The sequence below is a fragment of the Lepidothrix coronata genome, unplaced genomic scaffold, assembly GCF_001604755.1.
Source record: "Lepidothrix coronata isolate B3197 unplaced genomic scaffold, Lepidothrix_coronata-1.0 Scaffold62, whole genome shotgun sequence".
In the NCBI taxonomy this organism is placed as follows: domain Eukaryota; kingdom Metazoa; phylum Chordata; class Aves; order Passeriformes; family Pipridae; genus Lepidothrix; species Lepidothrix coronata.
This window is the reverse complement of record NW_016690242.1, coordinates 161,810-305,988: the sequence shown is the minus strand read 5'-3', so window position 1 is coordinate 305,988 and position 144,179 is coordinate 161,810. Positions and strand designations below refer to the sequence as shown.

Below are 144,179 nucleotides of genomic sequence, written 5' to 3'. Positions count from 1 at the left end.
TCTCACAGAATTAGTTCTTCACCTCTGTTGGCTTGCCTACAGACTTGGAAAAGAGCAAACAAGCAAATAAGGAAATGTTTCTCCCCTGGGTTTTCTGCAGTAATGTGATCTTGTAAAATGTATTGCAAACTGGGATTTGCAAACTTAGCATGAATTCCCACACTTCAGGCTTCAGGTGTGCAGGACGTGGGTCAGGGCTGGTGCTCACATCTGCAGACCTCTGATCTCTGCTGCTCTAAATGTTGCTCAGGACATCACCACTCATGCTGGAGGGGAACCAGCATCTCAGAGAATTTGTGGAGTTTCAGGTTTACTCTTGTAAATGCATGTAATGATCTTAAAAAAATTAAAAAAAAAAAAAATCATAGCTAGACCAAGAACATGCTGTGTTCTATTTAAATTCAATAGTGTGAGATCTGGGCCAAGGATGACCTATGAGAATAGATAAAACAATACAGGGGAAAACTGTAAGACATTAATTAAAGACAGAAAAATTATTACCAAGTGTTTTTATACTAATAGGTATTAGCTGTACATGTGAGAAGCAAGTTGTCTACTTTTTTAATTAGCCTAAAGTATTGATTTCTCATTTTTAATTTTTCTCATTTTAATGTTGTACTGAGTTTTTATTCATATGAATTGCAAATATAATATCTTGAATGTCTTAGCTTCACATTTTAAGTTCTCCTACTTCCTCAACAGTTTCATAAACAACAAAGTTCTTTGTGATCTTTTGTTCAAAGTTCGAGGTTTGCAAAACAACCAGTTTTTCTGGGACATGTCAAAAAGGAAACTGAATTAATCCTGTAATTTCTTCTATTTAGTACCAAAATAACGTTAAAGTAATAGAGGATACAGCATTTATCTTCACTGAGATTCAGCAAAACACTCAAGCTAATCCCATTGACTTTAAAATAATGAAACAAACCTGAACAAAACAAACCAAAACAAAAAGCAAAACGCACAAAAAAACAAACAAATATAAAAAAAAAAAAGAGATGGGTATCTCAGATCTGAAGTACTCTAATACAATTAAGAATTAAATAGAATCTCAGCAGAATTAAGTGACCAATTCACCAGGAGTCTAACCAGCCACATCCATAAAGATCTGTACAATGCCATCATCCTTAACATCCCACGAAAGCCCTGTCAAACAGATGTCCTTTGCAGTATGACCAGAAGGTCACCGAATTCAACGTGTTTTGGCACAAGCTGCGGAAGAGTTTGTTCCAGAGTCTGAAGTAATCTCAGATGGTGCCCGCCAGTCACCTTTAAAAAAATAACTAGAGGGATCCAGCTATAGTGCCCCTGCTGACTGCAGCTGCTGCTGTCTGGCCTGGAGAAAGAGGTGATTCCTCATTCATTCCCACTGACTTCTGAAAACCACAGGGTCACACAGTTCTATTCAGTGAAACTCATATTTCTAAATATAAATTAAAAGTGCTGACAAACATTAATTGAACTGCTATAGACAGTCAGTAAAACTATATTAATAGTTTAAAAGAGACCTCCTTTTTGATGACTGTTTTCATTAACATCATTCAATCTACCTGCATTCATTACAGCAGGCAAATTCATTCTGCTCATGCATAAGGGTTATTAGGCAACCTACAATGTCTTTTGTCTATTTATAAAAATAAAGGCTTTATTAGATTAATTACAATAAATTAATGTTTTGATATGTTTTTTCCAAAAGTTTGTGTTTAAGTATCAAGAAGTTCTCCAAGTTAAATAACAATATGCAACTACAAATGTCTTCAAAATTAATTATGAATGCAAGCCTTGGCTCAGAAAAACACTTGAGCACTTGCCGAAAACCCACTGACACTGAGAGAAACAATATATTATAGAAGAGCAAACTTTCACCTTTTAGTGTCTAGAAGCAGCTTTCACACAGCTTGAGCAGTCCTTTACTGCTTGTTTTAAGCTTTATCCTATGCACGTGGTGATGGAAAAGGAGAACTATAGTTTTTATGGTAGCAAGGAGACTGATATGCAGAAAGAGAAGTCTGGAGAGCTGTGGAGGATTGAAGGGAGAATGATGGGGGCGTTGTTGTTGGCCAACATCTAGGCACCATCCAGCAGCTTGCTACTAAATAGTCTGTGTAAGTGGAGGAAGCAAGACCGGTTGTTACCCACTACATCATAAATTACCACATTGCCCAAACTGAAGATAGGATGAACCATGTTAACATTCTTCATTGTTCAGCCTTATTTCTTCTTGCCAGTGGAAAGTAAAGGCTGAAGTACAGCACTTACACTTTTAAATATAACATTCCTCTTGGTGAACAATAAAAACATTCATTTTACAAAGGCAGCATTAGAATGAAGGATTGGTAGAAGCCTTTCCAATAGGAGTTCAGAAACAACCAATATAATCGGTAACACCTTGCTACATTTTCATACAATCTTAGCCAAAGTTAATAGTTTTCTGGAGGAAAAAGAGGAGTGAAAGGAGATAGTTGTAGATATTTCCATCACTACTAATTACAAAACTTGTGTACCTGTGGTGCCTGTGACCCATGTGAAGAATTTACAGAGGACTGCTGCAGTTTCCTGGTGCAAAGTGTGCTAGCCAAACGTCAAACAAAATATTATCTCAGCTATCAAAAAATATATGTCTACAACTGCAGGAGTTAGGGAGACAAAAAAGCTGGTTATTTTTGGGAAAGTGAGACCTTTTAATCAGTTATTATGTCTACATCCTCTCAGGTTTGGGGGGGTGTGGGGGTTTTTTTGTTTTTGTTTTTGTTTTTGTTGGTGTGGTGTTCATTTATTTGGTTTGGGGTTTGGTTTGGTTGGTTGGGTTTGGTGGTTTTGGTGGGTTTTTTGTTTGGATTTTTTGTGGGTTTTTTTTTTTTGGTTGTAGAGGTTTTTTGGGTTTGGGTTTTTGGGTTTTTTTTGCAGGGCTGAATTTTCGGGTTTTTTGTCTAACATATTATATGTACCACTGCCTTGTGTCTACCTGATAAGGTTTTGGTAGCAGGGGCCTGCAGAAGTGGCCTCTGTGAGAAAACACCAGGAACTGCCCCTATGCCAAACAGAGATTGTTCCAGCTACCTCTAAGCTGGACCCACTGCTGACCAAAGCTAAGCCCATCAGCAATGCTGGTAGTGTCTCTATGATTACATACTTAGGAAAGGGTAAAAATTGCTGCACAACAGCAACTGGGAGAGACAAGTGAGAAAATGGGAGAGAAAAACTGCAGACACCAAGGTCAGTGAAGGAGGCGATGACGTGCTTCAGGTGTCGGAGCAGAGATTCCCCTGTAGCCTGTGGTGCAGACCATGGTGAGGCAGGATGATCCCCTGCAGCCTATGGAGGCCCACAGTGGAAGAGAGACCCACCTGCATCCCATGAAGGACCCTGCAGTGGAGCAGGTGGACATGCTCCAAAGGAGATGTGACCCTGTGAAGAGACTGCGCTGGAGCAGGTTTGCTCACAGGATCTGTGTCCCAGTGAGGAACTCACGCTGCAACAGCCTCTTCCTGAAGGACTGCACCGCATGGAAAAGACCTGTGCTGGAGCAGTTCATGAAGAACTGCAGCCCATGGAAAGGACCCACTTTGAAGAAGTTTGTATATCCCATGGAAGGGACCCCAAAACTGGAACAGGGAAAGAGTATGAAAAGGAAGGAATGGCAGAGACTGCAGCTTCCTTTTCCCATTCCCCTGCGTTGCTTGGAGGGAGGACATAAAAGAGTTGGGAGTGAAATTGAGCCTGGAAAGAAAGGTGGGTTTAGATTTTTTCCTTATTTCTCATTAGCCTACTCTATTTAAATGGCAATAAATTAAATTAATCTTCCTCAAGTTGAGACAGTTTTCCCCATGATGGTACTTCCTGAGTGGTCACACAGTTTTTGTATCTTGAGCTTTTTTTGTATTCTCTCCCCCATTCTGTTGATGGAGGAGGAGTGAGAGAGTGATTTGGTGGGCAACTGGCAGCCAGCCAAGGTCAACCCACCACAACCATTATGAAAACAAGTGAAATATAATTATTATTATGAATTTTAATTATGTATCTCAACATTCAGAGAAACACAGACCACATGCCAACACCATCAACTTAAAGCATTTGTTAAGCAGCACTCATGGACTAAATCAATGGGACTGGTTGTTGTCTATTAACCTAGGGCAGCCTCCTACTTCTGTACTTCAGTAAGAAACAACATGAGTGATCAGATGAGCCATTTGTCATACACAGTAGAATGAATTATTAAGCTTAAGGAACATGTTCTGTGCTAGGAAAATGCTGGTCAACTACGTGCTTCAGAAAGAAGATACCCAAAATGCAGAAACCCCAAAACATATTCTTAATTTAAAAACATTTGTAGTATCATTAATTGTTTCCAGTTCCTTTCTGTTTTGCTGGTTTGCTTTTTAGTTTTCCATAGCCCTTAAGACTGTGGAAAAAACAGATCATACATCAAAACCTTTCTTTCCTTTCTCAAACTGTTGGAGAGAAAGTCAGCTGGGAAGGAAACTCATTATTCAAGCAAAAAACAAGACATCAGCATACCCTGATCTCATTTGTGCCATTTCCTGTCAAGCTATAATTTGTCTTTTCCTATCGTCATTCTGAGCAGGGACTAATTTCTATGCTGGAGGGTTTTCTCTTCCTTGTGGAGCTTGATGTTCCCTTTTTCTAGCTTTTGGCATAATTATATTTGGAATCTGCAAGAGGGACTTCCAATTCAGTTTTAAAATTCTGTCCCATTGGGAATGCTTGGAAATGTGTCTCTATTTGCCATACAAAAGAGTTCAGATACATCCACTACATCTGACAAAGATGTAGGGAAATATTTGGACATCCTGGGTAGCTAAGACCCTAGCTGCAATCCAACATCATCTGTAGAGATGGTTATCAAGCTCATACTCTTATGTTTCCCAGGTGGCTTTTATGTTTCCATGGTAGATAAATCTCTTGACTAATATGATCATCATGTTACATAAGTGAAGATATTAAATGGCAAGGATATATCTACCCAAAAGAACATTCTCTGATCAAGTTTGTTCTTGATACAAAATTATTTGCTATCCTTCTGGAAATCTTTGTCATGATGAAGCATCAGCAGGCATATGATTAACATCTCTCATCTGTTATGACAAAAATCTGCATGCCCTGTAAACTGCTTTCCTGCATTGGATTTGTTGTTTAACAGAATACAGTCCACAAAATGCAAGGCCAACTGCAAGTACAATGTCTTGAAAAATATCACATACTCCTACTCTTTCCCCAAAAGCAGTCCCTCAAAATATAACATTAACAACATAATATTATTTTGTCAAAGGTGTTGAAGCAGGAAAAGACTATTTTTTGCACAGTGCACATGCAGAAATGTGATATATTATTTGCATGTATACACGCATATGTCTGAACACAAACACATATATGTAAATAATCACACGGAGTTGTCTCATTTTCCCTTTTAATTCACAGTTTATTTTTAAAGACTGAGCTCTTTGCAGTAATATTCTGGGTTTGAGTCCAGCAGCAGTGAGAGATTAAAATAGGATTGAAAAAAAATGGTGTTAAAGTGCTGTCTTTGTTGTACCTACACTTCAATTAACAATTGAAATGTTTGACATCAACATCCTACCACACTCCAGTTGGAAAATCATTACACTAACAGTGCAGTTATAAGATGGGTATTTTTTTCCTTTTACAAACATAAGAAATATAAATTTACAAATTGGAAGTCTGGTGAGGGTGTTTTGCTGACCTGAGGAATATGTGACTGACCAAAGTCAAAGAGTAACACTGTGAAAGGCAATAGTTTTTGGTGGACCATCTCTCAGCCAACTGAATACACCATCAGATATAAGCAACGAGCAGGATTATACTTTGTCACGTCTGAGATTAAGCCTACTTAATACTCTTCCTTCTGAAAGCAGATATTACAGCTAAAACCTTTAAGAAAGTAGACTGCTTAAATATTTAATCTTTCATGTGTTTTGCATATAGCAATAGTAATTTCTTCAAGTTCTGGTAATAACTTTGTCAGTTTAATTTGAAAAAAACTTTGTACTAAGCATGTTTGCTTTAATCAGACTTTCAGTTCTTTGAGGGAAGTCAGTTGAAGCATGAAATGACATTTAATTTTTGATAGGGATCAAAGAGGAAAAAATTAGGGACACAACCACTGTTTACTGCTTATTACCTATAACAAGTTACAAACTGTTACTTTCCCAATAAGATTTTTGCAAAGACAAATATTTATTTGACATTAATAGACAGGAATAACTGTTTCTAATAACATAAATACAAATAGTTTATATTTTATTAAAAAGAAAAAATAGGATAAAATTTATTCTGACTATCCTAAGTGTGAGAAGGTTTGACTATATGTGATTGTATATATTTTATACATATAGTTAAATATAAACATACATATATGTAAATATATGGATAAAACTGCAGAGTTTGAAATGGAAGAGACTTGTTTACTTGCTTCGTTCAGAACTTCCAAAAAATAACTACACCATGGAATCTCTTTCAGATTACTTAGAAGGTCTCTGGGGGGTCATAAAAAGAAAAAAGAAAAAAATATTGGGGAGAAGATCGAAATAGTTCTGAGAACCTAACAACTTCTGCTCTAATAGCCTTATTGGTATCTTTCAGGATACTGCAGAAGGGAGGGAGGTATTCTGAAAACATTCGATAAAGGTGACCTTTGAGAGACACCCGGAAGTGTTCTGAGTTGGAACCTTTCACTATTAGCAATACCTCAGATGCTAATGTTGAAATCTGGATCCAGAGTCAAATACAACTTCCAGAAGTTTGGTGTATTTGTAGTTTCACAAAGAAGCGAGACACTCACCAGGCACTTCAGTTCCAGACTGCGGTCCAGAGACCAGGAGACGATACTGGTAGGTAGTTTGGCCCAGAATGAAATAATTCACAATAGTAAAATAAAAAATTATTTTTACACTGAGCCATTGTGAAACAAGTCCTTACCTCTTTGTCAAAGCCCTAGTATTGTATTAAAGATGGAAAAATCCATCAGGAACTGCAGTAATCTTTATTATAAATGACAATAGATAGAAAAGAAATATAATTTTTTTACGTGAAAGTTTCTTTCAAAATATCTTTCAAAGAGATGGGACTCTTTTTTTTTTTTGAAAAATAATAGGATTATGGAATGTATATTACTGATATTTTTATCTAAGACAGAAAAGATTGGGAAAAAATATCTTTCTAGGGCACACTCAATCTTCTTACAATCTCATAGAGGAGTGTTCAATGTTAGAATAAGACTTCTAAGAGTACAATCAAAATCATCCATCAACTTGGAATTAACAATAGGGATGGTTATCTGGCACTACAGATTTATTGAGATTTTGTTGCTTTCCATTATTTTATAAAAATTTATTGAGATTTTCTGATGATGAATAAAGCATCGCTTCTATAAACATACTTTAAACAAGAGTAAGCAGTTGTGAAAGCTCATGGAGCAAAGATTTAAACCTGAATTTCACATAACTACATGAAAGAAATGTCTTGTATGTACATGCGTTCAGAGCTCCTTTTTAATCTTCTTCATACCTTTTTCCCCCCATACTTTTTCAAATGTCTATCTATTCTCTTCCAGCACTTTTAAGAAATTATGATCTTTTTTCCCCTCAGATCAAAGCTGTAACTTTTCATGATGTTTCTCTTTAAGGCCCACTGGGAGTCTTGATGAGTTAAATTAATATTTGAATGCAAAATTTAGCCTCACTGGTTTTATTTACAATTAATTATTCATGATAATACGCAATGAACATGAGCAGATATCTTTCTTTCATTCTAGTATTCCTGAAACGAAGGCGATTGAAAATGAACTACAGAAAAGGCTTAAATCACAAAGTTGGAAATATAGATGTGTGGCAGCAAGAATCAATTATTTATATTCCACTTAAGAAACATTTAACCATTCATTCATCCTGAGAATACAGGCTAGTGCTTAAAGCACTTAACTGCATTATAGAAGGGAATAGTTTAGATCCACTCAGGCAGGGACAACAGAACTATTTGGGGCTCTCTCATCACCAGAAGTGCTCAGGGCTCTCCCGCAGGGGGAACCATCAACCATACCAGAGACTTGAGTCACAACCTTTTGCAGACTAGTTCTTTACTTCCATAGCTTTGGCTTCTTAAAGAAAAATTATTTCTAAAGTTAATTTGTAATTTGATTCAATCCAAAACATTTCTTATTTTACTTTTGTCTGGGACAAGGGAGGGTTAAATTTGATCTTTTCACTAATCTTTGCACAGGATCTTTTCACTTTTAATACAGATCCATCCAGGCCTGCCAACAGTGGGAGGGCAGTGTTTGTGAGTTTTTCTTTAAATAAATCATCATCAACAACACATAATGTCTCCGTAGCGACCATCTATAGCAAAAAGTTACCAGGCTGCAAGGACAGCTCTGCACAGACAGATGCAGCTTCTCCTGACTGTTGCTCGTGGCTGTTGCAGGGACCAGCCTGCAGACAGAACATGGCTTTGACTCCACCATGTGGCCTCACATCGACATATGCAGATTGTCAGCAGAATAAACTCTGAGAACCGCTGCACTAACTTCCCTCATTTAAGCCAAGGGAAATATAGCAATTGACTGAAATACTGTATCACAGTTCATATGTGAACAATACCTACAGAGGATGACAAATATTACATTAATAGCGAATATATCAACATTTTTTTGCTGAAGATAAGTTTCTGCTTCCGTTATGGTCTCTGCAGAAAAAAAAATTGTGGTGTGATACAATTATTTTGCCATCTTTAGATCAGGTCTTCCCCATTTCTTGACCTTCTTCAGATTATAGTATAGCTTTTTTTTTCCCCCCTCAGGTTTCAGTTTGATACTTCAAAATAATGTCCTTGTTCCCATGTAAAATTACTGACAGTTCAAACATGACCAACAAGAAATCAATTGGACCAATTCTGCCCTAATCTACAGCTGCTTCTGCCTTCATTGGGTGATGGAGGTTAAAGGCTACAGACAACAGAGCAGGAAGTGATGAGTGGAAGAACTCATGAGGTGACATAGTGAGGGCTACAATCACAAGGAGAAAGCAGAATGAGCAGGAGCCCGTCTCATATGCCTGATACACACACAGCACAGGAAAAAAAAAATATGACTGCAGATGTAGAACGATGACACGTGGAAACTCAGAGATACAGTGTGAGTCAGCACACAATTGGAGTGCTGGATGGATAGAAACTCTTTAGGAAGATCAGTCAGGGTAGACAAGTTGGGTAAATATACTCTGTGCAAAAGAGTGGCTCAAATGCTGAATTCTATGCCATGAGTGACATGACTGTTCATAGGCAATGAGTAAAAGTTGTTTGATCCAGGAGATCAACAAATAGAACATCCTCGTGGGCATCTGCTACAGATCACCAAATCAGGAACCATGATGGGCCATTGTTTCTTTTTTTAGTGCTTTAGTGCTCGTGGGAGCTTCTAACCACATGGATATTTCACTGGGTGCAAGAAATATTGAACATTTCTGGTCTGTGCTGGCAACAGTTTTTCATAGGTGCAGATGAGGCTAAAAAAAGCACGACATTTACAAACAAGTGAGCAGTCAAGGATGTAACAATCAGTGGCAATTTTGGCCACAATGACTATCCATAAAATGGTGTAATAGTCCTGGCTGGAAGACCCGGAGGGTAGCCAAGAAGACAAGTATTAGAATAAACATCCTGGGGTTCGGAGAAGCAGACTTTTACTTGTTCAGGGGACACATAGGCAGGATCCTGTCAGTACCAAACTGGAAAAAGTCCCAGGAGAGCTGGTTGATGCTCAAGGACAATCAATTTCCTTAAATCATATGCAGGAAGTCAAGTAGATGAGGCAGGAGATGAGGTTACCTCAGCTGGAAACTCATGTCTGAGTTCAAACTGAAAAAGAGGAAATGGAATTAACAGTAATGAAAGAGACAGAAAAGGCTGACATAGTAAAAATCCTCTGCCACAGATTTCTGGCAAGGTCTGTTCTTCCAGGGAGGATTACATATCTACCAGTAGGATTTCTTCGATACCCCTCCCAAGCTAGTCACTAAGTCCCTAAGGTATGCTCTTCTGTCATAGCATGAAGATTATTTTAGCTATGGAGAAAGCCTTCTCAAAACCATGAGTAATCTGCAGACATTTTTCTCTCAGGTGAAATGTTAATTGTATCAGCAGTCATACAGGAAAAGACTATGAAACTCTAAGCACAGCTAACTATGGTCACCAAACAAGGAAGAACATAGTTTGCAATTTGCTTTGTTATTGTTCATGGAAGTTATGCAATGTCATCTTGAAGATTTTATGAAAGTAAAAGGTCTGGGTCCATATAAAGACTTGTATAACAAATTAAGCTTCTTTTTTGGTGGGGAGGTGGATTGGTTTTTAGAGTAAAACACCAATCCTAACTTTAAAAGCCATCACAAAAATAATTATTGCTTTAGGCCCCAGTAAACAGTTTTAGCAGCAGGCATGATGCTTTGTGTATGTGAGAAGACTTAATCATAAAATCCAACTGACATGAGTTTAATAAAGTCAAGGGTCTTCTGTTTATTTGAGCTTTAACATCATCAATACTATGTTTCATACATCAATACAACATTGTGAATATTTAGTCATTCTACAGCAAATCAATTTCAAACTTATGCCTCAGTACAAGAGAGTTTTGTTTTTACTTTTTTGACAATATGAATAATGTTTTATTTCTTAATTATGTAGGAAGATGCATTCCCTCTATTTCTTTTTTGCCCCTCCATTTGTGCCATATTTGTACCATGAACATATATCCAATCATATGGAGCAGATGCCTCAAACCAGACATTTTAAATTTTGAAAGGATTACTTTCAGGAATATCCTAAACCTCTTAGAAAGCAGGAGTGAAGGTTATTACTAGAAAATTCTTCTTCTCACTTTGCTCAAATATTTATTTTTTGAGAAAATAGTATATGCAGTTTCAAATGAAAGTACTAAACAGTATTTGAGTTTTTTTTCTGTTTCTTTCTTGCAGCACATATAAATTTTCTTATTTTCACTTGTGGTTGTAATTTTAATATGGGCAACTTATGCCAAGACCAACTGATACACAATTGAAAAAAGTGAAAGCAAAGAAGTAATTCAATCATGGACACTGACTAGGAGATCGACATTTTGGTGCTTTATTTTAACTGTTCACAGAAAACTCATCAGCACTGCTTTCAGCAAAGATCACATGGTATCAGAGATCCTCAACTGTAAGAATATTGTCCCTCTGCTTTAGTTTTAATTTAGCCACTTATAATAAAATTATCTCAGCATTTGGGTCTTGGGATGTTTTCCAGGCTGTGGCTCAAAGCTCTTTTTTGCCTGGTTAATTAGAGCTTAGGCCAGAGCATGGGGAAGGAGAGGAGGAGACCAGCACTGCCCGCCAGGACAACTAGTAGCACCAGCTGTCACACAAGCTGCTGGCTCTTGGCCCTCTGATTGCTCGTGCAGAAGGAGTGCTTTGTTTTCCTTCACCGCTCTTCTCAACAGGGCAATGTGATCAATTAGTTTTCTTCCCTGCCATGATGAATCTTCAGCCTGTGCTACCACCTGCTCCAGTTCTTCAACACTTATCCTCCTCACAGCACATCAGGTCCATTGTGCTGTCACTCCAAGTTGGGCTGAGGGCCTGGATTTGGGGCAATTCTGTGCAGAAAAGCAATGTTTGCTCTGGAAACTCCAGATGAATTGCTTCTGCATTTCTTGAGTCCTCTGAATTCAGCTAAATCCTCCATTTCAAGCCACTTGCAAAATAGCACCTCCATCACTTCTAACTAAGGATTGCAGGTAGGCAAAGAAATGTTCTATTTGCAAAACATTGTCTAAGAAGGGAAAATCTAGGTTAGAATAGGAAAAAAACAGAACAACCTAGCTAGTCATTTTAACCATGCTGTTAATGGAATGGCAATGCAGTCTAATGTTTGCTGTTCGTGAGAAAAAAGAATAACTTAACAGGGAATTGCTCTTCCATTATAACTTTGAAAAAACAGCAATGTAGAAATATATTTCCCAGCAGAGCTGTATCAAACATTTATGCTTTTACAGCTTTACTCATGTCAAACAACACAGAACAGCTTTCCCAAGTTCCACTTGATGGAGAAAAGCATGGTGTACAGACTGACCTCAACACAAAAAATTAATGATAACATTGTAATTAATAAAACATTCAATAAAATCAAAATGGAAAATATCTGCTATTTAATGTAACCATTGTATATTTCTGCATTTATTCAGTTCCTTTGGTATGGGACTCTGAGAATTGTAATGATGTAGACCATGGTAATCAAACAGACAAGTGCAGAAAAATTGCACTTCTCTATAAGCAGTCACTTTCCCATTCTAAGAAGACTTTCCGTCTGTAGTAGAGTCAGGTCTGCAGATTGAAAATCTATTGCAAACACTCCTTTTAGAGTTTCTAATTCTCCTTTGAGTGAATGTTAATGTTTATCACAACAGAAGAAAATTACTGATACATTTTAACTGCAAAGATAAAATATTTCAGTGCAGTAATGCACATACATAAGAGACATCATAAATAAAAGTACATTTTTTTTCTCTTTTACCCTCAATACCATTGACAAAACCACTTGGAGATTTGGGAATTTATCTGGCTTGTGAAAAGCTAAAATTTCCCTCTGGTGCGTTCATGAAAAGAGTATTTCTTTCTAATAGGGTAATCTTCTTGAGTTTCTGTAAAAGCTACTTTTCTGCATTCCTTTCAGTTATCAATTCACTAATACTATTTCAATGCTCATATGTTGCAGATAAGTCCAGCAATAAATGCCTGATCCTTTCTGGTGCCTAATGCTCACCCCAGATTGTATCAAGGCATTGGGAATGATGCCCAGCAGAATAACCAGAAGGAAGAAGTCAGGTCTGGGACAGGGCAAGGTAGCAGCAAGACTCAGAGCACTACAGGTAAACACACAGTTGGCAGCCAGGCCAGCAGTCAGGTTTATCTCCGCCTTGGCTCTTCAGGAGACTGCAGCCCAGATTAGTGGTTATAAACCTTAATTGCCCCAGGCAGCTGACAAGCACTCTCTCTACTACTGTTCACATTCCTCTGGCTTGCTGAGGCCTGGCTAGAACATTCCTTCTTTACCCTGGCCCTGCATGTGCACATACTGGTGAATATTGTCCCTTCTGTTACATTTTTCCGCAAACAAATATGACTTGGAAGCCTGGATTCAAATTTACTCTTTTGTACACTTTTAGCCAAGAGTAGAACATAATCAGGAAGCTGCATATGGGAAGAAAAACACTGTCATGGCCAGATTAAATGGGCAAGACCAATTTTTGCCTGCATAGTAACAAATAAAAGTGACCTAGACCCTCTTCTTGGGTTTCTTCGATAGTTCTGGGACAGCACACAGCCAAGAACTTGAGCCAGAGTTTAAGATACAATAAATTGTGGTTATGTTTAGCTAATAAAGCTTTGTTCATTCTTTGTTCATTCTTTTTCAACTATTACACAGGGGGATGTGCCAATGATATAGCTCATGAAGAAGGAATAAAAGATACTGTTGATTCCCTAGAAGTGCTGCACACAGAAAATCACTGTATACAAAGAGCTCACTTGGCTACAATTATACTTAATCATCATAAAAAGGAAAGTATGCGATCAGAAGGCTTAGTCGTCAAACTGCTGAAGAAAATCGAGTTGTCAGTATGACCACCAGCAATTACCTTGTCTTCAGATCAATAGACAACCTCGGTACTTATCTGATCACCAGCAATGTTTAGTGAAGCAAACCAAATTCAGGCACAAATATCCAATATAAAAGGATTTGATCGTATTCATACTGCACTAATGGAGCTTGCTACCAAATTCAGTGGAAGTAGGAAGAAATTTGCCAGGTGTCACGGTTAGGATATTTGCCTTTTGTTTCTCTGCAATCAAAAGTAGCTTAAAATATATTATCCTTGGATTTTATTTTTCCTGTGTAATTTCTCAATAATGTAGTATAGGCACTAGTACTATATTTTTCCTGACATAATGCTATTTGGTTTCCATGACAAGAATAAGATTGTGAACATTGAGAACAGTAGTTTGGTGGGTTTACCTACCATAGTACATTTAATGTGCTCTAACCTTTCCCCAGCACTATATCATTTAGAGGTTGTGATCTCACTGGGGCAGAGACTTTACGAAGTGCTTTCAGACAAAATCTCCAAACTGTGTTATCACAACGAAAACAAATCACTACTAATAAGATATTTGCTTAAGATACACTTTAGCTTGGTGGCTAAAAACCATAAAAATATTGAAATAATATTGACAACTTTCTGTAGAGTTATGCATCTGATTCAATTAAAAGAAAATTGTAAAACAAAGTTGTATCATGTAGAGACATAAGGATGAAAAGCTTTAAACCTCAGGCTTTTGACTAAAAAACCTCCAAATATTTGCAGACAACATGATCTATCATGTCTGCACAAGTGCAGGAATTACTTTAATGTGTCTAACAGAAGGGCAATTTAAGGGGAATTGGTTTTGAGTACTCCTCCTCCATTAGAGCCCAGCATGAAGTTTAACTTTTATCCAATGCCTGATTTGTTTTAATGCTGAATGATTCATGATACAGTATAATTTCATGTCAGGAAAGCAGGACCCTTTTTTATTACTATGACTAGATAATTTAGCCAAAGAATAATTTGAGTGGGTTTGTTGTTTGTTGTTTTAGCGTTTTTCCCTAGTGTCCTAGATGAAAATCTGATATCAGATTGAATAATTTGAATCTAGGAAATATTTAATTTTAAATACTGAGAATTAATGCATCATTTTTAAACTAATTATCTTTGTGCATTACAGGGTGTTCATGCAGTGTTTTCTTTCTTTGAGATTATGGATATTTGAAGATGTCTTTGCAAGCTGGATCAGAAAACAGACTGTTTTCTGTATTTTTACATATTAAAAAAAATAAATCTGTATGTTATCCCTGATTTCACAGTTTTGCACAGAGTCTAATAATGGAGAGCAAGGACCATCTTTATACAAAAAAAAGGATGTTTTCTCATTTGATAGCTGTCATATCCTAGATCCTGGGCTTTACAGTGGTGTCAATCACATTCTAGATACTGGTTTGGAATAAAATGTTTTTCATAGGCCTATTTTCATATTTAATTGTAGTAGTTACTTATACAGCAAAAGCGACTTAGCTCTACAGGCATCTTTACAGTTTAGCATTCATATTCTCAGGATAAATTGTATCAAGTAGTTTTAGTCTGACTTTCATAATTTCAAGGACTTCATCTTGCCGTGTGTGCACAAATACCTTTTTTGATAACCTCTAGGTCAAGAGGTTAGTTATGCAAAACAGTAATTTGTAAAAATGTTAGAGTAAAATGCTACTCAGTAGTTGGAAAAAAACACCTAAGCTTGCCAATCTTTCCAATGCAGGAGGTTAGATATGGCAGAGTGAAATTTGCCATGTGTACATTAGCTGTCTGAACAAAGCCACATAGGTTTCTTAAAATGGAAAAGGATAAGTACACTTAGAAGGTGATTTCTTCTATTTCTATTTTTAGCAGAAATCCAGACTTTAGGGAGATAAAACTGGATCAGAGTCATCTCATTAACAAGTAGATGACAGGACTGGAATTATGTAGTCACAACTTCCATTCTAAAAATTTACTCTCTCTCTATCTACAAAAATACAGAATCACAGAATATTCTGAGTTGAAAGGGACCCATGAGGATCATCAAGGCCAATTCTTAAGTGAATGACCCATACAGGGGATTGAATCCATGACCTTGGCATTATTACCACCAAGTTTTAACCAACTGAGCTAATACCTGTTTACATAATTGGAAATTTTGTAATGAGATATCCATGGAAAATTGCTTTTATTCTTTTCTTATTAGTATCTAGACTGTTACAGAAACTCCTTTTCTTCCCTAAACAGGACAAGTAAGTCTACAACATTTTATTACCTGCAGACAGATTTGTATTCTGAAGCATGTGAAACGCAAAGAACTATTTCTGCCTCAAGTAACTTTTGCTGTTGCACAGAGGCCTTTTTCAAAAATATAGGCAAAACCTGGGTGTTGGGACAGGGGTAGGGAGGTGTGGAGCTGAACACAAGATGAAACATTTGCTACACTCACCCAGAGATGAAGACATGGCCAGGAGAACAAATTTCCTGACTGCCCATTATTCAGCCAGAAGGAGACAGTGGAAGCTTTGAGACAGGTTTTTCTAGAGACACCAAATGCAACACGCTCACCAAAATGTGCCAAAAGACTTGCTCTCCCATTGCCCAAGCTACTCCTGCCAGCGCACCTTCACATGCTTCATCTGCTGGTGTGGACAACCTCTGCAGACGAAGATCATCCCGGTACCTTTCCATGGAAAACCCTTCCAATGCCTGTAAACGTGCTGGCATTTCCAAGGCTGATGCATTTACAGGCAGTTCCTGAGACTTCTCAAACTGCTCCCAGGATCAGCCAGGAGAGTAAAAACGCACACGAAGAGGTTAAGTTACAGGCAGCGTTCTTTCATTTCTCATCACTGACTGAGGAGGAGTTAATATGTAACCGTTGCTGGAAGAGATAGAAAAAACCTGGGCGATATTTTGTCTCAACACCTTGTATAAACAAGTCAGACTGTCTGAATTTATTGGTAAGGAAAAGTAACATCATTACTTGCTTACTAAAATCACAACAGACATTATAATCTAGTGTTCTGCAATACTTGCAGGATGCACTTAGTCTATGAGTCTCTTCAAACCCACCCCTAGATAGCTATTTTGCATATACACAGGGAGTTTTCTTCTGGAAATGGAAACTGTTTGTTCACCTGCTAAGGGATAAAGAAAAATATCAGAGGGCCATTTCCTTTTGCATAACATTGACAAGTATTTTAAATCAATTTTTTTCCAGCAAATAAAACTTTTCCAGCTTCTTCTAGTATAAACTGTAGTACAAAAACCTCTACAGATATTTACTCCTTCTGCTTAGGGTGCTTCTGTTCATGCAGCAGTTAACCTAAAGATGAATAAACCCCATCCGAATCCTTAAAAATTGCAAGTTTATTTCCATTCTAAACTGATTCTGTGTCTATACAGAAATGATGTTTAGCGGAATTGCACAGCAAAAGCACAGAACTACATGGCCTTCGCTATGCTTAGGTGAATTGTTGCATGTTGGAAGTTCTCTCAGGAGACATTGCTGGGAACAGAGACCATTGCTTCATGCTTGTCTTAAATTCACCTGTTGCCTTGCTAGGATTGCTGTTGGCCAGGTACCAATTTCTCTGGCAGGAGTAATTTAGGAATTCAACTAGCAGTAAAAGAGATGTTTAGGGGCTATTTCTAAAGACTATTTTAATACTAATAAGCAAGACACACTGAAGTCTATCCATCCTCTGGCCTTTAAAATAAGTGCCATGGCATAGCCTTTGCTGACATGCTTCTCTTAGTCCAATGCATTCACATTTTCCTATGGGAAATGATCTCCAGACTGTACCAATGCACTTGAACCAAGGTTCAAGGTTCAATGGCTGCTGATTGGCCTCGATCAAAACTGTGGTGAGGAATCTGCCAATAATTAACTGTGTAGGAAATTGTGTCACTGGTTTGTCCTTTGGCTTGCTGGTTCACCAGTACCAGTTTAGCCCAGGAGAACTAGGCAGAACCATGGTCTATTGAAACTAAAGAAAATCTGAGAAATCTGTCAAGCTTGTGTTTCACACTCAGCAAGCAAATGGGATTTCAGATCTGGCACAACATGCAAAGTAAATTAAGGTTCTTTGTGAAGAGTCAGAACCATAATTTATTTCCAGCATGTATTTGTCTCCTTGGAAACAGATATTCTACCTCACTTTTGATCTAAAGGGAACACAGTTAGCAGAGATCTTACTTACTTTGAGGAAAATTGAAACACATTTTGATCAAGTCATCTCCTAAAGGGACACGATTATCATTCCATTTCTTCAGCACCAACTCCAAAACTACAGTGCAGGTGCACAGAAGTGGACACAAGTCAGTCATCTACTAGATAGAAAACCCATATATTTCACACATTCAGAACACTCTTTGACTATTGTCCAGTTCCTGGATCTGGTTATCCACTGCTGATGACTTCAGACTGGAGTGTGAGTTTTCTACCAGTGAGTGGTAGAAGAAGGGAATAGGGATGTCCAAATCGTTCAAGGTCAGAAGTCTACAGTGTTTTACTCAAAGACAGACTGCTCTGTCCTAACAACCTAGTCTGAAACACCTTCTGTGATTGCTGAGAAATTCCCTGAGCACATAAACTCTTAAAGCAGTTCTGTCTTTGCTCAGTGTTTGCTAATGCTCATTTGAATGTGAAGTGACTATTCAGTTCAACGATGTTTACAACTCTTAGGATTTTTTATTTATGAGCATTCATACAAACAGGCTTTTTGTTCACACAAATGCTTGCTGAAGGGCTATTTTTCATATGAATACCTGCACTCAGAAGGAAACAAGGGTATTAACTCAGAGCAAAAATAATTGCTAACTCTTGCTATTTGTTGATTTTTACTCACACACATTTTACAAAACAATATATGGCAATTAGATAGCCAATCATGTGCCAGAACCAAAATGTCAGTAGATTCTGGCACTCCTGCTTAGGATGAGTAATATCTCATGAACAGCACTGATGACCTCAGTGGGACAATTTAAAATAAAGAATTACTCCACCAGGTAAAGCCACAGAATCTAGCCTAAACCAGAAAATAACTGTAGACTGCATGCAGTGACCCAAACTCTGTGGTAAATACTTAAGGACAGGGAGGATCAGACTTTTTTTGGTGTTTTTTGGTTGTTTTTTTTTCTTTATCCCAGACTGTCACTCTCATTTTCCAAGTAGTTTCTATGCAGCAGCAAAGGGTTGTACAGTTACAGAAAATTTGTCTGCCATAAATAACATCACAAGCTCTGTTATCCTTTCTTTTTTTCCCCAAGGGACAACAGTCCTTAAAACACCAATGTCACCTTCTGCCATACCTAAAGTTCATAAGAAACTAAAAACATTAAGCAAAGGATGTGAGTGAATAAATGACAGAATCTGAGATGTAACCTGTTGAATAATATCATTTTATGGTGAAAGAAATCCAGGGTCTGATGCTGTAGGGCATCTACAACCTCTTACTTACTTCAGCATTCATTTCCTACACAACATCCCCACTGCAAAGGTGTCAGACTCCTTCCTACATACCAATTGCTTGTATATAAAAAAAAAAAAAGATAGTATTAATGAAAAGTCAGCTTTGCACTTTGGAAATATTTTTCATTTTATAATCTGGAGCTAGGTAAATCAAATTTTATTTGCAAACTTGTTTTTCTAGAACTGGAGAAGCAGATTATAAACTCCTTTTCTCAGTGTTTGCCTTCCTGTCCCACAGCCTTCAGGTCCTCCTGCAGCCTCACTTTCCAGTCCTATTCCCCTCCATCTGGTCCTGCTTATGTCTACTGGGCAGACAGTGACTACACATGGAGAGCCTACATCTACACTTTACTACAGTTCAAGAATCTGTTCTGTCTGTTATTGCCATCCAGATTCCCTGTCTTTCCTTTCTAGAGCTTTTTTCAATACTCAGTGGAGTGAGTTACTTCACAGGATAGTCCCTGTTCTTCCTCCCAGCTGAGCATGCCCGTGCTCCCCACCCTGCAGCTCTCCTATACCCTGCCTGTGCCTGGGGGGAACCCAAGCCCATCTGATGAAGGAATGTTACAATAGGATATACCCTGGTAAGATGTACATAAGATTATGAGATACTTTCAACACAGTCAGAAAAGTATGGAAAATTAGAAACACTTTGAGTTTTGCTGATTCCTCTAAAAATTGAAAAGTATTATCAGTTTTAAAAGCTATGCTTTGCCAAATTTCCCACATGACTATAATTAAATGGCTGAACATGCCTGTGTTTGATACAGAAGATTAAGTTTAATTATTGTTTTGTGCTAAGAAGAACATTGGGGGGTGGGGTGGCACATGATATGTGCAAGTATGGTACTAAAACTCAGCCTTCCGAAAGCATAACTTTAGCCCCCTGCAGTTACCAGATAACATTTCTGAAGTTGTTGACGATATTAAAAGGGTGGCAGTTTATTATAAAGCCATTTATATTTTGTCAGACTGTTAACAAGATTTATGTTATCTGTGCCGTGCAACAGGAAGGCTGTTGCAGAATCCTTAATAACTTCTTACTACGCATGCCAAATTGTTGGTGCAATTGGCAAAGAGAGGAATCAGATTATATTAGTAACAGCCTACATGAGTTGAGAGCCATTACCCAACCCTCTTTATACTGTTGCTTGATTAAATTCATACTACATCGTTAACACATCACATATTCAAAGTATCACAAACTTCAATATTATATTAAATTCTTGGAGTTAACAGAAGACAAGTTATATGTACTTCTGATTCCAAATATGAAATTGTGGGGTTTTATGTGTTTAGCACACTTTGATCTACCATTCCATTTATAATGGAATTATAAATTTGATTAACAATTCCATTTATATTTAACCATTTAGCCATTAACAATTCCTTTCATGACAATATTAAAAGTACCAAACGTGTATGCATCTATCTGTCTATATCTACACATGCCCTGGTATAGATAATGTTATCCCAAGAATAACTGTTTTGAGGCTTCTTGTGCTCCTTTCTCTCCAATATAGCTCCTGAAAGACATCATTTGTCATCAGTTGATTATTGGCAGCCTTTTTGTAGCTGAATGTGTAGAAGTAACATTCAAATTCCTCATTCCATATCCACATAAGCAGATGATACTTTCGCATGAAGGCTAAGAAATCCTATCTTGATTAGTGAGAATGGTGTGATTTTAATGGTGTGTTTTCCAAAGCCACCTTACAAGGTCACTATTCAAACCTACAGGTTCTTCAGGGCTGCTGGCAATGGCCTGCAAAGAAAGTATTCTTAAGGATTCAGATTATATACACTACTTAGCATGAAAAGAAGTAGAGGAAGAAAGCTATCACAAATCCCTGCAGGCCCATCTATTTACATCCCTTCAGCAATCATTTATTACATGTTCCTTGTAATAGTAAGTGCTTATCAGGTGCTCATTTGTAAATGATACAGAATTTTGAATACAATACTGTGTACATCTTGTGTGTATATATTGTTGTTCATTCATTAAAGAGTAAGATGGATGCAAATGACTCCATAGGCTATGCTCCTATCTACTCTTAGCATTCTTGTTTTGACAGATGAATGAGGTGTAAAGGCTGTGAAGCAGAAGACACCCTTTAATAATCCATTAACAAGCAGGAATATGCCTTCCCCAAGCAAGTAAAATGACAAGTGTGTACTTACTCACTGACAAGTAAGAGAACTGACATCAGACATGTTCCCTTCTTTATGTTTTTCCTACACCAATAAAAACTGAGTGGACTGGTATATTAACTGAAAATGAGGTTCAACTGCTTTAGGTACCTAAATTGTATGTAATATTCATGTTCATCTGCATCAACAACCCGACATCTGTGATCATTCTCAAACCCTGGAATGCCAGCTTGAATGACATTCACTGCTAAATTCACATTAACAAAATGATATTTTGTTGTCTAAAAAAAATCAAGTAGAAAGTGTTGAGTGCATATGTGTTAAATTTCTTCTATTGTGAAAATCTAGCAAATAGACCCTGTTTTTGCAACTTCTCTCTAAATGTGTCATTTAAAAACATAGGTGGAAAATGAAGGTGGGAAATTTTTGGATACATATTGAAGTAGAAAATATTATTTCATTTCTCTTTTGGCACTATTGCCCAGGTTATACCTGGAGTATTTTCCAGTAACATTTGAACTAAGAGATCAAATAGAAATGCTTACGTTATGATCATGCCTGGACTTCATGAAAACAAGGAAAGGGTGTGGTCAGTGTGTTAGGAAGGCAAAGTCAAGCCTTTTATCTCCTTAAGTATAACTGAAGAGTCAGTCTGTTGCTCAACCCCAAATGAGCAGCCTGTGTTTGGAGGAGGAAGGCAGACTTTTGACAAGTAAGTAGCTCTGGCAGGAGAGCTTTGGGGGAAAAAGAAAAAAAAGATGAAGCTGGGGGTAAACCTTCCCCATTGCACTCCCAGATTTGATCAGGCAACTTTTGCCACCTGTAAAGAGACTCACAGTTATTTGTTTTCTAATAGATATAAGAAATAGCTAGGACTGATGAGGACTACGAGATTAGACATTAATAAGTTTACCACATCCAGTGAGTCTCTGTTGAACAAACAGTTGTCAGTCAGATGGGGAAGGGTTGGTCTCAATTTCTCGTTGGAGTGGGCTGACCTTTGATGTTGCTGAGTTGTCAGCTTCCTACTCTTTGTTTTCTCTCTTGGAATTTTGTACCTTTTCATGTCAACATTTTTCCTCTTGAATCTTTGAACTGCTGCCTATCTCAACAATCTTACCTCTGCAATTTTACCTTTCTTATCTCACGTAGCTCCAGGCTACGTGCTTTCACTCAGCTCTCTCACAGCATAGTAGTCTTTTTAGGAGTATAAGCCAGGGTTATGCAACTGTGCTGAACTGGAGTTGGCCTTGGATCATGAGAGGAGAGTAACAAAGGACAGAGAACTACAAGGACTTGTGTCTATTTAATTAGAAACTTTTAAGTCTGAGACAAACAGAACAATAGCAAAAGTTGAAGGAAGGGGAAAAGAAATTCCCAGTGGATCTCAGCATGAGGGCTGTACTTTCAGGCATCTTCCCACTGCTCTCTTATGCTTGATTTTTTTCTTGGTTTTTTTCCATGCTGAACCTGATGAGTATTTAAGTGAGAATGTGAAGAAATGATAAGGAAATGATAAGCTGTCTATCCCTGAAACTGAACTCTTCTATGTGGAGATAACATTAGTTATTGGTCCGATTACCACATAGAAGTTCCCACGGGATGTTTAAATAAACTAGACCAACACATCTCCCACATCGCCATATAGTGGAGTAGTGATGCCAAAAGAAAGGTCACTTTCCAGAGTCACCTTCTCTACCAGCCCCAGAATTACCACTGATCTATTTCTAGTGTTTACAAGAGATATACTGAGCAAAGGGTTTGGTCGTGATCCTTTGAAGAGCATTACTCACCAGCTGCCCTCAGGTACAAGACTGTGATCTGCTTCTCCCTTGCAGCGGGGCCATCACACTGCATGTTTTGAGTGACATTTTTACTCTTTGGTCCTGGTCTAAAGACCAGATAAGGCAAAGTAAGAATAAGTTGAAATATACCCTGTGCATCCTCCCACTGTTGAGACAAATATTCATAGTGCACTTGCAGTCACAAATAAGAAGGGCCAAAAGCTTATGCTAATTTCTCCTCATTACTAGGAGCCTTTGCACGGTGATTAAAAGACATATGCATGCTGATATGATAACCCATTCTCATTTATCTGAAACACATGCAGAACTCTGTGTGCGCAGATGTGGTAGAGGGTCACAGCAACAGTACTGGGTCACCAAGAAATTCTGTGCTTTGGGGAAATTTGAGAGTCGGTGAACTCTTCTGGGCAATGGACATGGCTTTTGGAACATGGATCATCCTGCTGCCGCACTTTAACATGTTTGACCAGAAGTTGTTGAATTGTTCTTTATTTTAATGCATGAAAAAATGAATTTCTCGCTCTTAAACTACAATTTACAGCATCATTATTTTAAAAGATAACTTGTTATTAATGTCTTCCATAGAAGAAACTTAATAATAAATAAGGTCTCTTCTGTTTTTTCTCTTGTACTAATTGCTTTTTAGTTTCAAAATGATCAAAATCCTCTAACTTATCCTCATTAAGACAGATTTTTAATTATAGTTGCATGCAAATACATACCCCCACTGCATTATAAATTTGACCCCAGGAACTTAAATCCATTCCTTATTTATGTACATAAGCAATTCTTTAGGTTCTAGAAATCTAAATACATTTTTAATTATGGAATTTCAATATTTTGTTTTTTCATATGAATATGCTGGAATTTCATCCAGTTATAAAATCTGCAACCTACAATTAACACATGTATTCATTTCCAAAATGAGAGTTGAATGGGTTTCAGATTTTGGAGAACTTATAAAAGCTGATATTTTGGACTAAGAAATTAGACTACACTGCATTACTTATTTAGCTCAATTATTTGCATTTTGCTAGTAAAAATAGGCTCTCTTGCTTTCTTCTCTCTTACCAGCTATAGGTGTTCTACTCAGATCTAGTGCCTCACCTGACTAGCAAACAAAGGAAAATTAAAAACTCAGTAAGGATGTTAATGGAACAGAACTTACCCTAATTACCACATGCTTTTATGGAGCTGTGGACAACATTGTCATTTTTGCTTTCCATTTTCTTAAGGTTAAAACCAGATGTCAGATTTCTTTGCTCACTGAATACTAGCATTATACATTAGCACCCAAATACAACCCAAAGGGCACTGGTCATGCTTCAGATAGAGAACCTGTTGATAGAAGTTTGTTTCTGTCTTTTACATTTTACTACTTTTCTTCTGTGTTTGCATTTTGAAAACACAATGTGAAAGATCACAACTCTGAAACCAGACTAGTGAAAAAGGACATAAATAAGAATAATAACCATGGGATCACGAGACAATCACGACACGAGAAAAAGTGCCTTTTTCTGCTCTTAAGCCCCCGTGACTGTGATTCACTCCCAGACAGAACCAGACACAAAAAGATGGCCCTCTGCCTTGGATGCTGAGGCCCAGTGAGAGACTTAATTTTCTCACTGCCTTTATTCAAAAAGTAGATTCTTAAAATACTGATTCACATCCCTGTTGTTTGCAATTGTGGGAAGTTAGCTATGTTTTCACTACAGTTTGCTGACCATCTCAAACTATGATCGTCATGGGACACAACGGCTTTAGCTGAAATGGCAGAATTAAGGAAATAGGTATCAAATTAGTCATCCACGAACTGTTTTTTAAACACTCTATCGTGATACCAAGTGTCCCTCCATCACCTGTTCAGCCCACAGAGCCAGATCCAAGCCTCCACTGAATATCTGAGAGAGACAAGGCTAAAGCCAACCCTGAGAATCTCTCACTTCAAGTTCTACTCTATCATGATTGCAGCTAAAATCATGTGAAACCCGAAAACTGCACTGGAAAGATGGGATCTTTAATGTCCTTTAGAAGAATGTCTTCTGCTCTGCAAAGTTTTTGCTGGCAGGCAAAGACAATCAAATGGCTTTTTTCGGGGAGAAACACAACATCCAAGACTGATCATAGTTTTGTTTGAGTTTTGCAATAATAGAAGATTAATAATTTTGCGTTGAACTACACCTGAGTTTAGCAGATTTTAATTAAATATGTTTTGAATTTTACTTTCCATTTATAGATTAACTTGGAAAAAAATCTTAACATCAAGACAACTTGTCAAGCCTGTCTGAGATATGTACTAGGTTGTGGTTCACTCAGCCAGTGCAGAAAAGAAAATGAGGCGAGTTTAATTCACTATGTGGTGGCCAAAAAAAGAGCCAGGATAATGGCTTTCTTTAGAATTTTGAGGTCAAAGAAATACAAGTTATGTATGGAGAGACAGAGTCTGAGACCTAAAGAGCTCCCAGTTAGATAATATTTGCATTAATCACTCCACTGATTTTAATTTTTCTTGTTCTGAAAATACATACAGGTATAAAAATGCAAATGTGGGGATTCCTGACAACACCATACTACACAATGCCAATTAAAAAGGAAATTAAATTGTACATGAAGCAGAAGAGAATCCCTTGTGACATTACACTGGAGGGAATGATAAGAGAGTTATAATTACATTATAGAAGAAGATGTAAGTTTTCTGTTCTAAATGTGATGAGAATAAGCCATTAAAACTTCACAGACAGATGACAGAAAACAGAAAATAAAATTAGGTGTAGTCTAATCTAACATAATTTTTAGTTGCTGTTATTGTATTATGACTATAGTATTGCATACAAAAACTGAAGTGACCAAAAATGGAATTGGAAGTAAATTATGATTTACACGATTTACTGATTTATTCTGTGTCCTTGGGAAATTTGTTTAAGGACTAGTTTTCAAAGAGATCAGACATGCAAATAGGCATGTGAGCATATGCTCTGTTTGCACATGTAATACATGATGGAAGGTAAATTGTCACAGGAAAATGGCCAGTTATTCATCTGAGTTCAGAGCGAGTTCACTTGTAGCAAAACTGAGTAAAACCCTAGCATTTGGCACCCTACCTAGATTGCAGAAAGATCCAATACCATGCAGAGGCTGTGGTATTAAATACTTACTGTCTGGGCTCATTTGAAATGCTTTCATTTTTTCATGGAGTTCCCGTATCTGATAAGGTACTCCACAGTTCCTCCTTCTGTTGAAAATACCTGAGTATCTGATTACTCTCTTGCTAGTTTTAATGTCATCCAAGTTTGTATTCCATTTATAGAGAGAAAGAAACCCCTAAACATCTGGAATAACACCTGTGTGTGGCAGAACTTAGTTTGAAATAGATTAAGTTGATGACATCACCTCTACAGAAAGAAAAAAGGAAAGGGTGATGATACATGAGGTATTTCCCTGTCTTTTAAAAGTCTAATTACAAAGTATTATATGCACTATATAGGTCTGCAGCTTAGTTGTGGTAGACTATACCCTCAAAAAGGCTTTTAGATCTACCACAGGACTTTGAATGACAGAAATAACAGAAATATATTTTTCTACAGGGGTCAAGTGAAGCTGACTCTATGCAAGCTACCGTAAAATTGCTGCAGCTAATAAGATGGAAACTGTAGAAGAAAGCTTTCTTTTCATTGGTTTGAAGCTAACTATGTTCATGAATCACATCACATATACTGAGCCATATTGTCATTCTAACAGTTATAAAGTTATTACTGACTCAAATTATAACTGAGAAAGGTTGATGTAACCCTAATGGTGTCCAGTTACTTGAAAATTATCTTTCCTGGTAAGATTTTAGAGTTCATCTTTATGATGTCTCAGAGCTTTTTTGATTTTTTAACTTTTGTGGATTTTAGAAGTAGTTGTGTAGTAAATGTAGATTTTAATGTAGCTGTGTTATATTCCTTACCCTGTAGCATAATGTTTACACACACCCAACCCTATTATCCCATTCCTTATCAATCCCTCTAAATTCTGTTAGCATGTTTAGTCTTCTTTTCAAGGTAGGATTGTAGAAAAGCCTGGACCAGAAGATATTACACAGACACAGGGACTTTCAAGCCCAGAACTTTGGAGGAACTCCAAGGACTGTACATGCTGCAAAGAAGATGAAGATGAGGAAGAAGGGGTCCCACACATCCCCTGGCCCCATTCCCGAAGGGGCATGTGGGGGGGCAGAATGGGGCAGAACCGGGGGTGGACAGATCTGGGATTGGATGGACCTTATTATGAAATCATAGAACCACTGTCTGGGATGTGCACATTATGTGTATTCCCCTGGCCCGAGATTTCATCAAAGGACCTACTCTCTTTATCTTACCTTATACACTAAACTGGCCTGGAGTTTTTTTTTCTCTGCACTCTCTTAAGGCAACAGTTAGAAAATCTCTAGTTTTGCTTAACATGTATGCATATTTTATTTTCCATACTGTTAATTTTATGCTTAAATTCTGGAGTCCATTTTCTTTAACAAGCTTTACCCCTGGGACCAAGTTGTCAATAACTGCTAACTCTAAACACATGAACATTTTCACTGTTGTGTTTACAGGAGGTTTCACTTTTAAATGCTATTAAAGTCGTGCTATCATACAGTTCAGCAGTGCTAATTTGAGGCTGGACAATTGTCAAGGTGCATCAGCACTTGCTTCTGGTGTACCAGAAGGTGATTTTGAGCACTGGAATTCTTCTGGGCACAGTAGAATTCATGCTCAAATACTAATTCTGGTATGGGGGTACGTGAATCTGATTTTGGCCACATATTTAGTGTGTCAATACATTCTTCTACTTAAGATAATTAAATTCTTTTTTTCTTTGACTAAAACACTGAACTGAGAAACAGTAAATACTGATTAAGGTCCAGACTGCGACAGATGGCTTTTGAAAAAAATGAATTGAAAGGTGAAAGGCAAAATCTTCTTAAAGATCCATTGTTAAACTGAACCCAGGGGTAATCATTAGGGGTTCCTTCTCTTTGCCCAAATACCAATCAGGTATTAGGAAGGAAGTTTAGTGGCAGCAGAGATAGAAAACCTGAACAAAGTCATGAATTTACAAGTTTACATTTGAAGAGAAACAGGGTCCACTGAAGACTTACTGTTACATATGAGTATGCACAATTCCTCTTAGCCTCTTAGCTGAGGTAAATGTGGTGGTTTTGGACTAATGAACAGAAAGTAATTTGCTGCAGTCATTAATACAGTTGTGATATTTTGATGGGGTTGATGGGTAGAATTTATGTCAAGGCTGGGAACATCTCTACCTTTTTACATAGATGCATAAAAATTGATGGCATTTTATATGTGGCACCATCTGCTTTTTATGGGTTTTGTCTTCTTTTGTTTTAATTTATTCTCCATGGGGTATTCATTTCTTTAACATCGAGCTTGTTAATAATAAGAAAAAATATTGCTGTATATATAATACAGATAAATTATATAGTCAATTGTATAATATAACTCTTTGAGTGTATTTTTTTTCTGTTGAAAAGGTAAATAAAAATAAGATTTTTTAAAAAATCTGAAATTACCTGATTTTCAGAAACACCTAACATCCCAAATGCCATTGTCTATTGAAGCAATTTTGATCAGCTCTGAGGATCAGTTCCTTCATTGTTACTTTGTGGAGATTATTGTCCTTATTGGCATCTTTCACCTTCTCTTTCAGCTCAGCATCCACTGCCCACCTCACAATCAATTCCTCTCTCATATTTCTACCCAGAGCAGCAGGCATTATTGCCTAATGGGAACATTGTAATCAAACTACACCAATGTCCTCCAAACCTTGAACCTGTGCCCAGGCTATGAGTCTGGTGCCTCCACTAATTAACTATTCTAAATTTAGCTGTCAGCTTTAATTAGGAAATCCATTGTCTCCAAATACGTGACCTGATAAAAGGAGACAGGAAAAGCATCTAGGACCAGGGCAGCATGAAGCAGCAACCAGGGGTTGTTCATGAGCTTCAGCCTCGTATTAAGGATACCCAGTGCCAGGTGGGATGGGGTGCAGCCTTCCTGCTTCTACAGTGCTTAAATCCTGACTTCTGCTAAAACCCTTTCTATTATCTCACTCTGTGAGCATGTAGGAAGGGAGAGGAAGAACTTGTACAGTCATCTCTGTGTGTTCTACTAACCAACCAGAGAAGCTGGCTGCCCAAAGGGTGCGCTCACTAAAAGAATCACTACACTCATTAAATCTAAACTACCTTGGGCACCATAGCATGGGCAGTGTGTAGGCCACAGAAGGATGCAAACAATGTCTAAGATCCTACAGTCTGCCTTGTGTTCTCTCCAGCCCCAACTGCACCACCAGCAGTTCTTGAACAAGCCAGCATAAAGTCTTGTGTTGTCATCAGCTGCTGCTCTCTATTTCGGTCTAGGACATCTGTGTCTTTACTACATTCATTCAAAAAGGGTGGTAACATTATATAATAATCTAGAAAAGAGAAATTTCAATATAAATAGAATATAAATATGTTTATATAATTATTATATTTAATTTATTCTATAAGTTTTCGATATAAATATAATTTAAAATATAATGCAGTAAGAGTTTGTACGTGGTTACTACTGGTGAGATACACTGAAATGATAATGCTGGAAAATAACAGTTAGACCTAAATTTTTAAGTGATAAGAGGTAATCCTGCAGTTTCTCAAAATTAAAAAAAAATTGATTGTGAAGATCTCACTCACACTGAAACATTTCTCAACTGATTAAATGGTCATTTGTCTATCTAAATGTGGGCTTTCTAGGTAGAATCATTAGATGTTTTCTATATATGAGGAAAAAAAAAAACCTGCCAAATTCTGCTTCTCAACTGTGTAGAATAAATTTTCCATGAAGCTGTGCCATAGTTAGGTTTATACTACTAGGGGACATATAATCTTAACTAAATTTATTGTGGCAGTCAAAACAATGGAAGACAGTGAAAAACTTGAAACGAGTCTAAAAATTGTGAAAAGGTAATTGAAACAACATGAAATTAATTTTAACATAAATAAGCATAAAATAATACGTATACAGATAAACAAACTGGTTTTGATATGTCAATATACATCAGCGTAAAATGTGATCTCTCCCATTGCAGATGAAGCTCTAAGTGAGAGTTCATTGTGAATGATCTTTAACACACACACAAGACAGACACAGATGTAATGAACTCACAGCCTAAGCGCTCACTGTACTCACAAACAATCTTTGTTGAGGCAATCTCTGTCTGAACTCCATCCCCTCCTTTTTCACTCACTACTGCTCTTTCCATTGATTTCTGTTGCATGCCACTCACTGAGGACTTTCAGCAGCAGAAGCCAGTAAAACTTGATCACGTTTTTCTCTATCATAAGATGGTCCTCTTGTCCTACTCTTACTACAGAGTAGCTTACAAATGTTTGAAACAAAGGAACGCAATAGAAAGTAATTTATTTATTTACTGGTTAAGTGTACAAGGTCAGCTGTCTGGTACGATTCTCTTCAATCTACTTTGCATTTACCATGTGGTAAGAGTTGGCTGGTAGTCAGTAGTTTTCATCAGCTACTTCATACTAATTGTCCATAAATATGTTCTTACCTGGGATAACTGCAAGTTCCTTTGAACTAACTCATATACTCACATCTACTTATATATAAAACAGAGAGGTTTTAGCATATTTTGCTAACTGCCACAACTTAGATTGAAGCTCTGTTGGATTCCAATAAATGCATTGGATTTGTTCATGTATATTCACTGCTATTTATCAACATATTCACAGAATGGATTCTAACAGAAACCAATCTTTCCAGTGTATTTACAAAGGCTCTTTATTCCTCATCACTTTATTAAGCCTATAGCAATTATATCTTCCATCTTAAGGAAACAAACAAAAAAACCTAGCTGTTTTTCTCATGCTTTTGCAGGGAATTTCCTTCCTTGCTCATCACCAAAATAACTTCACTCAAGTACACCAGAAATGCAGTTGTCACTCCCTGAGTTCAGAGGTGAAAAGAACAATTAAACTGTAATTGTTTGCACACCCTCTTACTGAGAGTGATTCTTCCTATGTGGGACAATGGCTATTAAGACAATAGTTCCTAGTGTTCAGTCTCTAGGAGCTTTGACTGGATGGAAATAAGAGTAAAAGCGAAAAATAATAATACGAAAAAAATGTTACACCTTTGCAACTCCCCCTTCATCTAGAATTTACACAATTCCTGTAATTTATCTTCATTAACCTACTTACAACACTTTTCATATATTTTGACTGTTCATGTTTTATGATCTGCTCATCAAGCCTGCATTGAGTTTTAATGCTGAGCATTTAAAAAAGTTTAAAATGTATATTGTATACAAACCACAAGGACAAGAGAAAGGAAACTATCCAAATTGCCTGTGTGTGTGCCTGCATATAGGTACTACTTACTGCAAAAGAACTTGCAACACAGGGGAAAAACAACCAAGCTAATATGTTATTTGTGGTGGATTTTTGTTTTCACAGGAGGACATGAACTGAATTTTATATTTTCATCAAACGACACTTCAACAGTCAAAATGATATTTAACTTTCAGAATGAGACTTGAATGTGATACGTATTTTGATTTTGGTCTCTGCAGATCAAAGATCAATCATTCTCTCCATGTTAAGAGGAGATGAAAGAGCAAGCAATAGAGCAGAAAAATACTGAGGTTAAAATTTCTCAGATGTTCGTGAATATACAAATCTGTAAATATTGATGATTCTTGGCAATAAAACAAATTCCCATCAACTTAACTCCCAAGAGCAGGGAAATTAAACCAGATTTCACAAGCCTTTCAGCATTAATTGAATAATAACATCAATTAACAATTACACTAAATTATTAAGTGAGTCTTATGCATACAACCACATTATCTCATGTGTTCCTCCTTGTAGACAATGAGGCTTGTGAGGGTAATCAAGCCCAGAGTATTAGCAGAGACAGAACCAAGTATTCCTAATGTGTCAGAAACCACAGAAATTGGATTTCAAGGGTAGGAAAATCATGAAACCCAAATGAGTTTCTTCCAGTAAAAGTTCATGGTTCACCCTACAAGTCCTAGAGCTACTAAAAGAATAGAGTGAAAGCTTTGCTGTGCTCTCTGCGTGACTGGTTGTAGTAGTTCAAATTATAACAGCTTTATTCATTCAAAGTTCATGTTAGCAAGACCAGTGCTTTTGTCTGGATATGTTTTACAGATACAGATGTAGAATTTGGATTTGTATCAAATTCGTGGTGCACCACTGCTAACAAAAAGCATCTGCTGCCCTGAGATATGTATGTCTTTCAGAGGACATGCTGGCATTTCCCTGAGATCAGTGGGAGGTGTAAGCCTGCCAGCAGTGTGGGGCTTTCACTTTGGCTGGAGCCTTTCAGGTCTCTCCACAAGTAATATGGTCCAATCTGTGTTGCCCGCCTATGTTTTCTTCTTCCTGTGAAGGACAATCAGGCAGAACTACCTCTTTTCTCGCTGCCTGGCTTGGACCAAGCTTCCCCTGCCATCTTTCCTTTTCTTCAGGTAATGATTCTTCAGCTCTGCACTTGGAGTTCCAGCTTTTACACTTTATTTTTCCTGAAATTGGGCAAAGGAGAAAATGAGAAGAGAATATTTTGCTTACTCAGGAATCTAGTTGGTAGCACACTGAGGGAAGGGACCAAAGTCTATGTTTAAAGAAGGTGAAATAGTGAAGGCAGATGGGAACAGCACTAGCAAAATCTTTGTGATCGTTTCAGATCACAACATCCTAATTCAAGCAGAAACATGGGGGGAGATTTATAACAGTGAGGGAGATTTCATGGAGTACAGTACAAAGAACATATTAGAGAGGGACAAGAGGTCCTTGAGGGCAGCTGGAGTTAAATCACGAGGAAGAGTTTATAGGCATACACAGAAGCTGTAGCCTGTTCAGCAGGTGCACTATTAAGGTCTTATCTAGGAAGGAGTTTGGCCCTGACTGTAGCTTTTAAAAAATATAAATTCTCCTGTGCAAATAGTCATCTCTGCAGTTTGTTCTTGAGGTTGCACCAGGTTAGTGTGAAATCAGAGCCCATTTCCAACCTAAGAAAGGATCAAATCTGTGCAAATTACAACGTATATGCTTTTGTCCAAAAATCTTGCTAGGTGGGCAGTCATAACTAAGCGCTGAGAGCAGCAGGAAGAGCCTCCAGGAAGAGAATTAATTAAATGCCTCAGCAAATAAATGTGCTGGACTTCTACAGTTGTAAACAGTAAAGAAAGACTTGCTTGAATTTACATTAAAACTACACTAATTCTTTAAACTAGTCACATTTAATTGTATATTGTACTCTATCATGCAAATAACTGTGTTTTCCTAATACGTAATGGGGGAGAGAAGGAGAAAATTACTTCAGAACTTCCAATTAAGCATAACAGATGAGGATCAACGGTATCTTGGACATTATTTCAGTGCATGCAGATAAGACTGAAAACTTAATGTATTCGGTAACCATTAACTTCCCAAAATAAGTCATTAGAAATGCAAGTCATGTTATGCATCCCAGGAATCTGTAAGAAATCTACTGACAGAAAAATATCTTCACTGAACTTCTCGTTATTGATGTCCATGTTTCATTGAATGCATTAAAATTCTGCTGGCAGTGAGTGCTGCAATGAGCACTCCATAAATTAGGATAGAAAACCAAAAGTTTGGAGTCACTCCACATCTTCACTTGTGCAACATGATGAACCTGGTCCTACACCTTACCTGCACTGAATGAAAGTTGGTAGCAGTGGAATAGCTAAAAGCTGGTAGTAACAGCTCAACACATGCGTTCAGTCTACAGATGTATCAGCGTACAGCCCTGCTTTTTAATTTTTATCTCCCACAAGTGCTGTACAGAAAGAATTTTTCATTTATGTCTTCATTGAAGAGGAGAAATACTGGAAATGTGACCTCTTTGATTCCATTCACTAACAGTATTGATTTTCTAATGGAATCTGAAGTGAGCCTGTTGATTGACATCAAGGGGGAACAAAAGTTGTCACAGTGCTGAAGAAGGAAGCCAAGAAAATCATAACCCTATTCTAAAAGAGGTATTGATATGCTGCAGCAGAAGTAAGAGCTCTGGAATACATTCAGATTTTTGAAGAAATTGCCACTTTTTTTTTTAATTTATAGATCATCCTTTCTCACTTGGTGCTTGTTATCTTGAAGAGGGTAGCAGAGCTCTAATTATCTAGAAGGCGCTCTGCAGAACGAATGTCCCTCTATTTCTGAGCTGAAAATGTAAGTATATACATTTTTGTGTAGACAAGATATCAACTATTTTATGCAATAAGAATAATAATAAATAAAATTTACTATTTTTTATACATCACTAGAAAAGTGTCATGGAAAGAAGTGATATTTCATGATATTTTAGTAGCCATAATGCGAAAATATCATCTCACAATCAATTTTTCTGTTCTTTTAATTAATTGTAGATATTATAACTAGCTTAGATAGAAACCTTCCCTTATTTTTCATAACAATTCACAAAAGAAGAAGGTTTTATTGTTCTTTCTGTTTCCATTTCCTGGAAAAATTTTCTGAATTCAGAAGCTATTACATTTACCAAACCATTTTCAGTAAAAATAAAAATAAAGAGAGAAATACAGGAAGCTATCTGCCAAATAAAAAGAATCTTAAAATCAGAAGAAATTATTTTGTTCTCCAAATTTTAAAGAATCTGCTCAAAAGCAATAAATTGAGGACCACCACACAGGTATCCATTAGAAAGCAATTATCTGAGAAACTAACTAATGAGGTCTAATGAGGTTTTTCCAGTGAAAACAGTTTCAGAGGCAATGTTGAGTTAGTACTGATCGGGGCAGCATCACTGAGGAGCTGCAGACCTGGGACTGTGCATAGAAAGATAAATTATACACACTAGTAATCTGCACACTGAGCAGGCAAACATAGTACTTGATGGTTTTAGCTTCTCAATAACTTCTTTCAGGACTTTCATTTTAGGCAACAGAAAACTATTGAATTAAAATGCACATTGCAAATGTTTGCTATGGCCTGTTCCCTCCCCGGAGGTCTCTTCCCTGCTCACAGAAGCTTCCAGGACCAGTCCTGTCAGTTCGGAACTGGAGAACTGGTCTGGAAAGGGCTCTGGGGAGCTGGATGTGCTGCATGTATATTTATGCAGTGCAGATATAGCTGTAATCACAGGAATCAGTAATGACTTTCAGTACTTTGATTTAAAGAATTTGTACTGAAAAGGGACACAATTAAATTATTGTATGACAAAAAGGAGACAAAGGGAAAGTGCTAAGAGTAGGATTTATTGTTCCTAACTTGCACAATTTATAAGTTAGACTAATCTATTTGTGTAACATTTGCATCTTAGACTAAACTATTTGTCTAGCCTCCTTCTACAGTCAATGAAGACATGGAGACATCTCCAGAGGATATTCATCCTCTCTCTTTTCCTACCAAGGGACTCAGGATGGGGTGACTCATGCGGATGTATGCTGCATGAAGGTATGCTGCAGAAATACAGCAGAAGTCTCATACTAAGCAAATCAAATATTTTTCCTAGGCTTATTGTTTACTTACAGGTTTGTGAATCTACAGGTCTCTCTATTTGTCTATTTTCTCTATTCTGTGTAACCAAAAAGGCCTCAAGTAGCAATGTCTGGATGTACTACCTCCACGTACTTCAGGCTCTTTTCGCACTAAAGCAACGTCATCGAAATGTCTGATTATGGCTACTTATATACCAATTTTTTTGCAATGTCTTGAAAACATCATGGGAACTTTTAAAGGGCTCTGAAACAAAACAAGCTTGGATGCACTTGATTGCCTCAGGGAATAGTTCAAAACTATGTTTTATTTAGTGGCAAAACTAGTCTAAGGCATTTTCACTCTCACCTATTCTTGTGCAGATTTTGCTGTCTCTTTTAGATGATGATGGTGTTGTTTGTGCAGCATCAGTGAGAAAACAGAGTTTTTTCTATATTTCAGTGAACATGGATACAGTCCTACAGGTGGTTGCACTGGCATAATTGAGTGTCTTGGGAGCAGCGTTCAGAAATCAGGGAACAAAAGGAGGAAATGTTTTCTTTGGTTTTGCTGCTAGTGGAAGACTAATGTTATCATATCTACTGAGATGCAGGTATGATCCTTACCTGTTACCCTGCACAATAGGCCTTTCTAGGTGGGAAGGGACCTTTTAGTTAAGTGCCGTCAGACAGCTCTGATTGTACTTACTCTGTGGTCCCTAGGCATGATGTGTCTAGTTTTAGGGTGCCTAGAGACACAGACAACACACAGTCACCGTAGTGAAAGTGATGAAGTCACCTTCTCCCACTAAAAATGTGCTAAATCTTTTTGAAAAATAGCTTTAACACAAAGATTTGTGATTGGCAAGTATCTTTTGTCTAAATATATCTCATTTCATGCCATATCAGACATCATCCATCTATATGCAACAAGCTGACATAAAAACCATGATACGTTATGGTTGATTTGACAGAAATACGATCAGAGTCTCACACTTGATCTGAAACCAGTCCGTCTTGCCAGGGGACCTGAGAGCGCTAATAAACCCAGGCCTTCAGAACTGCAGTTTGACCTCGGAGCACTTTCAGAGGAATGAAGAATGAACTCCCAATTGACTCTACACAGAGCAAAATTAGCCAGCCTGTCCTGACTCCCAGCACCAGGCCATCTGCAGCCAAACTCACTTCACTAGAAACCTTTGTATTAGCTAGCAGTAGACTCATTAATTTTTCTGAATGATCTGGATAACAGCCACAGCAGAAATAAAAATGAGCCTGACTTTCATATAGTGAAAAATCTCTGCAAGATTACAAGTTGTTTTTTAACAGCTATAAACCTCTATTATTTAACCTTTGAGATTTCTGGTGATGCTTCTTCCTGCAGCAGACCCTTAAGCTAGTTCTCCCCAACAAGCTGCAGGGACCATTTTGGAAGCTGAGATATTTCTTAAAAGAGAGAAATATGGGTAAGAAGATAACTTCCATCATAACACCCATCTGTGTTTCTTTAGTGCCTGGTGTCCAAAATTCCCATGAGACTGGTAAGGCTCTGCAGTGCACAATATATCCTGGCTGCTCTCCCTTTTGTCTTTGACATGCCTCTTATATGTTGTGGGTCAGGGGGACTGATGAAGTTTTATGCCAGCTCCAGATTTCTCCATTCTGGGGCAATCATGTGCTGCACATTCAAGGCTGTCTCAAGGTCCCTTTATGTTCCTCAGGTGGGTGGACTTCGGCACAGGCTTGAATCTGACCCTCAGAGACCATTGCGTGATTTAAGTTCTGTGATTTGTGTCGGCTTTAACGGATGTTGTTTGGCTAAAATCCTGCCTGCACTCTGAAAGTTCAGTCTGAATTTTGCCTTCATCTCTCTGTTTGATCGTGACTGTGTCCAAAGTCTAATTTAACAAATCTTATTTCGCCCTCTTTCTCTGACACTTGTTTAACTTCAGTGTTTTAACTCTGAAACTTAGACCACAGTGATCTAACTAAGGAAGGAAAACGATGATGAAACAACTGTGATACCTTATATATTGTCATTATACAACAAACTGACTTTGAAACATTTTAAGTGTTGGTGCTGCAACTGGTAAAGATGACTAACATTAGCAGGAGGTACCCAGGGGATCTGTTCTTTTAATTAGAAATAGTCTGACACTTTATATAAAAATCCCCCTGTAAATCTCTTTATTTGCAATAATTGATGATTCTCTTCTATCTCACTTATTTGATCCTTGCAGCACAGTGCAAAGAAAAGAGTAAAGAAAATTTTAACGTGGTACAGGCAATTCTAGTGTTTTCATATATTTTCAGTTATGTTATAATTTTGGGGTTTAACAATGACTGCATTATATTGCATCAAAAATGTATTTGCTACTTCCTGAAGCAGCTGGACACACTTGATAGACTAAGAACTTTCCGTTTGAAGGGACTAATCCTGAAAAATCCTTCTTGCACAGCAAAGTGTCTCTGCTACGAGACACTAAACTACTTATTAGAGCAAGGTATTTCTGAAGAAGTTCGAAGAGATAGACTGGTCAAAATAATGATGTAGAGATTATGAGGGCCTTGAATATATTAAAAAAAAATCTAGAATGTAAGAGCAGATCTTGATCTTGATTTTGACATTGAGGTCTTGGATGTGGGAACAGCTGAAAGAAGTTGCCACTATAGTGCTGGCAGCAAATGTGAAAGCACCTAAAGAAAACATAAAAGGGTTGAAAATATAAAAGAGGGAAAACAGATTATCATAAAGACAAATATAGAATATGCTGGGGGGTTTTTTTGGCTGTTTTCACAGCCAAAATTTCAATATCCCTTCCTTCACTGTGTCTGCAGTCATTCTAGATACCATTAATTGCTGAGGCCATTTTACCCTATAACAATTTTGAAGTTTAGGTCATTTGGATAATGAAGTACTCAAACCCTGGCACAAATCAGGTACTTTATTATCATCTGCATCTTCTTGAGGACACAGACAGCTCAAGCTACAACTGCACTGACTGAGCATCTACCATTACAGAAAAAGAAAGAAAAAAAGTCATTGTATGTTTTGTTTTTTAATAGAAAACAAAACCTTATAAAATTGAGAATAAGATTCAAACTTTACCCAGAATGGAATCCTGAGAAAAAGGCACCAGAAGACAGGAGAATAAAGAGCCCCTGTCTCTGGCACAACCCAGCCACCTCACTTAATGTTCTGCACCTTCCTTAGTCCATTTTTAAGTGAGTTTCTGTAAGAATGGTTAAAATTATTAAAATCGGCTAAATATATATATATATATATACACATACATATACACACACACACATATATAAGCCATATAACATATATAACACATATAAATATTTTGATTTTCTTAAAGATCAAGAGACAGCATGGTATACAAGTCACCTTTGTGCAATCTGCCAGCTGCAATGAATATCAGTATTTTCAGGAACAGTGTATCTCCCATCCGGCTACAAGAGGCAGTTTGCATTGCCAGCTCTGAATTACAGAGAAAAGTTTTTGCTTCTTGGTCTAAACCATCAGCCTTCTGGGAAACTTAAGGCTTTGAAAGACACTTCATCAGAATAGACTAAAAGTCTACCTGTCCTTTCTCTGACAATGTAGATAAGGTACTGTAAGAGCAGAATTGCTCTCAGGTTCCAGGGACCTGAAAGTAAGGGACTTCTGAGTCAGATGTATCCTGTTTCTAAATAGCTGTTGATGGAAGTTTCTTCCATAAATTTGTCATGACCACTCTGTGCTACCACATCTTGAGGTAGGGAGATACACAGTTTAAATAGCAGCAGTGTGAAAAAAACACCTCCTGTTGATTATATTGAACATATCATCTCTCAAACTCATTTCATTCTGCCATTTTTTCCAGATAACAAGAAACAATGAGCATCTACTCCTTCTCCACTTACCCTTGTAATCTGTAATGTTGTGGATTCCTATCACGGTTACCTGATTAGTTTCATTGCTCATAAAGAAGTGCTCCAAACCTTCGACCTTCTTCCCTCTTTCTGAACTTTTTATAGTACCACTAAGTCCTGTTTGAGATGAAGACAACGAATTCTACACCACATCTCAAAATGTATTCACAATATGGATTAAAGCCATAAGATTTTTTTTGCTTTGTTTTTCTATTTCTTTCCTAGTAATTGCTACAATACACATTAGGTTTTTTTGTCCGCTATTGAGAATTGTACTGATGTTTGAAAAGAGCTATTATTATAACCAAAAGTTCTCTTTCCTGAATAGAAGTAGGTAGTTTAGGACCCATTGTCTTAGACTGTTTTTCCCCTTGTGCGTCATTTCATATTTATTGTAAAGAATTTAATCTGTCATCCTATTGCCTTCTTAGTACCATGATATTTTTCCCCAGCTCTTTGCAATCAGCTTTCATTTTTATTACCCTGAATAATTTGGCATAATCATTAGTCTCCTTGTTCTCCATCTTTTTCATTTCTGTATACTCTGAGTACAACAGACACTGCAAAGATCCCTATGATCTATGGCTTTACACCACTGTAAAGCCCAACCACCTATTCCTTCTCTTTGTTTCTGTTAACCTATTGTTAATCTATAATACAACTTACCTCTCTCCCACAAGCAGCTTAATTTCTTTAAGAACTCATGATGCTGACTGCCCCCAGATTTATCACAGAGTAAAGGAGGATGATACTTATCTACTTTATAAATTGCTTTCACATTCAAATGAGAAATGCTAGATATTAATATTTGCTAGAAAATCTATATTGCTTTTCCTTAGATAAAAGATATGGAACTGAAGGAGCAGTAATTTGGGGATTGCATGGTATTGTGAGAAGAGGACTGGCTGCTATACAAAAATCAGAGTTGCACCCATCTTAGCCCACGGCTTTTTGAGTTTTAGCAGAATTATTGCTTGACAAATTTCTCCATGTGTACAATGGGCTTCTAACTGTGATTGTGTCAAGGTTAAATAAATGTGGGTCTGGTAGCTTATCAAAAAGGTGCCAAAGATGAGTCTGCTAGGCTGGGAGTACAGGTCTCAACAGATTTGTGTATTAAGTCCCCAGAATCTTCAGTGGCTCAGTCATCTGACTTTTCACTGAGGAATTTGATGATGTCTGTTGCTTTTTTATTTTGCTAGGAAGCGACCCACTAACAGCCCGGAGATAGAATAGTCAAAAAAAAAAATGAAACAGCATGTCTGTGATGCAGAAAAGAAAATAATTTTGTCATGCAAATTTATCTCCGTTTTAATTCCAAATAAATTTTAAGCATTGCCTCATCAAAATTTTCCCATCTTGTTCTGTTTTTAACAATGTTCACGCAGCTTTCCCCAAAGCAGAATTTTTGACTATGTCATGTATCGCTATAACAGATATTAAAGGTGGGTCAAAATGTCACTGTTGAAATTTTTGCCTAACTGTATAATTAAGGCTTTTCCTTGATCAAAGCTAGGAACCATACCATCTGCTCCTGATGTCAGCTGCTATCACTTCACTGATTTTAAGAGGAGTCTTTTCAGGACCTTAATAAGCAGAAATACATTTTATAATTTTCCTCTGAAATATTACAGAAATGACAGAGTGTCAAGATGGAGTGACAGTGTAAACAAAAAATATTCCCTCTGCAGTAGCTGGCAGGACTGAAATCAGATGTAAGTAATAACTGAATGGTGTATCGGAGATTTGGGAAAATCAGATTTTGCAGTTCTTTTAATTATCCTTTATTATATTAGCTATACTCAGGGAAATTGTTTAAAATTTCTACTTGGACAATACCCCTGTGAAAAGAAGCAAAATATGCATTATGAATGAGCAAAACAGTTTCAATACCTTGTTTTGGAATTTAAACCATTCAAAACACTGTTGCAACTTTTGAAGCTCCTTAAGTTTGGTTCTTTTTGTTGTTATGCACAGCTAAGGGCAGCGATACCTCACTGCTATCACTCTGGCAGTCTGCAGTCCTCTCTCAAAAACTCCTGTCCTCTGCATTTGTGCCATAGTCTCAGCAAACAAGGGGTATAAAAACCACCATCCTGGACCATGTATGAGATTCGAAACTGAACTTCTGTGTGCAAAGTAACTAAAAGCTCTGAACAGTGTTTGAAACAAAACTCAAAAGACCTTCAAAAGTAGAGTGGGTGGGAATTAAATTGATGTTCAAAGCCATAAGGTAACAGGTCCAATCTGTGTGGTTCCTGGCTGCTGTAATAAATCTCCCTCTGAAGCACAGGGCATTGGAGCCAAGCACAGAGGCAGCTGTTAACATCCCTGTCCAGCTCTGATGTTGCTTACGTTCCTTTGCAGTTTGGGAGAGATTTGTCATTAATACCTAATGTCAACCTCTGTAACCTCATAAACGTGCTTTCACCTTTCTGCTCCTGACTGCATGCTTATCATTCAGAGCCATCACACAGGTCTCCATTGATATTTTCTTGATCTACATTGTTGAGGAATAAAATAGTGATCACAATAACAATTGAAACCAGTTGTGGTTTTTATTCTACTTATTCATCATATTTTACTTGGTTTATTTATCAGTGCAAATGTTTACAGCTGCATAAAATGTGTCTAAAAGCTAAGTATGTTTTGTCTCTTCTAAAGAGTGCTTTAAAAACTTTTTTTTCAGGTTGAATCTTGATAAACAATCTCTAGGAAAAAAAATAATGTAATTTATTTGAATATCACCCAACTGCCCAGATTGGCTCATCTAATCTGGAACGAGATGCAATTAATCACAGTGAATTGAATATTAAGTTCAATAAAATATCCTCAGTAAGTTAATGAAACATCATTTTTACCAAGGAGGACAGAAGTCTGTAGATTCAAAATACATACATTCCTTCCCATAAGCTTGATCTACAAAGAAAATCCCCCCTTCAATTATTGAAAAAGACTGAAAATAGATAAGCTGTTTAATAAAAATTACATTATATGTTTTCCTAATCTGCATAATAGATTTTTCACTTAAATATGTGACAATTTTTTTATCATTAGCAATTTCTTTGTAAGTAAGTACTATGCCTGGAAAGCTGTTCCTATGGATAAGTCACAGAAGAGGTCTGAGATAACAAGATCAAATCATTCATTGGATCTTCGTACTTCTTCAATGAGAAAAAAGAAACTACAATAACAGCTTTGTAAGTGGTTACAACTCTAAGATGGAAATTTGTGCATCCAGATTACCATAAAGCATGAATCATAGAGATCTCATTATGTGATTATGCAAATATATATTAATTACACAATTACAAGCATCTATAGTGATGAAATATGATTAATTATATGACTTGGTTCACTTGCTGAATGCAATGCCATTAGCTGCTAGAGGTCCATAGATGTTTCTTTTTTTGACTCACTGACATTTTAATATTATGAGGGAATTATAAATTAGTGTAACAACAGATGATAAAAGCAGATGGAATAAACTTAACTGAAGCCAACATGATTTACACAGATTTAAACTGAACAGTTTGTGTGTTTATCCAGCTATAAATGTTTTGCTCCATGATGATGAGTTCTGTTTGGAATGAAAGCTTCAAAAATAGTGACATATCTGGAAAAGACCCTTTCAACATGTGTCTTAAAACATTAAGCTGTACTGAACCAAAATAATCAGTGGAAGGTATTGTAGGGCTGCCAAAGACACAGCTGTACTGGCACACTTGGAAAGTAAAAGTGTGCAATCTAGTTTACTTGCCTTAGATGTCCAATACAGTAGTCACTACCAGAGACCCACATATATCCTACCTGCCCCAAACATCACTCTGGGGACAGATCAAGGGCTTTCTGCATGAGTTTATCTGTTTCTGTTGATTAATAAGTCTTGATATCTAACTCAAAGGTGGTGCTCTGTATAGAGGCATTTAACATTAGTAAAGGTGAATCCTATCTATGCATGTGATGCAGGATTAGACCTCATGCAGGAGCACTGGGTAGGTATGATAGCTTAGATAAATAAAAAGGAGTAGCTTGTTCTCCTTACTACAATGTCTCCTGTTCTGTTTTGGGTGTAGGTCTCAAGTCATGGACAGCTGCTTTGAAATACCTTACATAGTCAGTCTGCCCTTAGTGCTGGGACTAATTGCTACTTGTGTAGGATAACTGAGGTGTTCCACAGCCACTTCTCAACTTCTTGGGTCCAGTGCATGGCTGACATGTCTTGCATGAAGTCCTTCACCATGATCTTCACAGAATCATGGAGCGATTGTTTGGAAGGGACCTTGAGGTCCCTTGTTACAATTCCTCCAGCTCAAAAAGGGCCACTTAGTTGCTCAAGACCATGTCCAAGATGGCTCTTAAATATTTACAAGGATGGAGGCTTCACAACCTCCTCATGCAACCTGTGCCAGTGCTCAGCAATCCTCACAGTGAAAATGAGTTTCCTGACATTCATGGGGAACCTCCTGTGTTTCTGGTTGTGTTTATTGCCTCTGGTCCTGTCACTGGGAATCACTGAAAAGAGCTTCTCAATCTTTTTTCTCCCTTCGGGTGATTATATGCATTTAAAAGGTCACCCTGAGCCTTCTCTTCTCCAGGCTAAACAGTGCCAGGTCTCAGCCTGTTCACATAGGTGAGATCCTGTTAGAGAGTCCCTTCGTCATCTCTGTGTCCCTCTGTTGGACTCTGTCATGTATGTCCATATCTTCTGTACTGAGCCCTGCACTGGACACAGCAGGTATAGCCTCACCAGCGCTGAATGGAGAGGAATGATCAACACCATTGACCTTCTGGCAATTCTTTACCTAATGCAGCCCAGGATACCATTTACTTTCTTTGTTGCAAGGGCACACTGCTGCCCCGGCTTCGGCTTGATTTCCCCCAAGACCCCTGGGTGCTTTTATACCACACTGTTTTCCAGCTGTGTGGCCCTCAGTATTCATTGGTGCCTGGGATTTTTCCTCCCCAAGAGCAGGACTTTTTTTGTAGAGGTCTGTCTGGATAGAAGCACAACCACTCCTCCCATGCAGTTTCAATACTGTATTTTACTTTTGACCACTACATGGATCTTCTGTCTGACACTGAAAATTCTTCTGGCTAATGAAGAGAACAAAGATACTACTTAAACTATATCATTGTCCTCCAGCTCGGGCTTGGTCCATGCAGACCAGCAAAGTCCAATATGAATTCTGCTAATCTGCTCCTTGCCTTTGCATTTGTGATGAAATAGTTACTGCAAAATGAAGAGGAAACCTCCTCCTCCTCCTCCCCACTCTAAACAATAACTTCATAAAGTGTGATTTTTCCTTCTAACAATAACTATGTCACAGAAGAGAATCTGCAGTTTTTAAGACAGTAACTATTTATAAAATGCAGGAAAGTTCACTAGTAGGTCTAGCAAACTTCAGATGAAAGCATAACCTAATCTGTCTGTTCTCTATTTTTTTCACTACAAATTTAATATCTGACTATCTTTTCATAGATACAAACATAAGGTCCCTTCTAAGCACTAAGATGAAGCATTTCAAATACTGATTACAATGCTAAACTTGAGATGTACTTTCATATCAACAATGAGACCATGTAAGCCCTAAAATTAATTTTATTTGCTTGTTCATAATACAGATAATGGAAGACATTTAAGAAAATACAGATATTAAAAATTAAATGGTTCTTTATGATTAAATGATTATTTGTAAAAAGTGGAATAATCTTCCAAAAGAATACACCTGTTAGAAAAAGTCAGCTTGTGCAGAGGTGCTTGAAGTCATCCCCATTTCTTGTTTAGAAATAATTTATTTCAGAAAACTATCTTATAATTGTATTGTTTTAACATTTGTTGTTGACCTTAACTTTTTTCCACTGAAATCAGTGGTAAAAATTCAAGAAGGCTCATAAGACACAAGTGTTAAAGTAATACTAAGTGCTTTTGAATATGTCAATTAACAGTGTTTGTCTTTCTTGGTGGTGAACTTCTGGAGCTTTCCTCTGAGTTCACTACTAATTAGAAGCTAGTATCACTCTGAAAATTCATGGAAGGTCTGCACACTGCTGACAACATAAAAGTTATTGTACATTACTGTACATTAACACAATCCATTCTCATTAACACCATCAGTAACAGACCTCTGTGCCTCAAAGAAACCATATATACGACGACTTCTTTTGTGGTAGGAGATGTGATTTTTCACAAGCTGCTTCATTGCTTTAGAAGGATTGACAAATGCATGTTTTCCACTGACACAGACATTGAGTCTCTTGGGGAAGTATCCTCTTTGTGTCAAAATAATGGGTGTATTTCCATGGAGAAGTGATAGCTTAATAAATACACTTACTACAGAGATAAAAGGCTTTCGCTTAGTGAAAGATGGCTGTAAAACTACTTTTCAGAGGCTCTGGGATAATACTAGGAACTGCCCAACTCCATGGCTCAGCTGCTAAATGCTTTCCTAAGGATCACACACCAAATTAGGCTTTCTTTTGGGATATCTTAGGGACTGGGATCCAGGAAAACAACAGGGGGGTTGTTTTTCACATAGCTGTAACTTACAGTTAAATCTTTTAAAACAATTTTAAAACCATGTACAGCTAAACATGAAAGTAGAGGAACTCCACTTAACCAAAACCAGAGGAGAGGTAACCTGAACGTGCTCATAGATATTATTGTACAATAGCCATTACAAATTACTTGATTGAGTAGCTTACTAATATATTTCTAGAACACTGTGACAGTTAAATACTAACACAAGAATAACATTAGTATCTGATAAACCTTAACAATGTGTTGCTGTTGTATCACATAAAATAATATTTCTGCCTCAAATGAATTTTGGGATAAAAGGATGATAAGGAGCCTGGTTTTCTGCCAAAGCCAAAGCCAGTCATCAAAGTCCTGGTAGATGCCAGCTAGTCTCAAACTGCAGCTGGGGCCAATGAGCATGTTAAAGAACTGGCTATATATCTCTATCACAGCTGTGTAGATGCTTCTGGCTCACCTCCTCAAATCTCCAGAGATCAGACAAACAAAGCCAGGGTTTTCTAGGACTCATCTGCCCAATGCCATTCGAGCACTGCATTCTCAGGGTGGGCTCCAGCAGGTGGGGAAATTATATGGGGCCAAGAGGCACCAGGGAACGCTGCTCACGGTGCTGGGTTGGACCTGCAATCCTGAGCTCCATCTGCCAGCAGCTTGGAGCCAGCACGGGGTTCGCAGCTGTAGGTGGGCAGTGGCCCACCTCACCTGAAAAGGCATTTTAAACAATACCTCTCTCTCTTCCAGATGTTACCGAGCAAGCTAAAGGAGTTAAGTGAGGGATGGGGCTATAGAAGGAGCAGCCAGCCGATCTGCCAGCATTTGGGGCACAATCTAGCATGTAGATTTAAGATTTCTTTATAGAAAGTAAAGGGGAGATTAGAAGCTCATACCATAGGAAAACCTTTACATCTGTGATGCCACTGAACTTGCAAACACCATATGAGTAGAAAAGCAGCCCATAACAGGTTAAAACTTTCCTTTCTACCTGGTTTTCTCAGAAAAGGCATGAACACTGCAATTCTCATGCCAGTCATCCTCTGACCCAGAAAAATTGGTTGACTTCACACAGCCCAGTCATAAACCCCCAGTTTGCCAAGTGGAAGACTGACATGTCGTGTTCTGACACTGAATTTGAAAGCCAGATCAGCCAGCTGTTTTTATTTTCATGATAAAGTGTCTTTCTTATTAATAAAAACAGGGAAAATAAACTCTGAGGAAGAAACAATAATTTATAATATAATCATGTAACAGTAAATATATGTGTATATATAAATAAATATATATATATATAAGTTAAACAAAAGTCAACATTTCCCATGCAAACTCATCTGTCAGTTCAAGAAGTAAAGGAAAGTTCCACTCTCCTTTTCATTTGAAGCAAGTACTGTGAGCCAGGTTTGGTTCGTATTTTCAAAATTTATAACACTGTGATGCTAGCCAAAACTGCTTAATTAGATCAGAGGAGCAGCAAAGCTGTCAGATTCAATAGCAGAGTACAACGAAGGAATAAAATATTCTGGAGTTAATTGGATAAGTTCATTCAGCCAGTTTTGCCAGGCTAGTTTTCTACAATGATTCACAGACAGATCATGAGGATGGGGTTTTTCTCAGTAATAATAAAACTGATTTCTCAAATACGTTTCATTTACAAGACCCCAGAAATTGTTTATAGCTAACTTAAATCAACAGTCAACATCCCCCTTCCCACAGCACCCATAAATTGTGAACGTTTCATGAACTCAGTTGCTTAGAGAGCAATTTGGGTATCTCACTTGTATGAGAATTCCAAGGCAAGCGCTACTGGCTGAGTTCTGCAGTGAGGCTGAGATCCAGTGACATCTCTAGTTGCACAAACTATTTGGGCTTTCGTGTATTCAGAAGAAGGCTGTAAAACTTGGAAGGAAAGAGTAAGAGAAGATGGTGCTAAACTCAAAAATGAGGCTGTAAGCCATGTTTCGGCTGATTTCCCCACTTATTTAGAGAGCTCAAATAAAATATGACATTCAGGATGTTCTATTTGCCATACTTTATTAGCACAAGAACATTTCTAAAAAAGTAAGAAATAATATTTTTAATGGAGACTCTGCTTTTATGTGAAACTTCTTGGTAATAATCTTAGTCTTTTTTGGTTGTTTGTCCCCCTTGTAATGGGCTCAGTGCTCTAGGGACATATCTAGAGGGAGAGCAGAATATTTGATCCCCAGGGTATTTGACCATAGGAAAGAAATAAACCACACAGCTTAATGACACAGGAGGCAAAGGCCAGCCTGTGCATTATTTTGAATAGGCCCTTCCAAACAACAGCTGAGTGCTAAAAATGCAGCACGGCTATTCTGAAATGTCTTACCTTTTGTTAAGCCCCAGAACAGCCGGTCAGAATGAATTCTGCTAGTATAGTGCTCTACTTAATCATGTCCCAGCCAGAGGAGAATGTTATTTCTTTATAAAAGAATGAGCACTGAGATACTTCCTTTTGAAAGGAAAGAATGGAGAAGTCTTGCCATTTGATCTAAGTTTTGTCTGTTGACACAGTAGTTAGTACTCACAACCACTGCTGGGAAGTTAACAAGTAATTTAAAATACACCCTATGTAGTTCACCTGATAATGTGAGTATTATATAAAAAAAAATTTAGACCCAAAATTGTTTTGAACACCCTAGTGTGATTTCACCAGTTTTTTGGTAAGACTTTATTGTGAAATAAAGTGCAGTGATCTTCTTCCAGAGATCCAAACAGACTTTCATAATTCAAAATACTTTCCTTTCAATTAGGGAATAGCACAAACAAGATCGATGTCACATCTGGCTCTGTTAAAGTCTACACAGTGAAAACCAAACTTGGAGAAGTAGGGCTATGAGCAGCTGCTTCAGTGGGAGTTCATACGTGGCTGGAAAGGAGCAGAAGGAATCCTTATTATCATGTTTCTGTGTTCAAAAGGAGCTTTGGACTTACCTGAACACTGTTGACAGTACAGCAGTTTCACCCTGCTCCAGGGTATCCTTTATTTCTTTGTGGTGTGTCAGATGGTCCCAAGCCCTCCTCTTCTCTGGAGACACAATGGAGGACCTTGTGTAGCCATGGTAAAAGCAGCATTTGGCCTTTTCTACCTGTAGGCTCTTTCATCAATTAATTGCTTCTAGGAAATGTTTAAATAAGCTAAGCACAACACTATCAGTGAAAATGGAAAGACTAAATAACAAAGGCATACAAGTAATTCCTATATTATGTACTATTATTCATGAGCCTTCTGTTCTTCTGAACTGGAAAGGGGAAAAACTGCAAGGGCATGGTCCCACAGAGAAAATAGAGAAGTACAGGGCTGTCCTTTTATTTGACAGGATACACAATGTACATTACACCCTTCGGCCAGCCTTGATATTCTGGCTTGCTATTGCAGGCAAAACAGTATCAATACAGGGATTTTCAGATAATTCATTGTAAACTAACATAATCTCTTCCTTATTGATTCAGGGATTGAGAAACAAAAAAAGACATAGACAATTAAACAAACAACAAAGGCCTTTCAATCCCCTTCCACAGGTTCAACTTCACTCCAACATGCCTGCTCCCCATTCCTTGTCTCTGCTGGCCTTATTTTCATCACATTTATCTCAGTCCTTCCCAATCTCACCAATGGGGCAATGGGCAGTGCTGGAAGTTGATGTTGGTGCATAATAGTTTCTTAAATCAGTCCCTGTTTCTTCGCCTTCTCCTCCCCTTCTCCTCACTTGTTAGTGCTCTCAGCTCCAGTGTGGCTCACTCATGGATCACAGTCTCTCAGGGGTGTCCCTGTTCCAGCATCAGTTGCCCGCAGACCCAGTCGTGTTCTCCTTCCATGAGTGCTCTGCAGCTATGACCCCAACAATGTCTGAATCACGGGAACTGGAGGAGGAAAAAGGGTTGTTAGTTCAGTTTGCTTAGGGGGCATCCACCCAAGGCCACAGACAGAACCACTGCAAGAGACAGGAGCATTCCCTACTGCATTTTGTGAACATGGTCAGGTTTTCATAGCAGTGGAGACTTTAGAGGTGGCCTTTGTGAGAAGACACCAGAAGCTGCCCCTCTATTGAATAAAGCCAGTTCCAGCTGTCTCCAAAACGTTTGCACTGCTACCCAAAGCTGAGCCCATCAGTGACACTGGTGGCACCCGGTAGATAGCATATTTAACAAAGGGTAAATTACACTGCACAGCACCTGTGGGAGAGAGGAGCAAGAAACAAAGTAAGAGAAACAACTCTGCAGACACCGAGGTCTCTGAAAAAAAGGAGGAGAAGGTACTGCAGGCACTGGAGCAGATAGTCCTCTGTAGCCCATGGTGAAGACCATGGTGAGGTAAGCTGCCCCACTGCAGCCTATGGAGGACCCCATGGTGGAGCAGATTGAAGGCCCTGAAAGAGAACCTGTGGAGAGCCCATGCTAGAGCAGGTCCTTGGCAGGAGCTGTGACCTCTGGAGAAGAGCCCACACAGGATCATTATTTCTGGCAAGACATGTAGCCCATGAGAGACTTATAGAGCAGTTCTTGAAGAACTCCAGTGTGTGGGAAGAAGCCACATTGCAGAAGTTTGTGAAGGATTGTGTACCGTGGGTGGGACCTCATTTTGAAATCTGAGAGTGAGAAGGAAGGAGTGGCAGATACAGCGTTATGAACTGACCACTGTCCCTGTTCCCTATCCTCCTGCACCACTAAGCAAGAAGAAGATGGAAGAGTTGGGAATGACGTTGAGCCTGGAAAGAAAGGGAGTGGGGAGAAGATGGATTTAGTTTCATTCCTGTTTCTCACTCTCTCTATTTTTAATTGGCCATAAATTAAACTAATCCTCCCCAAGATGAGTCTGTTTTGCCCATGATGATAACTGGTGAGCAATCTCTCTGTCCTTATCTCAACCAACAAGATTTTTCGTCTTATTTTTCCCCCCTGTCTTGCTGAGGAGGGAGAGTGAGAGAGCAGCTTGGTGGGGACCTGATAGCCAGCCAAGGCCAACCCACCATGCCTACCCAGCTATTGCTATAGAGCAGATTCCTGCAAGAGGACAAGAGAACTCAAACCTACTCAGTTGTTTTGCAAGCAGATACCAGGTTTCAGTCACCTGCTGTCTCATCCCCAACCTTGTGCCTGAAGTATAAAGACAGCTTCAGGACTGGAATATGTGAAGTGGAATACGTGGAGTGAGGTGAAATTTAACAGCTCACAGAAGAAGGTCATGCACCAAAACCTAACAGCAAGAATTTCTGAAATAAAGGAGAAGCTTATTCTACAGCAATAAAGGAGGAGGTGAAAGACCTGCACTAGGCAGAGCGAGGTTACAGTGAGCCCTTACTACAGAGGGGCCATGAAATGAAAATAATGATCCCAAGAAACATTAATGAGTCCTTTCTACAGGGAGAGACACTTATTACTGCCATTGCACAAGAACCAGCTCAGTCTCATCAGGAATGTGGAACATGACCCTCATTGCCTGTACTCAAGGGGAAATTGAATCTGTTGCAATACACACAAAGGAGGGCTACTAGGATGACCAGGTGAGTGGTCAAACCAGTTTTCAATACAAGGCTGAAAGACTTTAGAAAAAGTGGAGTTTAAAACAAGGACATGGACTTTTTTTCTGTATGTATATACGGGAGATAAGCAGAAGGGGATTTGGAAGGGATGGATGGATGAAGGAGAATAGCAGGAAGGAAAAAGATGTTTAAAATACGTGTTTCTCTGGCAGGACAACAACAAAAAATATAAACTAGGAAGGAGTGAAAATTTTAAAAGCTTTTCTCTTTCCAAAATGATGAAGCAGCTTTTCGGTAGGAGGAAAAAGTGCAAGAAACATATGTGGGTTTAAGGTGGTTCTTGACAAATTTATGAATGGAATTATCTGTCCCATACAGGAATCCAGAACTGTCTGGTTTAATGACTTCCAGGAGTGTCTCCAATCCTCTGCACGGACCTGCTTTTAATAAATTTAACCTATATATATCCAGACTAAATTGTTTGTGATGTCTTACTGAATTACATAGTATTACAGACTCCACAGGAGTTCTTTTTCAGTTCTATTTTAGTTTAAAAAGCCCCACAAAAAGGGAAGGATTAAATGGGTATACAAATATATACGCAAAAATATGGATAATCAGATATGTGAGACAGAGTAAGAGAGATTATTATGCAAAGCTAAGGAGAAGTAAGTCAAAGAGAAACAAAAAATGTACAAAGAGTTAACAGAACACTATAAAGAGTATAACAATCAATTACTCTCATTAGTCAATGAGGTTGAACAAGAAATACTACCAACTAGATTAAAATGCAGCAGGGAAAACTTATAACCGGAGGAACAGTTACATAATGAAACAAACTGACAGTGAAGGTTACAGCATTTCCATCACCAAAGATATTCAAATCTATTTCAAGAATAATGGAATCCATTCACCAATGATTCAGACTGATGGACTAAGAGGCATCTCTTCTACTGCAAATGATTCTATTCTTCTGCAAGCACACAGATGTTTAGTAAGAGCTGCACTTCAATGGAATGTTTCACCTCCTTTCTACAAAGAAATCATGTTATAATAAATATTAAGTGGAAAGATAGCTAACTGGTTTTGTCAATTAGTGGAAAATTAATGATATTTCTGTTACCTACATTCTGAAATGTTTCTATTAACTTTCAACTAAATCTATTCACACTGCAGTTCCTCCAAGAAACAACTATTTTCAAAAGCAAAAGCCAGTCTTCTGTCATGTCTAGTATTAGAACAACTTACTGTACATATCTATCTAATATATTATACACGTATTTAAGAAATAGTAAAAAATCCTCCCTCTTTCATGTAAGTCTGCATTCATGTATTCTATTATTTGTATGCATGTTAACCATTTTGAAATGGGCCTTGTGTGTGTTTTCTATTTATCGGAATTGACACAGTATGCACTACTTCTGAACACATAGGCAGTATTTAATCCCTAGCAACCCAAAATTCAATTAAGATTATTCTTTTTATGCTCTTGCTTGTTACTCTTCTGTAACAATCATGGTTCATCAATACCTCAGAACCGTCTCTATGTGGACCACGCACATAGAATTCATGTAATTATTAGGTGATATATTAGAAAGGAATGTATCCACTGAAATAGTCATCATATGTCAAACTTAATGGGGAACATCTAAGAAATAAATGGAAGAATTAGGCTGGGTTTTTTCTGCCTATTTAACCAAATATACATTACTATTGCTAAAAAAATTCAGAAAATATAGATAAATTTACTTTGTGTATTTGCTGTGGACAGGAGGTTTTCTAGAACTGACATCAAACTGTCACAGAAAAACCTTCTCAAAATGGTGCCTTGGTGTCCTAAAAAGGAGATCAGATCTTTTAGTCTCTCTCCTTGGAAGCACATGTTCTCACATGTCAATCTTGTATGTGGCTCTTTGTGTCCGAAAAGTCATCTACTCTCAGCTGGCTGATTGCAGTGTACCTGGGAAACTGCTTCTGGTGCCAACAGACTTTATACAACAGGTGAATGAAGCAGGTGTAGAAACAACAACAGCACAAAAAACATCAGTAAAAAACTCTACATTTTTGGTTTCTTGGAAACAAAAAAGAAAATACAGACAGTGAAAAGGTGGCCTCTAAAGGACTTGCAAAAGGATCCTTCTAGTAATCCAGAATATTATCTACAAAACATCATGCCATTGCAGAATAAAAGAAAAAGTGTTTAATACAGTAGTATATAATAGTTCTCATATATTTGATTTCAGCAAATAGAATGGGCTTAGCTTGATTTTGCCACTTTACCTAGAAAATGTTGTCAGGAAATTATAAACAATATTAAAGAGTTATACTTTAAGAAAAGATCGGATATGTTTCTTTTAGTGAAGGATACTCTGTACTGCACAATCAGTAACTTGTCTGTTATTTTATCCCATATTAGAAAAAGAAGAAATTAGAAAAAGAAGATGATGTTCTACTGCTCTGCTTTCAAATCCTGGATGTCTTGATATTATGCCTATTCCTGTGGCAAGTACACAGCAGAAATAATTTGGTTTTCCGTATAAACAGACTGGCAGACTGAAAGAAATTAGGAGCTTCAAAAGAGTTACCTTTCATTATGCATGCAAAAAGTTCATAAATTACTTTTAAAGTTGCATTAGTATTTAGCAAAGCTTCTCATAAGTACCATTGGAAATAGTGCATTTAAACTAATAATAATTGAATTGCGTTTTGAAGGGCAGTTGCAACATCCACCTGAGGAAAAATGCATTCTGTACTTAACAAAAGGGTGTTCTCCCTCAGTTTGTCTTAATCTAAACTGTATTTGTTATTTGTCTGTACCTTTTTTTCCATCCAAGAAGTACTGTCACCCTACTCCAGGGGAAATTTTGAAGAAGGTCTGTAATTTGATCTTCTGTCTCTTTCTTACCAACAAAAGTAAGGTTTGCTCATCAGCTTGTCTATTATGAGCACCTGCATCCTAACTCTCTCCTAAATCTGCCCTGTTTTTTCCAAAGCAGCTGTAGACTGGGACTGGGAAGGCCAAATAAGGGGGGAGGGAGCAAAACTTCATCAGTTCCTGCTGAACCCTTCCACGCAAAGGTGTGTGTGCAGGTACAAGAGCACATGGATTCGCAGAGCTCTAAAACATGTAATGGGGAATGAGAGAGGAAAAGGGTCCTGTAGTTTAGGATATGGATTTTTGATTTTAGACATGTATTTCTGTGACTGAGAGTGGTAGGTCTTTCTGCAGCTCTGGATGTCAGAGGGGATGATTTTGGACTTGAGGAGAGTGTGAGATGTGGAGAGGACAGACTCTCCAGCCTGGGTGTCTCAGCACAAGTCAGGCAAAGCTGCAAGATCCAGGAGGGGCCCTGAGACATCAAGAAGATTGATCAGGTTATTAGTGAGGAATAAAAACAGCCGCATGGGATTGTATACATGTCTTACAGACAGTTTGAATGAGGTGATAGTGTCTAAGTGAGCAATGAGGAACTCTAGAAAAAAACAGAGATCACAAAGGTGTTGCTACTGTGGGTAATCTGCCTTAAGGTTGATGTGATTTTCAGCTTGAAATGAAGAGGGATGTCATGTTTCTTCTCATCTCTTCTGAACTTCATTAGCAACCAAAAAACTCAACGATATAGTTTAAATCAGTATCCAGTTTTTTATCTCTTAGAAGTTATCAACCTGGAAATGATGTGTAGAAATAAGCCGAATCAGCTTCCAACCCATAGGTACTTATGCTGGCACAGCCTTTTGCATATTCCAAAATCGCCAGTGTTAGAAAAAAAATACCAGTTACAAGCCTCTGAACTGAGTGATGAGATGTAAAGGAAAGTTTTTAATTTTTTCCTCTTTTGCGGACAGAATAAGGGAAGGATACTGCTAACATTAAGATCTTCTTTGAAAAAAAAGTATTTTAAAAATTATTTTGAGTGCTTTGAGATCCACATACTTGCTCACTTTTCAAGGAATTAAGTATGCAAAATCCCCTTTTATATGTCTGGATCACAGGTGTTTTAAATTGTTTCAAGTAAAGAACAACAAAAATCTTACTGAGATACCAAGAAACAACTATATAGTGGTGTTCACTCAGCTAAGACCAGAATATATTACAGTTGCAGTATCCACATCATTTACACTGGACTGGAAGAGGTCTGAGGTAAAACTACCATGATAAAACAGCCACTTCACTTTGCTTGTGAGCTCAGCTACTAACAGAGTGAAGTTTTTCTTTATTTAATCAAAGATCTCTCAGGGAAGGGAACTGACAGGCTGTTGTTCCCTGGAATTAGTGTAAAAAATAATAAGCTCTTTGAGGCAGAGACTTCCAATGAGGATTTTATTCTTGATTTTCTTTCAAAAGGACAGTGATTACCCTCCCCAAATATAAAACACATTTTAAACCTCTAGCAGTAATGACAAATTATCACCAACAAGATGTCTCTAGACTCTTCAATTTGATTTTTAAAAGTCCCATTGAAGAAAAAACATATACTGAGAAAAATGAAAACAATTAAATCTTCAATTAAAACACTTAAACTTCGACTTAGAAACAAGAATATTCTACCCTCTTGAGAGGCATTTGTAATTATTGTTTGCTTTATGACTGCAAATTTGTTTTATGACTGGGATAGTGCTGTGCTGTGATAAATAACAGTTAATGTTATGCCCCAAAACCACATAACTGCACAGGGCAGCACAGCTTTCCCTGATGGATGTATCCAGACTAACCCAAGCACTGGCCTAGCTCCACGTGCCAAGGGCATCACCCTTATAACCTCCATCTCAGGAGTGTCAGCTTCACAGGAGGGAAAATGAGGTGAGGAGAGCACTGCATTAGCAGCACTGTCCATCTTCCGGTACTCAAGGTGGCTCAGTTACAGTTTGCTTGGGTATCTTTCTGCTGCTCCACTCTGTACAAATAAACCATCAAGGCCAGAGACAGGAAAGGAGTAAAAGCTGATGAAATAGCACCAGAAATGACAGGTAAATCAGTACTGGTCAGCAATGTCAGCAAGAACAGATGACTCGCCCATCTATTAGCAAATTGCAAGTGGGGAAAGAAAAAAACATTTTTCTTTCAATGAAGAACAGAAGAAAGCAATTCTTCTGCCAAAATATGAGAGGTAACATGGGACAAAGTGTGTATAAGGAGGGAGGTAGAAGGGGCTACTATTAAAGGTCTTGGAACAATGGCAACAATAAAAAATGAACACATGTTTGTTGTAGGAGAGAGAAGTATCTAGAAAGATACAAACAAGGGTACACAGACCAAGGAAAAGGCAAAGAATATTATCTTTTCAACAGCATTTTGGATGGAAACAGGGCAGGATCAGGAGCTTTTGGCTCCTGTTTTTTCCCATTTATAAGTTTGGGTTTTTTTAAATGGAAGAGTCAGTTGCAATAAGGAGAAATCATAAGAGAAAGAGAATGTAAAGAGAAAATCAGAACACAGGGAAAGGAATAGGTCACTGGAGAAAGTGGAGGAGTTAGAGACATGAATGAAAAACTGCACCTGTAAGAAAGAGAGTTAGTGAGAGTAGCAGTAAAAGAAAGGAGTAAGTGGAGGTGAGCTGATGGGAAGAACAAAGTAACATCCCACCTTGTCGGTTGCACCTTTTGAAACACCAGCATGAATCTAAACTAAGGCAATAAAGTGAGTAACTGAAATTCTATCTCAAAAAATAAGTTCCTTTTCAGATCATTACTACATACAATATGGTAGAGCTCAAAATGTAATCTGTAGTGGTATGTATGATATAAAACAACTACCAGAAAGCAATCTTACCTGCCAAAAAGGTCACAGAGAAAACGACTTTTTACAACAGGTGTTTAAAGCAGAGAAAGGAAAAATAGTACAGCAACAGTCAACTTGATAAGATGCTGACTGAGATAATACTTTCTTCAAAAATAAACTAAATAAGAATGTCTCAGCATAAGGAAAATCCTAGCAAGGCCATTTTTCTGATAAGGTTAATAGGACAGGATAAAATGGACCACTGTAGAAAAAAGAAAATACAGAAATGTTAAATAAATTTTCCTAGCAGCCCCAGTGAATTTGGCAACCTCAAATATATTACAATGAAAACTAGGCTGTATCTTCTATTTTGATGTTAATTTTCTTGAAACACATAATGTTATATCCTAAGAATATAACATACTGTTATATCCTAAGAATAACAGTACATGGCGGGCACTGCTCAGCACATGCACTTCTCCTTCTCTTGGCTTTGAGGGACACTGTAACTTCTTTTCCTCAGTACTGGAAAAATACAGATTCTGTGGTCAGGGGATTTTGCAGTGGGAGCAGCAGTAGAGTCACCTGCCATCTTTCTGAAGCCATTGCTAGAGCTTTCAGCAAATAGGAGGAATAAGAGCAGGGCAGCACGTAGGAGGTGTCAGGTTTTAATTGGAAGTCCTTCACCTGGCTTCTGTAGCAGACAGCTGTGGCACTCTTGCGAACCCTCCTTTTCTTTCAACAAAACGAGGGGGGGGAGAGGGGGAAACAACCAAACCAACCAAAGAACAACAAAACAAAAAAACAAAACTACAAAAAAAGACCAAAAAAAACACAAACAAACAAACAAACAAAACCCCAAAACAAACAAACAAAAAACATAATGGAAAGTTTTAACCTCTTTCATTATTTCTTTTAAACCAAATAATTTTCATCTGGCATGTCTATATATTCTCTTCTATTTTTGCCTGTCTCATTCACTCAACTCTTCTTATTTCGCACCGCAAGAGCCCTCTACTTGGGCTGCCTACGCTGGTCTACTGTGAATAGTTGAGGTGCAGAGAGGAATGGTTATTGTGATACGTTGTTGCACATCCTATACACATTCAGGACTGCAGCTGGCTCATGACCTTATTAAATAGAGATGCAACCATTTGGCTAGGTTTTGCAAGGTCTCTAGAAGAATTGCAGAGAGGGGCTTGACAGAGGAACAGCAAGACCTGTTGATAAAATGGGCAAGTGCTCTCTCTTCATCTGCTTTATCAAAGTAGTCTCTTCAAAACACAAGTGTCATAATTTTTTTTTTCTTCTGAGACACACAATGTTTCCCTGACCTAAGGGAAGAATAATCTACTATATGATTCAGAAATAATTTTAAAGTGTTTTTCTCTTTCATGTCTCAGTATAAAACCAAGAACATGATGACACTTTCAATCTAATTATGAAACGTTTCATTTTTTTTATGCAACCTTACAAAATCCTTAACAAGAATTCCCAGTAATATTTTTTAGTATTTTCCCACTCGTTTTCTATGCCCTTAAATTAGGTATTTGTCCTTTAACTTTTCTAACTTTCAGCTTTCAGCTTGTTAAAAATGGAAACTAATTGTTCTCCTAGACTTTAAAACACTCAAAGAAAGATTAACTTTGGGGTAGTTTTGATACACAAAGTGATTTTATTTTGACCCTGTGCTGTCAATACATTTACATTGGAGCCTGGCACTACACAATGAAAGCTTTTGGGAGTAAGAATTGTTCATGTTGTCTAGTTATAGTGCACAAACTACGGGGACTCTTCACTGGCAACACTTAGTGGCACCAGAGTACACCTACTGGAATTATCTCATTGTATCAAACGGCCTCATAACCCATCAGAGATGAGGATGACTGCAGGAGGGGCTGAGCATTAGAGAAATCTTCCTCTGGATGCAGCAGTTTTACTTAAAGTGATTATACCAACTGTAAATAATAACAGTAATAATGCATTCTCCTTGGGTATAGTCCCCTTTTCAAATACAGAAAAAAAAATTTAGTCAGAAGTGCTTGAAAAATTATGGACTGCTTTGAATTTAAGTTCCTCTCGGTTGTTGTTAAGGCCCCATGAACCCCCATTAAGAAATGCCCTGTCAATCAGAGACCACACAGAAAATTCAGGAAGTAAGAACTGGCAGCTGTGTTCCCAGGGTTGAGTCCAGCAGCCCCTGCCTCCTGGGGAGAGAGAAAGTATGTTCATCACCATTCACACGGCTTCACCTTCTGCCAGTACTGCATCTAACATTTTACTTTATTTACAGGTACTTCTGGGTCCTGGTTTATAGCAGCTGTACTTTGTTTAGCCATTTTGTGGCACCAAGAAGGCTTAATCCATTGCCCAATTTGAATAGTGAGAAGGAGCTGTAAAGTCTCTATGAAGCCTAAGTTTGTTTTCACTGTTTCAGAATTGATTTGCTACATGCTTTTCTAGGGCTATTGTATCATTTATAGAAGGGCTATTGAAAGAGTCCCCAAACGCTGAGAAAATGGAATATATGACAGTGTAATTTTTCAGTGTACCTATCGTACAGTGCAGGTCACATTCTGATTGGTGAGGTGAATTTGGAGCTAAATTCAACTCACTCATTTCACTGGCACAACTACCCACAGGTAATACAGATGCAGAGATGATAAGAAATGTGACTAGTTTGCAAGCAACAGCCTCTAAAATGCTAAACACACACGCACAAATAAACTTGTGTTTATAACATCCAACTCTGCATCAGCCTACCTCCTTCAAAGTCATCTGAGTCACACTGTCTTCTACTGGCCCAGGGAGATCCATGGCTACTCGGCACTGCAGCACACAAGCCTCAAAAAGCTGACATCAAACACTTGAAATTAGAGTTCACCTTGAAACAGTGATTCATCTGATACCTCATTAGCTTGGTTTTATTCAAAGCTTTATTCTTACTCTTACCCTTTCTATTCCTAAATCAAGATGTATGACTGAGGATCATCTTATGCACTTGCCAGATAGGATCATGTACAAGCATAAGGAAAAGTCCAGGAAGCCTTTATACACGCTCAAATGTGCTTATGTGCCCAGACAGTTAGACCAAGTTCAGTCAGTGAATTGTGACTTCCAGCCAGATGAGCTGTATTACAAATGTGGAAACAGTTTTTATCTGCTGTGTGTAGATATTGGTCTTCATTTAAGTCGACCAAGTGAGGTCATCAATTGTTTTAATTGCTCCCTGAGAATTGCCATCTGCTCTTTCTGACTAATAGAGAATGTATATATGTATCAACACAAAATAAACTATATAAGATACAGAAGCTTTTCAGGCACATTACTTTGTTTTAAACAATTTGACTTTGGTTGCTATGGAAACACTATCCAAAATATTTCAGTGGGTTTGTGAAAGTTAAACTCTAGCTGAGCTTTTTGGATGATCCTTGAAAAAGGTATGGAGTCTGGGGTTTCGTTTGTTTCTGAATACCTCCTGATATCCAGATTTCTTAGTCTCCTGATCTACAATAAATAAATTAGCTTTTACAGCCTTACCCTATCTGACAGTCTGCAGTTCTGATATATGAAGCCTGAAATGCAAAAGATCTACAAAGTTATGTTTTGCTTTAAAAAGCTAAAGCAATTAGTAATAAAAGTTTCTCAGAAATCTATACATATTTTCAGTATAACAGTATTCAAATTAAGGTAAGACTATATTCCAAGAAGTGTTTTCATAGTTTTTGGATAACAGACCACAGACACAGAGATTACTCAAATCCTGAATAATGACAATCACTTGGCTATAAGTAATATACCTGGTTTGTGGTTTTTTTAAAGTATATTTTCAATGCCCATAGTCCTCTCCATGGTATATGTTTCTGGTTGTTTTTGAAAATGTCTCAAATTTCTTAGCTGGACCTGTGTCCAAACTTTCAAACCATGAGTCACATGAGGAATTCGTATCTAGGTGGAATGCGACATTACTTGTCAGGTCAGAGGGCTGTGAAGGACCTCAGAACATTATCTTGTCTTCCTGGACTATCCAGTGGGATCTGTTGTTCCCAACACACGTGTGCTAAGACTGTGCTTGAAGTTTTAATGAGAGAGAGAGACACCACAGTGTCCTTGGGAAAGGCTGTTCTTCTGGTCCACCTTTCTTGTTCTGGGAAAATTTTCTGAAAATATTTTACCTGAATGTCACATGTAATATAAATGTTCTTAGTCATGGAGAAGATTTTAGGCTGGTGATGATAAGCATTAGAAGAGAAAACCTATTTATAAAAGAGGTACTGCTTATGCACTGCAACCTCATAAGACCATTGTGGAATATTTCTGGCCATAACTTAGTGCACAGTAAGTAAGATGTTCATGGAGTGAAATCCTCTGAGATGGGTGAAGAATATCTCTCTCCCCAGCCACGCCATGCAAGCTAAAGGCTGACTGTCCACAGGGATGCAGAATTTTATGTGGGATGTAGGGGAAGAGAATTTGGGGATTACACAAAATTTATTATGGGTTCTTTTAAGAGGATTGTGGAAATGCATAGGATTTCCTATGGGATGTTTAGAGGAAGAACCAAAGGCAGGGAAAGGGAAGGATCTGGGTTAATAAGGAACAAAAGTGGACAAAGAGCATTAAAGCGGTCAGTCCTATAAACAGGCTCCTGCTCTGTTCACTTGCCTGACTGAGCCCTGTGCTTGGTCACAGCAGTCTATTTTCTCATTTAATCCTATTTCTACCTTCTATGAGTGTGCAAACCCTGGTCTTTGTGTGCATGTGTCTGTGAATGCCAGTAATTTTTTGTCAAAGTAGACAATGGGTAGGATGAGAGGTCTGAGTGCCAGCAAGTGGTGAGGACTCAGAGGACTCAGAGTTTCAGGGCCAGCACCCAAGAGGCACCAGAGAGTCAAAATGCCAGCACCTGCCCACACCAAATGTCCACAAAGAGATGCTGGAGAGACCCACATGTTGTGTGTCTGTGCATCTGTATGTCCCTGTGTGTGTATATGCAGTTAGCAGATTTCAATCCTCATCTGCTGGAGAGGAAGAGCAGGATGGATCTATCCACGCTGTATGGGGTCGTGTGAGCGCTCCTAAGGACATCTCCTTCTTGCTATCCTGATTTGCGTGGCAGGCCATGTGTGTGTGTGTGTGTATGTGTGTTTGCATGTGCATTCACACCCTCATCCTTGACTGTATGACCTAACAGCTGGGACAGAAGAAATCCCGTAGGTCCCAAGGCCCACAAAATTTGACTGTCCTAGAAAAGTCTGCCCATTAAGACCATACGTAAACAAAAAATCTTTCATTATTTTTCAGTAGTTTTAGCCTACGTGAAAATACTGAGAATCAGAAAATAGCATAGAAACTTTACAAAGACTAAACCAAAAATTAATTTAATAGCTGTGTGTCACAATGTGTAAGTCCAGGAAATTAAATCTGCCAGGCATAGATAGTTATCCAAAAGCATATGCAGTTATCCTCCAGCTGTCTGTCATCTAGTAAGTCCCAGGTTTATTTATTCTTATTAGTTATTTGCCTAAAGTCGTCACTGATAGATACCATGCACCAGTCATTTGAAAGAGCTGATAGCCTTGAATATGCAGAGATCTTCCAGAGCACAAGAATAACTGAACTGCTCTAAAGCACATAAGTCCTAGGAGAAAAATACATAAAGATTCAGGAACAAATTAAAAAAGCAAGAAAGCCAGGTAGGGTACAACCAATTTTAGAATTATTCTGAGTCTTCTTTTTAACATTGTATCAGATTTTGTTCATATCAAGTGTTCACTTTCAGTGGCATATATTTTTCAACAAGTTTAGAGAGAAGACTAACAAGAGGTGTAGGTGAATGTAATGTATTTGTCAAAACAAGACAATTATTTCATAAGAACTATCTAACCATCTCAGCCTCAGGAGACAGTGGGCTTTAAAAAATACAGAGTAGGTTGATAACTGTAAAATAAACCACTGAACTCCAGCTCTTACATGAGATATGTGTATGGGTGCACATGCACATGTGTGGAGGTGTCTCACAAAAGCTACTAAAAACCCTTGGGCTTCTAAGTACTCTCAAGTCAACAAAGCATGGAGAGCTACACTCACTTTGTTTTGTAAAAATTAAAACCGCACAATGAAAAATGAAAGCACATATGAAATCAACTCCCCAGCAACTGTAGGAAAGTAATACTTTCATTATGTTTCTAGCATACAACTTTGAAACAGAACTGCCTCTGAATCAGAATCATATTCTTAAAATACACCTTCATTAGCTACCAGCTGAGAAGGTATAGTATAGATCCCATGTCCTGGCTGAAGTGGTGGGTCCTTTCTTTAGTTCTTTTTGGGTTATATTCCTGGCCTAATACAGCTGGACTTTGAGAGATTCATCCTCCTGAGGAACATTTTGACTAATATTCTTTCTGTTTGGAAGCCAATGGCAATTTTGCAATTGTCTTTCGTGGAGCTAGGAGCAGACCTAAATAGGACTTAGTTAAAGCATGGGATTTGTTAATGGATGGGATAAGTATCTGACAACTCTTTTCTCGTATGCCTTAGAAAAGACAAAACCCAGGAAACAATATTTTGGCTTTTAGGAGGTTTGCATTGTCTCCCACAGGCTGTTACAAAGTCTATGCTGCAAGCTGCAAGGGAAAATGTCTATTCGCGCAGAAATAACTAAAATTCTTCCTCTATCTTGACTCAACATGAAACAAAACCAACACACAATACAGTGAGATGTAACTAATATAAAATACTGTACCTGTGGAGGTGAAATTGCATTGATACTGCTTTTCTGCCATTTTATCTTCATGCTGTTAGACATTAAACTAGCAATTACTTACAAACTCATACAATCTTCAAGTATCTGTACATCTTACCATTAAAAAGGCAACATTAGCCAATGAATCAACTAATTTCTTCACTAGAAATAAGGCTACACAATGATATCTGAGACTTTGCTACAGAGTAACCTAGCAACCATTCCGTTATCTGGGTGGTGATCAAAGTATATACTTTGAAAAAATGGAAAATGTGTATTATGGATTGAGACAGTATCAAAATTGCCACAAACCTGATATTGTGTATGTGAATATGGAACAGAAAAATGTAGTAGCTACTGAGGTAAGGCATTGTCAGAAAGATTTCCACATGAATTTTTTCAGATTTGTTTGTCTCCTGGCAACTAGTATTGTGTGAACATTTTTTAGTTTTGCACATTCTCCTGCATAAGCACACATTTATTATCTGGTTATGTCTTCCTCTCTTAGACCTATATGGCCAGGGCCCAGTGATTTATATAAACTTTAAACTATTTTATTATTTATACAAACACATGAAGACATCCAAAATTCTATATTCCCAGTAGTTATGATACTATCTTTAGTGTTATCTCTATGTCCTGGTGTCCTTCAATATAGAGGGAAAAGCAATTTATACCAAACTTTGTATTACCTCAAAATTACCTACTGCCTACAGAGAGTTAAGATAAATGTAGCATTTGCCAAGACATTTAATGTAAAGAGTGATTGTCAGTGTATGTGTTTGTACACAGCAAGTTTTCTACGATGTAGACAGGGCTGATCACACCCTGACAGAAAGGAGGTATCATTACCTCCACAATGGGCAAACAACTGTTTTGTAGTGAGATTAGGTACTTGGCCAGTCAACACTTCAGTTCCTTTACTATATAGTCACCATCAGAATTTTCTTCCTTACAGAATCCAAAGGTCTGAGCAGTCTAAAACCAGTAATGCTCTGGGAGTAGTATTAAAATTTGATGCTATTGATTAAGTGTCAGATTTTAAGAACTAAATGACAAACCTATCAAATCCTGAAGGGGAAGTGATCTGAATTTGAGTAGATCTCCAAGGAGAAAAAGAGCATATAGTGCGGCACTTGTCCAAAATTCCAGTTCTCCCCACTGAAAGCAGTGCCAGCTATGAGGACCTGGTCTAACAGTTGGACCTCAGATTAAATATTTGCTCAAGATTTTTTTAGCTCCTTACCTGGGAGAAAGAGCAGAAAACCTTGGATGGCTGCCCTGCAATGTCGAATTTTCTGCCAGGTATGATCCTCTTTCATTCGTATGCAATTGTATATATAGAAGTGAGATGAATTGTTACGACTTCTGTAAAAGTATTTTCAAAGGTCTTTTACTTTTGAAATTTTTGGTGCTAAGGTGGCAACACACTGGCATACAATTCATTGGGGAATAGAGATCTGTAAAGAGAGATCTCGTATATTCCCACATGATCAACAATTTAATATAAGATCAGGTAACTATAAAGGTTGTTCCCTCATTAAACTTCAATGGCTAACCTAGGATCTTGAAATGCAGGTTATTGATCTGAAGGCAATGTCTTTTAGTGCTAAGCACTAGCCAGAATATCCCAACACAGATGTGCAGTGGGAGAAATTATTTGAATCTTGAAGGTTTTCTACAAGTTTGTAATATCCCAGTATGATAGAAAAGCCTGTAACTTAGGTAAAAGTATGATGAGTTGCTGAAGCAAAAAGCTTTCACCTACAAGTAGCCTACAAAACACCTAAATTTATTCTGCAGAGTATTAGTGGACTCCTGTAGCTATTGATTGAAGAGAAAAATGAGGAGCAATTTTTTGACAGAAAGCTTTCAACATCCGTAATTGTAAAATGTTGCTGTCCAAATCTGTAACGACTTGGCTTTGCTTGGGCTGCCAAGTGCTGCAAATATCTACCTGCCTAAAAATCAAAGGGGCAGAAATAGAAGAAGTATGCCTTCAAGAAGATTGATCTTCCCTGTGTTGCCACTCAGCCTGCCTGATACAATCTGACGGTGAGCTTTAATGTATGCTAAAGGCAGGTCCTGATTTAATTCAGAAACTAAGATCCCTCTAGTTACTGTTCTTGGATTGACAGATGTGTCTTTCTGTCATTCCTGAGATTGTTCCTAACGTAAATGTCCTGCTGCAGTTCCCCAATATAAGTGCTGACTGATTCATTTTCATCTGATTCCTTGGAAGAATGAGTAGGTCAGGCAGTGGAAAGACTGCTAGATGAGGAGATAAGTGTTTTTTGGATATTAAGCAAAAAACATCTATACAAATCTTTTCCCTAGGGCACCATTTGTTGTTGTCAATATAATGCTAAAGCCAGGGAATTTACTAATTCTTCAAGAGCAGTTCTGCTCTATCCTAATGTTTAGCTTTTTAACATAAATTTAAAAATGCAAATTGACTTAATCCAGCAAAATAAAAGTAAATTGGATTAAAACACATGAAAATGAGAGCACTCAGTGAGCAATGGAGACTTGCAACAGATTAGTAAACATGGTATTATACACTCCTGAAAAAAAAACATATCACCTACCAGGACCAACAATTTGTCAAGACAGAGGTCAGCTGTCTCTCTGGAGCATTTCAAAGAATTTTTATGAGCCACAAAAGTAGGAAAATTTAATGCTTCACCATCAAAACCACTGGGGTTCATCAAAGGTAAACTTACCTACTTCCATTGGCACAGTTAAAATTGCTGACCACTTTTGTTTTTTCCAAACTCAGAAGAACATCCCTTGACTGAGATGGTAAGATTTTGGTTCTAAAAGATACACTCAAAGAGTCTGACAGCACCTTCATTGCGCTCACTTAAAATACATGATAAATCCATGTTGCTTGTTCCTGAGGCCTTGGGATTATTTTTTTTTTAGCAAGTAGACCAGCCATATTCACTTTAGTGTTTTCACTGAAGTTTAAGTTGGGGATACCACAGAAAAAATAATACAAACTTCTGAAGCATCAGTGAAACCTACATATCTGTAAGTGATGGGATTTATCAGTATATTTAGGAGTTATGTTTTTGATTCTGATCTTCTCCATCCAACCAAGGTCACAGAAGTTCTGCCACATGAATGGACCAGCTGAACTCCAGTTAGCCTTGCAAAGAAGCTGTGACCTTTCAAATGTAATGCTATTTATCAGGAGAAAAAAGAATCAAAGTTATGAAAATCTGGGGTTTGCTTAGCAGATTATTCTAGTTAAATAAATGAGAGTTTGGCTTAAAATATCTGTGAGGTAAAATAATCATGAATAAACAAGCGATCTTGAACAGATGCATGCACAAGTAATGACAGCCAGTCCATATTTTATTTTGTAGCTGAAAACAAACAAATATCATACTTCTCTCTCACTGAAACAATCCATATTTCAAACAGACATTTAAGCGGCTAGAGGTTTTCTTAGAAAAAAATCAAATCTGGTTAACTGAACAAATATTCATGTGACAACTTGTCACTGCATTACTTTTTATTAATGGATTTACTTAGTTATCTTTTCAACAGACACAGTTTAAGAGCCATAATTGATAACCATGGTCTTGATAGTCCTTCAGCAACTTCTTGTAGCAACAGTGTACTACAGCTGACAAATTATATCTGTAATGTAACACACATACTCCTAAGTGCAATAATGGACATTAAAAGCATGCTCCATAATGTATCTATTAAATCTATTATATAAACTGCTATAGTAAAGTACCACCTGGGCTCACTTTCAGCTATTTGAAAACCATTAAAAATTCATGTTATATGAACAGGAACATCCAATACTCAACTTCCGTAAGCGAATATTTAAGATGCACCATGAATTACAGTGCCAACTAGCAGGGCTTTAAAGCATTCTGGATGTTAGTGAAATCACTGTACTATAATGGACACACAAAGTAAGTCACATCAGCCTACTGGTGCTAAACATTATGATATATCTGTAAAACTCAGGAATTCTGTGAGGCGATGGGTTCCAGTCCCATAACAAGAGTTATGCAATATTACACTCTTTCATGCAGAAGTGTGTCATGGTTTAACCCCTGCTGGCAACTAAGCAGTGCACAGCCACTTGATTGCTCTCTGCAACTGCACCTGAGCAGGATGGGGGAGACGGTCAGAAGAACAAAAGAGAGAAAACTTGTGGGTTGAGATAAAGGTAATTTAATGAAACAGAAAAGGAGAAAAATAATAATAATGGTAAAAGAATTAGAATATACAAAACAAGCAATGTGTAATGCAATTGCTCACCACTCACTGACCAGTGCCCAACCAGTTCTGAGTAGTGGACTCCAGCGAGCTTTCCCCCTAGGTTATTTCAGGGCAGGATGCCATATAGTATGGAATATCCCTTTGGCTGGTTGGGGTCAGCTGTCCGAAATGTGTCTGCTCTTAGCTTCTTATGCCCCTCCAACCTTCTTAGTGGCAGGGCATGAGAAGCTGAAAAGTTCTTACCTTAGTATAAATACTGATTAGCAACATCTAAAACATCAGTGTGTTATCAACATTATTCTTATACTAAATCCAAAATAAAACACTATACCAGCTATAAGGAAAAAAATTAACTCTATGCAGGTTGCAACTAGGACAAAGAGTCAATTTATAATTTTTATATTTGATGTTACAGCCATGGATGCTACCATCATACTATCAATATTCAAAAACCCTTTATCCTATAAGCTTTTACTTAAAAAAATTGTAATCACTTTATGAAAACAAAACCCAAATGCTTTGTAGCTACTTTTCTATTCTCAAAATCCCATTACTTTATTTGTATGAATATCTCCTGGAACACTTTTTTTTTTCAACTGGTGCTGACTAGACTTGATGAACTAAATTGTTCAATAATGCATCAACATATTATTTTGTATTTATGATGTAGCTGTTCCCTATCCCCTCATAGTACTGTGCTGAAGTTTGGAGCCAAGCATGAATTACAAGCCTGCAAAGCACCACGTGTGCTAATTGTACTTCATATATTATTAATATGCAATACATCCTGATACCAAGCTTTCAGAGCCCCAAGGCCTTCTGAGAGATTTAAAGAAAGAAAAGAGGAGATTCCACTTGTCCTCAGCATTTTCTACCTCCTTTTGTCAACTTTCAGCTAATGCTCATTATCATAACTGGAGGGAGGCACAGCTTTGCATGGCAGTCACTCTCCATCTTGGTCACATCGCTCTGCCTGTCAGAGCAATGTGCATATGTGCACTGCAGCGCTATCTCACTTGAATTTTGGCATACAGTGTCAAGCTGTTTATGCTTTTGCTGACATGGATGCTTTCTATAGTGTTTTCTCTAAGAAGACCCTTTCCGAGAAAACCTTGTTAAGCACCTGACAGAACCAATCTTCTTTTAATTTCAAGACACTTGGGCCTTTAGATGTAATTACATGTATAAATAGAATGGCTCATCCAATGTTGCTGCTGTTTGTAACTTACATTTCATAATTTTCATTTAGCTGACAGAGAGCTGACAATTGTAGTCATCCCTGGAGACAGTGTAGTGAATTCAATTTACAGACATTCCTTGTAGCTGTTTGGCAACAGACTGTCTGGCCATGCATTTAGGCACAGAGGTGAACTTATATATATGAGGATGAACCCAGATCAAAGTACCACATCTTATTTTATTTTTAATTAAAACAGCAGAAATTTAAGAGTATGGCAAACTGTACAGGCATGAGAGCCCATCTGGACATATTTGACAGGGCTCCTGACATGCTGACAACTTTCTACAGCTCAGTGGCGTCTGACAGATTTAAAAACTATTTTCTGGGCATATCGAAAGAAAATTGAAAGGGTACTAACATGAATGGTCCCTGACTGCTGCTCAGCACTGCATCTGCTCTGCTGTTGCCCTGAATGAAGGCAGTTCTGTGGGCTGCTACAGCGCGAGGGACTGCTCCAGAAATTAATGTGTCACTTGCTCCTTGGTAAAGGAGACAGGAGAGCCATAGAAGCTTCTGCCTTCCTGGTAAATACGCTCCTAAAACTTAACATCTCCCTTTGTTTCCCTTAAATTCATTACATTCCTTACACATGTTGCCGCCTTTAAATTCATTATACAAATACAAAATTAAAAGCTTTGAAAAGACTAACATATTCCTATCAAATAGAAACTTCAGGTTTGTTCTTTTCCATGATTTCATTGAAGTTTACCCAAGTGAATACTCCCAGCTCAGATGTACAGTCCCAAATCTCACATGGAGACTCATGTGCCTTTGGTACTCGGCATGGCTCAGTCAACTGCATGGCAAAGATAATACAGAAAATACCATCAAAAACTGCAGCCTTGGAGTTCTGAAAAGGAAAAGCATAAAAATACAAACAACTCGTCTGGTAACATTTTCATATTATGCTCCCTCTGGAAAGTAAATACAGTCCATAGGGAATTTTCCACATAACTGCAAGGCTCAAACAAAGTACAAGGGAAAGAAGAGGGAGAGAAAGAGGGAGGAGGAGAAGTTATGGGGACCTAGAAAAGTTACAGAAGTTACAGTTTCAAGGCATTCAGTTCATTTTTAAGTAATCTGTTCCATGTCTATTAAAAGAACTGGCAATCAAAAGACATTTAAGGCCATTTTGTTTATTTACTGGACCTTTTGCTTCTGAGTACTGTGATCTTTTTTAAGCAGAGGTTATAAAAGTACTGACATGCAGTTCTAGAAAGTAAAAGAAAATCTTACTGGAGTTCAAGGGATTCTTACAAAATATGACATTTCCCTGTTGCATTCAGTTTTAGTTAACACAGTATTACAGATAAATGGCATTGTAAATGGATTAAAAAATAATAGTACAAAAGACGTGACATAATATAACAGGAATTGCTGTAACGATTATGTGTTCCCTGTCCCTTCAGTCTATTTGATCCATTACTTCTTAATTAGTATTTTATGTGTATTACACATTAATGTGATAGCCTGAAGCAGGAGTGCACTTCGGAATCAAATCTCCTGCCATTTCCAATCGCCCCATTTTGTTTCAGATCTCAGAGTGACCTGAGAGCACACAAGCTCCATTTCATTGTATAGGCCTAAATGAAAAGCTGAACTTCACAAGCTCACCTGATGTGCTCCAACCACTGATGGGTAATCAGTCTGCAGGACCAGAAGGGAGTCAGTCCCATGCATGACAGGACTGCTGGGCCTTTATCACCAACTGTTTCCCCCTAAAAAACTTCATGTTGCACTGATCTGCCTGCTGACGTGGACATAGTTTTCTTTCGTTCTTTCCAACTACCTTGCTACTACTATTTACAAGCCTGACTAAAAATGTAACAAATCTGAAATATAAAGCCTCCTTAAGCCTTGTTAAAGTTCTTCTTTGCTGTTAAACACCTTGTTAACAATGTAATCAAATTGTGGGAGTTTTCTGGCATGCTAGCCATAAACCTCTGGAGGAGCAACATCTGAAAACAGCTCTGTATAATTTGTACACCAATAAAATAATCAAATAAGTTTTCAAACGTGTCACTATCAGAAACCATCAAATGGTTTGCTCTATTGCTTCACTGTTGTCCTGGTTTTGGCTGGGATCGAGTTAATGTCTTCTCAGTAGCTAGTATGCACTATGGGTAACAAACAAGAGGAGCTGGAAGCCATCATGCAGCTGGAAAGCTACGACCTAGTCACCATCGCGGAAATGAGGTGGGATGACTCGCGTGACTGGAGTGCTGTCATGGGTGGCTACAAGCTCTTCAGAAGAGACAGGCAAGGTAGGAGAGGTAGAGGGGTGGCTGTTTAGGTTAGGGAGTCTCTTGACTTTGTAGAACTTGGTTAGTGATGATAAGGTTGAGTGCCTGTGGACCAGAATCAGGGGGAAGGCCAACAAGGCTGATATCCTGGACTCCATAGACCACCCAACTAGGATGAAGAAGTGGAGGAATTATTCTATAAGCAGCTGGTGGATGTTTCAAGATCGCCAGCCCTTGTTATTCTGGGAGACTTTAACCTGCCAGAGGTCTGCTGGGAACTCAACAAATGGAGAAGAGGCAGTCTAGGATGTTCTTGGAGCGTTGGAGGATAGTTTCTTGTCGCAGCTGGTGAGCAAGCTGTAAGGGGGGTACTTTTGAATTAGATGATCAATGGAGCATAGAGGCGTGAGAAAGGAATCATATTAGGATGTGAAACCAGCTAGAGTATGGTACAGTGTACCTTCATGGCACAAGCTAATTGTAAGGTCCATTGTGCTTTTTAGCAAGTCAGCCTGATATCCCCTATTATCAGAGCTGAGTTCTTCCTTGGTTTTGCTACATATTGCAAGATAGATACATCTACCCTTGAAACACAATGGTAGAGGTCATACATGGGGTGAGAAAGATGATGATGGGAGGAAGATTATGTGGGCAGGGGTCGCTCGTCCCTTGCCCTACAAGTAGGGCATGCACAGACTGCTGCCATTAGGTAATGATTAGACAGTGTTTGGCTGCCATTCAGGCATCACCTTATACTGCGTACTGGTCCTACGTAGTGTAATGTGGAACTGATAAAAATGGGGTGTCAGAGCTGCTGAGTTGAGCGATACTCATCCTACCACCGAGGGGACGCCCGCTAAGCATGAGTACCGACCAGCTGCTGCAGATCCTGACAGCCCTGGCCTGTCTGTGTGGGTAAGCACAGTTTTTTGATAGGAAGCAACTGAGAGAACAAACTTTTTAATATCCTTTTAGTGTTCCTTTAATTCCCCTTTTATGTTTATAGTATTTTTCCTTTAGTTTCCCTTTTTACTAACCAAAATCGTGTTATCCATAATACTGTGTTTAGATCCTTATTTGGTATCCCCTTTTTCACTAGTTAATACTGTATTAAATGCTGTTCGTAGTATTTGTTTTAATGCCACCCGATAAGGTAGTTATTTTGTATCCTTTTTTAGTTTTAGATTCCTCTTGCTAAGTTTATTACTATTATTATTATTCTCACTGTAATAAAAGATATTTTGTGTGTTTGAATATTTCTGGCACTTGTCTTTATTCCGGACATGTATCCAAACGAACTGTTACGCAAGCCTACCAGAGTGAGGCCCTGCTCGACCTGCTGTTTACAAACAGAGAAGGGCTGGTGGGATATGTGGTGGTCAGAGGTCATGAAATGATAGAGTTTTCAAAACTCTGTGAAACAAGGAGGGGCATCGATAAAACCTCTACCCTGCACTTCTGGAGGGCACTTTGGCCTATTCAGAGTGCTAATTTGGAGAGTACCTTGGGAAAAAGCCCTTAGAAACAAGGGGGTCCTGGAAGGATGGACATACTTGAAGAAAGAAATTTTGAAGGCACAGGAGCAGGCTGTCCCTTTGTGCCGAAAGGGGAGCTGATGGGGAAGACAACAAGTCTGACTGGGCAGGGAGTTTTGCAGGAACTCAGGGAAAAAAAGAGGCTGTATCACCTTTGGAAAAAGGGGCAGGCAACTGAAGAAGTGTTTAAGACATTGTTAGGTCATGCAGAAAAAGAATTAGAAAGTAGAAAGCTCAATTAGAACTTAATTTGGCCACTTCTGTAAAGGATAATAAAAAATGTTTTTATAAATACTTCAATATCAGAAGGAGGGGCAAGGAAAACCTTCATTCTTTATTGGATGTGGGGGGTAATATTGTTACCAAAGATGAGGAAAAGGGTGAGGTACTTAACACCTTCTGTGCCTCAGTTTTCAACAGTAAGACCATTGTCCTCAGGTTATCCTGAGGACAACTGGCCTCCTGAGCTAGTAGACAGGGACAGGGAGCAGAATAGTCCCCTGTAATGCAGGAGGAAGAAGTTTGTGACCTCCTGAGCCGGTTAGACACTCACAAGTCTATGGAACCCAATGGGATCCATCCGAGGGTGTTGAAGGGACAGGTGGAAGAGCTTGCCAAGCTGCTCTCTGTCATTTATCAACAATCCTGGCTCACTGGGGAGGTCTCAGATGACTAGAAGTTGACCGATGTGATCCATAAAAAGGGCTAGAATGAGGATCCAGGAAACTACAGACCCCAGCAAAGTTATGGAACAGGTCATCTTGAGTGCCATCACGTCATGTACAGGACAACTTGGGGATTGGACCCAGCCAGCACAGGTTTAGGAAGGGCAGATCCTGTCTGACCAACCTGATTTCCTTTGATGACCAGGCGACCTGCCTGGTGGATGAGGGGAAGGCTGTGGATGTGGTCTATCTGGACTTCAGCAAAGCCTTTGACACCGTCTCCTGCAGCATACTCCTGAAAAAGCTGGCAGCCCATGGCTTGGACAGGGGCACCCTGTGCTGGGTCAGGAACTGGCTGGAGGGCCGGGCCCAGAGAATGATGGTGAACGGTGCTGCATCCAGTTGGCAGCCGCTCACTAGGGGTGTCCCCCAGGGATCAGTGTTGGGCTCAGTTCTGTTTAATATCTTTATTGTTGATCTGGATGAGGGGATCAAGTGTACTGTTGCCTAAAGAAAACTCAGGGAGAAAAAACTCCGAGACAACTTAGTGTAGAAGTAAGGTAAAAAAAAGGATTTAATGATGCCTCTAAGGCAATAGGGTTACAAGACATGTGTGCCTTCTCTGTCTTAGGTGTTACAATTTATAATGCTTTTCTCCATCCACACACATAGTTACCTACAGTACATGTCCACAAAGACTCACAGAGAAGGAGCTCTCATAGTAAATCCTGTATCTGCTTTGCATCATGTACTGAAAGCTGGAAACAAATAAGAATTGTTTTCTAGCTATATGCTCAACTAGAAAAGACTTAAATTCTTCTAATCTTCCAGAAAAATCTCCTGGTTCATTTTCTCATTCCATTCCACTATCAGGCAGACAACATTGTCCAAACGAACAACAAATCAAAAGTTACAATGCACCTTTTTTATGATATATTTTAAAATAAAGATAATGAACATGGAGTTTTATCATAAATCTAAGTATTATACTTACCTTGTTTTATTCCCAAATGACAGCCTGTCTGGATACTTCTCCTTTTTTTGTTCCCAAGTTCAAGTGATGCAACAAAAGTTACCTATGAGAAACTATAGCAGTCTTATCTGGACTGATATGAAGGGGATTTTTTGCTTCTTTTGTTCAAGGTCTTCAAATAGACTTCACAAGTCCTGTGTCTAAGCTCCATCAATTTAAATTAAGCTGGAGAAAAATTGGTATTTTCCCTATTAAATACACAGGAAATTCATAGTTAGATAAATGCCGTCAAAGACCAGGGTGAAAGTCTACAGCACAATTAGAAACAAAAGCCAGATTTACAGGTTCATGGGCCAATATCTCAACAAAAGCTGCTCGTTCTCTTTGCCATGGCTGAGAATCAGAACCACTGCTGCTGAAGTCCAAAGTCCAGACTTTCAGCTCTCTCACAAAGGAGCAATCATTTCTTCCCTGACATCCATTCCACCATATTGTCCTTTACACAAATACCCAGTGGTTTCTTTCCTTTCTGCTTTGCTGTGTTAGCTCTACATCCTCATTCATTTTGTCCTCATTGAATAGTCTTAAATTATTTTTGAGAGTTTTATTTATTTACATTTAATTAGAAGTAAAAGATGCATAATTTAAACTTGCATGTAAAACCAATTAATCAGTGCAAGCTTGGAGGGGGTATGTATGAGAAGAAACTTCTTCTTAACCATATCTTTATCCTTTTTTGGTTTTTTTCTCTTACAGTTCTAACAGAAGTCTAGCTGTACTCCACCAGACTGCTCTGCATCTGCATCTGTTCGGCAACATTTCAGGTAGAGATTTATCAATTTATTGATATGGTTTTGGCGGCTGAAGCAGAGAGACTATTCACCATGGTTTAGAAAAAGGCAAATATCACACACGTCTTCAGAAAGGGAAAAAGGGAAGACTGGAAAACTACAGGCCAGTCATCTTGTCTGGGACTTGGAGTCAGATTCAAAACTGGAAAAAATCGTGGAAAATTTGCAGTAAAACACTTTTTAAAATTCTGTATTTTTGGAGCTAAAATAACAACATCTGAAAAAGAAAGAGGCTAAAAACAGACTGAGGGGAAGAAATCCTGAAAAGAAATGACATGGCAGAATGAAGCTACAGAAAAAGTAAGCTAAGAGGAAATTAATGCTAGAAAGAGAGAAAAGAAGTATGTGTGAGGTAAGAGAAAGATACAGAAAATAAAGAAAGAAAAAGAGGAAAGACAGCTATACAGAAAAACAGAGGGCATAACATTAATTCACTTGGCTTAAATTACCCTTGGTAGAAAGGCAGCCCTTGGTTCATCTTTATTCTGTAAAATGTGTTTGCCAAAGTTCATAATGAAGTCTGGATACACAGAGAATCTGTTGTGAATTCTCTGGGCCTTTGCATATTTTTAAATCATTCTAGATATCACAGAAAAGAAACTGATGAAGTAACACTTTTCTGTGTCTCATTCCAATTCAGTGAGAATTTATAAAGTTCATTTTTTTCACATTGCAATCCTCATATGTAATAGTAATCTTTAAATTGTGTATTATAATCAGAAAAGATCATTACCACAATGTAAGTTACCCGAAGACCAGAAACCTAAATTATCCTTTAACCAAAGGACAATAATATAAAACATTTTGTAAAGATTTAAATCCTTTAAATTTCCAGTACAGTAAAAGAAGTTGAAATTTTTAGATCATGTAGGAAAACCAACTTGCATCTCTGCAGTGCTTCTTCTGTATCGTTCAAGACATTGTCATCATTATTATAATTATGAAAATAACACTGCTTACATATTACATAATTAACTAAAAGCATACCATAGTTCCTCATTAACAGTCCTGCCTTCCTATCCTGAGCCTGTGCATGGAACATATAACTGGGAAATGCACAAGAGCTATTCCAACAGTCACAGAAAATTCAAGGTACCAGCTGAAAGGCTGGTAAATCTGTATGTCATAAAATATACTGTACTACAGTTACCTTGTGTGTGACAGACAAACCCTCCAGGTGTGAAAGGCAGCTATGCAATGCAGCACACTGCTGAGGAATTGATGCTTCTTTGTACAGTCTATATCCATGTATAGCTAGGTAACTATCAGCCAGAGAGAAGAGAAGAGAAAAAACAAGACAAACAAAAAACAAACATCAGCTTGGTGATGGCTGTCATTCATCCTGTGTGTGAGATACTCCTCTGGCCCCACCAGGGAACAGAGACTCACAGAATTCAAATAATCCAGAAAGGTCTCCTCAAACTCTTAGGCACAATTTTACCTAAGACACCAAGTGTATTTAAACTGCAAAAGGAAAAGAAAGTAAAAATATGTAATGTTCATTTTTCTTTTTAATAATGAACAATCATTTTTAGAAATGGCACCACAAAGAGGCCCTAATGACACTGGTGCACAAGGCTGTGCTTACACCAGCCTTCCTTGTCTTCTGTCTCCTTTTTTTTTTCTCACCTGTCCACAGCACCTCTCTCCCTATGCTCTGAGTGTTATGAAATGCCAAAACAACTATTGAGTTATGGATCTTAGGTTTTTTACTTTTCCCCAGTTATTAATGGAACTCCGTGTTCTAACTGAAACCTTATTTCTTGAAACTTACTGGAATCTAATCTTGTAATCTCTCCTGTTCACTGAAAAAGCACAGCAACACTAGTTGAAGCAATAGCTATGGGAGCTATGGGAACAGAGAGGTGGCAACATGAATATTGAGGAACTGTTTTTCCAAATAGGAATGGCTGTTTAGAGACCAGAGGAACACACCAGCCCATCAGCACATGAGACTTCTCTCTGCCTCCTTTCTTCTTGTTTGATAAGAGAAGAGTGACAGATTTTTCCAGAGATCAGAGGCAACTGTCTGATCCCAGTGGGCTTTAGGGACCTGAGAGGTCTTGCTGAGGGACCTACCACTAGTTAAAAGCAAACAGCTCATCACACAGCAGGAAGGGATCTGAAAGGATGGAAATGAGGCACATAAATGGGAAGGAAGGATTTGATGACAGTAAAAGTGGTAAAGAAAGAATAAAAAAAGAATTAAAAAAAAAAAGGAAGGAAAAACAATAAAATACAGAGGGATGAAATAACCACAACCCCAGTTTGTGCAGGACAACATCATAAACTTCCTGGGCTGCAGTCCTCTTTTAAAATTCCACAAGAATCAGCAGGTACTTTGAGCTGACAGTAAGATGCAGAGCACCCCCTCACATTTATGGGAAGGGTTCTCAGGTGAGGGAAGTTTTTCCCATGGATACAACAGAATCATTAATTTGCTGGCCCTCGTACTTCAGCACATTGAGACCACATCCTCCTCTCTCCCTCTGCTCATGGGGACGTTTTTTCTTGAATCTCCTGTTCAGGTGAGTGGTTTTCCACTGCTGACATTTAATATTGTTCAAGGCAAAGAGACTGTGTGACCAGACGTCTTTATCAGCAAAAAAGTAAACACATTTGTAGTGTTACTAAATTTTGTTTGGCTGCCTAAAACGAAAACTAGACTGAGTGATAACAGGCTGAAATACCCTGAGACTCAAGGAAATCAAAGACTACTTTAATGGGGACCATGAAAAGTCTTTTGAAAAAATTCAAAGAGCAAAATACTAGTGGCAAAAAAACTGAATGCTATCTTGGGAGAGTGAGTTAGTTACTTTTCCTCTCCAAAGAAAGTCAATACAAAAAGACACCTGGATCTTCTGATACCAAAAAAAAAAAAAAAAAAAGAAGTGGAAAAATAAATATGCCTGCCCAGAACTGTCCTCAGTTGCACCAGTTCTGTCTGGAAGAGCTCTAGTGAAGACTCTATAAATATTGTTTCTATAGCATGGGCTTTTGAATGTATCTGTAGCTTCCTACCTGCAGGCTGAATGGAAGAATACATCCAGAAAACAAAGTTCCTTCTTGATCAATAAAATCCACATGAGACAGCTTCTGCCACTGAATTACATACACTCTACAGGAGTTTTCAAGAGAGCCTCTAGAAAAGTTAAGTGAATATGTATTTCCTTTCTCATAGATAAAATACTCGAGCGTAAAAAGACTAACTGATACTAATTCTGTGCATGAGGCAACACTGTCTGCCAGTCCCCTTCTTTTGGTGACACACCTACACCCACAAATATCCATCTTGAGGGCCTCTTCTCTCAATGCTTATACAAAAAACAGCATCCAAAGGACACTCCATGCTGCACTGCACATCACACTTACAAAGCACTGCAGATGTATATGCATGTCAGCCTTGCATTGTGCAATATCCACCTTTACAGGGACACCAGAAAGAAATGTGTCCACCCTCACCACGCATCACCACTGATTTGGGAGCTTCTGCTCAGTTCACTCTCAAAGCCTGTTTTGATTCTGCTTATGACTGCTAATGCAGCAGCTATCTATGGACTGCTTGCCATCTGTTGCTTTTGTCACTGAGGTGACTTGTGATTTCTGCTTCTGAATAGAGTCAGCTCAGATTCAGAAATGATCTGGTCCTCCATCACCATAGGTATTGTCCAGGGCAGCACGGAGTAGCAGCCAAATGGCCCGGTTTTGCCCATGCATAGTCCCCACCAACAAGAGCTTAGTGCAACCCATCTAGTATGTGACAGTCATTCCTTATATCTGACATATCTCTGGTCACAGTACAGGCATTAGGAGATATAAAAGTCTAAATTTCCCAGAGCAGGACATCTACATGTCCACTGCCATGGTTGCAGTTGCATAGTAGTGCCCATCACCTTCTTGCCCAAAGGCTACTGTCAATGCGAAGGACACATCACTGACTTCACATGGGAGGTGAGGAATGTTTAATGAATCTGCATGAACTGGTGATGAATGATAGATGTTGCTCATTATTAGCAAAGAAAGGCAAGTACCGCTTGGAGTATTTTGACATGTTAGAGAAGAGTCATGGGAATTCCTTATTTTGGATTATTAAGAGTCCATTCCAAATAAAGAAAATAACTAATATAAAAATACCTATTTTCAGCTTCCAAGCTGCCATCTGAGTTCTTGTCACCACCCAGAGAAGCTGGTAAGCATCTAACAACCTTGTGTTACAGGAAGGTAAAGCTGAAAAGCGTGAATTCGTTTGAGTGACAAAGCTGGAACTAAAACTCAGCTCCTCACCCCAACTTAGTTGTTTATACCATATTTCTCTCCTCTAAAATCTTAGAGTGGTTAAATATGAAGTTCAAGTCATTTAAACAGAACCTGATCCCGCCAGCATATCAACAAGAGTACTACTGTTAACAATTCGTTGTGAAGTCCATGAAGCTGCTGGCAGAAAGTGGGTGTCCACAGCTTCTCTCTGGGAGTAGATGGAAGGTTAGAGAAAATTATGTTTTCTTTAAAATGGGAAAGAGAAATTGTCAGATGATTCTCCAACTTCAGTATTGTTAGCTGTTGTTAAATTAATAAAACATCCAGTACGTGAGCAAACTATCAAGTGGCTTAAGCACAATTATAGTGCATTTTAAATATCAGTTCTAATTATATTTTCCTTTGACAAAGTAATTACACTTCAAGAAACTGCAATCAGAACAATTTTTCACTGCCAAATCTGAGAACAGAAGGTGAAAAAGGTGCATTTAGATGATTTTATAAATGAGTAGCTTAACTTTTATATAATAAAAAACCATAACAGTAGAACAGCTTAAAAATAGACTAGAGAACTCGCATTTTAATCTTATTTCGAGTCATTCAATGATTTGTAATTTAATGAGCCTTAACACAGAGCTTGTATTTAGTTTTCTTTCCCTCCATTAGCTTGATTTCTTGATATATCAAGTTGTTTGGCTGCTATAGAGACAATACATATTTTTAGTCCAAAATTCACACAAGAGCAAAATTAAGCACAGTCATTTCCTGTCCCACCTCATCTCCACAAGATACTCTGAACGTCTGTTAGAGAAGACTGCAAAATACTCTTGTGGGGACTGAGAGGCTATTTACTTTGTCAGGATATCAGGTTCAGGAAGAGAAGGAATAAATTAAAAACCCAGGCACAGAATCCAAAAAGAGCAGGATAAAACTGAGCCTACACCAAAGACCAGAGCTCTCACCTTGATTATTAATGGGGCACTGCTGGAACTACTTAAAGCTTTGAGGAGCTTGCACCAAAACTCTTTAACTGATAAGGAGAGGGAAGCAAAATTACCATGGGTGTTAAGGACATAACCGTACTATGGGATATTTGAGGAAATTGTGGCAATGTGATAAACTTACTATGAAATTTTATTGGGGAGGAAATATAGACATCAATGCAGGTAGGGAAGGAACAATGATGGGAAAAAAGGTGAGAGGAGGGGGGCAGTTCAAAGCCACCAAGTCTGTGCTTGACCACTGCAGTATGTCATTGTTACGCTCCATTCCTAAATATTACCCCAGGTGAGAGTGCTCTCCAGTCTAAGCAAATCTGCTCTAGAGAACTTCAAGACAGAGTAGTCAGTGAATAGTAGAGATCTGGGGGACAAATACCAGAAGTGTGAGAGTTGACTAATGGAGGGACCATAGGTCTGAGCCAGCTATTGGGCAATCCAGGGGCCTGAGAGGTGAAGGACACCATAGGGCTGGACCTGCTACCAGAGAGACCTATTTGTGCTTATGTGTGCATATGTGTGTGTGTGTGTGTGTGTGTGTGTGTGTGTGTTTGAGACCTGCTAGCACAGTTGGATCCCAACTAAACAAGAAATAAGGACCACTTGTATTTCTCACGTTCATGTCAGATGGCCACTGCAGTCTGGAAAACAATGCTGTGACCCAAAGCCTCCCAGACTCATCCTCCAACAATGCTCCCACTGTAATCCCACTGCCTTCACATAACATACGCACACATCTCTAGATGTGCTGTGGATGATCAGAACCACTCTGTGAAGGCAACACTGAAAGAGAAAGCATCTTCTCCATCCTTGCCATGTGGATCTGATGTTATTCCAAGCCGAGGCAGCAAGGAAAAAAAACTCCCATGTTTCCTCTGTGTTGACTTTGATAATCACTCCTTCTGGACTGACAGAAGTGGAATAACATGATAAGAGCAAGAAATGCCGGTCTCCAACTCTTTCCTCCTTGCAATGTAAAGCACGACAGTAGTTTCTGATAGTATAGAGAATACTACAGATTTAATGAGGCCTATAGGGTCCTCTGTGACAGAAGGCCAAGAAAAAAGACTGCCTCTCCAGGGCAGCATGGTAACCTGGATGCAGTATCTTTTTAAGCTCTACCTCAGTCTCAAAAAGCATCAGTAAGGTCTGAAAAAGTTTCAAGTAGTATTTGACATACGACATTAGCTACTCACCTCCCCTTAGTGCCCATGAGAAAACCACATACTCAAGATAGCTCACAGAAAAAGCTTGGTGGAGATGCAGGTAAATAGTGGGTTTATCTGCACAGCTGACTAGTAGCAGATTGAGAGAGGGAAGATAATTAGCAATTTGGGGATGCTGGCAATATGCAATTTCAGACAAAAATATTTGCTTTGAGGCTCTGACTTATAGTTCTGGCTCCATTTCTGTTCCAGTCTTCCTTTCTAGATGCTAGAGACAGTTCAGATTCTGGCTGATTGCTGTTTTATTACACTTTCTTTTCCCCCCATAATTAAAGTATGCTACTTGGTTTTGGAATCGGATAATTTCATTCAATGTTTTCCTTTTTTCCCCATATTCAGCTAATGAGCATCACAGCTAATAAATCTGAAATGTTTTCTGGTTTTCAAATGCCACTCACCCTCAACTGCAAGTTTCAGGGCCACTGCAAGCATGTAGCAGCCTCCCGTGTGCATCCAAGCAGCTGGTACTTATTTTCTTAAGAAGGAAATTCTTAAAGCAATGCTGTATAGCAATTAGATTGCTAGCCTGGCTCTTTCTGCTGCATTCCCCTTATCATTTTGTGAGGGGAATCTCTTTCTCATCATTTTTCGTTGTTACACACTTTTTCAGTGTCCTCCCACAGAAATGCCAGAAGTTGGGTCAGTTGTTTCTGTATACACAAAGTGGTTTGCAGGTTGATGCTGGGACCCGAGAGGCTGTGGAAACTGCCTGGCTGAGCCCCAGGAGTGCAGCACCAGTGTGCCACTCACGTGAAGGACCTGGGAGTGATAATCTACGCATTAAAAAGGAGTTACTGGGATGTACCTGTGGAAACAGCCTCCATCATCCTTACTGTAGTATATGTCTGGAAAAATAGTTCTGTCTCATAGTAGCACTGTGAAGAATAGTAATTACACCTGAGACCATGCAAGCTAACTGGACTACCAAGTCATGTTTTGACTCACTTCTCACCAGATTCAAATCCCAGTTCTCATGTGAATACTGGAAGGTACCGGAGTATTCCACCCATCTAGTGTTTGGTTGTAATTCATAGTCAGGTTCTGAATACAAACAATGTCCAGAAATAGTTTCTTAAAGGCCCTTTTATAATAGTGATCATGATGGGAACATAGAAAAAAACCAAATTCAGGCATATTGGTATTCAGATCCAAGCAAAAAGCATTAGTGTAGTCCTAAAAGTCATTGGCCTGATTTGTTGCCTGAATTATTATATTCCTTCAGGGTTTCAGTGATGACACGCTTGCCACATGCTGTCTGTTTCACACAGTTCTTAGTCTTTCTCAGAATTATTCTGTAAAAGTCAGAATTTATGTAAAAGAAAACTAAGGGAAGATTAGAAAGGCCAGGACTGTGCTAGGCCCAACATACAAAACATTCAGCCAACGTGCCTTATGTGTTGTCGCCAGTGGCACATCTGTCCCTTCTGCTTTCCACCCTCACCCACAAAACATCGTTGGTTTTGCCTTGAATATCACATGAAAATGCACGTGAACATAGGCTTGAGCCTGGGGTTCACAGCAGCAGGGCTTTGGTGTTGATTGTGAGCCATTCTGATGTTTCCCACTGATTACCATTCATGTTTCCCTCCTATTCAACATCTACAATGATTCCTCATTTCTGTTGTCCTCTCTCCTAATGCAAGAGAAAAGGGCATTCCCTAATACTGAAAGGCAGATGCGGAACACTTTCCCCAGGCAAAGCACAATTAGCCTGTGGTCAACTTCTTTCACAATATTCCTTTCTGTCAACATCTTTCGTAGATCCCCCAAATGATTATGCATTTGTACTGATAAGGAGAATACCAGGAGCTTTGGTGGAATATGTCTCCTCATTCTTCCCTCGAGTTACAAAACTGCTTCTCAGTCAAAGAGACAAAAAAGAAAGTTTCTGTGTACTTAGAATATTAAATAACTGCAAACTTTGTATTTCTGTAACACATCTAGTACTTCCTGTTACTGGAGGCAAAATACTGAGCTGGATAGACCAGTGTTTGAATAACAAGGTTACTGTTTATTAATATCATAAAAGACGTCACCTGGTTAGTGAGACGGAACTGTCTTTGACAGCAGACAACTCAGTTCTTTTATAAATGCATGCCAGCTCTTATGCATAAGATAGACAAATGCAATATCAGTAATTGTTGATGCATTTTTTTCCCTTTGTTTCATAGTGTTTCTAAGTCCCATTAGCAATCAACAATTCAATAGTCTCCCAGGTTGCCCTACTCAGAGCAAAAACTTATTTTAAACTTGACTTATTTATTCCTTCTCAAACCACCTACCAGAAGCAGAAATTTTACAGCTTTAAAAATACATTAATACGAAGCTGAAGGCAAGAGTTAATGACAGTCATTTCTACTTTTCTCTAAGTACTGACTTTACATGCAAGGGCTCAAAGAAATTCTTGTTTCTAACAGTATGCATCCTTCACTACAAGATGAGGAATGAGGTGAGTTTCCTTTCTTTTCCAGGAAGACAGGCTTTAAAGGACTTAACATTGCAAAGGAGTCATAGGGTAAAATAAAATAAAAAGGCTTTCCCTTATTATTTCACCCCAGGTTGCCGGCACACCAAATATGCAGCTGAATTGTCACAAAATCAATCAAAAAGAAATATAGAAGACACTTGGGACCTTCAGCCATTACTGCCACACAATATGTGAAACAGTGCCAGGGAGACTCAATGTGTGTGTCCAGTTTTGGTATTTCCCTTGTGAAAAAACCCAAATGTTAACTCTTGGCTGCTTCTGAAATCTTGAACATAAATATTCCTTTTTTTTTAATAAATGGATAAGTTTTTAATTATGAGTCACTCATATTTTAGGGATATTATTATTCTATTTTATTTACATATTGACAGGTTACAGACGAACAAAAACTATTAATGATAAAATATGACAAATGAAGAGACAGGTACTATGCTTAAATGACTTTTCCTCTTAAAGGCTTTGTAAAAAAATAAATGTTTATTGTGTGTTTAAGATAAGACTGGCAGTTCCAAGGCTGCAGGTTTCCCTACACCATATATTTAAATAATTTAAGTATTTAAATGAGCTATCATGTAAGTCTGATCCTTTGAGTCCATATCTACCCTGCACAGTGACCGAACTAAATGTTCATTATTAAATGCAGTTGAAGAAGCAAGGAAGGGTGATAAATTACCACCATACTAAGGAAAACAGCCCTTTAAGCTGCTAAAAGTGTGTGCAGTCTAGTGTCTCTGAAGTACTTTGTGATGTATATCCTCTAAAAACTCATCTAAGACAAGCTTGACAAAGAACTGAGGTAGGCGTCACTGTGGCAGGCAGGCACCAACACTTGAAGAATATAGGGACATTTTAGCTACTGTAAACATGTTTAATTCTTAAATCCCACCTTTCTCACCTTGTACTGTGAAGTTCAAGGATACCCAATAAATGACTTCTATCTCAGGCTGTGCCCTCCACTTGAGACTAATTCCAATGAAGTTAACAGCAGGATTAACTTCTGATTTAATGAGAACTACATATGATTAATTTTATATCTTACTCCGCACAGCTTATACTTGCCATCACTAGGAAGAGTCTAACCAAAACAGAACCTTACTTCTGCAGACACTGCACAGCTGCCCAGAGGTGCCTTATGGATACACAGGAGAGGTCTGACACCACCCAGCCCACCAGGTTTACTGTCCAGCTGCAGACTGACCTCCCACAATGTGGGCAGATAGTTACAGACGTATCAAGCTCATCATGCAGCTAAGCTGCACTGAAGCTAGTTGCTTTAAACTGCTCTACATGAGGAACCCCACCAAAGCAAGGAGCCTGGCAAAAGCTGTAGTTTGTATTGAGTAAGATAGAGGTACTTTTCATGGCTTTAAGCTTTGTTCTTTTCAGCCTCTTCCTCTCATTTCCTCAAGCCTGTGAGCGACTGTGGACACGGCTCATGGCTACAGTTTGTTGACTGAGAGAGGAATTTCCCAATAGCTCAAATCCTGGAGCTGACAAACCTGCTCTATAAATAAGAGGAGTGGCAGTTTTTCATCATGAGTTTAAATTAGGTTTGACCATTCTGAAAAACCTCCAGTGAACCTGCAATACTGATAGGAAGTGCACATATTTACTCCTTGTATAACCTATCTCAAATTAACCTCCTTCTGCCCATCTAAGTTCTTTCCATCTGGAGGAAATTTTGTGACATTCTGATTCAGATGGAGAAAAAAGGCTGTGGTACTTCATCCAAAGTTTTGTCTCCAGCTTGAATGTTCAGCTAATTATGGAGGCACCTATTCTTCCTTGCTAGGTCTTGAGCAACATGGTCCCAGGGTACTGTTGTGCATGCTACCAGCGTGTGTCCCACACTTACCGTCACACACATATCTCCCTTTTCCACCCCTTCCACCTGCTGGTCCGATGGAAATGAACTCATCAGATTCTCAGAAGGCACCAGCCATCTTGGGCTTCATTAAAAAAAAATAGTAATATGAGGGAGTAAATTTCCCCTCATGCCCAGCAGGCAGGTTGGTGCTTGCTGTCTTGTTTGCCACTGATGTAAAAGTGCCAGATCCAAATCCTTCCTCCTCCTACACCTTACAAGAAATCTCAAGTACAAGCACAGACTTCCAGAAAGAATATCTTGATTGTTAGATTACATTTTCATTTCTCCTCTTGGGATTTCTCCACCTTTTTATGCAATTATCCGATATATTTTGGAGCAGAATTTTAATGTCTGCTTTCTGCACTTCTGACATCATCTTGTGGTACATCTCAGGAAACATACATTTAAAAAACAATGTCTGCAGAAGATGTGCCCCTACAAAAAAGTATTGACAGTGCATTAAAATATATTTGATTGCCCTAGTGAAAACTGTCAGAGGCCTACTTGTTCTTCAATGCAGAAAAAGAAAAAAAAAAGGCTTTTGGTTTCTATTGACAAGTCTCCGAGCATATGCAGCTTAGTTTTTTTCCTCTCTTTTTTTAGATTGAGGTTTATTCTCGAGTGAAGGGATCAACTTTTACTACTACAGAGATCAATGAGAACATCACCGGCACTATAGAGATCAATGAGAACATCACCATATATTTCCCTCACTCCCCTTCTGGCTCTATGATTTCCAGAGGAAACAACTTAGTAAGCTTTTTCTGTCTTAACCTTAAGGTGAATTTCTAAAAACATTTTAAAAATCAAGAAAAATACACATTTCCTGTGTATTCTTTCCTATTCTGTTGAGAGTTTTTGTATTCAAGAAAGAGGTTTTAAATTTTTTTTAGTGCCTATTTAGCTCCATTTCCAGTGAACAGACCCTCAGATGAAAGCAAGGATTTTGTATATTCTTAAGCTAATAATGGGAATTTTATTTCTTGTTAGTATTAAAAATTGCATCTGCTTGAGCTTATTCACTGGTAAATTTAGTTCATATATTACCTTATGGAGGTTAGGTAACCTCAGCAAACACGAATTTTACCTCTTCACCTTCTACTCTTTGTGGATTTTCTTTCAGAAGTAATATCTCAGCTGCTAGCACTATATCCTTATCCAGCTTGAAATTGATAAATATACCATTTCCTTTCATGCTGGCAGTTCTCTAAACTTTTGCTGCAATATTGACAGTGATTCTTATGAAATATTTTATGAGGTAATATTGTTGCTGCTATCCTCTTAGCAGATTGTGTATGAAAACCCTACCAAAGCAAATCAACACAATTTAGTTCTCGCATGTTGCTGCCTGGGGTTGAGTGGTTTGATAGATGTGCTGAGTATTTGCAGTCTCAACCTTTGAACTGAGCCTGCCTTCCTGTCCTGGGTCTATTTTATTATTTTGATTCTCTGTCATACTTGTAACAGCAGAACAGTCTTCAGCCTTCATATGGTTCAAACTGCAGTATGTTATTCACTTTTAAGGGTAACTTGATTTCATTTATTTCACATTTATATTTATTCAGACCTGGAGTTTGGATCAAAATATGCTAATCTATATATAACATTATAATAAACATACTAACATTTATTATTGATCTATAGGCAAATGTTTGCAGAAAATGAACTTTTCTCATGACCCAACGCAAAGACATACTCTTGCAGTTATTAATGAAAGTGTAGAAAATCTCCATACTTGAAGTTACTTGAAAGTCAGTTGTATAGGTCCACCAGCAGCCTGATCTAACTGTAAGCTTGAGCGGAAACTTGGACTAGATAGCCTCCAGGGATTCCTTTCAACTTAATTATTCTATTTATACATAGCATTAGCATCTTATCTTTAATATTGATTTTCTTACTATAGTTTGCTGTCTCTTGGGAAGTTCTGCTGCAGAACGAGCTATCAATTCAGCGCTTATGAAATCACCAGACAACAGGGATTGCCTAACCTTCATAGCAAAAGCATAGACTGTGTAAGCTTCCCAGCTGTTTTTACAACTACACTTTTTAGATACCTTATTCTTCTTTTTTCCTGTCCAGGGAAGAACTGCAGTGCTAACTGTGTGGTAGATCAGTGCTCTGAACATATGGTACCCTAAGCCCTACATGTTGCTTGCAATTGTTGTTCTTTAGGTGGCAAATCACTTAATAAAATTCAAGCGTATAAGGACAAGTATATGTCCCATCAAGGAATATTTTCTCCTGATGCCTATGTGTTTCTCTGCAGCCACTCCTGGTGTAGGAGCTCCCAATCTGCACACTCCTGCTGTCCATAGAGTCCTGCTGAGCCAAATCAACCAACACCTTTCCTTCAGCAGCACTCTCTTCCTACCCCCTTCCCACTGAGTCTTTCTGAGTCTGCTATAACAGTGTTTTGGGATGTTCATGACTTTCCTAGCAGAAGACCTTTCCAAAATGGACCAAAGTATGAGGACTTCTCTGAGTGACACGGACCAAGGTTCAGCTGGTGACAATAGACACACACATTGCTCGTTCATTGATGGAGAAGGCTTCAGCAAAGTCTAATTAGAAAATAATTGCCAAATGCAACCACAGTAGCTTCTGTTAGATACCAATACATCACAGCATCTAACACTTCACCATCATCTTCTAGTCCTTTTTCAGCATGATTTAATCCTCCTCCACATGGAATTCAGGGTTCTGGGTGTTTCTACTGTAGGCAGATAGGTGGGCACTAGGAGTTTGTACTGCTTAGGGCATAGAGCAAGCACTAAGTCTGAACTGACTGGAGTAGTATAAAAGATAGACAGATTGCAGCTATCATTCCTACTCTCCCCTATCACCTAAACACATAAGGTTAGCATATATGATTTTCTAGGGTGATGAGTTTGATCCCATCAATAGATTCTAGCTATGGAAATATAATTTCTTTAACCGTCCAACTTTGGAAAGGGTGATATTAGGCAAGGAAGAATGAATGTAGTAGAGAAAGTTAAAACAGAAGGAGGCACAGAAAGAGAAGCCATACCTCTGCAGAAAAGGCAAAGTCACTTCACACACATACCAGGGAAAAGACAACAAAAGTGTAACCAAATTATTTGAGCACAGTCTTTATGAAACCAGGAAATCACCTATGTGAAATACAAAACAAAACCTGAAAAAACAAAAACAAAAGTAGAGTAAATTTTGCATAATATGTCCATCCTAACCTAAGGCTTAGCAAGTAGAAATCTACAGAAACTGATTTAAAATAAGGAATTAACTTTGAACTGTGAATGAAGTCAGAAAGGTAGAATGCACGGTGCTGACACTGCTCAGAATGGACCATTTCCTACAGCCAGTTGGGACAGGCAAAGGGATGTAGAATTATTTAAATAAGGATCATAATTTAATCCATGAGGCTCACCATTCTGTATCTTTAGGATTTTAAATCATAGCATTCATAAATTTTATTGTATTTGAAGACCTTTATTCAATCCTTATCATCTACCAGAGCTTTCTGTACAGTAAATAAAGTTTCTAATTGGAGAACGAAGATCAGATCTATTTTTGTAGCTTACTTGAGTATATAGATCCCATGATTAGCAAAAAGAAAATAGTTGAAACAGGCAATAATGAAAAGCTTATGAACTGAAACACTCTACTCAGATGAATTGGTATATAAATGATCTGAAACAACTGTATTTCCAGATGTAGCTGGAAAAATCAAGGTTTGTTTGAGAAGGACCTGCAAACAAATGTAGTGAGAAATCTGCAGTGACCCGATCAACTTCGCAACCTTGGTACATCCCACAATCCTAGCAAAGATGACTGTACAATATTTCTAGGTGACAAATGCCAGATACAACCAAACCATTTTACTTCTTGTGATCTACAATGGCAAAGTGGCACACGATAATTAGTTACTTCAGGATTTATCACAAGCTTATGATTTCAACTTTATGAGAAATCAAGTGTTACGTCAGACATTACAGGACTCTGAATCTTCTGCAGAGCTGGAGCACATGCTCAGTATGTTATGCAAGATCTGAAGTTACGAATGATACTTTTAAAATGGTACATCAGCTTCATCCTTTCCTTGGCTATTGCTACTGCTGTACGTACAGACAAATTTTAACTGATATATTTCAGAAAGGATTGGGCAAGTCAGTGTATTTGTTAAGGTGAGTTGATGAGTACATTGCTTGCGTGACATACACCAGCTGAAAAACTCTTTTTATGCTGCACCAACCTTTTGTCTCTAATTGTTTTGTATGATCTTTGCTTTTTACCTGCAACTGTATGCAACCACCAAATTGTTTAAACGTGTGGTTACTTATTTTGTGGCCAGTTAAGGATAAGCAGCACTTTGGGCTGTAAGACAGTTGAGTTAAATTGTCTTGCTGAAACCACCCACTGAAAATGTAACAGTTAAGTTGAACTTATTGCTAACTGTACTTTTTCTCCCTTTTCTCCCTTTGTTTCACATTCCTTTGCATCCTACTCTCACCACATACTTCGTGTTTAACTTTCGAACTTAAGGAAACCTTCCTAGTTTTAAGGGGAAGGGAGGGAGTAGCACAAAAAGAATTGCAGAAATATATAAAGTCCAAAAGGATTACTTCAATCACAAGCAATTCCTTCGATCATTTTTAATCAAGCAACGAGAACTTACATTGTGATAAATCTCTGCATTTTTTTAATAATTGTCCCTCCTGAACTGATGTTAGTGCCCAAATCAGTACTCTTTTAGGAAAGAACATTGTAATCTCTTATTTCTTCTTGTCAAGCAGTGTGAAATACATTAATTCTGTAGATCAGTTTTTTCAATAAACATAAAACCAATGATATCACAGCATGTGTGTACTCACTGCAGGAAATTTTGACTGCTCTGAGAACCAAAGGTCCAGCTAGAACCAGCAAAATATCCAATGTCCTAATGTGAAATTTTTCTCCAATACAAAATTCATAAGAGCCTCAGATTTCTTCTCACTTGCACTTACTTTTACTAGTTGTCCATCCGAGTGATGTTCTATATTGTACAAGTCTCCAGTCTTGAGCACATTATTTGAATATCCTGCCATCAATGGGCTTGCTGAGAATCATGTAATTAACAGGCAGGGATAGAATTTTAAAAATATGAAAACTGAGGTCTACTATCGTCTGACAAAGATGCAGTTTTGTCCCAACTAATTAACATTGACACTGAGTATGCTACACGGTAGCTAAATTGCAAGTTGGTTTGTTTGCGTTAATTGCTCTGTTACACATTATTTATCTGTCCTGAATTAATTTAAGCAAGAACAGTTTTTGTTCTTTGGATTTCAATGAAGACTGTATTAAATATAGCTGCTTTCATTTCCTTTGCCACTTTTCCTTGATGTTGCAAAAAGATCAATTTGAAAAGAAGGAAGAACACAGTAAATTTTGGCTCAGTGGGAGATGCACTCACAGTTGGATTCCTTCTTTTTATATTTCTCATAAATGCACAAGTATGTTGCCTCCTGCATTTTCCTAATGACAGAAATTTAAAGTCCTAGACAACAATCAACACTACAGGGGCAAAAGTAGTGCAATTTTATTACCATAGAAATAAAACCAAAAGCTAGATTTGAAGCTGTACATTTTTCAACTTTATCGTAATTTCAGTTTTTACCACTTTTGCTTATCGTACATCAAAAAAATCTCAGAGTTCTCAAGTTATTACTGAGTATATCAGATCATTTTTAAATTAAGTATGAATAATAAATAGCGAGAGTGCTGATTTTCTTTGTGAATATGGTATTGATATGAGTAGCATGTTGACAGAGGATGCTGAATCCCAGGCAGGTTAAATAATTTACTCAACCCCACACAAAGAAGTGGCAAAAAAGGGCATGGGTGACAGTACCAGGCTGTTCTGCAGAACAGGAGCCAATTCAGAGAAAAATTGTGGGGGCTAGAGAAATCTGCACAGACAAAATGCAAACAGACTTCACAACTCCCACCGGCTGCAGTAAATTTTCTGACATTTTATGAGATGACATTGTGGAATGTCCAGTTAAAGCCTTGACCTGCAGTGGGGAAAAATTAAAATAAGCATAAAATTCCCATCCAAATTAACAAGCCTCTAGCTCTTTCAGACATTTCTAGTTGAAGAAGAGGAAGAGGTAGCACTAAGATTATGATTTTGGTGCAGGCTTGTTTGAAAGATCAGGACAGGGTGGTGGTATCTAAATGGGGTGAAATAGCTGCCTTAGGGATTTAGTGAGTTAAATTAGTGAAGAAAAATATCATGTGCCCCTTCTGTTTCTCTTTTATTAATGAAAATAACTAATGTGAGATGAAAATTTTATTAAGAAAAGAGGTTTATATTTGCCATAGTAAAGACCTTAATAACAAATATGGATGAGGACATAGGAATTTTTTTTTAAGGAATTAAGGAGGTGGTGAATGCTCTCAAAGCAACATTCTCCACTCAAACTCCCCTTGATTTAAACATTGCTACAAGAATCACTAATGCACTGCAGAGATAACAGATGTCCCTCAACTAAAGAAAATTACAGGGAGATCATCACAGAAGTACAGCCTCAGCACAGAGAGATATCATTATTTTCAGGCTCTAGCAATCTGCAGACTCTGCTGAAAAGAAATATAGCCACAGTCAGACCTAATTTACACTAGTGAAAATCCATGTTGAAGCAAATAATTTATTTTAACTAATTATTGTGAATGGAGGTTGGAATCCATTCCAGAGCCTATAATTTTTCCTCATGCCTGAAAAAATGTAGTCTAATGGAATTAGATATCACAAGACCACGACCTTATAATTCTCTGAGAGACGGGATAATGAAGAAATGTCTGCAAGAAAAGAAATCCCAACTTCTACTCTGGACTGTGTTTGGCAGATGGACAGCCATCACTAGCTCTGCACTACCTCTGGTGCGCTAAGCCTCAACTTCACTAGAAGGTGTATGACTCCATGCATTCATAAGACAGGACTAGTTGCAAACCATTCTTATGAAGTATGAAAGATATCAAACCATATGAGACTTCCAGAGAAATCAAGATCTTTAAAATATAAATATGGGAAAAATACATACAGCAATGTTGTTTAGGCATCGGCTTGCAGCTATTTTAGAAAACTAAAGCAATAGGCACATTCTCAGATATGTAAAGGGAATCCCATTATATTCCCTTATAAATAAGGGAGAAGGAATCAACAGAGTCACATTCTTTTTCCACACACTTTTATGTCTTCTCTAATATTAGTGCTGAATCTACTTAGAGTACCACACAGACCAATAAATTACTATTGACAATATGCTACATGAGCAAGAAAATCACTACTTCAATCTACGTTATTCATATTGAGAAACACTGTATTGTTATTGCTTTTTGTAATTTTTTACATTCCCAGCAACAGCAGAGAAGAATGTATTAAACAGTATGAATGATTCGCCATTTCTTGGGTGCTAGTACAAAACCTGAATTTTGACATCCTTTGCTGAGCTCTGTCCAGGCTCAGGAACCTAAAGCACTTTAAAATTGCAACAAACTCTTTATTCATACACACAGGTCCATACAGAACACTACAGAATCTCTACAACCATTGCAGCTCAGCAGAGCAGCTTTTCACCACTCGCAGCAGCACTATATAGTAATTGTAAGGACCAAACACTGAACAATATATTCAGTGAAGCTGTGGGGGGTCAGGGACACAAAATATAAATTAAGATATTGTAAACTGAGCTGAGACCAATGCCTGCAGTTAAGGTCCTTTATCAGGCTCCGGATTCAATTGCTTATAATTTTAATTTAACCATTGAGCCAGAGGTTTTCTGTCCCAGAGGCTGTCTTGAGTTAAAATCTCAGATCAATTTTTTTCCTCTGTTCCCAGAACAAGGGCATTGCTGGTGAGGTGAGTGCATTTGGCTTCAGGTGGTCTGAAAAGCCACCTCTTCAACAGGTTCTAGTTACCACTGCAGCAACAAAAGAGGCCTTGCAACCATCAGCTACTGCTGGGAAGGCTCACACAGGAACGATATGACAATTAAACCTTCAGATTCATGGGTCTGACCACAAGAGTATTCCCACCAGTGCCATGAGTGTAAGGAAAATATATCATGCTTGGGCCATACATTATTGTCATCTGTTTTGTTGTTAAGCTTTGAATAAAGTGTTTGAAAATTAGCATGAAAGGTACTACTGAGATGTTGGAAATGACACTGTTCCTGTAAGAACTTAAAGGTTAACCAAAACTACAAGGCTTTAAATAGATTTGTTTTGCCACAAAATTATGAAGGTCCTGGGTAAAGAGAGGAGACAATCTCAGGAAGAGATCCATCTGGGGAAAGAAGCAGCAAGGACTCAGGGTGTTGAGTTAAGGGCTGCTCTCTGTGGTCTCTGAGACACCTTCCATGCACTTCAGAGAAGAGGTAGCCAAGACCTCAGGGCACAGAAAAAAACCTGTATGGGAATAGAGAAAATCAGGAAAAGTAGCTGGGGAAAAAATAAAAGGTCATCTATTAGCAGAGAGAAAGATATAGCTGGGGTGTGAGACAGAGCAAACAAAATAGAAAAGGTGTGGAACTTGGATACTGAAGGCCAGGTGGGATGGCAGTGAATGGGTTGGAAGCAGAGTGGTGGTGAGGGCCAGGGCAGGATTCTGCTGAGTGATGAGAGGAGACAGAAGAGCAGGACGTGCAGCACAGAATGCTCCTCTGAAACTCAGAACCAGAGACAGTTGTTCTGAATTTCTTTATTCCTCTTCTGTACTGTTTTTCTCAACCAGGCTGGAAAAAACAGAAAGCCTGTCATACCACACCATATGGGCCTATCCTGAGGGCCAGTCATCTAAAATCCGTCACACAAGTGTGAGCTGAGCAAGTGACTGGGAGCTGCATTGCATGATTATGCCTTGTGAGGGTCTGCTATAACTGAGGCACTCAGAATATTAATGGATTTTACAATGCCTAGAGGACAAACGAGGATGCATTTAAGTTGGCAGACCTTAGAATAAGTCCAAACATATTGTATGACTGAATTTCTGTGTATTCAGGTTGGTGGGGGCTTTTGTTTTTGTTAGGCATTAAAAACATAACACTTGTGTCATGAAAGCTAAAAGACATAGTAGTTTTCTGTACATGGAATGAACACTGTAGAAAGGAGTATGTAATTCAAGGCAGTAACATGGTGCGTAAATCCAAAGCAGTTGAATTTATTTTGCAAAGAAAACCTTCAATCTAGAATTTCACAACTTTCCCAAGTTTGACTTGCACTTTAGTATTGCCTTACAGGGTAATGGAATGAAGGAATTATGCAAACTGTGGTGCAGAGACCATGGAGATCATCTCATCACCTTTCTTACCGAAGTAGCCCAAGATTTTTAACTAGTGCAAGCTCATTTTCAGAGTCAGTGTACCCCAGTTTTAAGCATTTGCTGGGAAATGCTTCTCTTCTTCTGCGAAGTCGTCATACCGTGTGAGGAGCAGTGGCTCCAGAGACATGAGAACTGAGTGATCTGCAAAATCAGGCATCTCATCTGGTAGGTCTGGTTTTAAAAGTGCCAGACTAAATGCTGGGTCAGACATAGAGTGGCTTCTGCAAAACATGACAGGACCCAAAGAGGTTGTCTAGTGTCACAGGAGACTGCAGAGCAGAAAGTTATTTTTGGAACCATTCCTTCTTCTGCAGCCTATAATTACTTTTCATTTCTTCAACTGCTTCTATAAGCAATTTCTCACCAGCATGGGGTTTGCACTGTCAAATTATATACTTTATCTACCTATCTCAGTCCCATTTTTGTTGGTTTTTAGAGCAGAGAACCACAGGGGATCTCCTGAGCTGGTGTAAATTTTTATCTCATTATGGAACTCATTTCACTGGTGGTTGAAAAGTGAAGACTACTGTGGATTTGGCATTTGGGCATTCTTTGACATCAACAAACTGAAGAGCCCAGAGAAAGCACCAACCAGAAAAATAATTCAATACAAAACAAACAAACAAACAAAAAAATGCACAAAACCATTTTTTTTACTTTAATTATCATTTGGACTTCTTCCACAGCCACAAGGAAAACTTAGGAATGCTGTCAAACACATGTGCACAGCTCCCATTTCCCACTGAAGTTTCCAAAGAGTTTCATATGCTTAGTGAAGGGTAAATAATTTTCTGTGAGCCTCTTAATGTTTATTTGCAGATGTGTTAGAATCTATATGACCAGTATGCAGAGACATTATTGCATTTTATTGTCCTTCAAATGTAAGTTGATTTAGAGAATAAAACTTGTTACACAAGTTCAGCAACAGCAGGCTTATTTTGCATTTTTGCAACACAAACACAACTGCTACAAAAACTGAATCATGAACTGTTGCTTTCATAAATTATGAGATATGCCTTCTTAGCATTTCAAAAATGAATGAATAAGTAATATTTGAAAATGTATCTTCAGTACACTTCCAGTTATTTTCTTTTGGCTTTTTAAGTCTATATTGCAGCAATAGAATCATCACCACTCCAGGCATGCTAGGAATCAGTATCATCCAATATGGGTCCTGAGCGTTGCTCTTTGAAACATGTTTCTACCATGGCAATAGTTTAATGATTGCTTAATATATAAAAAATACCTTTAACATTTTATAGTATCATCATGCCACCTAGAGGTGGCAAATCACTGAGGCTCCCACTTATGCTCAGAAAAAAGCAACATCATTAGAGGTATAGTGGGATGGAGGTCTTTAAAGGTAACTTTTCACTAGTGTAGAGATAGTGCCCTATGGCATGGACCCTATAGTGGGCAGTGTATCTGGTGATTCAGATCCCATGGGGGGTAGCAGTGGAAAGTAACCCTCTTAGAAGATGTACCTTTGGGGGTTCTGGTTATGCATAACTTCTGATCCCAACCCAATAATACGGACTCCTTTCTGACTCTTCATATCCCATACGAAGCCACTCAGCTAAGCAGAAATCAGTCTGCCCAGATGCCTCTGGTTAGGTGCTTTAGTGGCAAGACTCATAATTTAAAAAATGGCAAATAAGCTTGCAGTTATGGAGAAAGTCCCTAATTTCAGTGAACTAACACACCTCTTCAGTTACAGCTCCCATTGCAGAGAGAGGCCAGGAGAGATGGAAAGCCCAGCAACATGAAATATACTGTTTTCAAGAAACTGTCCCTCTGGGACATGGAGCATGGACTTTCTGTGTCCAAATGGTCCATGTCACCAGCTGCAGAAGAACTGTGGGCCCGTTTGCTATAGTTTGTGTCTGGTACTGAGAGAGGCATGAACTCTGCATGAGATGACCTGTAGGGCTCTTATCTCCTTGCGCTTACCTTTGATCTCCCCTGCACAGACCTTCATCCCAGTTAGTGCCTAAGCTGATGAGAGAGACACTGACAGTCTTTCTCCATCACATAAGTTCTTCTTCTCATTAAACACATGGAAATGTAATATCTGAGGCTGCTCCAACAGATTTGGTTTCAATTAGGCCATGGGTTCCAGCACTATTAGTAAAGGACAGGATATGCTGTTGGCTGGGACTCATTAGGAAGTAAGTTAGGCATTCAAAAACCCACTGCTTATGCACAAAAGAAAAATAAGCAATGGACAATCTGTTGCTTTTCTACCCAGCTCCACTAGAAACTGTGCTGCATCTGGCACTCCATATTCACCTGCCTGTGAAGTCCTACAGAGGAATAAACACTGTAAGGATCAATGCTGCTTGAAGCAGTAAGATGAGTCAAGTCCATTTCAAAAAGGAAAATTTAAAACAAACCGCCAGCCTTGCACTCACCAGATGCTCCCCATCTGTCTTGATCCCTTGATTTCCCAATACTTTTGCTACTTCCCTGAAGTAACAGATCTCTGACCAGGCACCAAGTATTTCTTACAGAATTAAAGGACCACCAGATAATTCACCCTGGAACTGGTCTCAGAAGGTCTCTCATCCAACTTCCTGCTCAAGGATGAGTGTGAGATCAGAACAGCTTTCTCATAACATTGTCTAGTAAGGTCTTGAAAACCTGCAAGGACAGAGACAGCACAGCCTATATGGTCGAACTGTTCCACAGCTTCACTGTTCCCTCAGGGAACAAGTTTCTCATTGTATTCAGTCTGGATCACCATTTTTCAGCTTATACTGCTCCACCATGCATCTCTGTGATGAGGCTGGCTCCATGTTTTCATAACTTGCTTGTCTGTACTGCAGGGATTTGGTCCCTTCTGAAGTCATATCGTCTGCAGGCTGAACAAGCGGGTCCTTCAGTCTCTTCCCGTGGGAGAAGTGCTCCAGCCCTGACCACTCTGGGATCCCTCTGCTGAACATGTTCCAATTCATTGTTGTCTGTCTTCTATTGAGGCCCCAAAACTGGCTGTAGTAATCCAGGTGTTGTCTAATGAGTTTAGCTCATTAGCAAAGCTCAGCATTTGCTATAAATTTATTACATTTTTTAGCCCTTTCTACAACATTTGCCTTTATTATCTCATGATTTCTGCCTCAGTGAAGCGCGGGAGATCTATGTGTTTCATACATGTGCGCAAACTCTCCTTAATAAGGAGAGCAAAAATAAAGAAGAAACGGAAGGACTACTGACAGGAGGCTGCTGTTGGAAATTGGCAAGAGATAAGTGATTATGTTTAGTTATGATTCTCAACTTCTTTTACCTTCAGGTGATTCTTGTCCTGTTTTTAAGGATACAAGAAGAGTAAATTAAATAAGGGCATTGCATAGTAAAACTACTGAGAAAAACAGAAATATCTTTTCCCTGTAGTAAAAATCTATTGCTTGGTTTACTTTATGCTTTCTGTTACATATAAAACCTATGGTTGAATTTGCTTTACTATCTACTGTTATATTCCTATATCTAAAAGTACAGAACAAGCAAACCTCAGCATTGAAAAATAATTCAGAAAATAAAGTCTTAGCTCAGTGCCGTTGCAAAATAGCATCAAAGGCATTCTGGAAACAACCCTAATCACTAGAAATATATGTCAAAAGTAGTAATTAGTATTGTAATCATCCTGCAGGCTTGGCATCTGTCTTATATAAGCACTTAAGCCCCAAGAAAGCAGGTCAGCATGAATTCAGTTGACACTTACAAATCGATGAGATTGGAAGAACCAACCAGAACTCAGAAAAATATCATGTTAGCCACATCTGCGTTCACTTAGATAGTGTTACATGGGATGTTTTCACCAAGCTCCCAATACCATCTGTCTATGTTATCCAGCAATTCCTCCAATGTAGAATTCATAAGCTGCTTTGGAAGCAGGAGTTACTCCATTTCCAGTCATATCTCTAAACAAGAACAATCATTTCCACTGTGCTTTGTGCTGCATTCAGAGTTCTTGGAACACTGAGCACTCATGTCTCCTATGCTGGGAACCAGAGTGATTGCAAAGCCACCACGGGCCATATCGAAGAGGCTCTCTGCCCATGCCATGGTACACATCACGACCAACAAACTGTGGCAGCAGAAAATTGAACCGTTGTAGCTACTATCTGAAGTAGCTCCATCTGTGGCTCAACCTCTTTGAGAAACATTAGTCTTTCCCAGCAGAGAACTGTGTTAATGGAAATCAATGACTGTAGCATCATGGTTTGCAGCCCAACATAGTGGGAGCAGACAGACTGATTTGGGTTTACCTGGAGTACAGAGATCAGTCATTCCTGTGGCACTGGGAGGATATCTGTCAGCAGGGCAGAGTGACCATGTTCTCAGTTGCCCTTCCTCTGTCCGTGGCTGCCACAGTCTGCTGGGGTAGACAGTGCCTTAGCATCCATATCCCATTTTGGTTTTCCTCTATGGGCACATGCACTTGTGTCACAGAGCCAGCATCCGGTTAATTTTGGCTAATGAGGATAATTTAAAATTTCCTCTTTGCTGATTTTTTTTCTCTAAAGAGAAAGAATAAGATAAAAGACTCAAATAAAAACAGCTCCAGATCTGATGTCAGAACAGATATACCTTTTTTCCAATCTCTGAAACTTCAAGTTTCTTAGGACTGTAAAACCAGGTGCTTTGGAGCAATAATAGCAATAACAATTTTATCTCTAGTCATATAATTAATATTCTGGTCTTATTCATAAATGTTTCTAAAAACTCTGGAAGTTTACTGTAAATATTGTAGGTTGAGGCTATCTGCTTTAAAAAGACAAGTCCAGGCTTTAACCTCTTCCTATTTTTTTTTTTTAGAACTATTAATTTACTTCAAGATTATCGATTTTATTTCAAGATTATCAGAAGCTTGACTCCTAATATAGAGCTATTGGCTCCCAACATAGAGGTGAAATTTTCCAAAAACTTGGTACAAGGCTGCTCTGCTTGTCTTGTTTCCTGAAAATCAGCCACTTTTTTTGAGCAATGCTGAGAAGTCACAAGTCCTGAGACCTCAAAATTGTCAGTAAAATTTGAGAAGGTTTTGGTATATTTTTATATATATATAAATGAAAGAGATTGTTCATATGCATAATGAAATATGATATATTTATTAGATAAATGAGAAATTTATTACAATGTGAATGCACACTTCTCAAGAAAATTCACAGTCCTTTTGTTTCCATAACCATGGAAGATCATTTAATTTCATCTTTTACAGGATAGGCAGTTATAGTGTTCGGTTTCCTATTCCATGAGTTAATGTTAAGCTTCTCAGCAAGTGTCTGCCTTGTGAGTTAATCTTGCAGTCATTATCTACACCAGCAAAATATACCCTTGTGACTGAAAGAAATGGCACCTTAACATAAAACAGAAAAGCAGATGCCCACTGTGATCAGCAAAAACAACCTGAGCATGATGTTCCTTGAGGATCTCTTTGAATTGATACATAATGACAACCACCATCAAAACAAAGATAATGTCATAAAACAGCAATGGTGAGAAGGTGTAGTAATATTTGAAACAATAAAACTGAATTTTTGAAAAAAGTCTAAATAAAGACCATACTAATACAATCAGGGAAAGAATTAGTGGAACTGGATTTCCTTCTAAGCAATCCTGCACTTTTTTGCTATTATGATGAGCAATCAGTTGAAGAAAAAAACAATTACCCTAGCCCTGATGTGGTGCAGGAAAGGATTTATAAAGAATAATTGCATTCACAGAACAAGGAGGCTAGTGAAAAACCCACTGTTTCCACATGCACCACCAAATTCCCTTTCCAGCTAATGTGCGAATCTTTTATACTTTGTGATTCATCTCCTTGTGCATGTTATTCACATTAGCCATCACCCAAAGAGAGATACAAGCACAGAGAGGTCCAATGGAAAAAAAAGCCCAGAGACTCCCAGGCTTGTGACCCTTACTCCCTGCTGCTTGTCCTGACCTGACTTGCCACCCCGCACAGGAGGTCACTGTTGTACAGAACTGATTAAAGGCAAGTTATTCTATTTCTCACAAGGTGAAAAAAAACAGGTCATTAACAAGGCCCACAGTACCTACACAATTTTGCTAAAGTGACTGCACTGAAGCTCTACCCTGCAGCAGTGGTACCCCACATACTGCAGACAGGACAGCAGCAGCATTAAGGGGTGTTCAGCCCACCTTCATCCGCCCTCGCCTCACGTCAGATTACCATGCTCACAAAGTTCACCTGTGCTGAACTAAGACCTACACGCCCTCACAACATCCTCTGTTGAGATGTGAGCATTTTTTCTGACTCAGTCCTGATCTTCTGCATACTGCCCTCCTCCTCCTCAGCCTTTATCACTAGCTCCACCCTCCAGCAAAGGCAGAGTTGATAGCCTGTGTAAAGTTAACCACCAGTAGGTCTCTCATCAGTCCTCAGGAAGGAATTAATATAAATACAGTCTTTGGCTTCTCTGTTTACTGGTGATACAGTAAAATGTTTAAATCCAACTTTTATTCATTGAGAGCACTATTCTAAGCCTATCTTTGTATTATCTGTTGCTATGCATACAAGAAATATAAATTATCTGTGCAAGTAGAGTAGTCCCTGAAAACATCTTGCACTGAGCTCTCTTAAAACATACCTTTTACTCCTTTCTTCTGTCTCATCCACTTTGTAATCCTTTAATCTTTGCCAGCACAATGCTTTCCAAAAGAGTTATATCCATAAAAATAACAAAACCTCTTTGCGGAGAGTGATATGAGTGAAACAGTAATACCAGAGAACACAAAGCAGTGCAAAAGTGCTCAAGAATGTTCATGCTGGGAGTAGCTAAACTCATGAATTGTTTCCCCTGTAACGTGTCAGGTCTATCACTCCCTGCAACACTGACCCATGACTGAGACAAAGAGAGAACAGCTTTGTGTTCTGTGTGTCAAATGTGAGGTCTGAGTGTTTGCATACAAAGTCAAAAGACAGAACTTTCCAGAAACATCTGCCTTATCTCTACAGTTGTCTGATTTTTTCCAAAGACCCTTTCATTTTGTCTGTTCTGCTTCGAAAACCTGCTCGTACCTGTCCCCCTATGAAGTGCAGAGGCTGTCCCTTGTAAAGTAAGCTCTTCTATAATCAGCACACACAGGGCACTGAGCTTCATATGTATCCTCTATTCCTTGCAGTCACCATCTAGTTACTTCACTGTAACTGCTCTCGTCTGGCTTTCCCTTTCACACTGGTCCGTACTGTTGTGACTTCTTCCCCTTTCGGTCTTTGTGCATATGTCTGAGCACTGACCAAGGGTACATAAACATCTGAGGTTTTTATTTTGTCCACAAGGGTTTATGGCCTTTCCCTCAAAACTCCTGCATCAAAACAAGAGTGATTTTTACCTTTTTTTCTCTTTTTTATGCCCCCATGTAGATGGAAGTGCAGGAACAAGAGGAAGCCATTCACACCTATGAGTTTAAGTCCAGGGTTTAAACTTTTTTAAGAATTTAGCATATTTCAGTTACCATTTTGCACCCTGGTCTGTGCAGATGTTCCTCCCACCCTTACAGTGAAAAGCACAAAAGGGTAAGCATTTCAAAATGAGTGTGTCAATTTGTTTTTTCCAGAGGTACCTGGAGAACAGAGGTGGGCTACCAACAGTCAGTGCAAGGGATGGCCATCACTAAGGACTGTGCACTACTTCCTGCTAGGAAAATTAATGGAGGTCCCAGAATGATGGCTACATATTATAGTGACAGAAAATGTATCTCAGCCACTGAGAAGGTATTTCAAGATATATGATCAGCACCGTTTCTGGTTCATATGCAATTACTGGAGAGTGAACAGGCAGTAGGTTTTACTGTAAAGGGTCTTAGAGCTGTCTTACGATGTACAAGACTCCAGAAGCACAGGTTCTGATACATGTGCCCTGGGCACACCCAGTAACTGTGGTCAGAAAAATTCCCACATTCCATCACACCTGTACTACCTGTCTTGCACGCACCTGTGTACCCCAACCTGAGTTTGTCCATGTTCCAACATGTCCTCCAGGCTGGGCCACACCTACTCCTGTAGCATTCACACCCCCAGGGTCAATGCTGTAAAAAAAATCTGATCAGGATATTCTGATATTCTGAAAATCTGATCAGGATATTCAGTCACTTTCTGCCAAATCTATGGGGTTTGGTACTCATTGTAGGAATGTGCCCTCGCCACCAGGATGCATCCCATCCGTCCTACACGGTGATAAGGACCAGTTCTCCTCTTTAAGCTGGTTGCTGCAGGAAAATAATAAAAAGTGGATGCTTTGCTAGTGGTTCACTGCCTTGTCCATGGAGAAGGTGTGGGTGTTTGTCTACAGGGGGAAGCCCAGGCAAGACTGAGATTGCACTGACCACATCCAAAATGCTGTGGCCATGCAGCTCCTGGCTGGGCTGGGCAGGCATCAGCTCACAGCACCACAGTAATCTCTCTGTCTTCAGCAGCTTCATGCAGGGGCTCCTGATTTTTTAAGTGCTAATTTCACTATATTTATCAAGTACAACCTCATGAAAGAACTACTGTGCAGTCAAAAAAGAGGAAGTTCTTAACATGGAAGGATGAAATTCCTATATTTTTGTGTGCTAGACCACTGAACGAGAGATATCACGTGAGTGGGTGAATTGAGTAGGTTGTTTTTTCCTTTGATACCACATAAATAAAATTAATAAGTAGATTCTTTGTTTATTCCAAAGCCATCTTTTATTTCAGATTTACTACAGTGTCAGTACAGAGACAAATTTTGCTATGATGTTCTCCAGCACAAAGTTAAATAATTGAATTGTCAGCCAAGAAACTAGTTGAGATCTTTAAAAAATATTTTTAACTGTCTAACACAGAAGCATTGTAGTGTTTTCAGTACTAATTTTTTTCCTCTGTAAGGCTTTCAGATCATTCAAATTGAGACAGACATTATTTTTTTAAAGGATGTTTCTAATATGTTATTATATTATCTCTACAGAAACTGAACATTTATCAGTCCAGGCAAGGTTGTCAGCTTTTGGAACTACAGATATTTATGTATTATGCATTCCTATCAATCACAGCAGAGGTATCCACATTTTTCTTTTCAAAACAATACAGATATACACATGTCCTTTATTATTCTCTTCTCTTTAGATGCTTCTAACATACAGGAATTGCTATTTTATATCTTAACAACTGGTAGTGTTACATATTAGAAACCACTCTGGTCAGTCTAGGCTAGAAATTATAGTCAGATTTCCCAGACATCAGAAAATAAGGTACTGTAGCAGCTTCCTTAAATAGAGAATTGCAAACACGAATCCAAAGCCAGGTGGAGATGGAGATTGAAAAGTTTACAGAAGGATTTGGTAAAGTACTGCTGATTGCAACAGCACACAGAGGGGCACAGACATGCAGGAGACTTTCTCCAGTTATACAGTCATTATATGTATTGCTATATATGGTGTTGTAATAGCTCCATAGGGCTACCTTCATCCTCCAGGCTGTGCCTCCCCTGCACAGTGCTCCTGCGTGGAGAAAGGATGGTGGTGTGGACGTGCCTCTCTGAGCGCAAACTTCAGGAGAAATCAAAAGCAGCCCACACCTTCAAAGCAGCTCCAGTGCTGCCATGCCCCTGTGCACGTCCAGCCACCACCCTGTGTCCCTGTGCCCTGTCACGCAGCAGGGCCACGCACCTGGCCCTCGCTCCCCGGGCAGCCCCGCTGGCCGTAAAGCGCTCTTTGGAGCCGCTGGGTGTTCTCCACAAACAACCTTAATTAGTGACAGCACCACTGATAATCAATAACGACAGCCCTAATAATATCCAGCTATAACCGTGCAATAAACAGATATCAAGTCTTTCATATTAAGTCAATGAATCAGTAGGTAATAAGAGTCTCTTAAACCATCAGAGTGGCATTTTAAATAGATTACTGAGACTTCAAAAGTTATTTGATGTGGCCTTTATCTTCCGACACGGTGTATTCTCGAATTTTTGCACTACTTGCAAAAGCACTGCCAAACCTGCTTATTATCAATACAAGCAGCACTACCTAAGTCAGTAGTAAACAGAAGGCTCAATATCAGCATCAAGTACAGCAGGCTGTGGGACTGGACAAACAGGGGAGTGAACAGCAGCGTTTGAGCAAAGAGTTCTAGGAGGGGTAATGGAATAGCATAAACAAATAGGAAATCATCTACAGTTTAAAAATAGGTGAACAATTGGTCTACCTCCTAAAGTAAATAATGAGTCTTTTCTTTCTAATTAATTATTCATGAGGCTTTCTATTGAATCTTTTCATGCCAAATCTCTGGTTTTCACTTAAACACATTATACAATAAAATCTTTTCTATATTGATCACATTTTTTTCCTAAAAGAGCAGGTTTTATTGCTCATGAGTAGATAAGAGATGTGGTTTCACCCCTCACAGTGAAACTAGAATATCAGCATAATCCTTCTTAATGCTTTCTTTTCTACTTTAGCTGTGTAATCGTTTCCAAAAATATCTGTGTGACTAGGGATCTAAGTGAGCTCAACAACAGCTCCAATCGATTTCAGTTGTTCACACAGCTGTATGACTTAAGAATATATCTTTTATCCTTTTCTGAATTGCTAACAGAGTCCCAGTAAAATCCTGTAGGATTTTATCTGTTGGTGTGAAACTGACTCCTGATTAATATTAACCTGCCAGTTTAAAGCTGGGATAATACAGTTACCTAGAGCTAGATCTTGTAGCCCTACTTAGACCTGTGAACACAAAAAAATTCAGGAAACATTGAGAACAGGGGAAAAAAAATCCAACCAGTGTGATGAGTGGATACATATATTAGTGTTTCCAAATTACACAGCTGAAGTCAATGGGAACTTTTATGGAAGCCTCTAGAAAATCTGCATCCTTGGCCAAAATTGAAAGATAAGTACTCATCTAGGGCATTATTAATGTTAATATATCATATCCATGTCATTAAAATCAAAGACAATCTTTAAACCGTAATTTTTAGAGTATTACAAGGCACACATGAAGGTGAGAAGCAATTTTGACTGACAGGTTATTGATTTATGTAATTTTAACTATACCAACATATACCAAAGTTTTAAGTACTAGTGACACTATCACTGAGTCATCAGAGCTAACAGGTGCAATTAAAACACGGGGAACCAAAAGGTTTTGCTTTCTATTTGATGTGGAAAATGCAAACAATTTTTTCATTTAGAGTGTTTCTTGATTCTGAAGTTTACATTGTGTTGGGTTGCACATCTGGCCTCTCAAAAGGCCCCTTTCTAAGAGGAAAGTGCCTCTGCCCTGCTATGCTGACAAGAACCATCAGGGTTCCGGACCAATGTAAGGCCAGAGGAAAAGTATGTTGCTAAATCACACCAAGAAAACAGTGACTAAGCATTTTTTGTAATTAATTGCATAGATGATGAAAAGAAAAGGTGGCTATAATCAACCTTTGCCACTAAATAGCTATAAAAATAATTTTTGATATTAAGTTTAGCTCTTTGGTTTAATTGTGATCAAGTATTTGTCACATCCTGAAAGCACTGGGGAGGTGGTCTGCCTTGGTTCCTGGGAAAAGAACAAGCTCTTACAACAGTGTGCTACCCTACTTACACCGTAGCAGGGTTCTACATCGCTTTCTTTCAGCTATTTCTTCAGTCTATTCACATGATTTTCAAAGTACTTCATCCCGTTTTGCTAAGTGTTCCATCATTGATGACTTCCTTTCAAAGAGTTTTCCAGGAAGTGTTTGACAGTAGAGTTGCCTACAACATGAAATTGTACATTAGCAGCACAAAACCTCTGTAAGTGAAGAAACTTCTCCTATATGATGCATTATTTTATCTTTAAAGAAAATATCACTTCTGATAGTTCTTGGTTTTCCTACTATAAATCTACCACAGTGTTACTTACACTTACACAAACTCTCTCAAGATGTTTTTCAGTGAGCCTGCAGGACCGTATACTAGTTTCACGGACCATCCACATTGCCTCCTTCGTATTTATATTTGCCTTTATGTTCACAATGTGGGTTTTTTGAAGAAAGAATTGGTTTTACTTCAGTGCCATTGCTGTCTCACACACCTGCAGTTCCACTGCTGACCTATATTTCTCTATTTGCCTTCTGCCTGTTTACAATAGAACATTAATTCTGGGGAGAGTGAGAGACCCACTCAATCTGACATGCATTCTCCCAGTTTGCAATATAATCTGTATGTAAAGTTCCACTCCAACTAATGTGTTTTTATGACCAGTGTGAAAGACTTCTAGGTAGATTATTAAGATTTTTATTCTGTGATCATTAGCTATATATATCTAAATATATATCATAAAATAGGCTTCAGACAACATAATTATAATAATATGACTAACATACCCTTTTGTGCATCCATTTGCAATTATTTAGATACACACTTCTCAGTTTATAACAGATCATTGCAAAAATTTGTTTAATATTATATAACAGGATGAGGTTTTGCATCCTCAGTTCAATCACTGTCACTTAAAAGGTATGTCTCTTCTGTGTCCTACATCTGAGCACATTTCAAATGAATATTTTTTGTGATGATCAGCGTTAACAACTTTCTGTGATGATCATACATCCAACAACCACCTCCCTACTGAACTTTTGCTGTTGTAACTAGATAATTTCTGCTTAAGTTATTTAACTTTTCACCTTTGTTTTTCCCAATTACTGTTAAAATAGGCAGAAAAAAATCCTTTAGGGAAAAGATCTTTCAACATTATTTCCTAGTGGTATTTGTGAAACAAGTGCACATAATCGAGTTCTATATCAACATTACATAAGTGGGCATTAGTTAAGTGTACACCTGAGTATAGGACTATAATGTAACAATAAAAAAGATATTTCAAAAGCTGTTATAAATTTAATTTCGAACAACACAGATTTGTCAATATAGGATAGAAATTACATTCTACAAGACAAAAACATTTAACAAGGAGGTTAGTGACCACATGGCATATAAAGGATTGGAGTACCAAGCACTTCGTACTTTTTTAAAGAAGCATGTGTATTGTCATAATAACCTAATTCCTTTTTCTCTGGTAATTTTATAATCCTGGATCTTATTTAAAAAGCTCATTTTATACGATAAACAGAACATAAAAATCTACATGGGAACTGCATATTCTTCTATTTAGTACAAAAAATATATTGAGTATATGCAGTTCTGATGATTTGAGCTGGAATTTAAGAAACAAATTAAATACAATCTCTCTTCTTGATGTGAGAAGATTACAGTAACTATCATGGTAGAACTAATTTAACATTTAATGATTTTCTTCTGTCTTAGAGATGTTTTGAGAATTATTCCTAGTGTCAAACAGAAATAAATCCTATAAACTGGCTATAATAAACCAGTAGGAGTTTCTACTGTGTCTGCAACATTTAGATGGGACAGTTACTTTCTCTTCTGGCAGATGCTTTATGAGTCACATCATTTAGTACACCAGAGTTTTATTGTGAGGCACCATTGCATGCTGCAGAAAAGGTCACAATATTCATCTGGAGGAAAGAAATCCACCTGAGGATTCCCTGACGGTGCTCTTAGCTCACAGCTCTGTAGCAAAGAGCAGAGTTTTCGCTGCTATGAGGAAAGTTTGGAGTCTGCTCTCTCACCCAGCACATTTCCAGACAACTACGGGATAAACAAATGTCTGTCCAGGCAACACTATTGCCACTGTCTTGTCTGTCCCTGCTCTATCCCAAACCTCTGGAAAAGGAAGCTGCATATAGGACAGCACAAGCCCTGGGAAGGAACATTAATTTTTGGAAGCAGTTAAAGAAACACCACCAGTATACTTAACTCTGCTTTCTTTCGTGTTTGATTCAAACAACACTTTTGGACAGGAGACAGGGAAAAGTCAGTGTTGACAGAGAATTTTTTGTGGTCCACAGTAGAGTGTTCCCTCTTTCCCATTTCAAACTTGATCTTCTCCCTCCCAGGACAGGCACTAAACAAGCCTGAGGCCAAACTAGGACACAAAGTTCCAGCCTGGAAGGAATTCTGTTCCATAAAGCAGGTGGTTAGAAATCCTCCCTCTGTCCTCATTTCCGTGACATCTGTATTCAGTTTTTTTAAGCATCAGTCAGACCAGGCTCCTCAGAAGAGATAAGCTGCAGATCTCAGTAGGACCCAGGCATGAAAATGAAGCTAATTTTATGCAAGTTGTTTTTAACATTTTCTTTCCACGTAGCAGACCTTGCATTGAATGTGGCTTGATTGACTGCAATATGCTGTATAACTGAAAAATGACAGCTGTCAGTTCTTAGACAAACAAATTAACCCAGAACATAGGAACCCAACTCCTCCAGGAGTCTTCATTTTGGGTTCCCACCTCATAAGGCTGATGAGACCCATGCCCAAGGCTTCTTTGCTTGGTTCCACAGGGCAGAGCTCTACAGCCTAACAAGCAGGGCATTGTCATTGCTAGTAGGAGCCCACAAACTTTGTATTATGTCTGGAAAGCCTTGGAGCTAGGACATGCTTGTATTATCTTGGACTGCCTGAACCTTTCTTTTAGCTAGGTGAGCTGTAACAGAAATTGTTTAGCTGCCAGGTGAATGTTACCTAGTTTGTTTAAGTTCTAGCTTAGCTTTGTAGATTTGTGTATTGTAACGCCTATTGTTAAAACACTTCTACAATTTCAGTATATAATAGATAGTAGAGGAGCAGTAACTACTTTGTGTAGAGCAGCTGTGACGTGGAATAAAACTAGTGTAGAGGATTATAGAAGCAACTGATTATAGAAGAGGTTCTGTAAGTGTGGAGATAGGATGAAACCAGACACTCCTGGGCTATAAGCAAATCACTAATGATCAGTTACTAGTTATTAAGCCCTTCGGAAGGCCAATAAAACTAGCTTTAGAGATAACAAAGGGAGCAAGGAACAAATATTCAACATGAGCAATTAAAACATACTATATATATTTAGATATAAATTGGAATTGTGGACTGATGAAGAAAGAGTAACGTGCAGTACGTGCTAAGAAACATATAAAAATAGCCCCACACTGATCCTAGAGTGAGGTGAAAGAAATCCTCAGCGGCACCATACTTCTTCCAGGGAAGAACTCGGGACACTAACAACTCACCATAGCTCCCTCCCCTGCTTCTTGAGGACTAAGAAGGGTGAGCATAACACTGGAGAAAGAGGTAGATATGAGCAAATTGATTTGTACTAGTATCAATTGCATCATGACTTGGACGGAGCTTTAATAATTGCAAAATTTGAAATGTTGGTTTTCTCAAAATGGGATTAACAATAATGCTTTGATTATACTGCAAATACCTTAATTAATTCTTGGTTTGATATGCAAGGTTTCGTTTTTCAGCTCATATAAATTTTGTGATATGGGGGGTTTTTGTGTATTTTGCACCCATAATTCTTAATTGTAATTGTGGATGCAATGCAAAAATAGATTAACAAAATTGTTATTCTCTGGAGCATAAGGTCTATACGATGACAAAAAATACTGAGTACATGAGACAGAAGTTGAAGTATGAGTTAGTACTAAACCAAGCATATTATCTACAGGAGACAGAGATTTCAGAGAGACAAATGTGCCTATTGCTTGGAAGAATAAATAAAGCCTCTTTGGTTTAGAGAAGGTGAAGACTTTTTATTCTGACAACTCTGTTTTCCCATTAGTAGCTTCCCAAGGCATTGCCATCAGATTGTTGACAGAAATGTGGTTTTGTAAGTATTAATTTCTAGAGGGGGTGGGTCTGTCCCTTAGGCCATAATTTTTGTCACAATAGAAGCAGCTTTTTACATTGCTAAAATTAGTCTTTCAGTTGACTTTGCTGGCAGAAATATGACAAATGCTTCTGAAAATTCTTATTAAGCAAATTTCATGGAGATATTTATTCAATTTCTTTACATTATTTAAAAAAATGCAAAATAGAGTATTTTTCTGAGGTATATGACACATTTAAATAATGTCTCACAGAAATAACAGGGTGTAGATGAGAATGGTCAAGATAACAATAGCTTTACTGTAATACATGCCCGTGTTTCCAGTACCATTTCTAGCATCTAATACAGTCCATCTGAATCTTCTGCCTGTTTGCATTTTGATTTTTCTAAATAACAAAATGGACAGGGGGAATGGAGAACAGAAGGCCCAATAAAACAAGGTAGAAATTTTTCTCTTGTTCGTATAAAGTCTCTTGGGGCTGCTGTTGGCATATCTTCCAGTCCATATTCACCTGCCTGTGAAACACTACTTGTGAAACCTGGAAGTCCACATCTGTACTTGTTCCGTAAGACCTCTCATTCCCACTTCATTGAGTTAGCCACTACCTTCACAAAAAGTAATCCTTATGTGGCTGGGGTAGTGTCTGACAAAGAAACCAGAGAAAAGTTCACAGATCATAATAAGCATATTTTAAAAGAAGTTGAAGGGACAAGAAATCTAGAAGAAAGAGAAGAGGAGCAGAGAGAGCAGGTCAGTAAGAGGAAAGTGTGAAGGGAAGAGGCTTTGAGACTAGACCATTTGTTGTTCAATGATCAAAAACGAGACCTTTTGGAAGGATTATGTCAGTTAATAACAGTCACAATCATTTCTGAAGAACTCATACTCATCCTTTCAGTGAAACTCTTCTTACCCAGTGAAACCAGCACCTTGCATTGTTCAAATAATTTTCTCTTTTGTCTTCTGGTTGGTGGCCAAGCATAGCAATGATGGCCAGTAATATCATATGCACTCAAAAGCCCTGAATAAACTACTGAGAAGTCTGAGAGGCTTGATAGCACTACAGACAAAGTCCTCTATATCATTGCCAGGCTGGCACCAGAAGTCATTTACTCACTTAAGTAGCCTATTCATCTTCATGTCCCCTACTTATTGCTCTCTGTCATAATGCAGTACAAATTCTTTTTCTGTGATTAATTATAACATCACAAATGTATCACTAGAAAAGAAGTTCTACCCTTCTTAAGGGAGTACAGCTAAAAAGATATAAAAATTACTTCTCCTAGGCTAAATGTTAACTTTTATTTCTGTCTGTGTCTGCTGGTTATTGCTCACATTATAATGAAGTTCCTGTTTTCAAAAGGAAAACAAAGAAAAAGATGGGAAACAAAAATAAATGCATTTTTGTGTGTCAACTAGCCTAGAAGCAAAATGATGCTTTACAAGCTCTTCCAGTGCTGGATGATACCAAGAAATATCTACCAAGAAATCTGTGTCCAGAAAATTTATGTTTACAATGGGTAAGGAAGGATTAAAGCAGGACACAAATACCGTGCACATTCAGTCAGACTTAGTCAGACCGGGGACTGAGCAGAGCTCAGAGGAAGAGATTTAAACTAATATGGTAGTATTCACTGGAATAAGTGGAGAGCATGGGCATAAAGAGGGAGTGTGGCTCAACTGATATGTAGTAATTCCTTCAGCTGCTGTGACTTGATCATCTGTTTGAGTATTTTCACAGTAGGGGTGATTTTGTCAGCTATTGAACTCAATAAAAAGTCTGGCTATGCCAGTGGTGTGATTAATCAGCTGTTGGAGTGAGTTGCTCAGAATGCATTTGGGGCTTTTGTAGTCTTTCTGAATCCATAAAATTGACTGGTTCACCTTTCTATATTTTCCACTATTATTAGGGTTTATATTTTTCCTTGCAGCTTATTTTTTAATTAGCTAGACAGTAGCTGTAAAGACATCACATAAATAGGAACAATAGTCTGGTATAGTTATGGGCAGAAGTTCTGTAGCTTATTTTCTCTCTCACAAGCAGTTCTAAATTTCCAAATATGGTTGCATCCCAAATGTGGGAAAAGGATACAGTGGTCCTGGGTTTTTTTAAGTGAAATTTAAAAAATAGTTTCATTTGGAAGATCTACAACATTTTTCAGGTATATGAACCTCCAAAAGAGATATTCATCTTTCCAGAATACATCAAACACCTCTTGTTAACCTCCTCTAAATATGACAGGTTAGCTTCATGGAATGGAAGCAACTTCAGCTAGAATTACAAAGCAAAAAATATCATCCTCCCTGACTTGTGAATGTTTGTAAATTCTTCTAAGAAAAAGCACTAGATGTAAGAGAATGATATTCAGGGCTTGTAGACCATAAGGATGTATTCAACATAGCCTAGGCAGATTTCAATTCAAAGGCATTATGATCTGTAAATAAATATTTCTTAAATTTACCTTTTTTTCCTAGCCTCATTTTGAAATTGTATTGGGCATTAACACACAATCTAAAATATAGCACCCATTCCTGTGAGCTTCAGACTATGATGTTTCCCATTGTTGAGGACACTCTACAGACATAAAGCACTCCCAGTAAGACACCATTACTTTTGTGCAATGTTTGTACCTCCCCACAGCCCAAGGAAAAGTACACTTATCCAAATACAAAATACATCAGTCAGAAGCTCAGAATGTAGGCTCTGCTTTGGGCCATTGACTGAAATATTTCTGTGTGCTTTACTTCATGCTTTTTTTTCACTGTACCTAAATGTTCTTCACAGAATAATTCAGCAGCAAGTATTTTGTCTTCCATCTCACGCAAAATCACAGTATAATTTATCTGTGAAATGCTAGGAAATTAAAATACTGCATATTTCTCTATAGCAGACAATAACTGCCTTGGGGGATATTTTGGCCTCCTGGTAGGCACTTTCATTAGCAGAGTATGTTCCCAGAAACTAAGTGAGCAATAGTGTTACATTTTTGTTGTAATTTAAGAAAAGACTAATTAGAAACAAAGCAACAAGCCTGAATGCAACAGGAATCCAGAGCAGCCTTCACAAATGCATGCACAAGAGCTATCTCTGGTCACAGGGTAACTTTATCTGCTGAAACAGCAAGGAAGGCTGAACAGTATTATCATCTCAAAAATGGAAGTGTCACTCTGTAAATAGATGATAAACACCAGCTGAACAAAATTATCTTTATTTAGCATAAAAAATCATGATGTTTTAGCTGCATGTGTCTTCAGCGCCTTTAATTCCCACTTAAAAACCAAAATGGCAGGTAGCCAAAAAAATAGAAAATAACACCAAGGATGTAAAAGCTTATACAGTTACATTTTCCCATCTCCTACTGACACTATTACAAGTAAGAGGTCTCTCTAGGATCATCTTTACTGATCTTCACATGTACATTGAAAACTAATGAGATACAATGAAAACCTGAGACATCTCATATATATATATATGTATGAGTGTAGTTCCTTTGAAAATAATAATTTTAGAGGAAGGAATCCAAGAGAGGATTTGGCTTGGGCCAAGCTGGGAGCAGCAAACGGAAAAATGTTTCAGCCATTACAGACTTTCAACCACCCATGTGTCAGTCTCACTTAAGACAAGAAAAATTATTCCCTTTCTCGTGTTCCTCACTTCTCAAACACTTTCTAAGATGATCACAATGAAGCATGGACAGGCTGGACGAGCCTAGTGATTTATATAGGAAGAAAGAAGGTAGAAATGACTGTCTCCTCCAAAAAGTCACTTGTTCCCTTAGCTTTGAACCTCTGCATGTATATATTTGGCTTGTGACTTCACTCACTGAGTACCTTATGAAATGCTCTTTATCTTGGTCTGCAACTTCTAGCAACATGTGTTTCTCACCAGCTTGCATGCCCAGTGCTTCCCTCACAGTCTACAGATAAATCACTTTTCAGGAAAGAAAACTAAAGCTGTCAAAAGTTCTGAAGCTTATGCACAGTAATGGTCTGGATACTCCCACTCTGTAGAAATTGATAGCAAACACTGTCACCAGCACCGTCTGAGCACATGAAACAAGAGAAACATCACAGGAAATAGTCAAGCAAAGTTCAAGAAAGTTTGTTGACTTAATTTGATCACCTCTTTTTTTTTTTTTCATCAAGTTTCACTGAAGTTACTCTGAATTGTTTCCAACCAACGATGGTGCCATTGTATGGGAAAACCATGGATTTAACAGTGACACCTGTATCTGTGACTTTGTGAAGGATGATATTGTTTTCTGATTCTGGCAAAGCTGACATCAAGTCAGCTACCCCTAAACACTAAGGACCCAGTACTTCACTCCCAAGAAACTATGCTTTGTGCAGAAATGCCATGATAGAGGCAAAGAATACAGGACAAAGCTTATATTTAAATCATGCTACTACGTGCCCTGCTTTCAGGTAGAAATGCATCTTACTCTGGCATCACTGACATTAGGATTAACTAGTCTACTTGATGATGTTTTGTCATCTCTAATGCATAAATCCTCAAAGATGTGTTGATTTCCATCCTGAATACCTATGCAAACTTGGACTTCAGAATAAGCCCCCAGCACAAGATCTCGTTTATTATGTTGTCTGTCTGTGAAGGTTGCACACAAAAAAGACAGGTTTTAAAATGCTATAGTCAGAACTTTTGTTTCAGATGCTAAAACTTCTACATATGTTCCCCTGACTATACCTACCCTGCTAAGGAAAACATAATAATAAGTATATTTCAAAAAGTGATACAGCTGAGGGGTACAGATGTTTATCAGTAGCCTTGAGGCTGTATTTATCAGTAAATTTCCATCAGCCTTTGAGGTGTCCTGTGGTGTCCCTGTGGGCGTGCTGCCTCCCCTAAGGCACGAGGACTGCTTCTCTCATGGGCAGATAACCTAGCTGCGTGCCCTGGGTCTCCCCGGTTTCAGTGTGAATTTGCTGTCTGATGGAGATTTTGCAGCACAAAGTGACAGGCTTTGTGCCTCTTCTTCTCTTTCCCTTCTGGGTTTTTTCAGAAGGTTGTCATCTCTTCTTCCACAGTAACTATGAGCCTGGGGAAACAACCTCCTACAAACAACATGCAGCTTTGTAACATCATTGCTCTTTTTTTTTTTCCCTAAAAAAAGGAGCACAGGCAAGTATGATATGAGAACAAATGAAATAAACAAAAAAGAAAGGTGAAGTGTGAGAGATGAGAGCTCAAAAATGTATGACAAGGACTCCAAAGATGGACACAAAGAAGAGCATACTCCTCACAGCAGGCTGCTGGGGGTTGTCAGGGTTGTTGGCCATCTAGGAGTGGTAGGCAAGCCCAGTGGTTTCAGCATCCCCCCTCTTGTGCTCTGCCTTTCTGGTGGCAGTGATGGCCAGAGTAAAGAGAACATCAGCAAGCAGGTCTTGTGATTTACGGGTCTTGTGATTTATGGGTGAGTAAAAAACTGAGAGCTGAGAGAAGGAGAGGATTCAGAAGCTGTGAGAAGTACTGGGGGAGTCAGAGGAGGGACTGCAGGGAGCTGCCACCTGCACGTGCAGCTGGAGGCTCTGCAGGAGGGGTGCCAAGGAGCTCCTGCCTCTTTGTGGCTTCAGGGGTCCTGGTTGCTTCCCCATCCCAGCTCTGGACAAGGTCCTGGGAGAAGACCAGCAGCCCAGAAAAGTCTCCCAAAGGCAGATTACTGTAGGGATCAGTAGAGGGTGGTCACAGCAAAGCCCTTGGTGCTGATGGAGGAAAGAGCACATCAGCACTCCCCACATCAGACTGCCTGCTCCAGAGAGAGTGTCTCCAGGGCCTGAAGAAGAGAGGTCTGGAACCAGCTATGTGTGCAGACCAGCAGCCCTAACCTTCGTTCTCCAGGGCCAGGAGGACCCTCCAGCCCATCACCTGTGCAACCCTGCCAGAAGCAGCCCTATGTTCCTGGGCCCAGGGTTCATTCTGTGCTGGAGTTGGTGTTTCTGCCACAGCATCTCATGGCCTGTGAAGCTCCCAGAACCCCACATGACATCTACATGGGTGCAATTCACCTGTCTCTATACATCTACATGGTATTTTAGTTCCTTTTCCCATGCTTTTTGGACTGAGCAGGAGAAAACCTTGACACACACTACAGTTTTCTGGAGTCTTCTTGTCAGGGGCCAATAGTAATAAATAGTAAGACTGCCTCAGAAAAAGAAGAATAATGGTTTGGATCACACTCAGAAAGCATTAATAATCACATCCTCTCATGATCCAGGGTTTTTCCTGTTTTTCTGTAAACATTTTGACTAGGTACAGCCATCACAAGGCCAAGTACCGGGTCCTGCACTTTGACCACAACAACCCCCTGCAACGCTACAGGCTGGGCACAGAGGGGCTGGAGAGCAGCCAGGCAGAAAGGGACCTGGGAGTTTGGACTGACAGGAAGCTGAACATGAGCCAACAGTGTGCCCAGGTGGCCAAGGCCAATGGCATCCTGGCCTGTACCAGGAACAGTGTAGCCAGCAGGACCAGGGAAGTGATTCTTCCCCTGTACTCAGTGCTGGTGAGGCCACACCTGGAGTACTGTGTCCAGTTCTGGGCCCCTCAGTTCAGGAAGGGTATTGAGGTGCTGGAGCAGGTCCAGAGAAGAGCAACAAGGCTGGTGAAGTGACTCAAACACAAATCCTATGAGAAGCAGCTGAGAGAACTGAGATTGTTCAGCCTGGAGAAGAGGAGGCTCAGGGGAGACCTCATCACTCTCTACAACTCCCTGAAAGGAGGTTGTAACCAGGTGGGGGTTGGTCTCTTCTCCTAGGCAACCAGCAGCAGGACAAGAGGGCACAATCTTAAGATGCACCAGGGGAGGTTTAGGTTGGATATTAGGAAGAAATTTTTTACAGAGAGAGTAATTAGACGTTGGAATGGGTTGCCCAGGGAGGTGGTGGATTCACCATCCCTGGAGGTTTTTAAGATGAGACTGGATGTGGCACTTAGTGCCATGGTCTGGTAACCACAGCAGTGTTGGATCAAGGGTTGGACTTGATGATTTCGGTGGTCTTTTCTATGATCACCATGGCCACATTACAAAGGATATACCTTATTCTCCTTCTAAACGCAGTTGGTAAGCTGAGGTGTACATCATGTACAAGAGGTCCCTGGCCTTTTCCTTACCCATTTGAATCTTGAAATTATTGGCATATATGCTTTGGAAGATCTTCCCCAGTAGTGCTTTCGAGTTCACCACTCTCATGTTTCCAGGATAAATTTAATCTTGCATTTATGATATGAATTTTTTTCTGAAGCATCTCAGCCTCAGTAACCATTGTTGTATTAAGAGTGATGAACAAATATCTCTCTGGACTTGGTTCCATTGTCAAATTCTCTAGAAATCCAGCTTACAATTTCTAGGATATATTGAAGCTGCAAGTCACACTCCATAACTGAAAAATAATGAAAAATAACCGTTGGCCAGGTTCTGTTTGGTAATTCCTTATGATTTACACTCAGTTTCAAATAGCACTGGCCTTCAGTAAATAAAAATGTATGGTTTTGTTTATTTCCATGACTGAGATTAAATCTTTTTTTTTTCCCCTGTGAGTACACCTAAGTTTTTTGTTAACTCATAAACTACTACAATCTTTTTTTTTATTATTTTCCACACTGCTTAGAAGGACTATATCAACATATGCCCTGAAATCCTCCATGGATTATTTACTTTAAGGTCTGAAATGTCTAATTAATTCCTTCTTTCTCAATATTTTCAATAATTACGTGTAAGATGATTATGACAGCACTCTCCAGAAGCTACATTAGGTACATATTTCTCTTCAAAATTCAACATCCAAATACTGTTGGAGAATACATATTGATGAATATTTTCTGGTGATTTACTTGGGTTTGTGCCAATTTTTTTTCACATATGTTATTATTTGTGTTACGTAGTATTTACAGTGTTGTCTGTCCAGCTTCAGCCCAGAAGGACACTTTCTTTCTGTGGCTGCTCTCAGCCAGTATTTTTCATCAAATCTAAATGTCATCTGTATAAATCTTACTAACTTGAAAGGCATGAAAAATTTATCACATTTTTCCTTGAGTGCCAAATGCAGCCTAACTAGGCATCCGAGAAAACAGTGCAGCTCACAAAGACTTCAGAAAGTTCAAAAAAACCCCAATCTTTTATTTTTGCTACGATGAATACCTGCCAGGAGCCCCATGATGTATGAGGGACAGAGGTATTTGTCACTGACTATATCTCCCCTTGGTAGTGTAACAGACCTGTTCTGTTTCTTCAGGTCTATCAATGGACAAACAAGGAGTTTCAGTCATCTTTTCTATAATTGCAAGAACTATTCTGTCTATTTTTCCAGTCATTCCAGAACGATGCACATATCCTGCTCCTCTTTAAAGCATGGCCTTTCAATGTGACGGGATCACATAGGTGTGGGAATTGTTGGACAATTCAATGCTTTCCTGAATTTTTTAGTATTCAGAAGGTATTGATCCACTATAAAATGACTTCAAATTATTTTCAGCTTTTTTTGCTTGTGTTCTTACACAGGATCTAAATGCTTACATCACCTTGATGCACTGAATTGCACTGCGCTTTCCCTTTTTTTCATCTATTATGAATTTGTACATTTATTTCTCATATATCTTCTGTAGACTTAGCCTAGTGGTTTTAAACTCTGTGACTCAACTATTTTCCTTTCCATTCCATTTAATTTAAGTGTAATAACACAACTTTTGGCAGTATCTTAGTCACCTGAAAATGGGTCACCTGAAAATCAATACTACAGTTTATCCCCAAACAGATCCACTGCCTCAGTGTCCTTTGCTCCTGTAACATTCTGAGCCAGGTCATATGCTCTGCATATGCCATGTGTGCCTTGCTGAAACTTCTAACCTCTTCCAAAGTGATATCACCTTTTTCAGTTCCTGGATCTTTTCCAGTTGTTCAGGCATCACACTTTGTCACAGTGTACAAGTGATACAGACTGTTCCTCTCCTAAGTCTCAAACATGACCTGATGCCTTCTCTAGGGCTCAAGCTCTCAAATACACTTTCTTCAGTCCTAGTGTAGTTAAAAGTTGTTCTGAAAGAAACTTCTTCTTCTCCTCTCTTTTTGTTTTTAGAAATCACCTCTACGTTTTCTGTTTTCTATGACTTTTCCTTCTTAGTATGTTTTCCTAATCAATTTCCAGTAAGTCTCCCAAAGGCAAGATTGTGTAACAACATTTTTTTAATTTGTTTTCCTCTTTAATGGCAGACATTGATTGCAAGTTTAGAGTGCTATATTAGTTAAATCCCTTTCAATTCATTTTTCAAACTTATAAAGTATCAGTGCTAGTGGGACTGTATTAGACCCTTTCTCTTATCTGGACTATGATCCAGTCCAAAGATCTCTTGATGCTCAAGTCATCTGTTTGGAGTTATGTCCCATTCCAAACAGATATGTAATGTCAAAAAATTTGCATCCTCACAGCAGCTTATCCCTTAAAGACTCATTTCTCAATGCATATCCATCGTAGGCTCTGGCTCCGAAGGATAGCTCTCGCTACCAAGAATATCTAGAGAATCTCAGAGATCAGGTACTTTCAAGCATCCCCATGCCAAATTCCATTCATTCCAACGTGACATTCCTATTGTCCCTATTCACAGGTAAAATGGCATAGGAGAGCCCTGACACAAAAAAAAGCAGCTCTCCTTCCAGGCAAGCATTTGCTGTTGTGCTTCTACAACATTCTTGGCTTCTGCAATTCTCGGGTTAGGCTTCCAAGAATTGAGAAAGGCAGCCAAACCTTAGGTCTGGCCAGGAGCCAAGGGGCAAGTCAGTGCCAGCATGGCAAAAGCAACCACAGCTTCACCTCAGCTATAAATACAAGGTCTGGGACTTTCCCTGAGACTTTGACGGGAAGTTCTTTCAACTTGCACAGACAGAAAAGGCTTGCGACATCCCCTCATCTGTTTCTCCCCTGTGCACTCACCCCGGCTTCCACTAGATAAACACCAGACGGGCTGCCAGGGTTTCTGCACTCTTCTCTGCATCTCCTGAGGTCTCTCTTGGTCCAGCACATACAGCATCTCAGCAGCTCGGAAAGCACTGGCTTGCTTAGGGGGACTGCATCAGGTTGAGTGCACAGGTGAGTTTTACATAAATGAGACACAAGTTTCTCTCATTTCTGCAGGCGGGAACTGGGAACAAAACAGCTAAACTGTTGACCTGGGAAGCTTAGGTGGGCTCAAACTTAAATTTTTAAGTCTTCTGATGAAATTTTACCCCAGTGTTTCTCCCTAGTAGACAAAAAACCCACAGATCTAGGCCATGTCTGCTGGTATTTTATTGACATTATACAACCTATTTGTAACTAAGAGCTGATGTATGGGAGCACTGAGACATAGGAAAGTATTTTTATCTGTAAATTTAGGACAAACCAGAGCTTCATATTTGTCAATTAGTATTCAGAGAGCTTACATATCAGATAACAAGTTTATTTAATCTTCCAGAGGCATTTGCTATAGTTAAAGAAGTCAACAAAGCTTCTGCAAATAAGGGTTGGTCAGTAGGCTTTAAATGATGGATCTAGAAAGTGGATTTCCTTTCCTAAGCCAGAGCCAAAATATTGGTTTGAATTTTAGTAGCAATCGCAGGGTGTTAATTTTCCCCAAATTATAAGTTATAACTAATAAAAGTTTGAACTAATGATTCTTTTCACTTCTGGATTTATATGTGGATTTCAAGTTTTCTCATCCCATTCAAGCAGCATACCAATTTTAATCCTGTTTAATATTTCATAAGTAAGGGGCTTCAATGCTGCAGAAAGAAATGGATTTTTCTTAAATATTGTCTTATATCAGCTCCACATTATTAATTCAGAGAACATTTGCAGCTGTCAGAACTGTTCTTCAACTTTGATATAGGAAAATTTCATATCCCCTCTAAATCTGCAACACAAACTGTCATTCAGACGAAAGGCCAATTTTTTCAAGTCTGTTGAGACTTCATAAAATGATGCAATTAGTGAAAGATGTAAATCTTTTTTTAGATGTGGCCTTTCTGAAGCTCCTGGATTTGTTAATAGCAATGATTTAGACTAGCATGAAGTAGCACTGAACTTCATACCAAAACATTGCAACAGCCATTGAGAAATCAAGCATCCCTGTACTTTCTTCCTCCATATTGGAATTTTCTTATACAAATATATTAGGCACTTTTCATATTTGTGCATTTTTAGGCAGATGACATGTTTTTAATTTACTTCTTTTAGTTACAGGCAGAAATGATGACCACATAAGGGGTCTACATTGTGTTCAGAAATTATTCACAAAGTGTGTAACCTACATTAGTGTTTTATTTCTGAGCAGAAGTTCACTTGGGAATTATTCTGCTGCCCTTCACCAGATATTCTGCCATGTTTCACATGACAGAGCAGTTGGGGACATGCAACCTCAGCTGCTCATGGATGAAACAAAACAATCTCACAGCTAATTGCAATTAAGCTCACAAGACCAGACCAGAGCTAGTCCAAAGTAAAAACCCCATCAGCGTGGGTGTTGAGTGCTCAGGTTACTCCATATAAACGCAGACCCTCAAAAACACAGACAGCAACTAAGGCTTTCAGGGAGGGCAATTAAAATCTACATATTTTAAAGCCTCTTTCACTGCTTCCCCATCTATTTTTATTAAAAGCTGTTTATTTGGCAATTTCAATATTTAAGCTAACCATTTCTCCCATTCTGATCTTAGTCGCTGGAACTGCAACTTTTTCAATATTTTATTTTCTGTGGCACATTTTAGAGATGTTGGCATTTTTACTTCACTTTTATTCTATTTAGATTTTAATGTATATTGACTTTGGTGTTTGAAAGCTTTTTTTTTTTTGGTGAAGAAAAGGGAGGTACACATATTTAAATGTCACATTTACATGCCTATTCCAATCCAAACGTGTAGGGTCTTTTTGTCCCTGCATGCTCTAAAGCAAAAACCCTGGAGTTTTTTTCTCTCTTTTGACATCACTGTTTAGAACCACATACTCTCTTCTTTTTCAAGATTTCTCCAACATGTACTCCCTTTAATGAGAACACTGAACAATGTAAGAGTCAGTAAATTCACTTACTTGGTGTTTTAGGCAGGGCTGTGACAAAGGGGTGCACTCTCAAATGTCCTTGTGAGCTCTTCCTGGGCTGCTGCTGACAGCTCTCCTACCTGCTGCAGCAGTTTGGGCAGGGTGCTCAGTATGTGGTAAGCACTGGTTATATTGGTGCTTCTTGGAGAGAAGAGTAGGAACAGCTGCTGGCAAAGACTTTAATTAGAGGACTGACAAAGCTGCTTCCCAATTTCATAGTGACTACTGAGTACAGCCCTGGACACAATTGCAACGGTGACTTTTTGGTTTTTTTAACTTTGCTAAATTGCTGAGGTGACTTCTGGTGGGGTTACAGGAGAAATGCTCCAACTTTGGTGGTGGCAGTATACTGAGACACAGGTTCGTTCAGGCCACCAAGCTTGGAACTGCTCTTCTCATGCTTGGCTGAGCTGCCTCGCATGTTGCGCTGGCAGAGCGACGCAGATCACCCTGGGTCAGGAGAAAGGCTAGGTCTAACCTTACACCGGGAGATGCAGTTCCCATGACTTGCTTAGGAAAACATGAAGTTAAGATTAAATCAGGAGTGAGGACAGGTTCTTAGTTCTGGATGATTTCCCTCCATGTGCTTTTCTCAAGTGGAACAGCCTCACCAGGACTAATCAGAACATGCAGAAAAAACATTCTCATAAACGGCATGATATCCCTAAAAAATAAGAACATTACTAAATTTCATTTGAATCCTACAATTTGAACTGCACCAGAGCCTCATATAACTTGGCAGTTTGAAGGTGTTTAATTATAATAATCTCCTACAAACTACTTGATCAATACTGGAATGGCTCAACTACCCAGTTCAGAGAAGTTACACCTGAGGAGTTACACCTGAGCACCTGGTGATGGGGATCAAAGTGTTTTACTGCTGCCTGTCACCAATCCTTTAGTGTTAGCACCATGTGAGCAATTTTCTGGAGGCATCTAAATAAACAAGCCTTAAGAGCTAAGAAATGTAGTGGAGAGGTTGATTGCCAAAGAGCAAAACACTTTCTGGCATCATTAGAGCACAGGAATGTTTGACAAAGGATTGCTCTGGGTGGTCCCATGCTATGATGACTGTGAGAGCAGGAAATGTGTAAAAAGAACACGAGTACTCAGAACAAGTGGATAATTATGCAATAATAGTAATAGCATAAAATGGTAATCGAATAAAAGACAATGGGTTTATTCAGAAAACTCAGTTCCTCATTTTGTATTGCATTTCCTTGCTAGAAATGCAAGAGAGGGTCACCCAGCAGGAGGGAATTATTTTGTCCAATTAGGCAATTACAAAAGCAGCATGACACTGTGTTTTGTACCTCCTGGCACCCTCTTCTTTGCTCTTCAGCTAAGTTTAGTTTTCATTTGCCTCTGCTCTACATCATGTCCCAAATACCCATGTTTTGCTTCACTCCTTTCTTGCTTATTGCATGGTCTTGATGTGCAGAACCAAGAGGGTGACTTCTGCCTCGATCTCATGTATTTCACAGAGGTAGGAACAAGAGAGAGGCAGTGACTGAGACCCAGGAGAAAGTAGAAGACAAAAACTAGGGTGATTTCCCTCCGAAGACGGCACCCTCTGCATAAGAGCATGCAGGTAGCAGGGATCTGTAAGAGATCTTGTGTAAGGTTTCCTGTGCCCCTGTGCAGTGAGCCATGGCACAGGATAACACTGGCTGCCCTGGGCTGTACTGCAAGCAATTCGGTGGCAACTGTGCCCCAAGAGCAGTGCCTCACAGGCAGTGCCCTGACAGACAGGTGTCATTTATACCACCACCATCTTGGCTGGGAGCCAAGGTAATGTCCCACTGCTGTGCACACCCATCCCTGCTTACCAGGTGAGGAAATCAGCAGCAGCAGCTCAGGAATCTGCAAAACCCCGGGCTGAATTCACAGGGAGTTTTGATTAGAATAAAAAAAAACAAAGTAGATCTTTCATGCTGCCCTGAACAGCTCTGTAATTTTTTTACTAATCCCATTACTGTTTTATTTTGGGTTTTTTTCTATTTTAAAAACATGTTTCTAAATTCAGGCTTCTCAGCAATTAATTTTCAAAGCCTATAGGTTAAGGTTATTGCTTGAAGCATCTTGAAATCATTGGCTCAGTAAGGAGAACTTCTCCCATCTTGCGAAAGAATTAGTTTGTAAAAGATTGCCTGATAAGAATTTTACCTTGTTGAAAAATGCAACAGCACTTAAAACTGGTTTTTTTCTTGTTTTTTTTTTTCTTTTTCTTTTTCTTTTTTTTCGGTAAGGAACATAATTTCATCTGAAAATATCAGTATTCATTTTGCCCTGAAGGCAGGCATGTCTCTGCAGATGTCACTTGCCTTTACTCAAGTGGGAGAGGAAAATGTTCAAGTCCACATAAAGGAAACCAAAAGGAGCAAGTAAATACATTTAATATACTTCACATTAAGTGAGTAAGGGAGCTGACAAAGTTATCTACAGTCTTGGATTGTCGTTCAATCGTATGTCTTTAAATGCATTTTAGTATATAAGCTAGTGTAAGCAAGAACATAGGTTAATGAACTTTCTGTAAAATCTGATTGGCCCCATTCAAGACATGTTGTGAACACACATTAATTTGTTTTGGCATGAAAACTTCATATTCATGCACCGTTTCCTTAAATCTTTCATCATACTCTCACTCCTCAGATTTCTAAGGGCATAGGACGGCCAAGAACACTGTCACTGCACCACAGCAGCCACCTTGCCTCTGTTTTTATCACAGGTGTTATGAAGCAACTGGGCTTCATTTTTTTTTCTCACTTTTGCAACCCCATCCAAACATGAGCTAACTGAAAACCAACAATTCATTAGTGTAAACAGGAAGAGAGTCAGGCTTGTCACACACTCCTAGAGCTCATAATAAATATGTGGCATGAACTCTTGCATTTTTAGTTTTCTGAAGGTCTTGTTTTAGTGAGTTGCTGGTGTAATGCCAGCTAATTCCAGTCTCAGTGTATGCTACTGATGGTCTGTCAGTAAAAGTTTCCTGCAAAACATCCCCTGACTTGTTCTCCATGACTTTTGACCACAATACCAGAGGGTCACAGTTGAAAGCCATTTCTCACTTGCTTCCTTCTCTTTTGGTGATACAGACATGCGTTTGGGTGTACGTACATCACAAATTTTTTAGGGTGTCCATTATTTTAGCTTCATTTCTGCAGGAAGTGAGATTTCTCTGCTCATGCAGGGGTATGTGAGCGTCTTATGTTTGTGTGTTTCTCAATAACTTTTTTAGTGATGATTTTAAATGTACCAGGAGGGCAGAGTGCTCTCCTTTCCATATGTTGCATGAAAAAGGGCAGCTGAAGACCCCACAGAAAAGTTCTGAAAAATTAAAGACTGTGACTATATACATTTGAAATACCTAAAATCCACTAGAAGAAGTGTTCTAGGAGTCATCTCCTGTGATTGGAAACAGTCTCAAACAGCGCTTGTAATCAGCCAAGAAACACAAACCCCTAGGAGGCCAAGGTTCATTATTTCTAGTGTTATTTCTCTCTGAGATAGAGCTATTTGTTAATGTCTCTAAATGGCAGATGCTCGAAAGAATAGCTTCACAGGGAGGGGAGGACTCGGCAGGAGAGCAAGGGGTGATTCTCCATGCATGGTGTATCTGCAAGCATGTCTTTCAAGGTCTCAGCACATCTTTTGGACCAATTGGGGTAAACCCAGTGCACCCTGCACTGTAGGCAGGTCTGTCTCTCCTTCTCACACTTGCTCACCTTCAGCTGTTTTAAGAAATATTTTCATTCTTCTTGCAGTTGACTAGGCTGGATTAAAGCTTAATACCTACACACCTCAGAACAGTACAACAGCCCTGAAGAGACTGAGGAAATTACTCAAGTTATAGCTGGTTTATGGGAGCAGCTGGAGGTGGTGAGATTTCCAGCCCTCTCAGTACTTTGCTATGATTTAGACAACATTAAGCACATCTATTTAGGACGATACTTCATGTGTTTGAAGAGCCTCCAGGCAGCTTTAGTGTACTCCCGATAAAAAGTGAAGATGTGGTAAATGCGATGTCCTCCGTAGGAGGATTTATTGTCTGAAACAATTATTTTTTATCAGCTTTGTCAAAACTCGGAACCCAGGATTTTCTGCTGAGAAGAGCAGCAGATATTCATTTGCTTGAAAGAAAATTCATTAATAATTTGTTGTAATACATTTGTTTGGAGCTATTCTGCTGTTTTCTTTACGTGTTTAAGTACTGGATTAATCATGGGAGAGTAGTTTAGCCATGTGCCATTCAGTTTTAGGTGTATCAAGAAACAGAAAATGCAATTTATAATTTAGAGCAGATTTGGTTCCACAGCTGTCAACTTATGAGAAACAGTATTTGTTATAGAGTGCATTCTTTCTCTTTCTGTGGGAATAGTAAAATGAAATTTTAAGTAAATGAGATTGCCTCCAAGTAGTGCACATGTCTTTCCAAGGAGAAATTTTAAATTGCATTTCACCTGTTTTCCAAGCTACACCAGAATTACTGTATATTATGCATGTGTGAAATACTTCATAAAGTATTCCAAAGCTGCAGTATTACATATGTAAGAAATGAAGCATCAGTCTCTCTCTTTTTCTATTGTAAAATATAATATATATATATAAATATATATTTTAATGAATTACTATATGTAATTTTAGTGTATTAGGGGATTTTTGTCTAATATACACCTTTTGATCATAGATTACAAGACAAAGCAGAAGTTTCATTTAGAAAAAAAACCCAGCAGTTGTGGATGACTTCTATTTGCCAGTACATGCAAAAAATATTTAAAACAATAATGACAATTAACTCTATTCCTGAAAGAAACTGTTCAACTTTGGAGAACTCAACAGCATGGGAAACTAAAAATCATCAGTGCAAAAACTATAAATCCAAACAAAAATATGTACGCATTTACTCCTCTGGTTCAAGTTCACCATGCCCATCCACAGGTATATAGAACTTAAAGGAAGTAATGAAAAAAAGAGGGTTGATATAAATGAATAAATAAATACATACATGCATACATACATACATATATACATAAATACAGACCCTGGCTGCTTCCACTGCCTTTGTCACTCTCAGTCATAGGCACTGTTCTTCATTGCCACCAGCTTATGTACGTGTCTATAAGCTGGTGTCAAAGCACCATAGTCACCAGCAGTGTAGCCCAGCCATGATTGAAAAGGATGGATGTTTATCCGGTAGGGAGGGATTAGGTGTCCACAGAGGCATCAGGGAAGCAAACCTGATTAAACCTGCTTGGTCTGTTCAAAGAGGTATGAGGAAGGTCTACAGGACTTGGGGCAAGAGTTTATTTTCACCAGTTCAGCCTTAAATGCAAACTCAAGATCAGCTCACAGTTGCCCAGCAAGTTCAGGATGAGTAATCATGTTAAGTCCAACAGCATGCAGGGCTTTCTGTCTGTAGTGGTGGTGAGAATCTGTTTTAAAAGTGTTTTGTAAAAGACATGCTGTAAACCTCTTAGTGAAATGAGTTGCCATGTGCCCTGCCTGTGTGTTTCAAAATACGTAAGCAAGTTCTTGAATCCATGTGAGGAACTGCATGCTTTCCTGACCAGAGAGATACAGAGCTTTGACTGGAAGAAACCTCCAGCAGAGACTTGAGGACTAATATATGTGGATGGTGTGTGAGAAAGTTCAGCTGATTCTTGCTGTAGTGACAAGAGATACAGAAGATCAAAAAAAAAAATCAGAAACAGCTAAATCTTTTGTGTTAAAAGACCAGCGGAGTTACAGCGAGATGTAAGAAGTCATGTCAGCAGTTTAAAATGAAGGTATAGTCTGAATCCAAACTGCTTATTCCAGATGTCCCTGTTTCACTGTCGTACCAGCAGAGTTAAACACCAAAGGTTAGCAAACCTGAGGGAAGAACTAGTTTCTTCATGCAGCAAGATACTATTAGAATTCATCTGTGCAATGGACTAAATTTAATAAGCTCCAAAGTCAATCCAAGTGTGTCTCCATCATTATAGAAAAATAACCCTTTTGAAATCTGGAGAAACAAGGTTTATCTAGAAAGGTGAACCCAGAAAACAGACTTCATACACATATTCTGCTACAGAGAATTGCTGGAATATGCAGTCTGCATGTCATGGCTTCTGTATAACTATGTATGAATTCACACAGCTGAATCTACCCCAAGAATTCTATATAATGAGCAAGATGAATTATGGCAGAACCTTTATTTGCCTCCAGAATGTTGTACTAGAGCAATGGCAAGCTACCCGAGAGAGGGGCCATTCTCACTGTTTATTATTTGCATAGTGTAACAGAATCCTTGCTGTTATTTACAAGGAAATAGCAGTAAAAATATTTTGTTTACTTAGAAAGAAGGCCTTTGAAATTTCATTTTTTAAAGTTATGCTCCCATAATATTTGTTCTGCTTTTAATCCTTATGTCCACCTTTGGGATTATGATTCTGACAATGAGTTTAAAAAGGGAGGGGAAAAAAAAAGATAAACGGATCAGCATTGTAAATCTTGGGACTAGTTCCTACAGTAGGCAATACCATAACCTACTTATAAACCTTTCTTTTACATGGCAGCGGATCAAATTCCTGGCAATACTTCGGCCACTTCTCTTCTCACAGTCCTTATATCCTGCTTTGTCTTCTAAATTTTTGCCCTGAGTCAAAAGATAAAAGAATATAATCCCAGTAGAAGATTTTGGAAAATGATAGAGGGAAAAATATAGAGGGTCTGTCACAGCTGGGAGCCAGCACAGGCCACCAGGCAACATCAAGTGCTCAAAAATGGATCTGTCCACCTAGCAGAATAATAAGCAGAGTATACTAGACTCTGAAGGTGGGAAGGTGATATTCCATGAGAAGTATAATTTGAGGAGAAAATAAGGTCAGGAGATTTGGCAGCTGCTTATAGAGACTGTTAAAAGTAGAGACATAAAGATTGCAATGCAGAGCAAGGGCTGAAGTAAGCCATGCAGCTGGAGCTGTCAGTTCTTCCAAAACTTCAAAATCTAATAGCATACAGAAACCAAAATCTATGGACAAGCACAGAATTGTGCTGATATATCGGTAAGATTTGAAAAGACACAGCACAAAAAGAAACATAATTAGTAAGGTACATACAGAATAACAAGAAGTTGCCTATAAAAACATGAACTGTGGAAATAAAATCAAGGAGAGAATTGATCCACCACTCAACTGAGAGAAAGCCATTGACTAACAACTCCAAGAAAGCCAACTTTGTAATGTCTATTTTGCTCTTTGTTCACTAGAAGGGTCAACCATGATAAAAGGGTTTATATCAGTAGCGAAGAGCTGGAAATTGTTGCTAAATGACAGAAGAAAGAGATTAGGTCTTGCTTAGGTGAGTTAAATGACCTGAGATCAACGAGGCTGATGGAATTCACCTCACACTGTTCAAGAGAAAACTGAAGCATCTCCACAGTTGTAAATAACTATCTTTAAGAATTGTGTGGAAGAAGTAAAGTTTTAAAAGACTGAAAAGGCAAGAATAACAGCTATCTTTAAATGTACCAAGAAAGAGGAGGTGCGGAATTATGGCCCAATCAATTTAAATACAATTCTCAAACAAGTAGAGGAAGCAAATAGAACATAAGAAAGAAACGGGTTATAGGCATAAGGATTAATCAAGAGTAAATAATCTCAAACAAACCTTGTTTCCTCTTATAAAAGGACAATAGGTCTTGGGAATACAACTTGGCATGAGCAAAGTTTTTAGTATGTTATATGTCAGGAAAAAATTCAAAAGCAAACTAGGAAAATGCAGTTTAGATTAACCTTATATAAGGTAAAGTTTTGTGGAAATAACAAAAGAAACATTTTTCAGTCTCTCCACTAAATATTATCAAAGTAGAAGACTGCATTTACTGCAGATATACAGGGAGTCTCTTGTGGCAAAAGTCCTGTTCCAGAATTTAATTAAAAGGCTGGAATAGATGCTGGAATAGACACTATACTCATGAAAGCTGACAATCTGACAAAGTTGAAAAGGGCTGCAAGCACGTTAGAGGACAGGCTTGGAAATCAAAATGATCTTGGCAAATCGAAGCTACAGTTTGAAAAAATATGGTGCTATGCAACAGGGACTGCACAATGCAGCTCTGAGTTGGAAAACACTGCAGAAATCAAGGATGGAATAAGTGGCGTGGGAGCAGTCCAATTAAAGGATTGGGTGTAACAGGATGCCATTGCATTAGTATTTCTGTTCTGATGAGATGTAGAAGCAGACCGTCACTTTTCAAGCTTTGCTTTATACCCAGAGAGCTCTTGGAACATACGAAACTAGATTCCTTTCCACAAAATCTCAGCCAGAAGACATGTTTTAGATGGACTCAAATGCACTGCAGCTGCTAGCTAGCTAAGTAAAATTAGTCTAAGGTGGCAATCTCTGACACATGGATAGTGTGAAAATCATGAGCTCAGCATCAGCTGTTGCACTCCACATCATGGTTCCTGTTGCCACACACACTACTTGTTAAAGCACTCACCATCTTAATGCATCACAGGCTGACTATGAATCAGCTGTGTTGTGAATAAGACAAATGTGACAGCAGGATTACATGTGATATGTGACACAAGTGAAGCAATCCTTCTAGTTTCTGGTAAGATGTCTGCAGGAGTACTGCATTCAGTTTCAGCAACATACTTTTAATTAACAATTGGAGCAGTTTAGCCTAGAAAGATCAGAAGAAAGCCATGAGAAAGATCACCACTCTCAGAAGCACAAGTTTCAGGGAAAGATTTGGGACTGTTTTATCTAGAGAAGAAAAGGGTGAAATGGTAACAGCTTTCATGTCCAACAAAGGCTGCTGCAAAGAGAAGGGGGATAAATTGACAGCTGTGTCTACTGTGGGGGAGGGAATACAGATTGCTAATAGGAAAATCTGCCTAATAGAAAGGCTGAGAAAGCAGTAAGCCAGGAAGACTTCGGCATCCACAATACAGGAAGACTTTACAAACAGGTTAGACAAGCATCTGTCAGACTTGATTTAAACACAGTTCATTCTGCCTTAGGAGGGGAGGTGGACTAGACAATCCCTTGAGATCAGTACCAGAGCTACTTGTTTTGCTTCTGTTTTAAATGTAAATAGTAAAATTACTCTTTCCTGCTCCTTTCATCTTGTCTTTCTAACTTTTGAATCATTCCACTGATCTTCCATCTGCATTTCATGTCACATCTTTCTGATCTTTCCATTATCTATCCCAGTCTATATCTTGATTCCATCTCTGCCTTTCTGATTTTGGCACTGTACTTTATTTGTGGCATTGCTTCTGCTAGGATCCCCCCTTTTGCCCAAGTGCAAAGCAATGTGCTTGTCTTAATTCAATTCCCTACATAATCAAAGCATTTGCCTATAACTGTTTAACTAAACATTGTATCTTTATTCACCTCCCCTAAGTTTTTATGCAATGGATAAAAATGACAGTGTTGCAATTAGGTTCTTTTTTTCTTTCAGCACCTCCTTTTATTATTACTGACCAAATAAACTCAGAGATTGCCACCATTTTCCTTATAACAGGATAATTCAGTGTACAAGAATACAGCAACAATGCAGAGGAGAAGCTTACATGGATTACCTTCTAAATAACAAAAGGCATCACTAGTGCTCTCACGTTAAGGAAATGGATATAAGCAAAAACATTATGTGTGGATACAAAGCTCTATGGCTTTTTCTCAGTTAATCTTTGGCTACTTATGTAAAAGAACAGACAATGGTTACTGCATGTTTCTTTGCTGGTATTTCTGCTTTCCTCTGGTGCTTTGAGAGAGCCCAGCATAGTCCATGGGCATGGAGCAGAGCCCCACTGCCACCAGCTCCTGACTGATAGCCCAGTGCCAGCCTTTGGGCTGAACTTCAAGTTACTAAACAAGCCTTGTGTCCCTTGTGATATACTTCTGCTTCCCATCTTTCACACTGACGTGAGACAATAAAACACGTCCTATAGAAAATTACTATCCTTTTGCATTGCAGCTATCACTGTCATGAATCTGGGAGTCCATTCTTTTGACTTTACAACCACACAGTTGCCATGAGATGCTGCATTTTCTTCAAATACACACAGCAAATCCAGAATTTTTCTATGCTCTCTCTATATGCTTGCAACCTACTGCCTGAGTTAACCTACAGAAGTTCACTGCCAAGCCCTCAACCTTCTTTTAGTTCAATAACAGCCAGCTGGCACAAAGACATGTTGAAAGAAAGGAAAAGTAGGATGTGTGTTACAAATAAGTTTTGCTTTTGATTTTAGATAGGAGCCTACTTTGTTAAAAAGAAAAATTAAGAAAGGAAAGTTGAGCCTTATTAGGTATTGAGTTGGACCATTTATTAATACTACATATGCAACTCTTCTCTATTTTTTGAAATACAGACCACCCCCAAAAAGGAAATTCATAGTGTTAGTCACATTAGAGCCTCATGGGACATTAATAAAGCCCTCAGAGAAAGATTTTTAAATATGTCGAAGGACTTGCAATTTTATGCATGTGCCAGAGTCCCCAGATATTCAAGACACATTCAGATGGGACTCTATGAGGATTTATTTTCATTTTCAGTGTGCTACTTGATGATGTACATGCACAGCTGGGACTGCAGCTCAGCAGAGCCAGGGTGAACACCTTGCTGCGCTGCAAAGCCTCCAACAGGACCTGTTCAAGCCACACAGATCCTCCAGCATGCAGATACTCAGGCCCTTTTCTGCCTGAATCCACACCTTCCCCTAATGACCAAAAGCAACTCTGTTGGCAGCTCTCTAAATTACAGGATTCCCACAGCTCATTGCAAGAATGGTGCTGAGCAGGCACTGATGCCAACTGAGGGCTACATAGCTACACACAGAGGTAGTCCAAGCCAAAATCTTCATATACAATTCTCAGAGTAAGCATTTATGTGTCCATCTCACTAGCAAGGCTTACACCCTACAGCACAGGCCATGGATGTTTGAATCCTTGACTTATGGCCCTTATCTCTAGGTCATTGCAGGGTACGGGAAAGTTCAGGCTTGATTTTTTATTCACCAAACATATGCAAGGTTTGGGTCAAACAGTTTAAAATCATGCCAGATTTTTAAAAAGCAAAAACAGTTCTGACTAGAGAAAATTACAAAAGAAAGTGAAGAACATAATCTCAGTGTTTTTAAATGGCAGTATGTTTAAATTTCAGCATTCTGAATGGTGCTTCACAGAATAATGTATGCAAAAGGTTCATAAATAGCAGAAGCAAAGCAGTTGTTTTGTGTTTAGCTAACCATTTCACGCATTTCTTTCCTGCAAATTAGAATATCTGTTATTCCCACAGCTCTAATAAGGACAGTTACCTGTGATGCAGTGTAAGACTTACCATCAGGGCTCCTGCTAATTAAATTGCTGCTCTAAGTACCAAATTGATGGCCAGTTCAAGAGAGGGGTCTCTCAGGGTCTCCTCTTGGAGGTCTTAGGTTGTCTGGTTTGAGCTTACCTCTTGTAAAGGGAAAACAGCATGTGGACCTACTGCAAGACCTTCGACATTTTTGATTGTGTGTTTGTATTATGGGTCTCACTCTGCAAGTACAGAACACACATACTCCTATTGAATGGATAATACATTAAAGACTTGGAATCTACCAGGTACTGCGATATATAAAAATTTCAAAGAGAATTTTATTATGAGTAATATATAAATCTATGTTCAACATGAAATATTCCAAGTCCACTGTCTAAATGCTTCACGGAACGTTCTTCAGAAAATCGCAGAACAACAATAAAACAAACTGGTACTGACTAGTTGAATTAAGGAAATATTGAGGACAACAGATAGTTTTGTAGCTACATTTTATAATATCTCTTCTTCAAGTATTCTGAAAAACACCTTCCAGGTTCTAATCTGATTAGAAACACACTCCTCCTTAATGCTTTTCTATAGCATAAGTAAGCAGAAATTACTCTGAAATATGGGCTACCCTTACTCTCTGTGTTCCAATGTCTTTTCCTCCTGTTTTCCTTTTGAGAGAGGAACACTGCAACAGTTCAGCTGAATGTTAAAATCCATAAAATGAATGGAAAAGAGGGTGCCATATGAGAGATGGAGAAGTGAGTATTCAGACTGTTCTTTTAAAAATTGTACCGAAATCTTCTGAGAGTGTGTATTCAGAAGAGTGTGCAGGAACCATATTAAGCAGCAAGAAAACTCAGATTCCTGAGAGCTGTACTTCCAGAGTGGATACTAACCTTTTATTTTCAAGAGATCCATGTTTTGCTTAGTTTTTTTCTATTACTTTTTTTTTTAACAGATGAATACAAATTCTTCCAACATGATGGCCTTGGCTCCTAACACTTCTAAGAAAAGAGAGACAGTGTGCATATTTGGAACTGGAGATTTTGGACGAGCTCTGGGGCATAAAATGATTCAGTGTGGCTACCACGTGGTGTATGGAAGTCGGAGCACCCAGATATCAAACCTGGTTCCCAAGGATGCAGAAGTGTTGAGCCATGCAGAGGCAGCACAGAAAGCTGCCATCGTCATTATAGCAATCCAGAGGCAACATTACAACTTCCTTACACCACTAGCAGAAATTCTCCGTGGAAAAGTTGTGGTGGACATAAGCAACAACTTAAAATTAAACCAGTATCCTGAATCCAATGCAGAGTACCTTGCTCAGCTGCTGCCAGGTGCCAGGGTTGTGAAAGCCTTTAACACCGTGTCAGCCTGGGCCTTGCAGTCGGGAGCGTTGGATGCAAGCCGGCAGGTAAGTCTGAGCTACAGGGATTTCCTTTGTCATGGAGTTATTCATCGTACGGCTTCTTATTAGCTAGACAAAACACACATGGGACATACAAATCAGATAGGGTTGAAATGGTATTTTCTCTATAATCCCTCATTTCAAAATAATTTGAGCTAAAATTTCCTTTGGGTTTGTAATATGGCATGACAAGGAATATCAATAGCTTGCCTCTGAACTCAGTGTTTAGAGACGCTAGAGAAGCAAGGAAAGAAAGATGGCAGAGCTACAAAGAGAGAGACAGCAAATCAGGAGGACATAAGGATTGCATCAGTTATTCATAAGGGTCGTAAAGTTAAACAGAAAGGAGATAGGAGGAATATAATGAAGCAATAACAAAATGAAGAAAGAAAAACCAGGGAGGCAAGGGATATGATAGGCCAGTAACAGAAGTGAGCTAGAAGATGAATAAATTACTAAAATTTTCTAAATTAGAATCTATCACCACCTAAGTTTAACACAACATCAGAGTGTGCAAACCATTTTAACCTGCTCCTTAACCACAGGCCAGCAAGCACAAGAGCCGGGCATAGGAAGCAACATGGTAGCTTATCTGAAGAAAAATCATTTATTATTACCCTATTTTCTGCCACTTTGAGGGACAGTGCTCTTGTACAATGCATGAAATCACCCAGCTACTCAAACCATTACTAGGCTTGTTTTCTGCTGCCAGATAAATGGTTTTGGCTAAACCAAAGGTCAAATCTTCTATGCAAAGGCTTATACTAAGCATGTTATACATTATTCTTTCCAGATATAAAATTTTGCCACTTGAAACAATCTCCTTCCCAAAAGAAAAAAATCATATTCTAAGTTCATGGACCGGTTGGCCAAATGTACCTATAGGCTACTTTTTGCCTGTTTTAATTAAGGTCAGCAGGGAAGTCAGCAAGCAGCCTAGGAAGCTTGTGCTCATTGTCTATATCCAGGACCAGCATGGCAGCAGAGAATGTCACAAAAATCTGTCAAAATAAAACTTCTATTTGTTTTTGGCTGCAGGTGTTTGTCTGTGGAGATGACACGGAAGCTAAAGAAATGGTGATGAATATTGTTCGTGCACTGGGTCTCACTCCACTTGATCAGGGATCCCTCTTGGCTGCTCAGGAAATAGAAAATTACCCTCTGCAGCTCTTTCCAATGTGGAAGTTTCCCATCTTTTTGTCCCTTGGCCTAACTGCATTCTTCTTCTTCTACTGTTTGGCTCTTGATGTAATTTACACTTACATATATGAACACAATAACTTTTCATTTTTTATTGCAATGACCATTCCAAATCGGATCTGCCCTGTAGTGGCACTCATCCTTCTTGGCTTGGTTTATCTTCCCGGTGTACTTGCTGCAATTATTCAGTTATACAGAGGCACCAAATACCGCCGTTTTCCAGACTGGCTGGACAAATGGATGCTGTGCAGGAAACAACTTGGACTAATAGCCTTGGCATTTGCCTCTTTGCATGCTGTGTTCACTCTTGCTAGTCCACTTCGCTCCTTCGTAAAATGGAGAAACGCCAAACCAATCATCTCCCAGGTGAGTTTTGTTCCCCGCGCTAGGTCTCCCTTTCTTCTGGCCTTGTTATAAATACTACCATCTCTCTTGAGCTTCAGAAATCCATGTGGACAGCCTAATGATCTTTACAATAGGGTCATATTCCTAGTTTCTGTGTTCCTTTTAATCATTGGTATATCTAAAGTTTGTTGGCATTATGCTGAGCTGAGGGGATTTCTGGCCCCAGTCTTCCTTCTAGATAGTTGACATATTAATAAAATAATCAGGGAAAATGTAAACATAAAGAGTACTTAAAAGAAGCATATTTCTCTATTTCTTCATATACCTTTAAGAATAGAATATATTTTTACTTTCTGATTCTACTTAACAAGAAAGGATCACATATCTGTCCCAATGGTAGGTAAACAGATATGTAAAACAGGTACCACAATTACAGGTACATGGAAACCACACGTAATATAATGCCTCCTTCTTGAGCAGGCATTCAAAGTAAATCTCCAATGATTTTCAGAGTTTATGTATAACATTTATCTCCTAGTTACCTTAAAGGATGGGTTTTTTCTGCTTATTGATCCTAAAACTGCTATCATGAAAATATACCTGGTCTTCTTTTCTTCAGGCACTGAACAATAAAACAGAACCACTCGACACGACTAATGCCTGGCTTAGTGACTCTTACTTGGCTTTGGGAATTATAGGGTTTTTTTTCTTTGTTCTTGTGGGAATAACCTCCTTGCCTTCAGTCAGCAACAGTGTCAACTGGCGAGAATTTCGATTTGTACAGGTAAGAAAATGACTTCTAGAAAAAACTTCTTCCCTTATAAACTATGGCCACAGGCAGGTTACTAGAGACTTATGTCTTTCCTCCATTAATATCTCCAAATGTGATGTGTGTACTCTCCATGATCAGATAGTGAAAAAAAAATCTACATGGCAATAGAGCTTAACTGTAGAAACCCACAACTGCTCTGATGGATGCTTATGGTGCAACTGGGATTACTACGTAAACAAGAGAAAGTTGGGAAGATGTGAGCTCCTAAATGACAAACAGGAAGCTGATTTTGATGTCAAATTCCACAATTACACTAAGTTGCAAAATAATTTAGCCATTTATTGGGATAATTTTGTTGGTTCATAAGAATTCAGTTACAGTGGATTTGAAAAGTTACTTTGTAACTTGAATCTTCTCAATGCCAAGCATCTAAAGAGAATCCGCAATTTCTGCAGAGTGTAAAAACTGATGTGCCTATAAACAGGCTGCCCTCACTATAATCTCAGCCCTCTTTTAAGAGGAAGTTTGGTGCAAGCTGCCATGCCTCTGCAGGAGCTGAGCTGGATGGGAAAGGGGGCAAGGGAAGGGGAAATTACTGTCAATGAATGTTTTATCAAGGCGAAAAACTTGCACAGTATGGTACTTCTGGATGGATAGCACTAGAGCATAAAAAATCTTGGATCTCTCCACTGAATGTCAGCACTTTCTCTGCTTTTTCACAAATATGACAGCTACTAGGGAATATGCGTGAGCCAGGAAAAATTATCATGGATATTGACAGAGAAGAAAAACCAACTGTGTTTCCCCAACATCCATTTGAATTAATCTTTATTAAAAACAATAAGAGCCTTTATATAAAACAGTTTCATTTCACCAGTCCCCAAATTGGCACATGCCACAAATCTTACTGTGTTCTTAAAATTGCATTTGTTCTGTTTTAATTTTCTGTTTTAACCTCCACTTTTTTCTTTCTTTCTTTGTTTCTTTCCTTCATTTTCTCCTAGTCCAAACTGGGATATCTGACACTGATTTTGTGTACTGCGCACACGCTGGTTTACGGTGGAAAATGGTTCCTGAGCCCAACAGCATACAAATGGTATCTTCCAAACATCTATATGCTCTCCCTCGTTGTGCCATGTGCTGTACTGGTAGTCAAATTTGTGTTGATATTTCCTTGTGTGGACAAACCTCTCACACAAATTCGACAGGGCTGGGAGAGGAATCCCAAATCCTCAGAACAATCAAATTACATTATAAACAAGTCTGCTGTATAATTAGACTAAACTGTATCATCAAAAAAATATTATGAAGACACATAAAAATGAAGTCTTGAGCCTGCTCTATCTGGAGAGGGAGAGAAAAAGTGAAAAACTTGGCCAGACCCTGTGTGAAACAAAGTTATCCCAATGACAAACTTAAAATACAAATCAAATGAGGCCATTGATTTTCTACACCCCAGGCAGTCTTTCACACAGGTGCAGGCCCTCTCTTCTGCTCTATATATTCCCCCTTGCCTGTTTACCCTCCATTTCTAAGAAGAGTATGTGAGAAGTAAGTGGTGATCCATGTCCCTCCTCTGTAGTTTCAAACCTCCTCCAGAGCTGGGCAGATCCACAGTAACCTTTGCTGTTAGACAATGTCCGCTCCTCTTCCCTATCCTGCCCTTTGGGACTCAGGTCTACACGCACCTACACGCATCCACAGAGATCCGTATACACACCTGCATGTATTTCCACACATTTCCCTGTTTCCACCCCCAGAATCCACCAGCACCAAAAGAACGGATGCACAATGGATGCTATCTCTTCCTCCTAGCATTAGTTTATCCTCCATTAACATCTGATCCAAAGAGATCTATGTTCATACCTTAGAGATAGCTGAGTAAGATTTGTTTAGTTTATGTACAATGATATTCAAAGGGTATGGGTCAAGGACTGCTGAATCTTTGCTTGTACTGCTCTACCAGAAATTTGGGGGCAAGGGGAAGGAGGAAAGATCAAAATGGCAGAGAGATGTGAGAAGTGTTCACAAGCCCACGCTTCTCAAGTATAGGCAAAAAATGATCTGTGATCTTTTATGTAAGCAGTGAGTTGTAAGGAAAGAAACTGAAGGAAAATCCTTTCTGTATGAGGCGGTTGTATTGTATGTCATAGTTATATCTCATGAAGATAATATTGTTGGTATTTAAAAAACCAAATCTTTGAATGTTATATTACAAATATTCTATTAAAACACATATATTTTAAAGACAATAAAGACTTTTTTTTTACACTGTTGAGCTCTGTTATCACTTCCGGAACCTCTTTTGCTATGATGCAGCTGCTGGTGTGCTCAGTTGCACAAAGATTTTGGAAAGCTTCAGGACACATAATAAAATGGGATCCTGCCTTCAGCCAGCTGCCTGGACTCACCTTCCCTGATCTTTGTTTCTTGGATGCTCACATAAGCAGATCTTTGCTTAGTCAACCAAGTTGGCTGAGGATGTTGTGGAAAAACAGGATTCAGCTGGGATGGTGACCTCCTCTTAAATTGCAAACAGAGGATCAAACAGTGTCCTTTGGATTGGAGAATAAAGAAAATGCAAAATGTGCTTGTTTTTATAGGAAGAGAATTGCTTACTGTTTTTTTATTTTCTGTTGTCCTCCTCCCTGTCCACACAAAGAATACTCACACATGTGAAAGTATGAGCATGCTAACTAGTATAGATAACTGTGCTTTAAAACAAGCATTATCAAGCAGCTCAAAAAAATAAAAAAAAAAAAACAAAAACACAAACAAACAAACCTATCTGAATGATACTTTTCCAAACATTTCTCAGTGATGGAGTCTTTTTTAATTCCAGACACACATCCCCTTCTCATGTGATCCTCTGGCCCAGAAAGAATCTGTTCTTAATACCCAAAAGAATGGTAAAGGAGTTTGGGATATCAGCAATTGATGGAGCCAGATTTCTTAGAAATAATTCTGGCACCAAGTACTCTCACTAACCACCGCTGGTGTGTATGTTACACTTGTTCTAAACTGATACGCATATATTGATACAAGTCTTTACAGAAGTCTTCCTTGACCTGTGCCATGATGGAGTAGTACCACATTTCAAGTTTCCTTCAGTGATTTTCCACATTAATCTTACAGAATCATTTCCTGCAGAAGGGCCTAATGACAACACTGTTGTGAGGATGCCTGTAACACCTTTACAGCTCCCCAGAGAAGAGAGGGGCGGAAGCAGCAGAAAGAGAGCAGGAAAACAAGACAGAATAAGAGAGAGTTTGTGTGTGTATATAGGTAAAAGAGAAAGGGACAGACAGAGCAGAAAATAAGTATCAGCAGCCTCAGTTAATATTCTCTAGATTTGCCATTTTGGGGGCAAATTCTAATCTCAGTGACACAGTTACTTGAGATTTATATTATCACAAGTAACATCAGTTCCAAGGCACTGACACATATTGGGGTTTTATATCAGTTTTTAAAGTATATATTTTTTGGGGTTCTGCCTATCTAAACCTGATCTAAAACCTACCCTTCCTCTCTCAGAGCTCAGTCAGTGGGTTGGAGTTTAAACTGCAACAGCCATGGCAAGTCCCACCCATTTACAAGCTATGCTCTGCATCCTTTACATCCAGCAAACAGGCTCTTGCGTGTTTCTGAGTGCCTTGCGTTAAGGAGAATCACAGGCCCAACCAGGTCTTCTTTACCCTCACCGAGAACCAGTGCAAAGTAACAGTGGCCTGACTGAACACTGCCTTGTACACTCACTGCCATCTAAACCACAGTCTCAAACACCCACAGGATTGTCGCTCCTGCAGGAAAGACAAGAGAACTTCTTTGGGGATGGATATCTCATTGTTTTGCTAAGTGAAAACATAGGCCAAGATGTACTGGAAATGCTAAGTGGCTGGGTACAATTTGCAATTTGCTGTTTGCTCCAAGGATAAAGTGCCAATATCTGCTGAGTACAAAGTGAGGAGGCAATACTGTTTGCTTACATGGGGGGTGTGCAGCAGCTCTCAGGAGAAGATCCAGAGCCCTTGCATCTGAACTCAGAAGCAGGTGCTTTGTTGACTTACATAGATAATAGGTCAGATCCTCATCAGCACTTGTTTTTCCAGATGGAGTGAAGGATTTCATGTCCTGTTATTCTTGGGCAGCTGGGGAGTATTTGCTTTACAAATTTACATATTTACTTCTTGAACATGGTAGAGAAAATCAATTTCTTCAGTAATCATACATGACAGTTAAAGTATTCAATGGTAGTATTTTGAAAAATATAACCAGTGCCTCGAAAACTGTTGGTAGCTTGTATACACTTCTCGTGGCTGAGCTCTTGGTATTTTTTTTTCTTTTATGTACTGACAAAGCCTGGTCAAAAAGAAGATCAGAAGGATCATGAAAGGAATTTTGGAAAAGGTTTTTTACCTATGGTTCCCAGAAGCCATGAAGAGCTTTTATGTGCATATATATATATATATTTTCTTAGAATGGCATTATATATATATATATATATACATACATATATATATATATATATACATATACATATACATATATATATATATATACATATATATATATATATATAATGCCATTCTAAGAATTCCTGCAGGAATACAGCATTGATTATCGGATCTACTTCCAAATCAGAGTCAACACTTGGAAAATAGAAATTACAGCTTTTTAAATAAGTGGTCACATGGGTATTGTCATGATAACAACTAAGTTTGGATTTCATTGCATGAGAAAGTTTTATTCTGATGCACCACAGCATAGTGGGATAGACAACATAGTGTGTGTAGACCTCTACATCCTTCATGATACAGCTAACTTCACTTTCTTTGCCTTTTTATTATACCCAGGGAATATCTATTTCAACCAAAATGTTCACTTATTAGTGAATTAATTAGATTTGCTTGAAACAGAATGGGATGTCAGACACACGCTGGCCTCAGGGGATGGAGCTGACACCATCTGACTGGCACAGCTGACACTGCTGGATCCTGAATCACTGAGATTTGAGCAATTCCCTTTAGTTCCACCACACTGCACTGCAAGTCCTGAGATCTGCAGCTTGTTTTGTTCTGCAGCATGACCTTCTGTCAGGCTTTTCTGCCTTATCTAACAGTCACCTCTCACTCCAAGACATGAGGCTTCATGATCCAGCCTACGAAGCTCCTTTTTTGCCGTATGTCAGGTTTTTGTAGCTTTGTTCTTATAACCTCCTCAGACACAAGATTTTACAAGAGCATCTTTCGTTTCAAACACTGGTGAGCATGTTGGAGTCACTAGTCCAAATTAAGAACTAGTGTATAGTATGAACTCTTGCAGTAGCTATGTAACTTATGTTCAGCTGCTCTTTCATACTGCAATTAATATATTTAATAAGCATCCA

The 144,179-nt window shown here is 38.6% G+C and overlaps 1 protein-coding gene and 1 long non-coding RNA gene across 7 annotated transcripts; one reads left to right on the top strand and one right to left on the bottom strand.

Annotated features, from left to right (window-relative positions):
• Window positions 1–4,807: 4,807 nt before the first annotated feature.
• Window positions 4,808–16,521, bottom strand: LOC108498729. Its single transcript, XR_001875284.1, has 2 exons — window positions 16,128–16,521; window positions 4,808–9,891 (listed from the first exon to the last, which is right to left on the bottom strand). It is a non-coding gene; the product is annotated as an uncharacterized LOC108498729 (long non-coding RNA).
• A 37,788-nt stretch (window positions 16,522–54,309) lies between these two features.
• On the top strand, window positions 54,310–141,036 carry LOC108498728 (metalloreductase STEAP4-like). Of its 6 annotated transcripts, XM_017817789.1 has the most exons (10): window positions 54,310–54,320; window positions 59,059–59,067; window positions 71,036–71,040; window positions 72,160–72,717; window positions 75,732–75,799; window positions 79,971–80,015; window positions 136,027–136,482; window positions 137,515–138,042; window positions 138,641–138,805; window positions 139,798–141,036. In XM_017817789.1, exons 7-10 carry the CDS (start codon window positions 136,027–136,029, stop codon window positions 140,065–140,067), a joined length of 1,419 nt encoding a protein of 472 aa, XP_017673278.1. In that variant the 5' UTR covers window positions 54,310–54,320; window positions 59,059–59,067; window positions 71,036–71,040; window positions 72,160–72,717; window positions 75,732–75,799; window positions 79,971–80,015; the 3' UTR covers window positions 140,068–141,036. The 6 variants fall into 6 exon arrangements, with proteins under 6 accessions (XP_017673278.1, XP_017673279.1, XP_017673275.1 ...); XM_017817790.1 differs by lacking the exon at window positions 79,971–80,015; XM_017817786.1 differs by lacking the exons at window positions 54,310–54,320; window positions 59,059–59,067; window positions 71,036–71,040; ... (1 more) ...; window positions 75,732–75,799; window positions 79,971–80,015 and adding an exon at window positions 78,737–78,976.
• Window positions 141,037–144,179: the final 3,143 nt, after the last annotated feature.

Excerpts from the sequence above, each read along its gene's own strand:
- LOC108498728 (XM_017817786.1), top strand. The coding sequence starts at position 78,911 with ATGAGACAGCTTCTGCCACTGAATTACATACACTCTACAGGAGTTTTC. Across the intron at positions 136,483-137,514 it reads CGTTGGATGCAAGCCGGCAG|GTGTTTGTCTGTGGAGATGA; the intron begins GTAAGTCTGAGC and ends TTTTGGCTGCAG. Across the intron at positions 138,043-138,640 it reads CCAAACCAATCATCTCCCAG|GCACTGAACAATAAAACAGA; the intron begins GTGAGTTTTGTT and ends TCTTTTCTTCAG.